Raw genomic sequence first — 131,468 nt, 5'->3', positions numbered from 1 at the left:
AGTCGTGTTGATGGTCGGTAGAACACAGTAAGCTTCTCTCCCCTGTTCTGTCTGGATTACCAGTGACTTAAAAGGTTTTATGAAGTTACTACGAAGGCCATTCGATGGAGCGTATAACTCTTCCGATCCGAGTATTCAAGCTATTAGGTGTTGATATGGTAATATGTAAGCGAAAACGAGATTTTGATATGAAGAACTTGCCACATCTGACATAGATCACAGTGACCAACGCATCGGGAGGATTGAACCCTGAGTATGCTGTGGGTGATATAACGGTTCTGAATGATGTATGTATCCCATCTCTCAAAGCGGTTATGATTTCCCATCGTGCTTACGAATCAAGTAGCATATATTCCTGGCCGGTTTAGCTGGCTTGCACCCTCTGCGGGGTCCCAATGAAGAGGAATTTGGCATTCGTTTCCCTCCGCTATCAGATGCATATGATTTGGAGTTGCGCCGCTTCGTTCATGAAGCATGGAGGAAACTAAACACACAAGAGACAAGAAGGAGACTTCACGAAGGAGTTTACGCTTTTGTTTCTGGACCTAGGTAGGGCCATAGCCTCTGGAGATGAACCTCTTTGACCTTGTATTGACAAGTTGATACGTCTAGCTATGAGACACGGGCTGAATGCCGTATGTTGCGGCAACTAGGAGCGGATTTGGTTGGTATGTCAACAGTGCCTGAGATCATCGTAGCCAGACATAGTGGCATGCGAGTGCTTGCGCTCAGCCTTGTCACAAATAAGGCTGTCCTCACACCAGTCCCGCGTGGGGATGATCGTCTTCTTCAGAGGTCAACCAGAAATGATCTCAATGCTATACTGCAAGAAGGGAAGGCAGATCATGAAGAAGTACTCGAAGCTGGACGTCTCGCAGCCGTGGACATGCAGGTGAGTCTGGCAGCAAGGGTCCGTCCTAGTCAAGCAATGAAAGTCATACTGACCTGAGTCACAGAAGCTCGTCCGGCAAGTCATTGTGGATGTCTTCGAGCCAAGCGAACGAAATTGAGGATATCCCAGGCTTTACCGTTGCCAAAGTGAGGACAAACCTGCTGTGAACCTCGGATGACCGGCTGCACTGGCAAGAGTGCCTGATAGCCATTGTCCACTTTGAAAAGGCGTAGTCAAGAATTGATCAAAAGATTCATAGATTAGTGCCGCTTCATGTAGTTCCTCTACGCCGTCTTTTTGCTCGCAAGGCTTTATAATAGGCTTTCTTTCCGCTGGCTTTGGCAACCTGGATAGCGTTGTACCTTGCTTTGAATTTGCCGGATTCTCGCTCAAGAGCCATTGCCTCCTCAACAAATGTACTCTTCCGATCCCTCTTGGGGATGCGAGCGCTGAAGAATTCAGTAGGCCCTTCAATCACAGTGCCAACCTGAGAGAATTCGGGCGGCTTTGCCTTGCCGGTCTCCTTTTTGTAATGTCTTTTAGGATCCAGGACTGAACGCATTCGAAGCAACTGTAGGTCTCTTTTCAACTCGGGTGTCAGTTTAGTCTTCGGTAAATCGAACCAATCGGCACCGGCAGTTTGTTTCTCCTATGAGATTTTCAATCGTCAGTTAAAGACAGCTCAGTTATACGAGAGCAAAAAACAAAATACAAGTGATAACCAAAGGCTCAGAGTAACTATGAAAAAGAATATGAAACTCTCATGAAAGCAGGACAGCCCAGGACGGACTGAATATACTGCATCGAGTGCTCGAGGCAATGGAAATTTTCATCACAGCAACATATCAAACCAAAAAAAAAAGATCTGACTAACCTTGGCTTTTGATCTTGTTGAGGTTAATGCTTCGACAGACCAAAGTTTATCTGACAACTTCTTTTGAGAAGGATCAATAACCCGGGAACGGTCAACAGTGGCAACATCATCTTTCTGGTGGATGTAAGACTGGAGACCCTGACTTGAAGGGATTTTAGGAATCCTTTGCGTTCCATGTCAGCGAGACCTGAGTAGTCAACGTGCAAAGATGAGGGAAGCTTACTGTGGAAAATTAACATTATTATCGCCATCCGTCACCAAAGCAGAATTTGATGTATTAGAGGTTGAGGATTCTGATGATCGTAATCTGGTCTCTGCCTGTAGAAGAAGTTGTTGGATGTCATCATCAGTGAGAGTATCCTCTCGGGACACTTCAGTCTCTCTAGAAGACGAGGAGTCTAGCATGTCCTAAACCCAATAAGAAAAGTAAGTTTAAAATAAGGTAGAAGAATGGGATAAAGGCTATGACTGAGGGTTAAGACGAACCCCTTGACAGAACATGAGGAAAGAAAACAAAATTTCGTTGGAGTCTGGAAGAGATTTTTTATGTTGCCAAGCTATGCTATTTTAGCGCAGAAAAAAAAAGACCTTGGGATCTTCAAGTGGGGCCCGGGTTCAACAACTGGATAATCCTGAATTGTTATCAAAACCGTTGAGACATTATTTATTTCTTTATGCTAGTATTGTGCCAGTATTTACTCGCAAATAAATCAATTAATATAGCAGCCGCAATGCTAATGTGAAAGGTCACTGTGCCCTTCAAACTACCAGGTAGTAGGTAGTGTTTAGGGTTAGTCTAACTGACTTGGAGACGGGGCTTAACAGGTATTAATATTACCATGGTGGTGCCCCTAGAGCACAAGTTAGGATTTGATGCTGCATTTAATTTGCATATCTTCCCAATGCCATATATTGATATTGATAGTATAAATGGAATCTTTCTGGAATACTATAGATCTAATATTTGTTCTTTACAATGGTACAGTACGTATATGACTTATCCTCTCATCAACTTTTAAGGCCTGGTTACCATTTGTTAATATACACTTAGGTACCTACCTAGGATACCTAGCTAACAGATCTACTAACTAACTAGGTACCTAAATTAATAATGATAAAGAATCTAAACTTCTGATTTATTACTACAGAGTACAGTTTCATCCTGGGTACCTTCTTTTTGTGGCAGACCCCGCCCAGAGTCCACTAACCTTTTAGGTTTAGAGCCATCCCCTCTCACCCGCCTTTCTGCAACGTCACAATCAGCCACTGGCTGGAACTTCCATTTGCACCTGTCACGTCACATCACATCTTGCCTTGCCATTTGTTGTCATCCATCCATTCTGGTTACAAGCAGTGGCTCAAACCATCCATTGTTTATCAGACATTAGAGTCAAATAACAAGGGTCTTTACAGAGCTCCCAGGCACCCTTACCTCGGCTTTACTCTAATCAATCTTTAATGATTTTCAGCGACCGATACACCATCGTTTCTGCTGGGTGTATCTCAAGGAACCTTTGAAAAGACTTCATTCCGAATATTTGCATGTCTGATTGATCAAAAGGAGTGCCTGTCCCAATGGAGCAATCTTCCCAAACTGGTGGACAGCAGCAGAACAGGCAGCAGCCTGTCTATGACATCAGGAACGGCGGCCACTATGGTTCGTAGTCTGGTTTTCTTTGTTTGTCTTTCTGTTCATGCTGATATGGTCTGTTCCACAGGTGCTAGTGCAGCGGTATGTCGATTGTTCTTCCAGGCATTGAATCTTTATTGGGCAAGGGAATGATAGTTATGCCTTGCTCGAATTGGAATCAAGCTAGCATACTGACGATATAATGCATGATAGCTTTCTGCACAAGGGTATGCGCCAGTCCCAGAGCTATATACTGGCCCATGGGCAAATGTGAGAACGATCTGAGTAGTTCCAGAATCATTACCACCTTTCCATTTATTATAAGCTAAATCAATTATTCAGCCTTAATTATCTAATATTGACCATCATGCAGGTGAATCAAGGCCTTCAGGGCGCCTCTCGCGACATACTGACGACGTACTGGCAACACGTCATCAATCACCTCGAATCGGACAATCATGACTATAAAATCCACCAGCTACCCTTGGCGCGCATAAAGAAGGTTATGAAAGCTGATCCTGAGGTGAAAATGATATCTGCAGAGGCTCCGATATTATTCGCAAAAGGCTGCGATATCTTCATCACAGAGCTAACCATGCGCGCGTGGATCCATGCTGAAGACAACAAACGGAGGACTCTCCAACGGTCTGACATTGCAGCAGCACTTTCTAAGTCTGACATGTTTGACTTTCTTATCGACATAGTACCGCGAGAGGAGGCTACGTCGCATGCAAAGAGATCTAGTCAGGCGTCTGGAGCAACAAGCTCAGCTGCACCAACTTCCACGGGCGCTGGTGCCGGTCATATGCCGCCATCTCAGTCTGGAGTCCAACATCCCTCGCATCATATGGCCCCTCCTGACTACGGATCGCTTGGACAACATGCCATTCCTCAGGATCAAGAGTATAGGCCCCAACCGGGTATGTATCCTGGTGCTGTTCAATCTGATCCTGCGGCATATGGACAACCTCAGCCGCAAATGTTTGAAGGGATGTACGCAGCATATCCTCACCTTCCGCCACAGCAGGTAAGTTTCCATACGTTACTTTTAACACCGATGAATATCCTTCATTCCCATATGCTTGTTAGATTGCTACTATACATTGACTGACAGTTCCGACGGGTTGAGAAGTGATGACCATTTGATTTATTTATGTCACGCTTGCGGTATTCGGCGGCGGCAAAAAATTAACTTCAGGGGTTACAAAGGAATGGCTTTGGAGCTGAAGAGATAATGGGAGAAGGGGAGAAAGAGTCACGAAGTCTGCTAATAACCATTACTTGAATATTACTTTGGGTTTCCTAGCCAGATAAAATGACACAGATTTATATCCGCTTGAGCTAGCCGACCCGTTGTAATGTATGTACATTCTGTTTTAATTATGGACTTGTAATTTCACCTCATAAGGGTCTTATGCCTAACTACGACTTCATCCCAAACCTTGAAGAGAGCGCTGCGAATTTATCTGTCTTCACAGGGCTCTGTACTGTTCGCGTGAGCCTAGCCAATTGTCAGTGGAGAAGCAAAAAATCAGCTGAGTGCAGCACTCACTTTTCCAGCAAAATGGGACCATTCATAGCGTCAACCCGGCCATACTTCTTGTTTCTGGTCGAGATGTCGTAAAACTCGTCTGTATTGTCTGACTGCAGTAAGTTCACCGTTTGCTGCAGTTCATCGAGGTTCTCCCGCAAAATTGGCACACCAAGTCCGTCGACAAACTTTGAAAGGTATTCAACATCTTTAGCCAATGCTGCGACACCGTTTGGGTTGATCTTCTTGACATCCGGTGACAGGGGTAATGCCTAATATGGAAAAGTCAGCAGGTCGAGAATCTCGACCTCGAGGACGAATCTTCTCACCAGAATCATATTTGCCGCATGGCTAAGGGCGTCAAAATAAATGAGCTCCTTGATCTCTGTTGGGAGACCAAGTAATGTAGAATTCATAATGTTGGAGAGGAACCTAGTTAATGTTTGCATATAATTGCTCGGCTCGGTTGGCTCCGAAGGCGCCATCCAGTCATATTCTGCCGTCTCGATCAGATCATCAATCTTTGAATTGACCACTTCAAAGATACGCTTCTCCGCAGCTTTCTTGTTATTTCTGAACTTTGTCGTAGCGTTGAGAGAAATCGGGCCCCCTGTCGAATTCTGTGATCGAGCCGAAACGAGAAGAACTTCGAGTTCCTGGCAAGCAATCTCGAAATGTTCTAAGTTTATCAGTATCTGAACAATCTGTCCTAGATACTGAGAACTGAGACGCTCAACTAGAGTCTCACAAACTTCGTTCGAGAGAAGGTCATCCAATGCCTAGACTCAGTTAGCCGGGGCGATTTACCGAGTCTTTCCGCTCCCTACCGTTCTGAGAGTCTCATCGATCACATCGGGGTGAGGAAAATCATCATTAGAGAAGACATAGAACTGGTTCAAGAAGTTACGTATATCAATACAACATAGCGGATACATCTGCGAGAAAGGTAGTACACAGGGAAAACTAAAGATATTAGCCTCGAAAAGCAAAGAAAGAGTTTGTTTGGCGCATGTGAACTCACACTTGCTCATCTCGCGGCTTTTCCGGTGTATACCAGCTCACGTTGATGACCTTGTCAAACTCCTCCTGATTCTGAATTGGCATAGGCATGTAATCATCTGTCGATACAATCTAAAGATATGTCAGTCCGTATACTTATACCAGGGGAAAGCTGCCTACTTCTTGAAAATCTTCGCTGAATCGTTTCTTCAACAGCTCTGCATATTTTCCAAACAAGGTCAACAGAAAATTGTCAAAGACTCCGACAGGAAAATTCCACGTCTATGTGTGATGTGAGCCATTGAGCTGGATACCAGTTCATTGACGGGGGGTACATACGTCCATGGCTTGCATAAATAGCGCAATAAGATTTTTGATCTTGAGCAGACTTTCGGCATTATCGACTTCATGGAGAGCATCTGAAATCAGACCAACGGCTGTATGGCACATAGAATCCCAGAGTTCCTCGACCTATTGGGACCTCAGATGTGAGCATAGCCCTCAAGAGACCCTATAACTCAGATCAAATCTCATTACAACATACTTCGACAGGTGACCTGAGATCTGGAACCCTTTTCATCGTCGACCGTTCCACGATGGCGAAACCAGTCATTTCCTCCAGCAGCGTGTGCAGACTGGCGCCGTCTTCATCGATCAGAGTTATCGATGTCGGAAGCAGGAGGTCCTTTTGTCGTCGTCTCGTTGTGGCATATTCGGTTCTGAATTTATCCATCTGACCTAGGGACTGGTGGATATGTAAACACTCAAACAACGGTGTGAAATCCACCTGCAAATCATCGTTTTGAAGCAGGTCGTACTCCTCATGTTCATCTGAAACCAGCTCAATCGCCGAGTTGAGCTTGAATTGACCCAGGTAAGGAATTTTCTCGGCTTTTTCTTTCAGTCGAGTCTTCCTAAGATCGGTGTGATAAAGTGCTATCTCTCCCAAATACTGTGATATTTCACGGATACGATACAGCCAGGTATTCAAATCCGACATAACGGCTTCAGCAATGGCTCTCTGAGTAGCAGGAACAGAACGCTGTATCATCTCAGCAATCTTGTATTGAGTGATTTCCTTAAGGTGCACGTTCTGTAATTCATCAAGGGCTCGAAGGGCAGCGTAATGGTTCTTCTTCTCTAGGAGGTCGTTAACTTGATTCGAGAGACGCAACACTTCAAGACAATCTTGAAGAGCACGAAAAGTCTCGTCGATATTCTGCCGATGACTTCTCGACTCGACAAGAGCCTTTTTCTGTTCCGCCAGTCTCTCCGTGCTCGCCTGAATGGATTGATTCAGGTCCAAGATCTCCGAAGTCAAACTGACGGTCCCTTCGCGAATACGGAGAAGCTGGTTGACAGACGTGACGAACTCTTGATGATTCGTGTTACACATGTTCTCTATCTCGGCCTCCTTCTCACTCGCAAATCTGGATAAGGATTGTAGGAGTTGCGTAGTACGATTTCCATAACTATATTCTCGAATCGATGGTATTAGCTGGTCAAGATAATCCGAATCAGAAGGCGACATGATGATCTGGGTTAACAATTTGTTAGAGAGCCTTGACAGTAAACCTCACGAGCGCAGACAATCTCACCTGATTCAGAACATTCGAAGGGTCGCTGCGAGGCGGAATTGCGGAAGGCATCTTTGGCGTTTCTGTGAGTCATTCAAAACAAACAAACAAAAAACAAAGGATGAAGAGAGGATATACGTTGGCAATTGGTATTGTTCATCCCTTGTCTAGCAGAGACGTTGAGCAGTTGGCAGTCTGAAAGCACAGATGCTTAAGTATTGGTGGCGGAGAGATCGTGCGTTCCATAGGTACCAGGTAGGTAGTAAGCTAGCTGTATGGTTCAGGTTTAACGATAATATTATTAATGCCGATAGTCTGACTGTCTGACGACCATGGACGGTATCAAAGACAACTCTGAGTAATTAGATAAGATGACTTAGAGACTAAGTCAGATTTCAATTACAGATGAAATAATTTGGAACTCACCAGAAGAGGCGTGGATGTATACATACATTACATGTACTACTACTGTACTGTATGCACAGTGCAATACTTATACAGTACACTAAATTACTTAGATTCCTGGCTCAGTTTCCTATAGACTGGTTATACAATATCGCCATTAAGGTTATGCCATCTCAGCAGGAGATCATTTCCTACCATTCATTATTTCTCCTACACTGGCTGAAACAAGCTATGATGGTTGGTAGATAAGTTGCTTAAGTACGGATTACGGAGGACCTAGGAGGTACCAGGTAATTCTTCATGTTTGGACATACTATTCCTATTCTAGAAAGACGGGAATCTGTCAGGTGGACCGAAGCTCTTGTGAGTTCTGGACTGGAACCGCTGATCAGAAGAACTCCTATTCCACATCATCAAACTGAAATTTACGGATATTGAAAACAAAGTGACCTTTTTTTTTGAAACCCCTAATGTTCCTGACACCATTACACAGTTTAGTGACTCGTGGTAATTACAAAGTACCTGGTATTTTCACTCCAAGATGCTCTATTTTGCAGAAATCCCTAGTTGGCCTTGTTGCATTCTGTGAATTTAAATTATACTAGGGACTTATCTCAGGCCCTTTCACAATATTTACTTCCCCGGCCCCACCTCTATCTAATATACTCTCCATCTTCTGGTGGATCATTAATAGATCTCTATTCTTCTCAGCATTTGGACCAGGTTATGTTTTTTAGTTATGACTTTCTAAGACACATTTTCTGCTCGTTTGCCTCGCTTTTCTCACTTGCAAAAATAGACTCCGTGTCCCCCAATCAGCCTCGTTATAGTGCATCTCTTCTGCAGTTGACGAGGCAAGCAGCAAACCTTTGATGAAACACTCTCAAAGTTTCCTTTTACAAAATATGCTGATTGCTTGAGTGCAAATATCCTTCTATGATAACCTCAGTTGTGACATGTGGAGACATAATGATGTTGATCCTCATCCTTACCTTCAATGAGCTTCTGAGATCCTTTATTCTAACGTGTATCCTTTTATTTTCCCTGCCATTTCCATTTTCTCCTTCCTAGATCTATCTTTATTCCCATATTTGTCTCCTTGGATATCCATTCTCCTGTTATTGTTGAAAGCAAACAGGGGCTATGACAATTGTCACAAAAGGAGATATCTATCTGTACCCATCTAGAAAGGATACAGATATCTCTTGTGACTTAACAGCCCATTTGTTTGCACATTGCTTTATCAATTTGTGATATTGCTCCATAAGCATAACAGACCATGCACTCATGGCAATTGGATCCCCAGTGATTTAAAGGGCGAACTTGTTTGCCTACCAATCCTGCTTGGTGTCTGTAGACCGTTATCTGTCTCTTCTCTTCTTTCCCTTTTGCTCTCGGCATTAATATAACTTTTCCTTGACTCCATCTTCCAGGAGCGCCGATTTGATCGGTGCCTACCTATCCTCGGCAGTAACCGCAGCGTGACCATGTCGGCCCATTAGCCTTCTGGTCTTGTCTTCTTCTTTGGTTCCCCTCCATCTGTTGATCCTCTTGATTCTATCCACAAAGGATAGTTATCTCTTTTGCCTTTGTTTCATCATTTCTCTCTCTAATTCTTCACGTGAATATCATACATTCCCATAGCTGTGATTCCCTGTCTGTTACATATATCTATCGGCCTGGTTGGACCAGTCTCCTGCGCTTCTCCCGGCCCGATAGCTTGAGCGCCCAGGGCTCGAACCATTTTAAAGAACCATTCTGTCTTGAGTCGCTGTACAGCTTCTCTGGCGATTTTCTGACAGGATGAGAGCCTACGATTCATCCACTATGGCAAACAGTCCCCGTTCTTCTGATGGAGCTGCTACTGGCAATGGCTCTCCGGACACGAAGCTGACTGCGTTCTCTCCTGAGGACGTGAGACCCAAGGCTCGCGTAGATTCCGCCATCTGCATCCCGCAGGATGCTGGTGGAATCAGTGGGTTTTCTCCTGGGTATGTACGAAGAGCTGCACTTGCTTCGCTATGAGGGCCAAATTTAACTAGACTCCCTAGCTCTGGAGCCGACCCTTTTGTCGTTCCTACCAGCCAACCTCGTCATGCTCACCTGTCTCCTACAGCATTGAGCTTTCGGCCTGTTGGAGTCACTGGCACTTTGACAGATATCGGCATCAAACGTCCCATATCCTCCGTAGGCTATGGGGTGAGCTATTTAACTGCTTGTTCCGAGCCGGATTCTCAAGCGGTTGGTAATGGCAATAGCCTGTATTCCGAGAAGACTTTCTCTGGCTTTGGGCCTATTGGCAAGTCTGCTCTTAACAAGGACGGTTCCTACCTCTTTTCATTCAACTTTGAACAACTCGATTACGAACACCGCAGCCGTGCCTTCGTCATCGAGGAGGTCCCAAGGAATCTATCTCATCTGACCTTGGCAGGTTTTTTTAGCGTAAGTTTTGTTATCATATTTATTTCATATTTTTCTTTTCTTTGCTTACTCAATTTGGTGATGCTGATATACCTAGCGTCGTGAGTTTGGAACTATCAAAGGGCCCCTTCTTTCGGAACTTAGTTCGAAGGGTAAGATCTACGTCGCATTTACCGACAGCCGTGAGGCAAAGAATGCGATAGAGAAGGTCCAAGTTTTACACCCAGATTGGCGTATCATTCCTCTCACTGCTCGGGAATACGCACAGCAGTCGACAACTTCCGATGTCGACCAGGTCTCCGACTTCGAAGGCCAAATCTGTGTTTCTGTGTATTACGATAGCCGAGACCCTAGCATCGATCAGCGGGCAATTCTATCGTGCATGAAAGGGTTAACTGAAAGTTTCGGTGACGTAAAGACATTCAAGGCTCTTCCTGTAGAGCAAAACAATGTCAGTGAATTTGAAGTCGAGTTTTTCGACACGCGTGATGCCGAAAATGCTGTGGCCACACTCAACGGAGCCACTGTCGAGGTCAGTCAAGAAGACCTTGTTTGCTTTCCTTCACTGAAGTTGACTTTAATTCCAAGGACTGTATTCTTGAGATCAAACTGCATAAACCGGACGTGGAAGACCCATCCAGTGACTTTTTCCATGAACCTTGTTCATCCAAAGATGTCTCTCCTCGTAGAGATTCCCGTCACGTCGTTACATCTGGATCCTCTGGACGAGACAGTCCCCGTTTGGAATTGAGTCCAACTGGCCGTTCTACCATACCTCGAGGTGAGCGTGCAGGGCTTATGGACTGGATGCTCAGTTCCCCGTCGCGACCCGTATTTCCACCTCATCAAGAATACAATCGCTTCACTGATACACGTTTCAAAACACAGAATTTTGTCGATGTGGAACGTATTCGCCGCGGTCTTGACGTCCGCACAACGGTTCGAGCCTTATACCTAGACCGCATCAGAGATCACATACTAACTACGCCGATTAGATCATGCTTCGTAACATCCCAAACAAAATCGATCAGGTACGTTCACTATGAGAAATATCATGTCCGGATGTACTGAACAATCCAGTCCATGTTGAAAGAGATTGTGGATGAGACGAGCTTTGGAAAATATGATTTTATGTATCTCCGGATTGGTATGGACAGTCACTATCTTTGATATGGAAAGATCTCTGGACCTCTGACATTTGTCTCGCAGATTTTGCCAACAACTGCAAGTTCGTACCATGCATCCTACCGACAGTAGTCGAATTTCTATTTACCCAGCGTTTCGATTTAGTGTCGGTTATGCATTCATCAATTTCGAAGATGTAAGTGTCGGCTCTGATACGTAGCAGACCTTTGCTAACCTTCATGTAGCCTATTGATATAATCGATGTGAGTTTCCTTAATGATTTATCTAAGAATGTAACACTGAAGGAGATTAGTTTGTCAAAGCCCGAGCTGGCCGCACTTGGTATGAACGCTCCGTCTCCAATCTGCACATTTCCCATGGTTGACTCTGTTGGACAGGAATTGTTTTAATAGCGACAAAGTTGCAGAAATATCATATGCGAGTCAGTGATAGTTCTTGTGATATCCAACGAGTCGGCTCTAATTTGTATATGTAGCCATCCAAGGAAAAGATTGTCTTGTGCAGAAGTTCCGGAACAGCTCTGTGATGCTTGAAGATCCGTCATTCCGTCCTAAGGTAATGAGATGTTGGTTTAACACTGTTATGGTGCAGGCTACTAATGCCTATAGATATTCCACACTGGCACCGGTCCTCTCGCTGGGACTGAAGATCGCTTTCCAGGTCCAGACAATCTTTCTAAGATGCGGCGAAGCGTGGAAAATGCGGAGCATGTTGGTATGTATTTACAGAAATCATTGAAAGAAACAAAAGACAAGAACAAAGCGCATCAGGACTCATAATTTGTTAGGTCTATTCGCCCCACGTGTGAATCGTGACGAGCAGCGACGTCGTCACTCGCCGTTTGGTCGTGGAAGGATGCCTCCGGACCGCCTCCTTTGCATTAGAGAGACTTCTTACCGGCGTCCAAGTGTGCTGGGTTCTGGCTCCGCGCCTGACTTTAGACCGCCATGGTATGATACGCAGCGTTCTCCACGTGGCCCGAGAACTTCTTGAAATTTCGAGTCCGAAGTCCCGCTTCGAGCTGTACGATTTTGCTCGGAAGGTTAATCAGGTTGGGTGACATCTCGAATGTTACATCTCGTTATATTAGAGGGCAGAGATCTATTTGACAATTTTCCAAAGCCCTTCTACGCCTTCATTGGCTTCGGTATTGTGTTTCAGTTGGAGTCCAGCGGCAGAGGTCACTCAGTACATTTCTTGTCAGTCCAAATATGTTCCTCTGGTCTTCCAATGGCTGTGCATTTGAGAAAATCTTTCGTATGGGACAATACCTGTACTAATATCATGTCAACGGGTGGAGTGTCTTTCTATTGGTTTCTGATTGATGGTGTGTGCACAATGTATGTACCTTGTGGAAATCAAAACTGAAAAAGGAGTAAGTTGACTTTATTTTCTGGTTTTTCTGAATGGACCGGTAATAGACATCAAAGTAGAAGGAATACGTAAGCGGACAATTTGGCATTATTCGGCCAAATGTTGTTTTTCATTATTTTAACAAGGGGAGATATGGCAGCCCTTCTGTGATAGATACAGATAGATCAATCAGCATAGCCAGCCAGCCCAGGCCCTTCCTCCTCCAATCCACAATATAGCATCCTTAGGGTAATAATATCAGCCTTCTCTTTAGAAAAGGAAATCGCCCTTAAGAGTAGTGCTACTAATACTCCTACCCTACCCTCTTATTGCTCCTCCTTCTTATGTTTTGGTCAAGGGATATTATTTATAGATTCAGTACAATAAATAGATAAAAGAAGAATAGATCTATTCTACCTTCTCTTCTGTCCCCTGTCTATCCTATGCCTAAGATCCTCTATTATGGGCTTAATTTGTTGTGATTCTACTATAATGGCTTGAACTTTTTTTTTTGGAAACAATAAGATATTATTATATACCTCCTATAACTGTCTTATAACTATCTTGCCCTAATAAGGAATAAGGGTGATGAGACTAAGTAGTATTAGTACAGAGTAAATGGTAGTTTTGAACTGGCTTATAATAATCATGGTCAACAGTTTCGTTATTCTTATTAAGGATAGATCAGATAGGTAGAATAGCAAAAACTCAAGGATCTTTGTTATTAATAACTTATTACTTGCCTTATAACAAATATGCATAAGAGAAGCAATATTGGAAGTACACCTGGGCAATTTATACCTAGGTAGTTAGTGGTGTGCGGGCTGTGGCAATAATAATTAATAATCTTAATAATGAATGAGCGCAGAAAAGTTAGCCTTCGGAACGCGGACTGCTGAAGCTACTCCGTACAAGTGCAGCCTCCTGTCATGCTCTTTAGACGGCCAATATATGTGCATGAATAGGCCCAAATAATTCTGAAATGGACTTTTCTCAGATTCGGGATGTGTATTCCATGGTACACCTGATCTTTCATCGCAACAAAAACCAGCATGGGAAATCAAAATGGTGGAAATGGCTTTCTATGCTACGACGCTCGGTTTTGAAATTGTTGTTAGCTGAAACCGGGCAGAAGGAGAAAACAAGCTTAGCGGGTTATCTGCATGCTAATCTCATTCCGAGATGTTACATGTAGGTGTTCATGCTGAATTCTTTGGCCTTCTGGCTGTTTCTCCTTGCGAACGTCTCACGTACTTGTTCATAAACATGGAGCTAAGATGATTTATTTATTAGTGCATTTTCGACCGTTGTTGCAGATGGCCAGTTTTCGACTCTTGGAACTGTACTCTTGGCAGTTTTGGCCCGCCTTGCAAAGGCGATAGGGTTTAAGGAGACTCCAAGTTCTTTGACTGAGAGAAAAATGGAAACCAACAGCAATAACCGAGTCGATACTGGCGAGCCTGTTTGCCGTGAAGACGAAGAATCAGAGTTTCCGATTGAGCCCAAGCCACAGAGAACAAGCCATGCGGACAGTCAAGGCAAAGAGAGTTCGCTTGAATTTACTGTTGCAGACGAAGTCATGCCAACCACCTCATCCAAGAGCTCGAAGAAGAAGCGACGACACAAGACAAATGTAATTGACGATCTTTTCAATACCCTTGTTTAACATCACGGGCTGCAAGAGACTACGTTCATGATGAATGAGACTGTCTATGATCTTCGCACTCTGATCAGAATATCGCTAGCGCTCAGCAATCTATCGACGACTCTGTTCAAATTATGGTGATCTAAAATAACCATGGCAGACTATACACCACTAGAACATTGACCACAAGGTGATGTAATAAAGCCCATGCCATGCTATAAAGAAGTTTAGGTGAGAATACTGTCCATACGAAAAGATGCGTTCTCAACAGTGTGCAAGCAGCCATCACTGATAAAAGACCGAAGCTGACATGGACTGTCAAAAGGACCACATGGTTTGCTGTAGCCTTCCATGTCCAACATGGTTGAACAAGATGAGTCGCAGATACCCACCAAAGAGGACCGGCCCAATTGCTCAAAAAGGTGAGAAGGCCAACCAGAAAGACGTTGTAACTGCTGACACCATTATAGGCGCTAGACAGGTCTATTGAAGAAATGGCGTTTGACCCGCCAAACGCAAAAAAGGCCATGTACTGGGCGAAGATCGAAGTGATGGTAGCTTCGATGCAACTTAAACGCATCGAAGCAAGGATCGATGTCTGTGCTCTGAAGAGTAGGAACAGCGGAATGTTGGTCGACCTTGACTGCGTCATAAGAAACAATGTCAAAGCTTCGTGAAAAAATCGGTTGTACGGCACTGTCCGGAAAGAATTGTCAATCTCTCTTCGCGTATCCGTCCAACTCCATCTTCCCGCACCTTTCTTTTTCGGGACCAGCTCTGTTGCCGTCCTATTGGTATATATGGAAATCACCACGAGGGAGAAAGTTCCGAGAAAAACAACTCTTGCCTGTAAGACAAGCGAAAAGGCGCCCCAAGTTCTCTCCAGGATCTCCAACATCCATGAATCGAGAAGCTCAGGGGAATCAGCTGCTGTGAAGGCTAGTTTGAAGGCAAATGCGAGGCTTGACACTATGATAGATAGCGAGCTCCATATCACTACCCGACAGAAATCATGAAAAGGTGAAATCCGGATCATGGTCCGGCAGATGTCGAGATATGTCAAGAGGATTAACGCCCATAGCAGCTTCTGATGAGAAGGAAGCCAGCCTTGAGCTATATCGGGTTCTCCCGCGAACTTTTGGCCTGTCTGATTCCAGCGTCTTATAATTCTGTTGATTATCGCCAATGTGAGTGCACCAGCGGTTGTCGATAACGTCGTGATAAAAGCATGATTCGTTCGGATTCTAAAATGGTCAGCATGGACTTAAAAAAATTCGAGGTTATCCTTCTTACGATCTCATGTAGAGATAGATTGTCCAGGCCGTCATAATCCAATACCAGAACTGTTGTTCCTCTTCCACATAGCTACTTGCGAACATCATGCAGCCATTACCGACCACAGCGACCATCAAGAACATTCCGGAAAACCCAGAATCTCGCAAGGGTTTGTAGGCCGCTAGAAGAGAAATCAAGACAGCGATACCGGCTGTTAACGAACCCAGATAGAGCCTTGGAATCTTGTAATTGCTGGCGGTGCTGCTCATGATCTTCTGAGCTTTACGCAACAATTGGAAGAGTGCAGACTCAATCTCGGACTGTGAGTCTCTGACGGTATCAGTCTCTTGCAAAAGATCATGTATTTCTGACCAAGCGCACTCCAGTTGTTCGATATCAGATTGAATAATATTTCTGCATTTTTCCAATGGCATTTTTGGATCAAACGCATGTCCCGGGAAAGTTGCTTTGACAACTTCAAGTATCTGCCTTGAATTCTCGAGGAGAATTTTGAGCCTATCCGAGTCTGGAGAGGCTAATATTAGCATCAGGATTCACACACCATGCTTTGATTGTATGACATGCTTGCGTGAGCACTGAGGTTACTTACCGGATTCCCATGTATTAAGCAGTTCCGGAATAAATACGCCTAGGTTATTGAGAGGAATGGGCACTCCCAACAGTCCTGCCAAGGTTGGTGTAATATCAGACTGTTCGACGGTGCGGTAATATTGATATTCATCGGAAGCTTCCACAGGACAATCATTATGGACCACCTTTTCTCGTAACTTTGGAGAAATAAATGTCAGAGCAGGTGAAGTCTCCCCAGCTGACGAACCGCCATGATTTCCAGCCTCATTCATTCCATGGTCGCCACATAGAACAAGTAATGTTGATTGAAGATGTTCTTGATGTTCCATTGCAGTATATATTTCTTTTATGATAGAGTCCATTTCATATTGTTTAGGAATCATATGCGAGCTTTGATACGAGTTAGTAAAGTGGTTCTCATGTACATTGAGTTTGGTCGTACCTCTTGGGTCCAGCTTTGTGACCAATATGGTCCAGGCCAAGATAATGCAAGACCATTACTGACCAGTCGTCATTCATGAGCTCTTCGGAAATATGGCGTGTCACATTATTGTCTACTTCGAAAAAGTCCTGGTATGGCAATGTTTAGTTTCTCTACAGGGAGTTCTCCGCTGGCCCTAAGTCCACTAACCGATACGAAGAAACTGGTTGTTCCATCGGCTCTATCAAACGTGTGAGGAAACAGCTTCAGCCATGTATCATCTCCGTACATAACAAGCCGTCCTTTTAGTCTCGCTTTGAATTGTGCCAGTATAGTATCTTGATAAGTGAGATCCGACATGCTCTCTGATTCAGCAAGATTGAGGATCACATCGGAAAAGGATGGCACTGAACCAGTTGTTATAGCCTTCACGCGAGGCATGGTGACTGTTGGAGAACTAGCATGAGCGGTAAAAGGCAATGCGGCGCCGGATCGAATCAAGCTTATATTAAGTCAGACAAGGCCTTTGGAGGGGAAACTCGGTGTTCTAGAAAGCGGTTACTGACTTCTGCGTATACAGAAACCCGGAGTTGTTTGAATACACAAAATCACTGACGTTCGTGTCAGTACAGGCCCCTAGTTCAAAGTCAATGCAGGTGCCATGATTGCCACCTACCTCCGCAATGCATCAACCACCATGAGTATGACCCTATCAAACACCGCTGGTGGTCCTTTTGACTCTCCAGGAGTAGCCATTCCCGAAAGAATTGGTTTATAAGGGAAATACCCGGAACAAAACACCACTAGGGCAATGGGTATTAAAGCGTTGGCGAGCAAAATCGCCAGCTTGGAGGCGGAGTGTGTCATTGTGCCAGTACAGCAGGTGTTCAGAAGTTATGGCATATCAGTATACGGACGACATAGCAGGCCATGTTGTGTATGAATACATATCCCCTTCACAATGCAATGGCCGGGCTGACTTGACGACAAGTAGACCATATCTCGCTAGGCGGTCAACGAATCTGCCGACTGTTGCGGAGTTGATCGCCAGGGGCATGCGGGAACCGAATTGACCGCCTGCCATATTTGAAGACGCCGAAAAAAGCTCTGAAGCCCGGGAAAATACTGCGTAATACTGTGCCTGGATGGATCTCTCTACGCGGCCAACATTTGCCAGCTAGCTTCGCCTCTAGCATTACTTTGTGGAAATAAAGGCTTTCAACTAGAGTGACAAAACGAATAGTAATTGGATGGTTGAGGGCTTCTTGGAATAATTGGCTTATTTCCTCATGAACCATTTGCAAATTCCTTGTTTTTAAACCCATACTCTTATTCAAACAGGCCGAGGTTGCTCCGACTGCCGATTCTAACATGTAATACGGCTGTCCTATTGATGAATTGGAATAACCTCGATAGGCAACGAGCTCGTGTTGTATTTGTACCGCCTGAAACCATTTTTCGAATGTACCTCAAGGGAATAAGACTTGCGAGGATTCCACACCATTTGTGCGATTCTCCAAAGCTTATTCCTGCATATACAGGGTCTGTCTACATTAGTAGACTTAGCCTGAACGCTCATCAAAGATGAGGATGGTGCGTCAAAGCCAGCGTGACTCGGCCACATGTCGAACGTTCCTATACTATCATCTGATCTGGCAGTGATGCGTGGCTTCGACTAAGAAACCGGGAACAACCTGTACTCTAGAGGCAGTCGAATTTGATATTGACGAAAACAGAAATTGGACCTTATTTCTTTCTGGTAGCCATTTTCGATCGGCGCGCAAGTTGTGGGAAAGTAATAGAAGAACGATTCTTCTTTCCACGCTTTCTAATACGGTTCGATTGTTTGGATTTGGCCGAGGGAGTAACGGTAGAGGCCGCTCCTCTGTCCATATCCATCTCTGCAAAAAAAAAGTTAGCTATGAAATTTCAAAATGATTATTGCACGGGATGACAGATAAATTATATTGTGAATAGAATGGGGATGAAGCTACTCACTTTCATCTGTGCTGGAATCTTTTGCGTTCACAGTAGTGTCATTTTCTGAAAGATAATCAGATACTTATTCTGTATATAATATACATAAAAAATACGCCAACGAAAGAAATATAAATACCTGTCACTGAAGTATCTATGTCCATACCGGCATTCTTCGTACTTTCTGGCCGTGGTTGGGAAGCCAATTGCTGTAATTTGGCAGCCAGTCTTTCCGTTCGTGCATCCGCGGCAGGCCCGAAGACTGTGCTGCGAAGTTTGGCGCTGTTGCGCTTCCGCACACTGGACCGAACGCTTTTGGCCATGGCAGGAAACCCAGAGCTATAGCTTTGAGGGTAAGAGATGGAATAACAATTACAGTAGATGTAGTGCTGAAAATACTTTTCAAGCCGCCTGCCAGAAAAAGAAAGGTGGCGGCGGCAAAGCTGTGCAGGATAACTGCAGGACCAACTAATGTTGCGGCAACTGTCTTATGTCATCATCCTCCCCAGATTCAGATTTGGGCTGTCGCTCATCAGCGCGCTCTTCGGCATTGGAGAGCATTTTATGAAGTCTGGCTTGAAATTCCTCATGAGGTTTCTTCAGTGAATATAGCTATGCAATGTCTCCATGCCGAACCCAACAGAGGGAAACTGTCGTGAGATTGCTGTCTTGACCAGAGCTGCGCTTCTGCAATTTGAGCTCTTCATTTCCCTTTGACCGTTTCCAAAATGACATCTACAGGGCAGCCCGCTGAGCTCCAGAGCGTGATCGCGCTAGTGAAGACGTTGACTAACGCTCAGCTCAAAGATATTTTGAGGAGCGAGGGTCTTACTGTGTCAGGTGTCAAACTCTCGCTTCAGTTGCGCATCATTGACTGTTCGTGAAGGCCATACTCGTGCTGCTTTTCCTGTCCTGAACACTTCATCGTTCAACATGAACTCGCTGACATTTGGATGACTCGTAACGAGACAGATCTCGAGAGACTCTATCAAGGAGGCCAGATAGATCGTTATGATCGTCTCAAGAAGTTCATCTATTCTTTAACTCATCGCTCGATGCCCAATACCCCAACTACGTACTCCGGCCATCAATATCACCCTCAACCTGCTCCACACTCTGCAACTGTGCAGAACAGGCCATCTTTGGGGTCGACAATGCCCTCTCAGCCTTTTTCAACGGGTAGGAATTCCGAAAAGCATGATCAGTCATTCTGGATGAATTGCTTACTGGGTTCTAGGACGGCTCACATTCAAAGACAGCCCATTTTACACAATTCTAGAACCTCTTACTTCGACAGTCGAATGCAAAGGTGCAGTGCCTTGGCATACCTAATGGATCATTGCTGACATAGGGTAGTGCGTGAGCACACGAGAGACACTGTGGAGTTAAAAGTCGTTCTTAACGCCAATGTCGCTGCGAGACTTCAGTCAGATCCAAATCTTCGCGTAATGGTTTACTGCGCGGCTGATAATGGCCTAAATCAGTTTACCAAATCCGATATCGCCTTTCCTCATCAAGTTGAACTGAAGGCAAATCTTGATGAGGTGAAGGCTAATCTGAGGGGACTCAAGAATAAGCCTGGGTCCACGAGGCCAGCGGATATAACGAACTATATTCGCAAGAAGCCAGGGTATCCAAACCATGTTGTCATGACATATGCTCTCACACAGAAGGTAGGTACTATTTTTCGTCTCCGGTGACGAATATGTTATGCCATCTTATTGACATTATCATTAACGGGAATAATAGAAATTCTTCGTGCTTGTCAATCTCGTTCAGCGACATACAGTCGAGGAGTTAGTAGCTGAGCTAAAAGCAAGAAAGACCATCTCCAAGGAGCAGGTGTTACGAGAAAGTACGCTCCAGCTCGCTTTACCATGCAAAGGCCAAGAGACACTGACGCTTTCAAGTGAGAAGTAGGGCTGACGATGCGGACATCGTCGCCACGTCCAGTGTTATGTCATTGAAGTGTCCCCTATCGACTCTTCGGATCGAGGTTCCTTGTCGATCCGTGGTCTGTACGCATAACCAGTGCTTTGATGCTTCGTCCTTTCTTCAGTTGCAAGAACAAGCACCAACTTGGACATGCCCTGTGTGTAGCAAGGCTACGAGTTTCGAATCTCTGCAAATCGATCAGTAAGACGACTTCCTGTCGACGTGTCATGGTCCTGGCTAACTGCGCAGGTATGTGGATGAGATACTTCGGTCTACATCCCCCGAAGTAGAACAAGTCACTATTGAACCAAACGGCGATTGGTACACCACCAAGAATGGAGACCGTTCGAGAACAGATGATGTTGCTACGAATGCAGACGACGATGACCTAATAGAGATTAGAAAGTCAGATAGACCGTATTTCAAACAGGAACGGTCCTTCGAATATAATGTGCTCCAACGGACGCCATTATCACACGGACCTTCGGGAGGTTCATCCGCTACTCGTCAATCGAGCGGCAAAAGACCCGCCCCCGAAGTCATAGATCTCACGGGAAGTGATGACGAGGAGACTCCATCTAGACCCACAAAACGACAAGCCTTCGACGTTTCCGACAGGTTTCTTTCACAGCGTGCATCTCAGAACTCCTTTGGCGGAAACTCAAATAGTGCAAGTCTCAATTTTTCCGGCAACGATAGTTCTCAATCTCCAGGACAGGCGGCTCCTTACTACGACACGTGATCACATTCCGTCCTTCAATGTCTCAATCGCATAGTATCTAGGGTACTCGGCGTTCGCTGTTTGGCACTATCATCTTCGGTGGATATTCAGGCATCGGCTTTCTATTTGCATTATGGGGATATCTCTAAGAATGATATTGGACATGGGACATGACCCTCAATTCCTAGTCTGCAAATTTTCACGAATTGCCGCTCTGCTTAAGGACCTTGGTCTTAATTAATCTCGTCGAACGATACACAATGCAATCGAGGTCCACTAATGACTACCACGACTTTTTCCTCGTATGCATAATAATGCCTCTGTAGAAATAGATGAGCCGCTAGTAGATGACATCAAACACGGACGGAAGTTGGAACAATAATAAGTGCGCCAGCCGGAGTAATGAGGCTCGCGACCCACTTGGTCGGAAACGAATGTGGGCGTACTGCATGCAACTAAGCTACCTCCGTGCCTAGGTATCACCTATCAGTTGTACAGAGTACCCCAGCAGACGGTGCGGCGTGCTGCACCTGGCAAGAAGCTGATCTGAGAGTACCGACTTGAGGCATCAATAATTACCACTCTGCTACAAATTCATTCATTGTAATGCGAAATCCTTCATCCTAGCTTTCCCAGGCACCTCGCGATATCTTCTTTAAATGTCTTTCGACACGCCTGTTCCGCCGTACAATGCATCAGACCCTCATGCGCGATTCCTTAGTGCGTCATGCCTCGATTTACTCCTGATAGAGCTCGTGCCGATGGCCGAAAGGCTAGCAGAGGAACTTTCGACTCCCGGTGAGAAAATGGAGGAAGAGGAGCTGCGGGAGGCGACGTTCTACCGTCTAGAGTCGCTGGGGTATAGAGTGGGACAGGGACTCGCAGAAAGGTAAGAAGACTGTTCACTGCACTTTGGGATAACTTCCATTCGATGTTCGAAAGGCTGATATTGGATTGTATGTGACCGTCATTGAAAGATTCTCTCGAGATCGACCCCGCTTTTCAGACAACCTCGACGTCATTAAGTTCCTTTGCAAAGACCTCTGGACGATATTATTTAGAAAGCAGGTCGATAATTTGAAAACAAATCACAGGGTGAGACTGGGCTAGCGGAACAATGTGTTTTTTTTTTGGAATTCACTTATGCGAAAGCTGGAGAGTGCCCTGTCAAATCAATGTACACAAGGCTAATGTATCTCTCCTTTGCTTTAGGGTGTCTACGTGCTGACGGACAATTCATTTCGACCTTTCACGAGGATGAGCATGGCGGTAAGAAGCGAGGCAGTTGCAAGAGCACAAGCGGTGAGCGATCCCTAGATCATTTTCAAAACGCTCCGAAGTCTGATTCAAGTAGTTCTTGTGGTTCCCATGCGGTGTCATCCGTGGAGGTCTGGCAAACCTGGGCATCAATGCTACAGTACAAGCTGAGACATCTGATCTGCCGGGAGCGACGTTTCAAATAAAGACAATTCAGGCAAAGCCTTGATTTCAGTCAAGACTCAAAATGCAGCATGCATAATGAGAGCCTGCTGGCAAAGAAATTGCACGAATAAACGCAATTTCTCAACTCATCTGTTATTCTTTCTTTACACCATAGCGAGGCTCGGCCCTGGCCTCATAGTCAGCAACTTACGGAACTGTTCCCATTCAATAAGCAACTATGACGAGGTAATCTCATCCCTTATGACTTAAAACAGGCATCTTTATCATGTGAACAAGCTTAATCGAACCGACTCCTTTTTTTTTCACGTCTAAGTTCTCTCACGTATTAGAGCCTATCTTCCCGGAAGGCCGAATTAGCAGGGATCTTCTAGTTCCGTTGATCGAACGAGGTATTCCAGTTACAGACGGTCTAATAAGACGACCTTGGTGCAGAGATAGTTACCGGAAAGGTTGGGCAAGGCCGAAGGGAAGATAGAAGGTGGGAAAGGTTTTACTTTGGCGGGGGGTTCTTGACAAAGTCGACGCCCTTGTCAATATTTCCTTTGAGGCCCTTGATGGCTGTTTCAAGCAACTTCTTCTCCTGCTCGGTGACGTTTTCGAGAATGTTGATGGCTTTCTCAGCACCGCCAACCTGTACCATTAAGTTAGCAAACCATCCTCGCATTAACCATGGAATTCTGTTCAATTACCCCTAGCTCCACCGGCACCGAGAAGAAATCCACGCCTGTCGCCTTGGCGATGGCATCACCCCCAGGAACGCCTGGCAGATAGATGAAGGTAGGTTCGACAATGCCCTTGTCGCCTTTAAAGGCTTTGATGACACTTTCGGCAAATCTGCACATGCACAGTTAGCTCGTTGTACTAGGCTAAGTGAACAAAAAAAAACACACCTGAAGCCAGCAAATGCCATGGACAGAGTTGCGGAACCAGCGCCATCCTTGGCTTTGACTACCTCATCGCCGCCATACTGGACGCCTGTTCATCGTTAGCGAGGTGATTTAATGGTCTGCCTGTCTTGGTAACTAACGGTTGACAAGGGCATCGTATTTGTCTGCCGGGATTTGCAAAGCTGGCTTGGCTTGACTGAAGAGTGGGACGATCGTGTCTCCCGAATGTCCACCTACGACTGGGACGTTGACCTGGGATGGATCCTTCAGGCCACTGTATTCCTGGACAAAGGTCTCGGCGCGAACGACATCTAATGTAGTGACTCCGAAGAGACGCTTGGGGTCAAACACACCAGCGGTCTTGAGGACTTCAGCAGCGATAGGAACGGTTGAGTTGACCGGGTTAGAGATGATGAGGACGAATGCCTTCGGGCTGGTCTCTGCAATACCCTTGACCAACGTCTGGACGATTCCTGCGTTGACCTTGAAAAGATCATCGCGGGTCATTCCCGGCTTACCTATTCAATGATCGTCAGAACGGAAGAACGAGCAATGGGGGATTTGTGAGACGAACGGGGAATGCCGGCAGGAATGATGACCACATCAGCACCGGTGAGCGCTTTCTTCAGACCGTCATCATTTGGCAGGTAGCCCGAGACTTTCTATTTAATAGTGAGCCAGATGCCCTGCATTTTAAGAAGGGAAAAAGAAAGAAACAGTCAGCACATACGGCGATCGAAGAGATGTGGGAGAGGTCAGTAGCAACACCAGGGGTGTTGACGACATCGTAAAGAGCGAGCTCATCGACGAGAGGGCTAGCTTTCAGGAGAAGCGAAAGAGGCTAGAAATGGGAAGACTGTCAGAAAGTTCCACTCAAAGCAGCGCAGAAGGAGGCTGTCATAGGACAAAGCATACCTGGCCAATGCCACCTGAAGCTCCGAGAACAACTATCCAATCATTTAGCATGAACTAGCTGACATTGAGCCAAAAGACTCGGATTCATCAACATACCTGCTTTCACCATGGCGAAGAAGGATGATAGCAGCTATGGGTGTGCTGGCTTCTCGACTCGAGTTAATCCTCAATCCAACACGCGTAGACACTGCAGGAGCAAAGTTGGTCTCTTGCAACCTGCTAGTAAATGGATACCCACAGGGAGCAGACTCACAATTCGATTGATTCTACGATGCAATGGGGAGGGAAGAAGGTACAGGATGTTGATGAAAAGACAGAAGATATGCGTTGTATTCAAAGGTTGGACAAGAGGATCAATGCGGGAGAGAGAGGGTAATCAAGGAGCCGGAGGGGTAGGAGCAATCTGAAAGATGTGGGGTGAGGGGTTGGTTGGTTTAGTTCGGAATGGCAGCGGCAGGAGGTCTGGAAATCTGGACCGTGCCTTACCGACGGGCCGACGGAGTATGTTGGAACAAAGGAATTGTTTCTAGACTTCCAGTAATGGCGCTGCCACCGGACGGTATTGGCTGGGGAAGATCTTAGTGTTGTTGGGCCCTGATAATTTTTCGTCTCCCAGCAACTTCCTTTCGGAAAATGATCTGCTTTCGCGAGAAAAGCACCTAGTATCGGGAAAAGGCGGGTGCAGCAAGAGCATGACGGAAAGCTAGGGAGAGTCCTCTCCTGAATATCTTCGTTTGGTCCATTATTATTCTGGCGGACTCCTAAGCATATGCCAGGTGTTCGGACATAGGCGACACCATTCTCACAGTGGGGAGTTAGATGGAAAATTTATACATTATTTTCATTCCAATCCTAACATCTGTGTAACGCTCTATTGCCGCCTGCCATGGAAGGTCGTTTTCATTGTCCTTTGTGAAAAGATCCTGATTTTCCTGTTCTTTTTTTTTCTCAACATCGGCGTCTGTAACCACCAAAAAAGCATCCCATATGACGGGGGTAGAGACAACACCAGACGTCTCTCCACACTGCAACGTTCGAAAGTATCGCAGGAAGTTTCAAAATGCTCATGGTAGGTGACACCGGGAACCCATCTTCGAAAATGCCCGCCAGAAATTTCACGACGATCCCTTCTGGGCGGCCTGCCTGGCCTTCGCGCCCCGCAACTTCGGTGTAGGGGCATCCTTCTTCGGGCGTTGCGACAGGCGAATGGCACTGGCACGAGCAACAGCCACTTCACGGAGGTCTGCACGGTATCCGGTCTTCGCCGTCTTGTAAGCAACGCTCTTGTAGATCCTGCATAATTCCCTCGTGGTCAGCACCAAAATGCAGATACATTCTTTCGTACTCTCTTCACTGTCTATCCTTCAATCTCTTAGCAAGGAAATCTGTGCTTACTTGCGGTTGGAGGCATTGGGGCCCCATGTCACAGTTTGAATATTCTTTGCAGGACGCTGCGCGTTGCCGGCAGTCTTGGAGAGCAAAACGACGCCGCCCTTATCCGTGGGCTGCAAGCTAATGGCCTACAGTGTAGGAAGCCCAGTTAAAAGCTGACGCAGCTGTTTATAAGACCCCAGAAACTCATACCTTGCTGTTGGCATAACCGGCATACTATCGAAGCACGAGTTATCAGTCATTTGAAGTAATGTAAGTGATTCGAGCGGTGTTCCGATTTATTACCTTGCGCGAGTGCAGATTGACCGGGTTCAGAGGATCACGGGAGAATTGAGCACCACCACCCGTCTTGCGCTTGACCAGGAAGGCATTCTGAGAGCCTAGAGAGATAAATTCTAGTCAGCACACTTCCAATCGCTCGGATAACCATCCAGGCTTTAGATGGATGTAATCCATTGTCTTTTGGCGAATTCCACATACGGGTAACCTCCCAGATCAGATCACTGGAAACGTTAGGTCTTTCAGCGGCCATTTTGGAGATGCCTTGTCCTGCGGTCACGACAAAGAAAGGATAATAAATGAATAAGAACTGTCCTTAAACGGGCAGTATCATACGTCCCTCGGGATAATTGTGTGCACAAGTACCCAGAACACCCGGAGCTGGCAGCTCTGTGGACACTCGCTAAGTAGTCTGCTTTAGGACTAGCCGGAAATACCGATGTTATCTGCAATAATCTGCCGGCCGGGTGGTGATTGCAGCTGTGGGGCCGACTAAAATTCCAGGCTAAATTTCATGCCTAATATTTATGGCCTCAATGCTAGGATGACGTTACACTACTCAGCCTGCCATGCTCTTCAGCACACTGCCGCTTTGTTGTGGCAGGCTTCTGGCTGATCAGCTCTGATTACTCTCTCTATGCTTCTCTAGAATGGCATGAATTATTCCGGTGATAGAACTGCTCGGATTCAGCCGTGTGTTATAAGCTGGCGCCTGGGCGACTGTCACTATACCTTCTCTCGAGGGGCTGAAGCACATCCAATTCAGATATCATGATCTACCTTCTCTACTCTCTTACTTTCTTTGTCTTGGTCTGCGGTACTGGTATGATATGTTTACCCTCTTATACCTTAGGAAACTGAAAACTAATCGTATCTCTTAAAGCACTCTACCTCACCAGGTCCCGATGGCTTCCGCTCCTTCCCGTCCCCGACTATCTCTATGATCGCCTGCCTTCAAGTTTTACTGGTGATATCGAAGCTGGATTTACTTCATCGGACTTTGATCTAGCTGCCAACGTGGCTGAAGGTGATTCCAGAGCGGGGTTGGATCCGAGAGCAAAACGCGAAATTCGAAAAATCATGAGAAGTCGAGGTGTTGACTTCGATGAGGCTCGCCGCCTATATACAGAACAGCGGTTCGCAAAAAACAACATCGGTCCAGACGGTCGACCAAGAGATCCCAAGTTTGTTTCGTTCTCCTAAATCGCTCCTTCAGTCACGCTCGTTTGATTTCCTTCCGGTCGAGTCTTCGTAAAGACAGTTGCATCAGAATGGGAATTTGCGATTCTACGCAAGTTTCAACACAGGGTTCTTGTTGAGGTTCTTTATGGTCATTGTTCTCTGTCATTCGTTTGGAATATCCTGAAGCTTCACTAACATCTGGATTTCCTTTGTGGATTGTATATATTAGCAGTTCTGCGTGTCAGCTTGGTATTTGTTATTTGCCAACCTTTCTATACAGCAATTCGCTTGTCGAGATTTTGAGTCCCGCTTTTCCATCCCACGAACCGCCTTCTTTCCATTCTACCATCTTATTTCCCAAGCGAGGAGCTCTTCTAATGGAGCATCGTAACTGCGTACGGTGCCTCGCACTGAGCTCTTCTATTTCCTTCAAGGCATCGCCCTGTATTTCTGCCACGGTAGTTTGATTTTAGCCAATCGTCTCAATCTAGTTCATGTTCTTCTCAACGGCCTCTACCGTATCCTTGCTGTTGAAAACCGGGAGGCAGTGGCGGCGGAGGTGCTTGAGAGGTCATGGGAGCCCCAAAACCAGCGGGGGGACCAAACCCTGGTGGCGGCGCTCCTTGAGGAAAGTTTGGCTGCTGGCCGGTGTTGCCAAACCCAGGAGGTAGAAATCCTTGAGGACCTCCATATCCAGCCTGAGAGGGTGGAGGTCGCGCCGGTAGGCCTGGCGGGGGTGCTGCAAGTGGTTGGGGAGGAGGAGCCGGGCGCTGTGGTTGCGAAGATGGCGCAGGCGCCGTACCCCTTCCAGCACCATAATCTGGTGGTCGAGGACCATCGTTATTAACCACGTTCCCTGGCATCACAGAGCCCATAAGCTGAGGAGGCAATGGTTGTGGCTGTGGATGGACGTTGTGCTTGCGAGCCTGGGCGGCCAGCATTCGTTCTGCTTGATCTCCGTGCCTTTCACCTTTGCCATCCTTCTTGTACGCATACTGTACAGAAATTTCCTTGTTCATAAGGTATTGCCCGTTCATATTCGCTATTGCGGCATCGGAAGATTCGAAATCCGCGAATGACACAAAGCCATAGCCTTTCGATAAGTTCGATTCATCTCTCGCAATCTGTGAACTGGTTAGACGGTTGAGGGAAGACGTAAATATAACTTCAACTCAACGCACCTTGGGGATGGAGAGCAGCGTCCCAAATCGACTGAAGGTTTCATAAAGCATCTGTTCAGTGACCATGGGGTCAAGGTTTCCAACAAAAAGCTCTGCGCCGACTTCGACAGTCTTTTGCTTGTCTGCAGAGGCCTTGTTCACACGGATAGGTTTACCGTAAAGGCGCACTCCATTCATGATCCTTGAAGCATATTCTGCATCCTCCTCGCTGATGAACTCGACGAATCCATAGCCTTGGTGTGTTTGGGTAACCCGATCTTTAGGCAAATGAACGTTAACGATGCGTCCAGCCTGCAGCATCAACTCCCATACCAGGCTGTCTGTAACTCGTTCATCGAGGTTCCCTATGTATACCGTAGCCTCTTTATCTTGCTCCCTGTTTGGTGACTGTTAGCAATTGTCCATGTTCATGCGCTCAGAACGCATGCATACCAGTGCCTGGCACCAGACATGGTGCAATGGGGTCAAATGACAACGCCGTGGACAAAAAATCAATATTATCAAGGATACGGCACGTTGAAATATCTCGACTATTCAATTTTGAAGTGGTGATAGCTGAGAGGAATATCCTATCGTGTGCTGGATAACGTGCGTGGTAGGTAGCTTGCGGAAAATACAGTAGTGAGGTGACTTAGGCTGCGGGAGCAAAATCTCCAGCCGACCCCGGAAAAGGATTTGACGGCATGCATGGTCGTGGAACTTCTAATTCATTCTCCTTTCCAGACCTTTTGACCTGTCGCCTTCCCGCATTTAAAAATTTCGCCTTTTCCTTTTCTTCTTTAGATTAATCGTTTTGAAAATTCGCTTTTAATTCCAAACAGAATCCTTTCTAAGTTTCTACACAGCTCCATCAAGATGGTCCAGTTCTCGGAGGAAACCAAGGTTCGCCGAATCCTGACAACTCACCATGTGCAAATCTCTCTAATTTCTTTTTCTACGTGCAGGAGCGCATCTCCAAGATAATCGACATTTCGAGGATTGCCATTCACTAGTGAGTGACGCGGCTGAACTCCGCAGTCTAGCTTGTCTAATTGCTTCTCTACAGCGGATATCTTCCTCTGATTGTGTATCTTGGTATGTCATCATCTGAGAAGTAGCTGGTAGTTTGTTGTACTTTCGACTAATGTCTGTGCAGGTTATACGTACAGCGAACCGAAGCCATCGCTTTTCAAGTACTTGCTGCGCCTGCACCTACCTCCGTTATCATCTTGGCTAACCAGGTCCATAGGCTTTTCTCGCCCCTTGCCTAAACGATTTGGATGAGATGATATTACGGTCCTTTGAGGATTGATGATTTAATAAGACGGTGACCATACTTTCTTTTCGGGGACATGGTCCTACGGGCCATGCTGGATTCCCAGCAGGTATTACCTCTCGGGAACATGGCTACTTATCATGTACATTAGAATCTGGGTTCATCAGGCCGTTACGTTGAAGAACATGCGCCATCATTTCGTTGTCTAAGGGAGGTTTCTCCAGTCTTGTACGCTACATCAATTTAACGTTAGGATGTTGGTGCGCTCCATATTTTAGAGATGTATCTGCATCACAAAGGACTCAATGCCGAATATTGAGCTCCTGGGAAGTTAGTGCCCTGTAAATCTGCCCAACTATGTGGTTTAATACCTCGTTTGTATCTGTAGTAGATAAATGCGGTCACTTCGGACACCTCGGAAATACATAGGGACGCTAACTATGCGGAACATCGCATTTCTGCTATGGACCTGAACTTTCTCCGACACACGTCCCTTTCGCCAATTGAGAGGGATTGAAGCGAGTCACGGTCAATGACTGACAAGAATGTCCCTTCGACATCTTTTGTTGAGACCGTAGCCGGGTTCACGGCAGGGGTCATTTCAACCCTCTGTCTCCATCCCTTGGATCTAATCAAGACTCGCCTGCAAGGTATGATCGGCGTTGTCTTTTACCCTACTAAATACTGCATCCCGTAGAGCAAACCGGCTGACCTGCTTCTGTTTCAGTTGATCGAGTTTCCCCTTCGCGATTGGGCCGCTCGTTTCGGGTGATTCGAGAAATACATCGGACTGAAGGCGGAATTACTGCTTTCTACCGGGGTTTGACTCCGAATCTTGTGGGCAACTCGACTAGCTGGGCGCTGTACTTCCTGCTTTATAGCGAGATTAAAGGGGCAATACGCAATGCACAAACATCTGACAAGCATGGGCTAGGCGCATCGGAATACTTCCTGGCCTCGGGGGCGGCTGGTATGTCTATTGTGGCCCGCGTGTGCACGAACAATGACTGAGATGTTGAGCTCGACAGGCCTCTTTACGGCTATTCTTACAAATCCCATATGGGTTATCAAGACTCGCATGCTGTCCACTGGTTCCCGCACACCTGGAGCATACCCTTCTTTTGTATCTGGAGCCCGGCAAATCTTGACGTCTGAAGGCGTGGCTGGCTTCTACCGTGGTCTTGTGCCCGCTCTATTCGGCGTCAGCCATGGTGCCTTCCAGTTTATGGCCTATGAGCAATTGAAGGCGTACCGCTCTAGATCAACCTGGGCAAGGAATATCCCGGCATCGACCACAGAGAGAGGAGGAGGAGCAGATCGGCAATTTAGCAACCTCGATCTTCTCATCATATCCAGTCTCTCGAAGGTCTTTGCTGGTTGTATCACCTACCCGTATCAGGTTTTAAGAACTCGACTCCAGGTGTACGATGCGGCCATTGTGTATCAAGGAGTGTGGGACGCTACGCGGAAGATTTGGCGCAACGAAGGCGTAGGTGGGTTTTACAAAGGCCTGGGACCAAATCTTCTCAGAGTCCTTCCAAACACGTGGGTCACATTCCTTGTATATGAGAATACAAGGAGGTATTTACTCAAGCTGGGTGTCGGTGATGGTTGAAAGGACTCGATAAGTACCAGCTCCTTCCTCTGTGTCTATTTTGGATGACATACAATTGATTCAATTGATCCATCCACACGAGCGAGGCGATATACTTGCAGCAGCGAGGTCGAATGACATAGGACACTTTAGGAGGGCAGAATCGCTTCTCCAAATGGTGGAGCATTGTATAAATGAATTTCACGACACTAGGGCTCTACCAAAATTATCTATCTTGGTTACTTTCATATTCTCCCCGTCAAGCTTAGAGTACGGAGTACGCTAGCAGAGCTTCATAGCTCATGAGCGACGAGACTTTCAGAGGTATACATCTGATGCCTCAGCGTATTTATGTAAATATATCTCACGACTAGAATTTTATTGATCGTACAAAGCTGGCTACTCCGTCATCTCTGACATGTCGTGTCTTGGTCTGTGATCTTCAATACCTCCGAACCATGAAAAGAAATGCATAAACATGGGCAGTGTTTTTGGTTGCAATATCATCATATCATCTTCCTCGTGTAGAAGGGATGAAGCTAGAGAAGTAGCAGTAATAGCGTATCAGCTTTTCTCGTCAGAATAGATCATCTTATTATGCCGTAGTGAATCTGACAATATATATACCTAGGTTGGAAGACCACCTTCATTTTTTTCTTCTCTCTGCCTAACATACTGTAACTATAACTATGACCATTGACCATACAACCGATATCATATTCTATTTCGTTAACACGGGATGGACGAGTAAGATGCCATCTTGAGAACATAGCATGGGGTATTTCCGAGTAAAGTATACATTACATACGTATGTATGGACATACTTTACGTAGCTACCTAGTCGTTTAGATAAACTTTAGGTATGTATGTACTACTGTGGTATGTACTCATAGCAGGGACAACCACTTTTTCCAGACCAGGTAATCCTAAATAAATCCTTACTATTAGTATTAGGTATGAATGTACCTAGGTATGTCTTGTCTTGTCTTGTCCTATCCCTACTACTGTTCCCTTTTCATATAAGGGAAATGACCATGATCTTCTTCGTCACTACTACCACTACTACTTGAGCAGTCATCACTCCCTGATGAAGGTAGTAGTGTTGCACCTTTTGCTGCTGCTGCTTCTGCTTCGGGGGTACGAAGAGCAGCGGATTTGCCGGAGGCGGCGGTGGTGGTGCAAGAAATCTTTCGGTCCTTCCCTCTCCCTTTGATCCCCTTGTTGCTGTTTTTGTATAGCTCGGCGAAGTAATCCCATAGCTGTCGATCTTCTGGCGTCATCATCTCTCCGTCGCGCAGCGAAGCGAATTTGGCCGTCAGGTTTCGCAGAGTCGTTGAATGGAATTTATTCTGGTGAGACTGTGATGCACATCCGTTAATATTAGAAAAAAGACATTGCGCTAGGGACCCGAATTGTCTGAGGAAATGTGGTGAAAAAATGGCAAACCAACCTTGAGATTGCCCAGCTGGGTGAATTGCTTCCAGCAGTTGTCCAGGAGACAAGTAAACGGCTTAGCTTGCTCATGTGTTATCTTGTGAGCTCGAACGTTACCACGCTGGGCGAATCTCTTGTGACAGATATCGCAGGAATAAGGCTTCTCGCCGGTATGACGACGCTCATGGGTCTAAGGAATCAATCAGTCATTATTGTCCGATTGTATGTTGTATATATCTCATGAATTGACAACTGGTATAACGATACCTTTAGGTTTCCAAGTTGTGAGAAGCGTTGACCACAGGATGGTTCCTTGCAGATCTGTACGTACAATGTTCAGTATCCATTGCCCGCTGCATGGGAAAAAAAAGGAAAGGGAGAGAGAGATGCTTACAAATGGTTTATCGCCTGTGTGCGCACGCATATGGATGTCAAGGTGCGTCTTTTGGGTAAAAAACTTCCCACAGTGAGGCAGAGGGCATTGATACTTTCGTTTCGATTTCTGCCCTGGATTCTGAGTTCGGTCCTGAATGCTTAGGAAGAAGCGACTTGGCTGAGGAGGACCCAAGTATGTCGTTGTTGGAAGATGATAATTGCCCTGTCCATGCGTGAAATGCTGCAGAGGCGGAAGTTGCTGCAATGGAGGCCCGGATCGAGACTGAATCGTCTTCATCAAAATGTCGACCTCGGTGGTAAAGTCCACTTCAGATGCATTATACGTAGATTGCTCCTTCTTGATATGATCAGATGGTGAATTCTGGATCATGCGGTTGGGTTGGGTGCCTGAACGATGGTCGTCTATCATCCTTGCTTGAGGGTCCCTGAACACTCTGGACAGCCCGTCCTTTGGTTGTTGAACGTCGGCAGGGAGTGTTTGTAGCAGAGGGGGTTCCGATGAGAGTCGCAAAGGCTGTGGATTGATATGGCTCCCGGATGGTCCTCCAAAAAATTGTTGGTATGGGCTCGAATGACTGTTCAGAACATGACTGACATCGTAAGAAGCTGAAGGAAGAGACGGAGCGAATGCGACTGGAGTGTTGGAATAGAATGAGAAGCTGTGGTCAACGTGACCAGTATTAATGAGGCGGCGAGGTTCAACTGCTCTCAGCTCATGACTGGGATATCCATAGGAAACTGGCACTGTTGCTTCCATTGCGACGCAAACCCCGTATTTGAGAGGAGAGTTGTTGAAAGACACACGGCAGGTACTATAATCCAAGGAAAGGGGACGATGTTGAGCGTATCAGACCAGGCACACAGGGATTCCAATGAGCGGTCAGGACTCAAGAGCAGCAGAAAGAATGGCCACTATTTAGAAACTGGATAACGGGAGTCTCCGAAAGAAAACACGGTTTGCGAACTTGCGAGTCGAGTGCCTGGAGAAGGTATATACAAAGATTACAGACTCGGCCAGAAAAGAATCAAGAAAAGTGAGATAGAACTCAAACAAAGACAAGCGCTGGCGGTCCAACAACGACATGTTGTCATTCAACTATACACGGAGATCTAGAACTAGATATACATCGCCAATTAGCGTGGGGACCGATGCGTGGCAGGCAAGAAGAACCCCGATCCGCTCCATCCCAAGCTTAGGGATAGGGCCCCCCGGTCCCGGGTCCCGAGTTGGGGTTACGTCCAGCCTGGCCATTCGGTGCAATAAAGATCGATAGTTGCTATGATGACCATCCGAAACAGGAGACAGAATGATCCAAAAATGACTAGATGAAGCCCGTGTACGGAGTACCCTGGAGAAGATCTAGCATGCGGATACGCCGCTTGAGATGCCGGATGGGTGAGGAGGCCTGTCTCCAGAAGAGCGATATGGGACCAGGCAACCGAGTCGCGGAAGCACAGTGAAAGTTCCGCTCCGAGGTGACCAGTCGCTCGGGCGTGCCATGCGACCAGGGTGGAAATGCCTGCTGCAGGGTGAGGCCTCGCCTTCTCCCAAGCAGCCTGTCAGGGCGTGTCGCCAACTGAACGTCCGAATAAGGAAGCTGAGCAACCCGTACTTAGGGCGTGGATGAGCTGGAGTCCGGTGAAGAGACGGGGCCTGGTGGCGGCCAAAGCATTGGAGCCGCGCAGTGGGGGTTCGTTTCATTCAAGGAAGTTCGAACAGGGTGTTCCCACAGCGATCTAGTGGAGAGATCGGGGGTTTCTTATCACTGAAGGAGGTCGGGGGCGCACACCATGCGCAGTAATTCGCAGTATTTCCTCTGCAGATCATAACAAAGCGCTGCCATAAGAGATTCACACATCAAGGTACGAATACCTGATCTATGTGGCAGAAGGACTGCTAAGGCTTAGAACTAGGCTTCGCCATTACGAGCGTTGTCGAGTCACAGGATAAGACAAGCCCTGTGTGCCAGTAGCATTGCTGATGGCTGAGGATCCGCGAATAGGGTGACCTAGCAGCAAGCGAAGGCAGCATGAGCGGTATCCGCGGTCCATCGTATATAATAATGATAATAGTAATCAGTCTCACCGAATCAGGTTGATAAACCAGAACCACCGTTGAGAAATAAATAAGCAGCACATTGCGCCCAATCAAATGCCAGTGAAATCGATACGGCACGCGGAGTCAGATGATCCAGACAAAGAGATCGAACGATTGTTTTCAGACGATGCACTACGCCTTGTGCTGGATTGGATGTATGGATGTTCACCCTGCATCAGGGGCTGGTTTGCAAGGGCATCATCCTCCGAGGTCTTCGTCTTCACCTGGCCAAGAGACAGACGAGTGGAGACGAGGGTTCTGGCGATCTCCACGGATCTGGCGGTGCATTATTGCTAGGCTGCAGTGCCATGAGTCCATGACCGTGGGAGTGGAGGAGGGTTAAGGCCTGGGAAGGGACGGACCGCAGTTAGCGATCATCGCCACAGGAGACTTCCTGTCATTCTCCAGAGACGAAACAGTCGTCGCCATGGCTTTTGGAGCCTCGCGGAGGCGTTGACACTTTGAGGCCATAAGGCGGAAGGTGACAGGGGTCTGAGCCACTGGGTTGAGCTAGTCTGCTGGAGGCGTCAGTCGAGCTGATCCGCTGTCGCCCGGAGACAGTCAGATTGGCTAGGGAAGGAGACGGCTTGGTGGAAGGTGCAGAAGGAATCGTAGGGTGCGATTAAAAATGAAGCGATGCTGCATGCAGCATGGAAAGCAGGGACCAGACGCTATCACATACTCTCCTCGTCACCTATCCACAACCAGCCAACCGGACCGATTAGGATGCAGAACACAGTCGGTCAGGCGCTGTCATTCTTATTAACTAGGGATGTGTGGCCATTCCGTGTACTGGATGTCAGGATTGGGATCCTGACAGGAATCTAAGGAATGGCAAAACCGGAAATGCGAAATACTTGGAGGAAATCGCTTGGCGTTGTCCTCGTGCAAGAGATCTTGGTAACTTCCAAGATCATCGCTAGACTGCCGCCGGTCTATACTCCAGACAGCTCTATCGTGGTTGGGTGGATGAACGATCGGACTAGTAATGAATAGTGTATGAGGTCGTGCGTGGTTCATCCTCCGACGGTCAGGCCGCCCTTATGTCGACTCAGGTCTCTTCAGCCACCATGCTGTGCAACAATCGAAGCGATGATGACGAGGATGATGATGCATGACTTGAGGAGCCTTCACGTCAGAGTCAGCTTCCCCGCGACGAGTCATTGAACACCCAGATCCCATTATTCTGTACTCTGTAAACCGGTAAAGGTGGTTTTGTTGTGCACCTCCACTACCTAATTAATTAGTCATTTGAAGGATTCGCCTGTGCAATAGGATAGACTTGCTTTAAGGAGGCTAGACAGTAGTCTAAGATCTGGCGGATCGGCTAGTTGGCGACCAACACTCGACCAGCTTCGGCCATCATTATTATTGGATTCTTGGCCTGAATCAGCAGACCTCGGCCATCGTTGGAGCGACATGTCTGGTCAGCAATCAACAATTCTCACAATATTAATAACAATGGACAAGGGTGGCACACTGGCAGGTGTTCTCAAGAGGTGGGGGAAAAGGTACCTCCCCATTTACCACTTAACCGCCGATGGGCCCCAGAAAAAAAAACAAAGAGAAAAGCTTCGACCCGATCCATGCACGAGACTGGCAGTAGATGATTGGCCCTGGCCACGTTGCCGACGCTGAGATATTCTTTCCCTGTGATCTTCAGCGCTAACGAGAGCTCTCAGCCATGGCTCATGAGCCTTCTTCAACCATCATGATTGACATTTGTTGATTCGTGCGCAGTGAACTGTGTTCTTGTCACTTATGGTCTTCCCACGCTGTCCCAGCCCTACAGTACTACTGTACGAAGACGCTCCCAGACGTCCAACAAGATTCCTCCTGACGCTGTGGAGATCTTGCATATCTTCCTGCTTGCAAGGCTCCACATTCCCCGCTGCATCTTGAGAAAAGATCTTGACGTGGGTATTCATCGATTCTAGGCTAGCACCTTGCTCCGGGAGCATGACAATGCCAAAGCGATGCTTTTGAAGTGAAGCTGCTCTCGATATTACTGATGTATGGAAGTGAGTTGGCATACTAGGCCAGTCGCCGCCACGATCATCAATATTTGCCGACATACGGGAAACAGCACCAATCGGAATCCCATTGAATTAAATCTGTACAGGGCCCGTGTGCTGGATTCGCAGTATATGCCTGTTTCTTGCATTAATGTCAGCCACGTTTTATGAATGCAGATTACTTCACCGGATTCACCTAGCCATCTCCCGAAAATCATTGCATGCGACGCATCACATTCATGTGGAAGTCGATGTCTTTGCATATTCGTGTTCGAAGGACACTTAACTGGTGCCAGTCTCATGAAATCCGTCGGCACTAGGTGCGCGACAGCTGCAGCCAGGCTGTACGCTAGAGAGTAGACTACTGTAACTGCTATTTAAGTGCCTGAACCGTGATCTTCATGGAATCCTATGTTAATTAATTAGTCATCGCTTAGCGGGTCAAACTACAGTCATTATGTGACCTTCTGGGTTTGAAGTATATACAAGATGTCTGTATTCTCGCAACCACAAGCAGCGACGCTGAAATGGCGGTGGAGGATAGGTGCTCTCTCCGCGACGTGGGCCTGTCGTTGACATGGATGAACCCGGTTGTATGACAGCCTGAGTGATAGGGCTTGTTCACCTTAGAGTATGAGACTGCCTGTGTGGAATGCTCTCGAGATCATCAAGAGTCGGTCTATCTTATACCTTGTTAAATCATTTAGAATCAATCAATGGAGTTCGACATGTATGTACAGTACATACATGTAAGCACTGGCCGGGCAGAACCCACGCAGAACATCTGGTGTAAAATAAGAAGGATTAGAAGGGATCGCTTAAGCCTTCTCACTAACTGTTATAGGTTTCAAACCCACAAACAGGCACGCAACTCTGACCAGATGCCCCTTTAGTACTGTGTACTACAGTACGGAGTACATACAATGTCATCCCGAGGCAGAGCAAATATGATAGGTCAGATTCGTTTATATCATTAGGAGATTAGCACTGTGGGGCCCAATTAAAGCGAACCAGTAGTTTATTCTACTCCGTATGGAGTACTCCATACGGAGTACATCATCGGCTATCTTCTCGCGATTTGGATTCTAAAAGAAAGAGAAATAGAAAAAGAAGCGTATGTACATACGTACAGCAGTTACTATGTTGCATGGAGACGTCTCTGTCAGTGAGGAATGATTGGTGAAGTTCCCTCAATATGTTAATGGCTTTTGTGTCATTGATCCAAGCAAGCTTTCATGCTCCGTACATGAAGAGCGGAGCAAGAGTCAAATTCTCCATGATCAGTGATAACTAAGGAAGATAAAGTTCAGAAAGCTCTCCCATGGCCAGACGGGCTTCTTAATACCCAAAATATGGCTGATTCAGGTATAACAGTCACCTGACCCATTCTCGTCCAACACAAACATGCCCAGGATTACTGTAAGAGGAGAGGGGGGGGAAACATCTTTTGGATCCAATTCTACATACTGGTTATTGTTCTAATCCTACCTACCTTTCCTCTGTCTGGTGTGGCAGATAAGACTTTGCACAGGACGCAATGCTCGATCAAATGAGGTCCGTTACCGAGTTCATTAAATCGATGGACAATAAATAATGAAACCTCCCTTTCCTCTTTAAATCAAATCTAATTTCCAAGCGATTATCCCACCAGCACGACAGAAGCAATCATATTTGCCTACCTTCCAGAGAAAATCCATGACATTGAAGAGGGGGCAAACATCACTCACACGTCACACGGACTTGGAGCACCATGCAACAAAACGGACGAGAGGGACTACGATATTCGAAGAGGGACAGATAAATCAGAAAATATGACTACACTCGTCCCATCATACATCCATCCACCCACCCCATTCTTTTCTTTTCCTCCTTTTTTTTCCCTTCCCTTTTGAGATCCCTCCGCCCTTGTCAACTGCGCTTCCCCTTTCTTGTTGTGAATGGCAGTGAGATGAAATGGCAAAGCCCCTGATGTAGACGACAAGACAACCCAGACCAGAGAAATAATACCAGCCGTAATTGAGACAAGAACCAAAGAAATATCACACCTGCGCCAGAGCCTCTGGTATCAATTACATCATCGTCCAGTATAAGTCGAGTACCTAGTGGAAAAATCAGTTAATAACCCAAACATTCATTGATCTGTCGCCATTCTTTCTCTCAGTGTAACGTACCTCCAAATTCTCGCACGCATGTCACCGCTACCAGTGGCAAACAGATTGTTGGTAGGGCTGGGAGCAACGGAGATAACTGATTGCAATGTTAGACAAATGCCAGATCAGCACTCAGAGCATTTAGTCACTTACCTGAGTTCTTGTGACCCTGGAGCATCATTTGGGCATTTCCGGTTGTCGGGTCCCAGAACTGAACACCCCGGTCCTTGGAACCACTCATAACCCAGTGTCCATCCGGTGTCAAGCAGACACTGAGCACGAAATCCTTTGGACATAAGTCAGCACAGAGACATCCACCGAACAGAATCCGCAGATATCAAACCTACCTTGTGGCCCTCAAAGGTTCGCACGCATTTGCCTCCCTTGACGCCGCTTGCGGGCATGAGGCCTCTTGGTGCGGTCAGCTCCCACAGCTTGATCGTCTTGTCAAGACTACCGCTGACCAGGTCACGGCCATTCGGCGCGAATGCAACTGAGTAAACACTATCCTTGTGACCGTCGGGGCTCTCCAGTCTTTCCACAAGGTAGCCAGTCGTGGTATCCCAGACCCGGACACTCTTGTCGAGAGAGCCAGCGGCCACATAGTGACCATCAGGAGACATGGCCACCGTGGTGACACCGTCTTCAATGGTGAGGGTGTATACGAGCTTGCCTTCCAAGACATCCCACAAGCGCACCGTCTTGTCCCCGCTACCAGAGGCAATGTAGCGACCGTTTCCAGCATAATCAAGGGAGTAGATGTCCTGTTCATGTCCGGTAAAGACATGCTTAATAGTTCGAGTAGCGATATCCCAAACCTGTCCGGAACAGAATTAGCAAAGGAAGCAAAGAAGAAGGCATGGGGGACCAAGGGGAAAAAAATTTATCTCACCCTAATCTGCTTGTCTTCGGCACCAGTCGCAAGGTACTTTCCGTCCGGACTGAAGCAGACGCTACGGATGTAGAGGTCTCCATCTTTGTCGACGGTCTCATCCTGGAGAGTCGCAACGTTCTGGCCCGTGGCCACGTCAAAGATCTGAGCGGATCGGTTACAGCCCGTCGCCACGTATTTACCGTCTCGACTGAATCTCACGCAGCAGACGACACTGTCATGCACCAGATGATGGACAAGTTCGACGTCCAGGACTCGCTGCACTTCCGGGTTGAACACCGCATACCAGTCCGGGCCTTCCTTCTTCTGCGAAGGTGGCAAGTCATCCGGGTTCCAATTGGCCAGCATATTTCCGGGCCGCTCGCGGACGAGAGCCTGGCTGGGAGGCGTGGGCCGGGCGATCTGAGGGGATTGCTGAGGGTTCGGATAGGCCAGCTGGTGGCCCTGTTGCGGGGTCGCAGGCCCCGGAGGAGCTCGACCACCGCGACCCTTACCGGGTCCCGGCGAAGCAGTCGGTGGTGGAGGAGGTCCGTAACCTGGAGGAAACGCGAAACGTTAGACGGCAGAGAAGAAGAAGAATGCCCAGTTACACATACCGTTCACAGCAGCACCAGGCTGATACCCTCCATAAGAGCCCTGCGGAGGCTGCGGCGGTCCTTGCTGCCCCGCGGGAGCGGGCTGCTGGAGGTTATGCTGGGGAGGCTGCTGATCCTGGGGAGGGGGAGGGGCAAGACCGGGACCACTACCTCCTTGGTTGGCCATGATCCCACCGAACAGGTTGCTAGGCCCATGTCCCAGGGCAGGAGGAGCCTGGGAAGGGCCCGCATGCGGCTGCGGGCCTCCAACGTGAGATGGGACGGTCTGCACGCCACGCGATTCGAGCTCATGCCGCAAGACTCGGATTTCGGCCTCATAGCTGGTAGGCGAATGAAATCGGTTAGTCAGAGGAAGGTCCCTGTACGCTAATTGTTGGCTGATGAAGAGGACCTACTCTTGCTTCATCTTGATCTGAGCTTGCTCAAGCTGATAGACCTTCTGACGGATCATTTCCATTTCTTGAAGTTGCCCGGTCACTGCAGAATGCGTCAGCCAAAAGGATGCTTCCTGTATGCGACAACAGAAGGGAAAGGATACGCACGCTGATGTTCAAACTCCCCGGTGCTCCGGGACTGGTTCTCAAATTCCTGGCGCAACTGCTCCAGCAACTCGTTTAAACGCGAGTTGGGAGCAGGCACCATCCCACGATGTGCGTTATACATGGCGGAGGGTCACAGTCCTTATCGCTAACTTGGCAGATTTCGAGTGGGATTGGAAGACCGTGTGGCTGGAGACACCCCTCCGTTCGCGACAACCAGACGGAGCCGAGAAGGATCGAGGGGAAAGACACGGCGAGGAGGGACTGCAGAGGCAGTCAGAGCTGTCGCATCACAGGTAGACAAGCGGGGTAAGGTCGCTGATTACCTATTGTAGACCACGACCGGAGTGGACAGAGTGTAAAGAGAAGCAGACGGGACGGACTGCAATGCCTGATGGATTTGGCGCTGGGAGAGGAAGGCGGCTGATGCTTTGGCGCGAGAAGCGAGGCGGCAGGCGACCGTTGACCCGCGAAGACACCCAAAGCACAACAACTGACTTGGCCGCTCGCTCGGAGGGGCGTGTACGACAATGGGCTGAGAATGCCCGTCAGAGAAGGGACTGTGCTGTATGGCTAGCCAATCTGGACAAGTCGCGAGATGGCAGCAGCAGGATTGACGGGCACAGAAGAGGCTGGAGAGAAGAGAATAATAATGGAGATGAGAGATGGCGGGAAAGAAAAGGGAGTCAAAGCAGTCGTCAGTTGTGACGGGACCCGCAGGCGACGGTTTTGGGTAGAAGAGTGGAGCTGGAGCATCGGTTGTGGTGAGGTGGTCCACGGGGAAGCAGCTGCAAGAACGCCCGTGGAAAAGGCGGTAGATTCGCTCGGAGAGAAGCGCCCGAACAAGGAACGAGCGGCGCCCGGACCAGCGCGCGGCTGATCGCAGTCGCTTATGTAAGTAGCCGCCTGGCCTCTGCATCGGTCACCTGACCGCCTGCATAAGATTACCTAATTTGCGGAGTCATAAATTATGTCTCGCTTGGCCGTGTCACGTGTGCTGCTTAGCTAATAAGCTCGCGGCTCCCCCTGCGATGTGCATGCACAGGCCGTTGAAGTCCAGGGGTTTTCATGGTTATTATCAATCTACTACCAACGCCCGAGATCGAGACTGAAGATACTAGATAACACAACAATTCGATCAGAATTCTGCACCTTATGCCATCCTTGGAGTGGGTGAAGATACAGAGGCCTGCGATCAATGGGCATTGAGTAGGGAATAGCGGTGCAAAGTCGTGGAATCGGATAAGACCAGCCCTGCACAGGCAGCTCTTTGTCTTTAAAAACCAGCAAGGTTATAGCATCAATTATTTTCAAGGGTACGGGGCAAGCTTTATTGCAGAAGGCCGAGACGTCCTATCAATTATTGTCTGCAGGCCAATAATAACTCACCTCGGCTCAGTACCTGGCTGAGGACGAGAGCTCTGCAAACTGGACATGACGTCGACTCTTGCGCGGTCTATCGCATAGGGCTGGCTTATCAAGCGTTTTCAGAGAATTCTAGGTATTCCTCTAACCCAAAAAGCATTGTGGTGTATAAGTAGATATTCCGAGCCTATCGAGCTGGCAGTTTTACTGTTGAGGATTCCAAGTGAAATAAAATAGGAGAATGGACAGAGAAAGAAACAATGCTCTATTGCCCTGATGTTTGCAATCTGAACAGTTTACCATCAAAGGCGACGAGCTAGCTTCTGTAATTCAGTTTCAATGATGGATAAGAATCGAGTGAACAGGACATACGCTCCATAGAGATAAGTGGCACATACAGTCGACATCTCTGACTGCGCTCAGATTGATGCCACTGACATTAAGATTAATAATATACTCTGTCGTCTTGATCCGGTTGACGAATGCGATATCCCCACGGAAGGCATGCTTGGCCTCCTGGCCATGGTTGTTGGCACCGCCGGCCTTGGTTAGCAGCCCGGCTGCTCGGATCGAAGCCTTCTCCACCGTCCACGCCGGCCCGTGGCCCAATGAGCCCAGCCTGAGTGGGAAAAGGAGTGCAAACTGCATTATTTATCAACCACAATTAGCTCCTCCGTTCCTGCTTGTTGCACGCAGAAAAGGCAGAATCAGGCCAATCGACAATTTCCATCCGCCCCACGGCCGGCTCAGTGGCTTCCGTCCTGGTGTGACTTCGTCCGTAAGTCTCGTCCCACTCCCTCATTATTATTTTTACAGGACGACTCCTTCAATTCTGTCTTGATCAATTTATCTCCGCCCTCCTCTGTCGCCTCCCATTTTCCGCCTGTAGGCCCATCTATGCCCTCCGGCCCCCGTTTTGCGCTTTAATTACGTCGACCGTTCGTTCTCGGGCTTGGGACGTCTTACTACCATTGCAGGAGGCGCGACCCAGTCAATTCAACATGGATATCGTCCTGGAGGTTTTCGATACCTTCCTGGCGGATCGCATATATGCTGCGCTCCTCCCGGCATCTCTCTCTTTTTCGACAACCTTCCTTAGCAGCAATGACGCCAACAGCACACTATCGTTCTTCGGCGACGCCCAGTCGTATGTTTACGAGCCATCCTCTCGCTACCTCTACCTCGAACCGTCTAAATATGCCTATATGAGCGCGTGGCCAAGGGACAACATCTACCGACAGGCTGTCAGTCTGTATTTGATTACTTGGTATGTCGCTCTCTGCACGGTTTGCGCGGAATCGCCTGCTAATCTAGCAATTAGGATTTTCGGCCTCCTTGTTTACTTTATCTGCGCAACGCTGTCGTATATCTTCGTCTTCGACAAGACCACCTTTAAGCACCCCAAATACCTCAAGAATCAGATCCGCCTGGAGATCGCTCAGACAATGAGGTCCTTGCCCGTCATGGCCATTCTGACCGTGCCGTTTTTCCTGGCCGAGGTTCGAGGATATGCCAAACTATATGACTCCGTCGCCGACGAGCCCTTCCCATACTACAGCATTCTACAGTTCCCTCTCTTCATCGCTTTCACGGACTTCTTCATCTACTGGATTCACAGGGGGTTGCACCATCCTCTCGTCTACAAGACTCTCCACAAACCACATCACAAATGGATCATGCCCACTCCCTATGCCTCTCATGCCTTCCATCCTGTCGACGGCTGGGCGCAAAGTGTTCCGTACCATGTCTTCCCTTTCGTGTTCCCTCTCCAGAAGCTCGCGTACGTCGTGCTCTTCGCATTCATCAATTTCTGGACGGTCATGATTCATGATGGCGAGTACATCGCCAACAGCCCCATCATCAACGGCGCCGCTTGCCACACTATGCATCACCTTTACTTCAATTATAACTACGGACAGTTCACCACCCTCTGGGATCGCCTGGGAGGTAGTTATCGCAAACCAAACGAGGAGCTTTTCCGCCGCGAAACCAAGATGGCGCAGAAGGAGTGGGAAAAGCAGACCAAGGAAATGGAAACCATCCTCAAGACAGTTGAAGGAGAGGACGATCGCCAGTATGTCAGTGAGGAGGCGACAAAGAAGAACCTGTGATGGAGGAAGCCTCTCGGCAGGGCAGTTGCGGACAGTCTTCTGCAACAAGCGAGTGTCACCAGGTTATTCATTTTGGCGAGCAATCGCCGCCTTACAAGAAACCCATCCCAGGACAGCTGTCAGATGGGGGTGAGTATTTGGACTCGGGTCCCGGGATCCGAGGGCATTGGGTCTGCAATGCGACATTTACGAACTTACGCCGGCTTCTAATAATCGACTGTACCATTATCATTATCCCCTTGTAATTAAAACCTTTCTCTGCCTCAAGCATTTGATATTTTGCTTTCTTGTTTTTATTATGCATCAAAGATACTGTTACTCACTTTCATGAATGGCTGTCGGGCAGCGACTTTTCCCCGAATCTCGTTGGATACCAACACTGAGAGTCAATCTATCAAATTGTATGTACATAGTGGAATGGATGAGATGGCTCGAATTCGATGTCACGATGCTTCTCCACTTTTCCCGCGTAGCCCTTTCCTGCCTTCCCAGATATGTATGGCCGGATAGCATTGTGTATGTAATTCTACCTACCTAGTTTTCCGGTATTGCGATTCGGACTAGGGTCTACTCCTGTCAAATAACGTTTTCAGAGAAGAAGATACTCTGGTAGGTGGATGCGTCAACTCATTATTTGTCATTGGCCAAGAGTTGCAGCAACCAACATAGTCCTTATTCTATATGCTGTAATTGATCTATTCTATAGTACACAAATGGACAAAACTGATTCCATCATACTTAGTTCACTAATTACAGCTTGCTTTCCTTCGTCGGCAGGAACCAGCCCATGTATCTTTCATGCAGAGTCGGCGTCACTCCTGTCTGAGGGTGAGCCGGCTCTTTGCCATCATTGAAGTATGTCGCCAAAGCAATGTCCGCATGAGCCTCAGCGTCGTACCCGTAAACGTCCAACACGGTCTGCGGGTCTCCATACAAGTTGGCGCTGCGAATGAAGTATTTACCCTCCAGCTCCGGCGCCATCGTCGCGTCACGGGCACGTTGCTCGGGACCATCCGGCAGATGCCAGATCGCTCCGTTGATGAAAGAAACCTGCTGCTTCGCGTACGCCTTGGGCATCCGCTCCTTCTCGTAAATGTCAATCGCCTCACGGAAACTCAGCTTGCCTTGGACAACAGCTCCGATACACTTCGCCAGGAAGGCCCCATCTTCCATTGACGTGGCAGCTCCTTGGGCCATGTGGTTGACCATGGAGTGCGCAGCATCACCCATGAGCACAACATTCTTCTTCTTCGAGGACCAGGATTTCAACGGACCAGTCACCATGAGTGGCCACCGAGACTGGAAGAAATGAAGAAGACATGGTCAGCCTTGATCTCCCTCTCCAATGAATGGAACGCGCAGGGAAGGGACAGTTCTCACCGTGCGGGGAATCATATCGACGATACGCTTGATGCGAGGGTCGAAGTCCTTGTATTGCTCTCGCAATTCCTCAATAGGAACATCGAACTGGGTGGCACGCAGTTTCTCAGGTCGGTGATGAGACAACACGAGATTCAAGTCTTTACCCGCGCAGATCGGATAAGTGATGATGTATGCGTTTGGTGCCATCCAAACCTCCATAGTGAGCTTCTCGATAAGCTCTTTCGCGATCGGGTCCTTGCGAATCTGGTCGTACGGCACAATAGCACGATAGGCGCAATTGGTGGTCGGTGGCTCGGGGGTAACGTCAGGGAACAGCGTCCTCCTGACAATACTGTTGATTCCATCCGCACCAACCACAAGATCAAAAGTGTACTTGACGCCCTTGTATGTTTCCACGGTGACTTCATCGCTATTCTCATAATCGACGCGGACGATCCGAGAATCGATGTAAATCTGGGCGCCTAGCTGCCTCGCGATCGTAACCAGACCCTCGTGGAGGTGCGCACGATGAACCACCCACCATGGACGGTTCAAGGCACGTTCTAATACCTCAATTTTTGTGTGTCCAACTCGAGTTCCGTCTTTCCGGCGCATATTCAGCTCCTCGAACCGGACCAGGTTCTTGCCAATCACATCGGCGACCTTCCATCGTTGCAGCAGAACGGAGACATTCGGGGTCATCTGAATACCGGCACCGATCTGTGGTCACTCGTGTTAATCTCTCCCGTTCTCCTTCTCCGGCTCCTGTAAGGCCTGTAACCAACCTCCCCGAGCTGCTCGGCCGCCTCGAGCACAGTGACACGAGCTCCAGCACGGCGGAGTGCTATAGCTGCGGAGAGTCCGCCTAGACCAGCTCCGACTATACCGACGTGGACATCACGAGGAGCCTTCTTGAGAGTCAGCACTGCCCAACTTTCGGTGAGACACTTTCGATTGCATACCATGGTAAGGTGTTGCGACGAGAGAACACAAGATATACACCAGAACAACGATCGAGTGGTCTCTAGGAACCTTCTTTTTCTTGACACTTAAAAAGAAAACTTGTTTCAATTTGTTTCAAGGACGTGATGGTCAAGATTTCCCACGATTATATATGCTTATCAGCTACATAAACAGATAGAATATAGTATGACACCGCTCCTGGGGAGTTAGGGTTTTTCGGGGACTTCGGGAGATGGACCATGGAGATTCAAATATTCATCCAAGAAAGCCGAGGATAAAGGCAAGTAGCAACGGCATATAACTTGAGAGTTTCAAGTTTACGTGCATGTTATATACAATTGCGTGGATAGTCTTCAATTGCGCGTCTCTTCGTATACTACCCGTCCGTGTGGTGCAATATTAATACCCGAAATGATCCTGCCGCGACAGACCTTACGCGTGCCTCATCTGGGAGGCATCGACGTTGGCTACCGCCTCTCGTCGTCTCGCCCCGACCCTTCCAAGCCAACACTGGTTCTGATCATTCCATTCACCACCACTGTCGACTACTATCTTCCCGAATTTGAGAACCGGGCGCTTACGGACAAATTGAACCTGCTTGCCATCGAGCCCCTTGGACATGGCGCCACTCAAACGAAGAGCGAGACTTTCACCTACTGGGACACGGCCATCATGGCTCTCCAGCTTCTGCAATCGCTTGGAATCGACCGAGCATTCGCCATGGGGACATCTCAAGGTGGCTGGATAGCGGCACGGATGGCATTGCTGGGGCCTGAGAAAGTCTGATTTTCCCTCCTGCAATGAGAATGATGTCATTTCGTTTTTTTTTCCCTGACTGATCTCTCAACAGATACAAGGACTCGTGCTTATTGGCACGTCCATGGACTCGGAATCTCCCAAGAGCCGGGAATTAGGTTGCTGGGACGGCCCAGCGGCCGCTTCAGGCTTTGTCAAGCTCGGGGGTGATCCCACGCCTCAGCCAAACTTTGAGCCCGGGGACGACTACTACAGTTTCCTCATGGACATTGGCTATGGAAAGAGTGTTGATGCCGCCAAAAAAGCGTTCTGGGCCAACACCATCAAGAGCACTTACCGGGGGGATGAAGGGAAGAAGAGAATCTGCATGGCGGCGATTAACCTCGTTAGTCGCGATGGATTGTATGAACGATTGCCTTATGTGAAATGCCCTGTTCTCTGGCTGCAGGTGAGTCGATGCGGTCGCCGAGTTCTTGGCTCTTCCGACCAAATCTTCATTTCATTCTTCGTGGCCAGGAAAAGGCTGACTGTATGCCAGGGTACCGATGATGTGGTATTCAGCGTGGCAAACGCACAGGAAGGCATCAAGTACTTCACCAATTCTCCGGAAGCCAAGCTCATCCCGATGGAAGGGGGAGTTCACTTTCTTAGCTATACTCATCAAAAAGAGCTGCACCAAAACATCCTCGAGTTTACTGACCGCTGGAAGCGCAACGCCGGTAAGTTGTAAGACTGAAACGAGATAGTTTGAGAATTATTATATTGCAATTTACTCGGTTTACTTTTTTTTGCTCTACGATGGAGAAACAGATAACTTTAGCAATATGCATTCAATGGAATGACACATTTTGATTCTTGAGTAAAATCCGTATATAAATAGTATATCTTTCTAGAGTTAAGTTCTAGCACAATTCCATATTCAAGATAATGCTATGTTATCAATCCATGTATCCTTGACACATAATGCAGAAACATCACCTAGGCTACTCCGGATAAAAGACCACGAGTCAATATTTATTGTGTTGGTATTGTTCTCTTAATCCATGCATCCAATGCCACATGAGGAGAGTGGTCACGTTACCCAGCCGGATCCGTCGGGCCGTGTTGCCGACGGGAGTCCTCCTGCCAGAACGGAGGACGCCTTCCCAGAACAGTCGCCAGTGCGGTGAACGCGTCGGAACAAGAAGGCCAACCCTATTCGTGTGTGCAAGCAAGAAAATGGCCATGAAGGTCATGCATGATATTCGGCTGTAGACTGCCGTGCCTGATCCGATCGCCTTATTCACAAAGCCAGAGATCGTCGATTCGTCGTTCCGATTAATGATCATTGATTAACAGCCGGCCCCGATAACCGATGGCAAGACTGGATCCCCAAATCAGGCGGTAGTTCGAAATGCGGGGGTCTGGGACTTTTGTGGAGAAGATCGAAATTACCTGAAAGCTTAACAGAGGTGGAGTATAAGAACCCCAGAAGCTTTTCCCGAACTCCCCGTCTCTCTCTGTCCTCTACCCCAGAATTCACCGGGATCGCGTTTTACCCCGAATGAAAACCTTCTTGATACGGAAGTCGAATGAGGTTCCCTTGTTGACATCCAGAATTGGAAAGTCCAGGCCGCTATGCCACCATCCTTCAGCAATGATAATGACCGACCGTATGGCGCTGCTCCTCCTACTCCTACAGTAACCGGACACAACAGCATTAACAATAATAACAATAATAATGCGGCCGACAGTCCGAACAATCCCATGCCCGCTGCAAAACGACGCCGGGTGGCCTTGGCATGTGGCACGTGCCGCAACCGCAAGTCACGAGTATGTCTCAATCTGTCGTCGTTTCCTCTTAGTCTCCCGACGTCGTGGATAAAATTGGTGTGCCAGTTTATGGAGTAGACATTCTGATGGATTATTTTCTAGTGTGATGGAAGCCGTCCAAAATGCTCCATGTGCAGGGAGTTGGGATGTGACTGTGTATATCAGCAAGTCGGGAGTTCGCCCAACCTCACTGTCGGGAAAGAGTACATATTATCATCCAACCCATATCTATCCCACAAGAGTTATTGCCTCCTCTAACCTCTCTTTTTCTCCCATCGTAGCTATGTCGCCCAACTCGAACACAGAATTGAACAAATCGAGGAATTTATACGCCCGCTGCGTGAGGCGCGAGCTGAAGCCTCATTAACCAAGCCTTATGCTCTCCATGACGAGACAAGGCAACATGAGGCGTCTGCAGGGGTCGACAGAACTTCGACCTCGCAGGTGCCTCCTCATGCCGTGAATGGCAATGGACCCGAGATCGGTGAGGTGGATAACTCGGAGAATTCCATTGATGGAATGGCCGCGATCAACTTCACAGATGAAGAAGACTGCGGTTTCTTCGGTGTGTTCCATATTATTTACCCATCGCTGGTGAAAAAAGGGCTAATAGAATGTTGAAGGGCCTTCGTCAAATATCGCCTTCATGCGCCACATTTCACGAGCCATCACTCAAGCCAATAGCCGCAATTCATATCTACCATCTGTCTCCCCTAGCGATAGGTATGGCGGTGGCATGATGAGTGTCTCCCGATCACAGCCAGCACCCGAAAGCGACAGCAAGAGACGCGACTCTCACGGGGTGAACATCTATGCATTACCTTCGGAATCCCGGACCTGGTATCTCATTCAGAAGTACTTCCAAAAGACCGGGCAGCTTCTGCCGTTCATTCATGAACAATCTTTTTGCGAGACATATTTTCAGATGAAGAGGGACAATTTCACCAAGGTCCGAAGGACGTGGCTTGGTCTGCTTAATATCGTCCTGGCAATCGCGACGAGTTTGTGCACCGACGACAGCGAGTTGCCTGCTGAGAAACGGATCCAAGAGTCAGACGTCTACTATCAGAGAGCGAACGCGTTGTGCGACAGAGAGTCGAAGCGGAATACCAGTCTCGAGATGGGTACGTAAGACCAGTAGTCAGTCAGGAACAGGCACTGAACCATGTATAGTACAGTATCTACTCATTCTCGGGCAATACCTACAGGGAACTCAGAAATCCGTTCAAGCATGGAACACCCATGGTCTCGCCATCACTGCAGCTTTTCAACTAGGTCTGCACTCGCCTGATGCAAATCGAGGTTTCTCTCCATTGGAACGTGAAATTCGGAAGAGAACATGGTTTGGCTGTGTCCTACTGGATCGGTATGTCCATCAGAGACAGTCGCCACATTTCGTAGTTTGCGACTAAACAGGCGTTAGAACGCTGAGTATGACATTCGGTCGCCCATGCATTATTCCGCAGTCATATGTCAAATTGGACATGCCACTGCACGACATGCAGATGCTTGGCCAGTCTCCTCAGCTGGAGTCCGGCCCGTACGCAGATGGCTGTTTCTTCACAGCCGCTATGTAAGTCGGATTAGGGCTTTTTGCCAGTTACATGGTCACTAATGATTCATTCCAACAGACAACTTTATGTCGTGATGTATAACGTCATCGATACATGCTACGGGCAGAACCTTGGCTTTGACCATTCCCAGACAACTTTCCATGTCGTATCTCGGGTGCTTGAAGGGGACCGTCAGTTGGAGGAGTGGCAGCACCAGCTGTTACCGACGTTGGGGCTCCACGTTTCCCAAAAGCCCTTGACACCGGCGGATATCGAGAGTATGAAACCCGAAAGTTTGATTTTTGAGCGGTTCAACATCGTGCTCTCCCTCCGCTACCATAACCTTCGCATCCTGCTTCACCGCAAGTTTCTCGAAAAGTTTCTGGAAACGTCCGGGACAGAGGACACCTCCAATCCGGAAAAGAAGGTCTTGCGGCAGGTTGGGATCAACAGCGTCCAAAACTGCGTTGAATCCGCTATCATAATCATATCTACGGTGCATACGATCGCTTTGTCAACAGGATGGCACCGAGATCTGTTAGGCGCATGGAATTATTCTCTGTACTACAGTACGTTCGTCGATTTCTATTCTCTTCCTTCTGCTTTCCGAGCTAACAGAAAGCAGCTTTCAATGCAGGACTGGTTATTTTCGGAGCTCTTCTCGTCTCGTCAAAGGAGAGTCCCCACAATCCCGCCCTGTGGGATACTGTGGAACGCTCTCGCCCATACCTGGACTTAGCAGTTGAGGCATTGCGACGTCTCGACAGCGGGAATCGTGTCATCGAGCGATGTGTTGAATACTTAAGCCAGCTTTCTTTGGCGCTGGCTGCTTTGAGTGAGTACCCTGATACAAATGTTCCGTCAAGAGGATCCTAGCTAATACTGGAATCAACACCAGCTTCCAACGGCGCCCCCTCTCTTAACAATAACAGCAGTATGGTAGGAAACTTCGGAAACGGCTACCCACCAACAGGGATTGTCACACCACCAATCTCCCAGACGGCGGCCGCCGCCGGTGCCCCCCTGACGAACCGAAACAACCAGTTCCCTCTCAGCCAATCCCCCGTGGGGATCGATCTCGGCGAATTCATGATCGACAGCGACCTCGACTTCCTGGGCAGGCTGTTTTTCGACCTAAGTCGCAACGGTGATGGTCAGAGCCAGGGCGATGCTGGTGCTGGTGCTGGTGCTGGTGCTGCTGGTGGCTTGAACGGCTCTTCTTCTGCCGTGGGTACGAACGCTGCGCATCAGCCGAGTCCGTACAACGTTTGATGGAATGCATACAATCCGTAGGAATTTTAATGTCCATCTATCTACTGAGAGAGCAATTCCGTCGCTGTGCTGTCGCTGCTGTGCTATGTATATGCATGTATATAGTATATATATTTATATATATCCCCAGAAAAGCGCGAACGAAGGAAACGAATGTAAATATCAGCCAACCTCTTCCTTCCCCACCTTTTCTTCCGCTTCGATAATATAGAACCAGCTGCACTGCTCCAGGAATAAGTAAGAAATACATAAATAAATAATAATTACATCAACAAGAAAAGCCATTTCTCTTCAGTCAAATCACATCAATTCAATCCAATCCAATCACCTGCCTGCCCACTGCAATTGCAGGAGCAGCCAGGTCAATTCTGTTGCTGTCCCCTTTTTTTGTACAGTACAGCACCGTGTAGAGAATAAGAATTCAATCTTCTTTTTTTTCTTTTCAATTTCTTTCCCTTTTTCTTTCTTTTCCTTTGTTTTGTTTTGCGTATAATATAAGCTGAAATGGACACAACACAAACATAACTAGCTTAAGTTACCTGCACTGAATTTTTTTTAGCCCAATAATACAATGGAGATAAGATAGATCGACAAGAGAAGGCAGCTAGCTACCTAGCTAAGCAGGCTAAGCTGCTTGCTTCTCTTTTCTGCCTTGTGATAAGGTGATAAGCTGATAAGAAGTAAGACAGCTATTGAATGAAATGAAATTGATGGAATCAGCCTGTTGAACAACTTGAAGAGGAAGGAAGAAAATGAGTTCTTTGCAAAATCAATTCACGGACACAGCAAGTTGGCCGTTGGGCCCAGTACAGGTCCTGACAGCGTGATCGGTCGGAGGTTCAAGAGACGTCCGCAACATCCATATCCCCGTTGGCCGTTGCATCAACCTTCTCCTGCTGCGCAGCTTCCGGCTGGAGAGGGATAGGCGCCACGGTCCCCACTGGTGTGGCATTTGCCATCGCTTCCGAGATAAAAGACTCCTCGACGGCAGCTTTCCTTCGGAACACACGCAGCCATCGACGACCCCAGTGACGGATGAGTTCGTTCTCGGCCAAGGTGTCGCTCCCGTCGCCCCGCTCCATGAGCTGGTCGTTGTTGCCGCCTGCCACCGGCACAATGGAATCTTCGATCAGGTTGAACAGCGTCTGCATGTCGCCCTTCTCGCGATTCAAGGTCTCGTCCAGGACGCTAAGCTGCGGTTCGTACAGACCCGGCTGCGTGCGAGCCACCACGATCTGTCGGATTCGATTCGTGACCTTTCCGATCGTGGCAGAGACCATTTCATAAATATGCGTCTTCGCGAGGATTTTCCCGGCATCTATGTTGTCTACTAGCGCCCATTCAATGACCGAAAGCGGGGTCAGGATCGTATAATTGAGAAGCTTGTCGATAATATTGATGGCGATTCCGGGCTGATCAGCCCAGTATTCCATAACCGAGGTGATGATCTGTCGACGGGCCGTGGATGAGCGAGGACCGATAGCCAGCAGCCGCTCCTTGTTTCGCTCGATACAAGATAGCACGTGCGATAGAGACTTCGCTCCGACATAACAGATTGAAGTAACAAAGGCGTCGGTCGAAGGGATCATCGGGTCAGAAACACCATGCTCTTTGGCCTGTTCCTCAATCGCGGTTATCACGGGTTGGATTTCTTCGTCCGACGCTTTCTTGCGAATGAGTTGCATGAGCTCCCTGCCCTCTTTGGCGTATGGTGTTGCTTTGAAGGTCGATCAGCTTAAGTCCTTGAACAAGGGAATTAGATTACTCACTGTCAGTTTCGTATTTAAAGTCTGGAGTATCCTTCTCCTTGCCCTCTGGTATCAAAGCATGGTAAGGCTCAGGTAAGGTCCCTTTAATGCGTTGTGCGAAACTGAGACGAATTTCCTTATCCAACGCGCCTGTGATGAAAGCCATCTTGGGATGAACCGCAGGTAGTTCCAAATCGTCGATCCTGAATATGTAATTAGTACTAAGACGCAAGAAAAAAAAAGGCGACGCCAAACTCACCATTCAGTCCATTTCCAAGTGAATCCGAAATTGCTCAGGTGGTGAGAAAACCAATCCAAGAAGCGATGGGACAAATCCAAGTCCATTTTCTCGACATTTCGATACAGGAATCGAATTGCACGCCCCAGACTGGGAGCAATAGCAGCGGGCGCGATCTTGCAACACTCCGTGAGCACCGAGTGGTAGTAGACAAGTTTGTGCTCCGGGGTGGGAAGCTGAAAGAGCTGTGAGAATACAGCGTCCACGGCGACATCTTCGGGTTTCCAAGTTAGACGGCCAGCTGGAACCTCCCGTAACTTGTCGAATGGCGTTGCGCGCTTTACAAAGGTGTCCTCAGCGAAAAAACAATCGACGTCAATCAGAAACTTGGCCGTGGCAATGCGATTGAAGTCCAGGATATTGATAGTATCGATGACAGCGTCCCTCAGCAAGGACGAGGTAACATCGGAGGTTGGAGGAACTGTTTCAACATCTTGACCGGCATAGACAGAGAAATAGATTTCCGGGTAGATAGCCCTAGGGCCATTTTTCACAGGATTCGGCACAGTGACCGCGGGGAAAGGATGCTTCGTTGCCGTCTCCAAAGAGATCGCGCCATCGGCCTCTTGGCGAAGCAGTTTCCAAGGACGAGGGAGACACTTGAGTTCCCAATTGCGATTCGCTTCCTCTTGTAGTTGGCTCTGCAGCAAAGCTATTGAACTCTGAATGGGTTCCGGTCTGTCCTCTTCCACTGCAAAAGGATCGACTAGTGCGACGAGAGCATGAGGGGTAGAAGCGATGACATCGGTTTTCTCCAAAAGTGCAGACGCCTGAGTCTCGAAGCCTGATGCTGAAGATGCCATCACATAAGGAATCGTGAAGAGAATAATCTTGACAATCTCGAGACCCAAAGACTAGTCGTAACCATTAGCATATTGAGTTTTTCTTTAGTGCTGACCGGCTTCCTTACGTCCTCTGAAGATGCTGTCTGTAAATCAACAGCCCGCGCGAAGAGCTCCTCTAGTATGGGAAAAACACCGTCGCCATCGAATATGCCCTGGAGGCAGCTCAAGAAGCGCAGGAGGAGTTTGGTATCGCGCCAGGCTCCGACATTCAAGGAGTTCTGGAGAGCTTCACCCGCCTTCTTCAGCACTTCAGCTGCGACTTCTGACCTTTGCGCATTGGTAGCCAGGATAACGGCGGCAACGAACGGAATTTTGAAGGGTTGTTCGAGAACGCTAGTTAAATCAATCAAGTCAGTTACATGCAAGCCAGAAAGCGTTTCGAATGAACCTCACAGTTGGATAACAAGATCTAGAAAGCCCTCTTTGAGTCCTTCATCTTCGGGATTTTCGGCTAGTGTTTTCGCGATACTCAAGGCGTCATCTTCCGCTCTCCTCGCAGCCTGTTTGCAAAACACCCTGTCAAAATAGCGTCCAAAACGTGCACCATTAGACTGAAGCAAACATACCGATTCCGCAATCATCAGGAGCTGTCTCCGCACCTTGGCACTAAGCGGTTCCTCGTATCGGCGCCTCTGCGAACGGCGATCGTAATCATCCTCATCTGAAAGACATAGTTAGTTTGCTTTTCTGCTATCTGACTGTTTCAGTCGTACCTCTATACCGCCGCTTCCGTCCGCCCCTGGGGCCATGGTTTCGCCGTTCGTAGTCGGCCATTGTGAAAGCAAATCGACTTGGAAAAAGGAATAAGAGAGCAATGCAACGCCTGCCAAAACCAGACTGAATATATGTTCAAGGATATCGAAGGTTAATGTAATGTGCCGGGAAGGCGAAGCTCGAGAGTTAAGCAGAAGCTACTGTAGACCTCGAACCTCAGTATTAGTTAAGTCAGAATGCAAGGGCAAATTGATTGGGTCAGATACCTTAAGGGAGAAACCGCTCCTGTGAGCTCTCTCCCAAACGCCCCTTCACAAGCCACGAAGACCTGCGCGAGTCCTGTTGTTGTCACACAGGGTTAACTGATCAGCTGGACTCTTGCGCGCGAGTCTTGATCGGTTTGATTTAGGGACCAATTTTATCCCGCGCGGCGAGAACTGCGAATCCCACAAGATCAGCAAAACAATTCCGGGCACACTATCATAATAAGTAACTGGGATTAAATCAAAAGATGTAACGTACCAGATACAATTCGAGCAGCAAGAAAGCAAGCGCTGCAGCTGTCAGATGCACGAGAGAACAGCCGCAAGCAACTCTCGCGCTTTAAACACGCGCTAATGCCAATTGGGCGTTGAGTGCGACCCGCCTGCTGGAACTGGCGTAGCGTCGATTATCTAGGGACAGCCATGCTGACATCACATTTTTATCTCTTGCTAGGAACCAGTATTAAATTATTCTGATACAGAAAAGGAAGACAACATGGTAGTAATTACATTATCTCTTCCTCCCCATATGGCAGACGTACTCCATGTGGCAGACATAACTTTTCTTGGTCCAAAGAGTGGCATTGAACTAGGTACTTTGCGTCGGGTTGATGTTAAAGGGATAGTAACTCCTATATCTACTGCTCCAGAATGAGCAAGGCTGCTTAAATGGAATAATAAATTTTATGTGGCGCGGGCTTCGGGAGCTGAGGAAAGATCACGATTAAATAGTTACAACATGCACGGTCTACGTACAGTACAAATCGTCCTACAAGTCCATACAGTTCGTAATTTATCAGGCAGAACTACGCAGTATTGGTCGAGGTTCTTCAAGAGAAAGCCGTCAGAAAAGAAAAAAAAAGGTATGCTTGAGCACAATAATACCACCTCTAGCAGACATACAAAAAACAAGCATGAAACATAATAGTGTAGCAACGTTCCAACGCCTCCTAACATAAACGCATAAGGGACAAATGATTCCAAATAGATCTGGAACCAGGGATAAAAGAAAAGAAAAAAAGGAAAAAAAAAAGACAAAGGAGCCCGTACCATGACCGATATTGCGAAACTTATGCATAAAAAAAACTCTGTTTTGAGTAACAGCAACCATGGAGGGAGAAAAACAGATGTGAGCCATGATAATACACATTGGCAGACCCAAAAAAGAGAAGAAGAGAGAAAGCAAGAAAAAAAAAGAAAGAAAGAAAGGAAAGACCTCTTGAGGAAAATTAGGGGTTCTTGGGAGTCTCTAAACTGAAGATAGGAAAAGTTAAATAAATCTGTTTTGGGGAATTACAAGACATGCCGCTTCATGGTTGGGAAAACCAGTCAATGGTTCACAGCCAGAGAAGCTGAACGATAGAGGTTGGATTCGAGGACAATGAAGGCTAAGAAAATGAAAACAAAAAAACAAGGTGGACAAGTCGCGCAGCAAACTCGGGCATCAAACAACCACAGCCGTCCACATCCTGATGAAATCACGTGTGTGCACCCTTTCTCCATATAATAAACTCTACTCTTGCAAGCCTGCTCGTGGAAAGTCGCCGTTGTCTGCCCGCAAATCTCCCAGCGCATTGTCCTCTTTTCCACCTAATCAGTTCAGTTCGGATATGAAGCTAAGTAGGGAGCCCTAAACGAATTCCCATAGACAGACTCGCACAGAAGGGGTATCACTTTTTTTTACCTCCCAAGAGAGGCCCCAGACACCTCGATAACTCCAGGTCAACACACGACATCCCTTTGCATGAGGCCATCATTATTCATTGCCCGTTGACTTTTTTTTTGGTTTTTGTGTTTTCTTTTTTTCTTCCCTTTCCCTTCACCCGGCATGGCATGGTTGGCACTTCAACTTTTTATTTTATATCCCAGGGAAAATAGCCTCTCTGATACCTCACAACCTGTAAGGTTGCAACACGTCTGAACTTTTCTTTTCAATATGCAAGACCAGCTCAATGCATGAATATGGGAGCATCGCTGTGGTATGAAATCACGGTGATCGCCGGATCTTCGCACGAGGCAGCATCCCAAACGAGATAATTCATAAAGCATCGGAAAACGTTCAGTCAAGGTGAGCACGCATCTCTTCCGGTGGGATAGGCGTGAAGTTGTCAATATCAAGGCCTTTAGCCTCAAGTGCAGCACGAGCATGAGGAGGAACGAGCCGGCTGTTCAATTCTGGTGCCATGGATAGTTCTATAGATTGTCAGTTGGCCGACTTCAAAACAGAAGGAGAAAACTTCAAAGACAAAAAAAGCCATACCGTGACGTGAGAAGTCAAAGAGATTAGGAAGCTCTCTGGGTGGGTTGTTTGGATGACGGGAGTCAGGCAGGCGGGTATTCGGGTCTCTTAGTTCATCGAAGAAGGGGTGGCACATTGCTTCGATTGCGCGCAATCGCTGCGATGGCGTGTATTCTAGAAGCGCCGAAATCAGGTCGATTGCTTCAGGAGGGGCCCTGCGGAAAACCTAAAGAAAAATCAGTATCGCTTGCCGCACGAGTCCATTCACGGAGTCAGAAGTACCTTATTGAAAGGATGGGGCTTGATCTGGGGGAACTTGTGTTCCATGTAATTCGGATTCATCGTCCGAATCTGCTCCCGAGTCGGAGTTCCCAAGACCTTGATGATCTCTACCAATTGATCAATTCCAGATTCGCCTGGGAATAAAGGTTGTCCCAGCATGAGCTCGGCCATCACGCAACCAGTGGACCACACATCTGTAGTAAATCAATCATCTGTCACGCCCGGGTCTGAAGTGAAAGGAAATAATTACCAATTTTTGTTGTGTAGTTAGTTGCGCCAAAGATCAACTCCGGCGCCCGGTAGTAGCGTGAGCAGATATAGGACACGTTGGGCTCATTCTCGACCAGGATCTTGGCAGAGCCAAAGTCGCAGAGCTTGAGCACACCCGTGTTTGGATCCAGTAAGAGGTTCTGGGGTTTGATGTCCCTGTGGCATATCCCCCGGGAATGGATGTAGGCAAGAGAGCGGAACAATTGGTAGATGTAAAGCTTCACCTCGATCATCGGCATCGTAGTCTTCATTTTGTTGAAGTAGCGCGACGCTCGATAAACCGTCTCTGGCACATACTCAAGAACCAGGTTCAGATAGACTTCGTCTTTCTGCAAGAGTCCAACAGAAGTCAGCAAAGTCAGATTGAGGCAGCTTGAACGGCAAAGCATCACGCACCCTCTCCCCATTAGAATAATAGAACGCCTTTAGCTCTACAATGTTTGGATGGCGCACAATTCGCATGATCTGTAACTCGCGATTCTGTATAGATGTTAGCAAACACGCTATGGATCGTCGACGTAGAGAATAACAGCTGCGAAACCAACCTTGAATCGCTTGTCTTGGAGCACTCTTTTGATGGCAGCATCCTCCCCGCTTGGTGACATTTTCGTCTGGAAGACCACGCCGAAGGAGCCATTTCCCACGATCTTGCATTGGGTATATTGCATCTCTTTAGTCTCTCCTGTCACTCCATCCTGAACCTTCTCGCGGATCACCTCTGTTCATCCAACATCGGATACATTAGTAAGTTTCGACGACATCAAAAGAAGACAATATCCCGCAAAGGTATTGCTTACCTCCCATGCGCAAGCTCGAAAATACTCCGGGCCGGTTTTGTGACATCACGGAGGTCTTTTATCGAAAACGATCAGCAGCGACAGAATGTGTAACACTATCGAGAGTATGGTGGACTGCACTTGAGCAGCGGATGACGAAAGGAAAAAGGACGCGGAGTTGTGAAGTCCGTTTTGGGCAGATTGGACGGGATGGAGGAGCAGTTCGGCGGCCCTCGCTTGGGCAAATGTCCGATTGAGGATTCGTCTTCGTGGAAAAGCGCGTGAGATGACAGGGAATGAAAAGCGTATTCGCCGGAGAACGAATCGCGAGGTGGAGATGGAGAATCAGATTATTGAAAGAGGACCTCAACCTATAGACCGTTGGTGTGACAGTCACGGGATTGATGAAGACCTCGACCCAGATCTAGAAGCAGTGCGTGGCCTGGATTCCTTTGGGGGGAAAATATCAGGAACCGTCGACCGCCGAAGACGCGACGGCTGCAGGGTGAACGGGGTCGCGAGGGAGGCGGAAGACGAGCCTGGTTCAATATCCTACAAACACGTCGACGCCCGAGAGTGAGGAAGAGGGAGTGAGGAAGCGAGGGAGGAGGAGCAGAAGGAGGAGGAAGCAGGTGACGTTGATGGAGCGCCGGAACCCAAGACGGGAGAGGCCCTGCAGGAACGCGGGAGATAGAGAGAACGAAGCAGCCAGGTGGGAGAAGAAAATGGAGAAGACGGTCTCTCTCTGTCCTGAGCCACGCGTGGGGTCACAAGGTAACGGAAGTCGGTCCAAGAGAGAGGTTGAGGAGTAGTGGTGGTCAACTGGGGTATAGACGCCGTTGTAGGCGAGTGGAAGGCAAGCGGTTGGAGTGGGCGGGTATGAGAGAGGCAGTTGGCGAATGGAACAGGAAGTGAGAGCTGGGTATGGACAGTCCGTGTGGTGGAGATGGGTTCTGTGAATTGTCGACTAGGAGCTTCGGACGAGCACCGGCGAGACAAGGCGCTTGCTGTTTACGGCATCCAGCAGATGCCCTAGCAAACCAGCGGTGCAGCACAGAGGATCTTGGGAGGAATGAGTGAGGATGGACTTGGGGCCTTTCACAGGTGATGGTGGATGTGGATGTGGTGTGTGTTTTGCTGCATCGATCGGGAACGGGGACGAAACTAACAGACTGCCTGCGTTCTTACTTACAGGTGAATCTTAAGAGGGGAGGGGGCGTCAGTCTCAATACGGTATGGTTTGTAATTAACCCGGCCATTACAGGGTGCAAGTTACGACAGACGCCAGCCGTCCGCCACCGGGAGCAGAAGCATGAGCATGACCTCCCTAGGTGCCGAACCCATTGGAGAACAGGCACGAGACGACGACAAGCAAGGCGGTTTGATGATGACGGCGAATGAGGTGGAACCCTCGGGCTTGGGACACGAGAGATTGCGATAAACGGGGCCCTTATTAAGGATCGTGGAGCGCATCCCAGATGACCATCAATTCCGAGGCCCTGGGTCAGTTTGGGGATGTTTGTCCAGCAACTGAATTTCCGGACATATGATCAATCTTACTGGGCTGTTATTTGACTTTGGGAGCCTGGCTGGTGTCAATAATGACGCCAATCCCCCAAACTTTCTTTCTCACTTCTTTTGCGGGCAGATCATTAATTGATATGACTATTATTCAGTCCACTCATATGGCGATTCTTATTAATAATACCAGCTATTCCTGAGAAAGAGGGGTCAAAGTGCGGGTTGGGCTGTCTGCATTGGTGGATGCAAGTCGTGTGCGCTTGGGGCAAGCCGCCGGGGTCAGGTGCCGTGCTCAGCATCCATTTGCAGTAAAGCGCGCACCACCCGCCATGCTGCCATCGTCATCGCCCAGCAATCGCCCAGCAATCCCCCCCGAAGGGCGAACTGGCGCGTGTCTGTGCTTCACGCCAGCTGTTTGTCTTCGCCCCTCCCGTCTAGGTAGGTATCTCACTGCGTGCTCGAATCGAAGCTGCTGCGTCAGGAACGCATCATGCAACTCGGTGCCAGCGAGCCACTCGGTCTAATAATGGCCATTGTATTCAGATCGAGACCGGAGTTGCCCATGCTACAGCGCCAGTCAGGGACTGCGCCATCTTTCAGGTCAGCCGAGTAGTTGACTTTGCATGTCGGGTGACCAATTGTGATTTTCACTAGGCCAGTATTGACGGTATGGTATTGACCGGGGCTCCCGTTACCTACCTAACATCTATCGGTAACGGTACAGTACGTACCGACTTGAACCGGCCCAGCTGCTAATCCACCTCAACCCCGCCAAAGCACTGCTGTGACTACTACCAGTCAAGACTCAACAACCTCAACGACCTGCTAAGGGACCTGTCCAATTTTGGAATCAAAGGCTGGTCATGACTGTCAAGATGACCGACTTGTTATTTCTAGCCAGCTGTTAAGTGTGTTGGTTGTTTTGGAACCGCCAGTCTGGATCTGGAGTTGCCTCCAGGGGCATCGAGTCTGGAACTTCAGCAGCACCACATTTATTTTTTTTCTCAGTGGCAGAGCGAGCTTTCCTTGTTCTACGTCTATGTAAGCTGGTCTTCGATCACGATAACAGGGCGAGCATCACTGAAAGATTCGAAAACCTTGAGAAATATCTACTGTGAGAAGAACATCTCTCGACCTTTTTGTCAAAAAGGCACAGCGGCAGTTTTCATCAGCTGTAGACATTTATTTACTCAAATGCTCATGATGAAGTCTTTTCCAGCTGCTTTCTTTTCTCTTTTTCTCCTACTATCCGTTTCGAGGTGTTGCTCCAATATCTCCCTTCATCAACATACGTAGACGATGTAGATGAGCCTGAAACAGATCAATCAGTAGTTCCCAGTCCGGCGCAGCGAAACGGGGCTGGGCTGAGAGAAGGAGCAAGAGTTGGGAAAAAAAAATATATGATGTTATGCTCTGTGACACAAAGCCGGTTCGATTGACAAGCCAGCTAGCTGGACAGCTCCAATTCGTCGGTGGAAGAGTTACCGATTCAATCAGGAATCTGACATTAATGTAGCCAAGAATTGACCGTTCCTTGTTCATCAACCGCCCGGGCTGTGCGTTATTGCGTAACATAGTATGTAGGTGCATACAGGAGTTCGTCGTACTGTAGGCAGCCGAAAACATTTGCACTTGGGGGGGAAATTTGATTGCGGGCTACATACACATATGTATCGGTGGGGGAGAACAAGACAGAAAAAAAGAGAAAGACTGCATCTGGGATGCTTTTAAAAGATGAAACAGGATTCGCTGCTTCATTTCGAGTCGTTGACGACAGAGGCTGGGATTTTGCTGCCTGTGTGGGTGAGACAAAGAAGAGATCTCGGACGGATGATAACAGTTGAAGTCATCTAACATCGACGTTGATCAGTCATGCCGCATTCCGTTTTTTCACATCCATCAGGTCGCAAGGCTGACTTCCAATTGCTTGCTCACTCGGTTGTTGAATCTGTTATAACACAGCCAGGGCGCTTCAAGAGACAGAAAGACTCTAGCACTCCGACTGCATGTCGAGTTAGAAACTGTGTCAGTGTAATGTTCTGGATATGAAAGATGGATAAGATTAATTGAATCCTGCCGAGTGTTTCAAGTAACCCAAGAGCTGTCACCTATCGAGCCAACTGCCGGCCCGAGAACGATGGCAACCACGGATACCAGGGTGCCTGCCGCCCCTCCCAGACGATCTGTCAGCATCAGTGGCGGAAAAGGCAGGGACTCCCTGTCACTGCAGGGGGCCTCGCAATGGCAAAGCAAGTTCGTTGTCTGTATTTAGCAGTCTGAGAAAACCAGGATGCACAGCGGGATAATTACAGGAGATGGTACTCCGTAATGACATTACCTGACATCAGGACTTTCTGTCTCCAGCGAATCTGCCAGATGAAATAACAATGTACGGGGCGGTTCCACTGCCACGGTTGGATCCACATCCACCAGGTGACCACTGCTGGAATACGAAGAAAGAAACCGACAATAGTAATAATGATGTGGTCATTGATGGTGAACTCACTGGAGGTACGGAGTAGTACTTTCTAGAGAAATCACTGACAAGCAAAAAGAAAAAAGACATGGCAAGAAGGCAAAAAGAAGGTGGAGACCTGATCTGAAGTTGCCACAGGTGGTTGAGGACTTGACTTGAGGCATTATTATCCGCCCCAGTCGAGTCGGCAGGGGGAGCATCCACCATTCTCCGGACGGGGTACCAGCAAGTAAGCGAAGTGACCATTCATCTCTGATCGTTTCCACGATAATGAGAGGGGACAGCTTTGGCGCTTGGGGATCGCCGGGACGAGCATGGTCAGCAGATCACTGGCCACTTTGCGCTCATGTGACCAGAGCCACCCAATAGTAGTGACCCCACCTCGCAGGATTCTTCACAGCACTCCACCAGTCAGCTTCATTGAGGGGCTCAATGAATTGGTGTATGTATGTGTATGGAGTGCAAGTCTTGTTGACCCAAAGCTAAAGGTTGCTACTTGCTAGACCACTGTGCTATGAATCTTTTAAAGAGCTTCATAGACCAGGTACGGAGTGTAGAAGATTTCCCAGAGAATCCCCTCAAAAACGGAAGTCGTGATGTCTCATTGATGGAGAAGAAAAGGTCCATTTTCAGTAACCATGGATGATGGATGCGGTGGCTGCACCGGTTTGTGGTCCGACCCGGACTTTGTCAAACACCAAGAGCGCGCACAGAAAGTCTGAGAAAGAGAGGAGATGCTATCCGCCGAATTCTGAGATAGCGTACCTGATATTAATATTGTTATTATCAATTTAATCCTCCTAGTTCTGCTGTAATAGAGTTATAGGCCCGTCTGTTCCGGAGATATGGACAACGTGCAATAAACTAAAGAATGCGTAATCAAGTATGGGAGACTTTTTGTCTTTGGAAACAGAAAAGAGAGAGAGAAAAGATGACGAAGGTGTATGCTGCAGCCTTCTTAAAACGGAAATACAAGAAAAAGAAAAGAAAAGAATGCCGTAAAAAACGTGGCTTAAGATGCAGCCGAAGAAGCAAGGGATAGATAGACAGATCCATTCACACCCTCAGAACATTGATATGTATGTATGGAGTAGAAAGCACCGAATTAAATCATTCTAGGTTTCCGGTGAAGTGAAGCAGACTGACATGACAGGCTTGCATGGCATTCGCAAGGCTCTTAAAGAGAGGCCAATTGCCTTTTCCTCCACCATGCGATGATCTCCACATGTCTCATGCAGATGGCAGAATGCCTTTTTCTTCTCCTTGCATTTCAATTCGTATCAGCCCTAACTCTAAGTAGTGAATGCATAGGGAGTTTTTGACTTCTCGATGCAGTAGTTAGCTGCCTGCCATCCAGCGCAAGGGCAATGTATATGTATGGCTCGTGTTGCCAATTCCATTACCCAATAATCGACCTCCATATGAGGGAATCAATTCGAATCACTGTAAGCATTGAAACATCTTGCTAAATAAACCAACAACAATTTTGTCAGTTTAGGGTGCTTGGTCATACTTCTCTGGTGTAGTCCGTATTTATCATTATTTTTTTTTCGGCGAGTGATAGGAAGTCGTGCACCTGCAAGTCATACCAAAATCATCAAGATCAGCAATGCAATTAATCCAATCCTATTCTTCTGACCTAGGTAGTCTCTAGTCGATCAAAATTAAAAGTGAATGGCCCGGGTAACTAACTTGGGGTTGAAACTTGACTCGCTCTGAGAGTCCGAGTGTCCGACGGCGTGGTTGTTTTGGCCAGGAATGATGTCATTGTGGAGAGGGGAGGAAAGTCGGAAGCATGGGCCGGCAGGTCAGGGACCTACATATCTGTTTCTATCTAGGCTTCTTACTAATTGACTAGGTGCAGGGTTGAAAAAGGTTAGGTAAATAATGCTCAACAGAGTCGCAGTTCGATCTCTATAAAAGAAAAGAAGAAGAAGAAAAAGAAGAAGAAAAAGAAGAAAAAGAAGAAAGGGAGAGAGAGAGTGTCAACAGGTTATATTGAGGAATTGGCTCATCTTTTAGGCCTCTCTACGAAACCACTCCGTTTGAACTCTCACCTGCCAGAAAAGGCGATTCAGAACTTCCCTTCCCTCAGAAGTACCCATGACAATGACATGAATTTATCCAATACCTCAACACAAGCGATGGACTCGACACTTACCTATTTGGAAATCTGGAGCAGTGTCTCAATTCAGTTCCAGCTTTATATTCCAGACGTGGGACTACCATCGATAAATTTGTGTTGTGCAATACGCTGAAGGCATAGACATGGGAGGACATACAAGTTGACAAGGTTCTAATGTGATGTTATTGATTTCCTCCACATTAGACAGCATCGTTGTTGAGTCGGTATCCCAAAGCACGCTCACATGGTGGATGACAGTCTGTGTGGAATAACCTGGATCAACATCACAAGGGAATAATAGGTGAGCCAACACATTTTGCCTGCGAGTCGAACGTCATTTTTTATTCTACACTGTCCTCTCTCTATTGCAATGGGAAAAAGAGAACCTCCGTGGTGTGTTGTTCCATGCAAGTCATGCCAACCCAAGTCCCCTCCATCTGTCATAAGAGAAGTTTGAAGACATCACGTTATAATATGAGGACAACAAGATGGCAAGGCCACGGGAAAAGAAACCGATCAAAAATAGAAGAGGAACCAAGAGGGGGAAAAAATAATGAAACAGAACATATATCAAGGAAATGCGAGTCTATACAACAGGTGTTCCCATGGCGCCAGACGACTGCATGTTGCACCAGCAAGCCTCGTTTCAAGATCAAGAATGAGCTGCCATGCCCCTTTTTTTTGTGTGTGTCAAGAGTGAAGAGCTACTAAAACAGACAGTGAAAGTTTATTATCAGGCATACATATCGCCCGCAGTCCGATGCACCTTACCCAGCAGCCAGAGCCAGGAGTAGCAAAGGAGGCTTAGAAAGGTGGCGGGGGGATACCCTCGGCCTTCTCCTGCTGCTCCATCACCTCTTCCCCAGCGATCTCAAGCGAAACGGCAAGACCAAGCTTAGCTTGTTGCTGCAAGTTGTGCGACCCGGTCAGACCCCGTCTGCTTTGATCAAATTAAATTAAATAAGAGAGAGAAAGAACTCACCTTCACTTGGTCAATCTCTCCGGCAAAAGTAAGAGAGATTGGCATTGCTATCCGCTTCTCCAGAAGGCAGCTGACCTTACCCGTGCTGTCAATTTGAGCACGGAACGTGGAAGCCCGGAAATCGTATTTGGCGCCAATCGTCGTGGTGCCGTCCCGGCGTGGACCGCCCATCAAGCTAGCAGCTGCGTTTGGAGCAAGCTGGAGATTCATATCAACACCGGCTTCGACCCTCTCACCCAGTTTTCTCCAGTAAGACGCAGCGAAAATACCCTGCGCCTGAAGTTGAGCGCTTGCAAGCCAGTCCTTTCCTCGGTACTTCGCGCAGTAAGACAGCGCCGTCTCAGGACGAGAGTTGAGGCCCTGTCGTTGCCAAATTGCCTCGAATCCCAGAGCAAGAGACGGGGTCACCGATTGAAGGTAGCTTCCCACAAAAATACCGGTTAGACCGCCTTCCAGAATCGACGGGTTGAAAGCCTTGAGCGATGCTGAGAAGTCGGAGCCGGTGTAGTCAGTATCAATCTGCAGCAGACCCTGCGTCGCTCCGGGCATGATCTGAGCATTCGTCTTGGTGACCAACGAGTTGTTCCAGCGGTAGTTTCCGACAGCAGCAAGGGCTCCGTCACTTCCGAAATTTCCTTGCATGAAAATCTTTGTAAAAAGAAGATTAGTTAAGTAGTCCGTAATCTAAAACAACCGCAACCAAGCAACCTCTCCATGTCGACGCTTTGCACACTTACCTTTGGCGTCCCGTACATGGCGGAAAAGGCGTATGGAGGCAAATTGCCTTGCGACCCCATCGCGAATGCGTGAGAGATGCGGAAAAGAGGAGACATGCCAAAGACCTTGGTCAAGTCCGCTCGGAACCCTGTGAACATGTAATTGGATAAAAGAACCTCCTTCTGCACTTCTCTGGCGATATTATCGACCGTTCCCGGGTTGGGTAGCCCGAGGGCCGCTCTTCGCTCCGAGAACGATCCGTATGCATCTTTGATAGCAGCAACAACGGCATTGTCCGTCAGAAACGACAGCGACGACGACAAATCAGCCATATTGGGGATATGTGGGCTTGGAGGAGGGAATCAGCCTTCAAGCGGATCGGAAGGAGATCACGAGGGGAAAAAGGACAGACGTCGCAGGAAGACCGGAACAATTGAGACCAGCCGGGCAGGTCAGAGGCAGTATTTGAGAAGGCTGAGGCTCCTGGCCGGGGATTGGGCCTGCTCGAGAAACAGTTGTCGAAGGCAGGATACGGACTGGCAGAGCCGTTGACAGCAAAAAAAGATCCGAAGCATGGATGTTTGGCTTCGCATTTGCACACTTGCCAAGCCGGGCTGCCTCTGGGGTCTCTGTCGCGCGCTGGACTCGCTGGACCTGCCTCTGACCCGCTTCCCCGGGCCTCATTCGCTAGCCGTTTTGGGCGCGCTCGCTGTCGATTAATCGACCTCGGTCCTGGACTAGTGTCGTTCTCTATCTGTATATCTGGAGATCTATGCGTTCGCAGGCGGTTCAGCTTGTGTCCTGTGCGGTCGGGTGCTCTGTTGTCCTGATTATGTGCGCATCCAATTGATTGTCTCAGGGCTTGGTGTCTTCACATGATACCACATCTCTCTCTTGCGCTCTGAAGACCAATCCCTCCCTCTTTCTGTGATTCGCTTCTCCAATAAAATATCTCTTTATATCGTCTTCTTCTTCTTCTCTCTCTCTTTTCTTTTCTATTATCTTCTTCTGGTGTTTGCATTTTTTTTTGTCTTGACTTTTACTTCTTCAACCATGGATACCCTATTGTAAGCCCGTCTCGCACACGCAATCCTGGTTCATTGCGTGAGTCGTTAGGCATCAAACAGTTTCTGACCTCTATCAGGACTGCAGATGTCGTCGCCAACTCTCCTCGATTTCGGCGAAAGTCGAGTACTTTCGTCGACGCCATCCATGACCTTCCTGAGAAGGTTGAGATGGCACCAGCACAGCTGTACAGCACAGAATCTGGTCGACTCTTTCATTCCGGTCGTATCGTGATTATTACAGTAGGCCTGCCAGCAAGGGGTAAAACGTTCGTGAAGCGTATCTTCAATCTATGTTTGGCACGTTCACTGACTTCCTTTGAAGGCACATCTCCGTTGCTCTGGCACGGTATCTCCGATGGTTGGTGTCAATAATTTTACCATATCGACTAGTCCATGTTGGAGTTTCCTGAGATCTTTGACTCATTGCATTCTAGGTTGGGCGTGAAAACTCGAATCTTCCACTTGGGTGATTACAGACGCGCCACCATTCCGCCAGGGCAGGAGATGCCTGACGATTACTTTTTTGTCAACGGTGCGTACTGCCAAATATTCGACTTCCTGTAAACCCGGGTTCCCTGAGTTCAGCTTAGTAGAATGCTAAAACCGAACTAATGCAGCGTCCGCCTCTTCGGTACTCTTGAGACAGAAGATTGTCAAGAAGTGCCGGGAGGATATTTATCAATTCCTAAATCACGAAAATGGTCAAATAGCGATCTATGATGCAGTCAATCCGATTGCCGCCGGCCGCCGCTCACTTGCGAAAGAGTTTGCAAAACACGACATTGAGGTATGCTGAACGCCTTCCTGCCTTGTACTGGCGCTGATGGACTTCAAAGACTCTTTTTATTGAGTCTATGTGTGACGATCCCCGTATCATAGAGGAGAATGTGCGAAGGGTCAAGATTTCTTCTCCTGACGTTAGTCTCTCCCCTGGGTCTTCTCTGCTCTGCCCGAGCTAATGGTACATCAGTACAAGGGCTGGAATTCCGACGATGCTGTCAAGCACTACCTCGGTCGAATATCTGCCCGGATACCTCAGTTCGAGACGATGGAAGAGAAAGATCTTAACTATATCAAGGTAGGATTCCTGGCCTGTTAATAGATCCAACACTGACTCAGAATGCAGATGATAAATGCTGGAGAGAGGCTGATAATTAATAACCGCAGCTTTGGTTATCTTTCCAATCGTATTGTCTTCTACCTCCTCAACCTCCATATCAAATCGAGACATACATATTTCGCTAGAGTAAGCAAAGCTTATTCTTTTTCACGCAACCTCTTTGATCGCTTCTGACGTAGGATTTTTCAGGCTGGCGTCTCAGTGGATGGCAATTCATATAAGGCGGATTCCTCTTTATCAGAACAGGGAGAAGATTACGCGAGGAAGATGACGGAACGACTTCTCCAGCATAGAGAGTCTGAAAGGCAAGCAATGATTGAGCAAGGCATTTCAGATGCTGAATTAAAGCCTTTGACTGTCTGGACATCCACGCGGCGAAGGACTGTTGAGACTGCCAAGTATCTCCATGAGAAGGGCTACAAAGTCCGGCAGAGATCCCAAATGAGCCAGTTGAATCCTGGCGTGTGCGAGAACATGACTGAAGAACAAATCAGAGAAGAGTATCCGGAGGAGGTCGCCAAGCACGAACAGGATCCGTATCATCATCGCTATCCTCGTGCGGAAGTATGTTTACAACTGCAGGCTCATACGGTGGGCAAGAAACAACTAACTTTGTGTAGTCCTATCATGATCTTGCTGTTCGATTGGAGCCGATAATTCTCGAACTGGAGCGTGAGCAGAATGATCTTCTGATCATTGCTCATGAGAGTGTTCTTCGAGTTTTATATGGTTACCTTATGGCTTGCAACGCAGCAGATATTCCGTTTTTGTCGTTTCCTCGAAACGAAATCATCGAAGTGCGTTTACTTTACACTTGGTCTTTTACTTCCCAGGTACTAATGATGGTGTGCAGATCATCCCCGCCAGTTACCAAAACGAAGCCAAGAGAATCAAGATTCCCGACCTTCCTGAAGAGATTATCCCTCCTTCTCCAGAGGATATCAAGTTGCCGGTGCCTCCTAGTGGATACACTTCACCCGTGCCGGGTGGTCTAGGAAGCCCGCAGGGAAGTTTGGGAACACCACAAAGCGGATATCGAAGCCCTCAGGAACCAGAAAGGCTCACTCAACAACATGTCGAAGACGTTGTTTAACCATGGCTGTTGGAAGAGTTCCTATATCTTGTTGACTTAGCGGTATTTGAATGTTGGCGCGGGTTTTCGGTCATCATGATTCTGGCTGTTTTCCCCCCTCAGATAGAAAGATTGTCTCATAGCAGAATACGGGTCGCCATTGTTAACCTCCATGTAGGGTGGAGACGAAAAGAATATTATCGCCTGATTGTATCTCATAAGCCTCCTCTCCTTCCAGTTCCCAATCGGCATCGTTGATGAGTACAAGAATTCCTGGTCGTCTGGAGCAGCGATTAGCAATTACCTTGACTAAATCATCACTGGTCTGCTTACACATGGCCCTCCAACACAAACAGCTCCTTCCGTTGATCTTCCATCACATTATCGACAAGATATTGTATTAAGTAGGCAATATTTGGTCGCGTCCCGTCATCCAGCTTGGCAGGAATCGAGATGTTATGCTTGCGCTTGTTCGAAAAGAGCATTTCCAACCCTCCTCTATAATGCGGGGAACAGTTAGCTTGGCCTCAACCCACGGAAGATGAATGGCTTGGGGGAGTCGAACGTAAACTCAACAACGATGGAAATATTCTCGTCCTCCCTACCGGAGGCTTTCTGCTGAACAGTAGACGCCATTGTCGGGCTGTGATCCTAGGAGGCAAACCGCAGTTGTAGCGCGGCGAGGGGTTGCTTTGGGGAAAGAAATTCGGTGCTTATCGATAAGCTTAAATAAATTTCTGGGCACAAGAACATCACCATCCCACTTCATTCAATTCAACGGGCAGATTCTAGTGAGCGCGAATTGCCACACTCGCAACTCTCGACACGATAACGAGCTCATAGAGTCAGCGCTGCCAGTATTCATGGTGTCTGTCACGACAGAGTACATCAGCGTCGGCGGGAATCGGCATCCAGCCGCTGCGGACTGGGATCGCCAGTCCGGCGTCCTTGCATTTGGCGCAGATAACAATGTAGCATTATGGGTTCCTACGGTGCGTTTCCTGCAGGATACTTATCTGTCAACTAGTGCTAATATTTGATCAGGATGAGTCGAAGCGCGGGGTATACTCGCTGCTTGTTGGACACCGTGACAAGGTCAGCGCTGTTCGATTCTGCATGTTACCTGCGAACAACACGAAACTTCTTCTCACCGGTTCAGTGGACCGAACGATTCGCGTATGGCAGTCGGATGAGCAAGCTTCACGTCATTATACCTTTGTTTGCGAGCTCCAAGGCCATGAGGGCACCATCAATACAATTGCGGCAGCCGACGGCTCGGACATTGTCGCGTCGGGGGCAGCGGACGGGACAGTCAGAATATGGAGACTCAATTGCCAAGAGGGAGGGGTCAGAGGAGAATTGCTGAAGACAGTATCAATGAAGCCGCGATACTTTCCTCTGACATTGGCCCTTCAACTTCTCGACACGGAGAATCCGGCAAAACCGATGATGTTGGCGGTTGCCGGAACGATGAATAAGGTACAAATCTATGTCGCACAGAATACAACAGGTGAGCCCGAGTTCTCACTTGGTGCCACACTTTCTGGTCACGAAGCTTGGGTGAGATCCCTTGCTTTCACCGAGGACAAGCAGGGCCCAGCGGGTGACGTTCTACTTGCCTCTGCGAGCCAGGACAAATATATTCGACTCTGGCGGATACATCGTGGAGAATCAGCTCCTGTTGTGCCCAAGGATGAAGAAGATACTATTCTTGGAGGTTACGAACACACTCTAACCCCCAAAGCGCATATTTTTGAAGCGTCTGGATCAAAATATTCTGCTACGTTTGAAGCCCTCCTCCTGGGACACGAAGACTGGATCTATACGGCGACGTGGAATCCCCATCCAGATCGGATGCAGCTCCTTTCCGCCTCTGCAGATAATTCGTTAACAGTATGGGAGCCCGATCCAGTATCGGGGGTTTGGGTTTCTATCGACAGAATGGGAGAGATCAGTTCGCAGAAGGGTTCAACTACGGCAACAGGAAGTACTGGAGGCTTCTGGATTGGTCTCTGGTCGCCAGATGGAAGAGAGGTCGTCAGTCTTGCTCGAACGGGGAGCTGGAGAGTATGGAAGCATGACGAGGATTCCGATACGTGGGTGCAGCAAGTTGGCGTGAGTGGCCACGTTCGATCGGTCAACGATATTCAATGGGAAGCAGGTGGAGCATATCTCTTGTCCACCAGCTCAGACCAGACCACCCGACTCTACGCGAAATGGATACGCGAGGGGTCGGCGTCATGGCATGAGTTCTCGAGACCGCAGATTCACGGATACGATTTGAACTGTATAGATTCTCTTGGGCCTGCGCGCTTTGTCTCCGGAGCGGATGAGAAGCTCTTGCGGGTTTTCAACGAACCTAAGCCGATCGCTCAGCTGTTAGAGAATCTTTGTGGCGTCCGGCAAACAGGTCAAGATGACATGCCTGAAACTGCGAATATTCCCGTGCTGGGTCTTTCGAACAAAGCTGTTGGAGAGGAAGTCACCTTGGGAGATGATGCACTGGATGGCTTGACAGGCGATCAACAAGAACCGGCGCCGGTGGTCTCTCTGGATTTGACCCAGCCGCCTCTCGAGGACCATCTTGCCCGTTACACCTTGTGGCCTGAGCACGAGAAGTTGTACGGCCATGGCTATGAGATATCCGCAGTCGCAGTCAGCCACGATCGGACCCTGATTGCCACTGCATGCAAAGCAAGCTCGATAGATCACGCTGTGATTCGACTATACGACACGACGGACTGGCATGAAATCAAGCCCTCGCTGACGGCGCATTCTCTAACCATCACCGCTATGTGCTTTTCTGTGGACGACCGCTATCTGCTCAGTGTAGGACGCGACCGTCAATGGGCGGTCTTTAGGAGAAGTGAAGATGACCCGTCGAATTTCACCCTTCTTACCTCGAATCCAAAGGGTCATTCGAGAATGATTCTTGACGCCGCCTGGGCACCCATCTCCCATCCTCTGACCTTTGCGACTGCGGGCAGAGACAAATCCGTGAAGCTGTGGCAGATGACGAACGAGACGTTTGAATGCAAGTCAGTGATTTCACTGAAGAGCGCCGTGACTGCCATTTCGTTTCACCCGACGAGCCAGGACGGCATCTTCTATTTGGCTGTCGGCGAAGAGACCGGCGACATCTCTATCCACAAAGTTGCGGGCGACAGTCTTGAAACACATGAACTGCTGTCGATTGACAAGCTAATATGTCCGTCGAAGGAAGTAACACAGCTTTCTTGGCGTCCTACTGCAAATGCGATAGATGAAAAATTGCTGGGAACAGCAGGCCAACATGAGTCTGACCTGCTGGCTGTGGCGAGTGAGGATTCTTCTGTCCGTATATATGCTGTTACGAATCTCACAACATAGGCTGTGAATTAAGCGGTCTATACACATGGAAGATACCTACAAAAGTATTCAAAAGTATTCTTTTGTTATGAATTCAAATGTTTCCCGTCCTCAGTAACTGCAATCCTTCGTCAGAATTGAGAACCATAAGGTTCCTTGCCCACAAACGCCATCTCCTGGAACTTAATCCGTTTTCCTAACTCTATGGTGTTGAAGCCTCCTGGGAGGTTGAGCGTCCCCAGCATTGTATATCAGTGACTCCATATGCAAGAAGTAGTTGAGACGTCTATAACCCGATCGTTGAGAAACCTCTAGCCTGTAAAATCTCAAATGACCTCCCGAATTCCCATTCCCGTCATGTAAGTATCCTTGCTGATATCACCGAGGGAGTCCAAAATTCAGGACCTTTTCTCTAAACCATAGCCCCCTTTCCCTTCATGCGATTCATACGTCTTCCCCTGCCCTGGCCGTCTGATGTTCCTCGGTCCACGCTCTTTCAGATCCTGCTTGAGCCAGTGCAGAACGAGGTCACCCAGCAGGCTATTTTCAGGGGATCTCTGCGGGACCTCCTCGTGGAACTGCTCGATGGGGCCCCACTGTTTCACCTGGCCCAGATGCATATGCACCAGATGCGTCGGCCACTGCGCCAGATTGTCCAGGATGTGAGTCGCGTAGACGATCGTGCAGGCCCGCGTTTCTGTCTCGCGCTTGAGGAAGGCCAGGAAGTTGCTCCGCGACAACAGGTCGAGGTCGACAGTGATCTCGTCGAGGAGGAGCACATCCCACGGCCGGATCAGGCCCATGGCCAGCTGGACGCGTCGTCGCTCGCCGTCCGACACGGCATGCATCCGCCACCCGAGGTCGATGTCCAGGATGTCGACGAGCTCATCGCGCCGCTCGGGGAAGGCATCGCCCCCGACGGAGGCGAGCAGCGTCGGGACGTCGATGTCCGCGCGGACGATGCTGTTGAGCACCCATTCCACGCCAAGATAGGTGACTCCTTCCAGACCGTCCTTGAAGGGGTCGACCCCTGCGACCGAAATCGTGTCCGTGGGTGCCAGACGTTTCCCTGATAGAAGACGAAGTAGCGTTGTCTTCCCCGCACCGTTGGCTAAATTGTTAGGTCAGTGAGATTCACTTCTCGTTTTATGAAAGAGCTGGTGTACCGCCAATGAGCAGGGTCCGACTGCCGGCCGGCAGACTGAGAGTTACGTTCTTGAGGCCGGCAGATCCATCCGGGAACTGGAAGGTGAGATCTTTGACCTCGATTGTTGGCGGTGCCATTGTCTACCTGCCCGTGAAGGGCTGGCGCGTTGCTTTGGTGTTTTTTTTTGGGGGAGTATATATAGCTAATACGAAGTATTTTTCTCTGATGGGAATTCATGAATTAAAAGGCGGGGTATCTGAACTAATTTCCCTGTCAGGTCATGACTCACTCGGGGGAAAATTAGCCTGGCACTCAATATCAAATCATGTTACCCAGACCTAGTTGGATCGTGTAGAGAGACGGTGCGGGACGGGTTCAGTGAGGTCATAAGGAAAACTACGGCTTTTTTGTGTTCCGCTATGGCACTCTCCAACTTTTTTTCTCTGCCTCTCATCATGTTTCCTGCCCTACTACGCATTGGTACTAAGGGCTGAAAAGTTCCTTATAAGGGACGGAACAAGATGATGATGACCCGTGCATCTTCTGGTTTGTTATGCTCAGTCTCCTTCGACTTGTCTCCCCGTCACGCCCAGCAATCATGGAACCCCTCATAACCATTGTCGGTGCCACGGGCACTGGCAAGTCCAAGGTGAGCTGCTCCGGAGGACGTTGAAATATATCTGTCTGACCGCTGTAGATAGCTCGCCGTGGATTTGGCGACTCGTTTCAATGGAGAGATTATCAATGGCGACGCAATGCAAATGTATCGCGGCCTACCCATCATCACGAATAAGATTCCGGTCGAGGAGAGAAATGGGATCCCACACCATCTGATCGACTGTGTCAGTCTGGAGGAGGAACCGTGGCGCGTTGGCTTATTCAGAAAAGAGAGTCTCCGACTCATCAAGGAGATACACTCCCGCGGAAAGCTTCCGATCCTCGTTGGCGGTACGCACTACTACACGCAGTCGGTTCTATTCAACGACGTGCTCGTCGGGGAAGGGGAGGATGAAGAAGCAGCCCAGGATCTTCAACAGAACGAGAGAGACAAAGCTTCGCCCAAGTCTGAGGACTGGGCGATCCTCGACGCTCCCGTGGAGGTCATGCTACAGAAGCTGAGGGAAGTGGACCCTGTCATGGCCGATCGCTGGCATCCCAACGAACGACGCAAAATCCGACGGTCGCTGGAGATTTATCTGCAGACGGGGAAGCCTGCCTCGGAGATCTATGCGCAGCAGAGGCGCCAAAGGCTGGAAGCTGGAATGGCGAACGGCGATGACCGTGACGACGCCCTTTCTCACGCTGGCCAGATGCGATACCAGACTCTGTTTTTCTGGGTGCATGCAGAAAAAGAAAAGCTCCACAAGAGGCTTGATGCACGGGTAGATACGATGGTAGAACAAGGGTTGATCGAAGAAGCGCAGAGAATGTCGGATTACCTGAAGGAAAAAGAAGCGCAGGGTGTGACTGTTGACCAGACAAGAGGTGTTTGGATCTCAATTGGGTTTAAAGAGCTAGAGCCATACTTTGCGGCATTGCGTGCAGGTGTCTCCAGCGAAAAGGAACTTGAGGCCCTCAAGCGGTCGTGCATCGAGTCCGTCAAGACGTCCACGCGGCAGTATTCGGCCAGGCAGATCAAATGGATTCGGAACAAGCTGTGGAATGCCCTTGCTGAGGTGGACACGGCTCATCGTCTCTACGTACTCGACACCAGCAATGTCGATGAATGGGAGAGATGTGTGACCGAGCCCTCCGAACGGATTGTGCACGCCTTTCTGAGCAACGAGCGGTGTCCAGACCCCAAAACGCTTTCGGCACTGGCCAAGGAGACGCTCGAGGAGAGGGAGAGAGAGTATCAGAAGAAGCTGGCAGCAGCAACATCAGCAGATGGCCCTGCTGTGATTATGAAGCAGATGACCTGCGATCTATGCAAGAAGACCATGCTGGGCCCGGAACAGTGGGACATTCACGTCCGCGGCTCCAGTCACAAGCGGGCTTTGAAAGCTGCAGCTAAGAGAGCCCAACGAGAGGAATATCTACGAAATCGAAAGTTGGCCGAAGCAGAGGAAGGCAGTGGCAGTGGCACCAATGCGGTCGATGCGCCAAAGAAGGATGATGAGAAAACATCACTGTGAATAGGATGGGATAAATGGGCCGGTCCTGTGTGTTTTCTAGGAAAATATCGTCATTTGTATACAGTTAGTTGCATTTGCATTATTATATACGGATAGATAAACAGGATAGACAGGGATATTGCATGGGCAATCAACATCACAGCATCGATTGTATCTTATGCTAAGATTACATTGATTATCGAAATACGGAGTAATACGCTTGGATTAGGCGTGAGTGTGACATGCATGTTGCAATAAGCATTTGCGTTTCGTCTCCACATGTTCTTATTTTGATTCCTAATATACATACACAACTACCCATTCCCTGGGTTGTATGCATGTATGCATGTGTGCATGTACATACATGCTGTGCACACAACAATTCCTCTTTCCAACCTGATCGATCTGCGTCTGGATATCAATCAGTTAAGGCGCAGGGCAGGACAGGGCAGGGAAGGGCATTTGATAAATAGATAACGACGTATCTCTTTCCTCGCCTCTCCTCACCTCAGCTCAGTACTGGCCTGGCATGGCAGGAATTAGGTAGGTAGGTAGGTAGGTAGGTAGGTAGACACGAGACGAGATGAGACGAGACGATAATCAGATAGAGATAGACAGGGAAGTAAGAAGGTAGAGAGGTAGACAAATTTAAATAGCCGAGCATCTTTCTTTCTTTCCGCAGTTTTTGATTGCATGCACAGATGCACCAACGTCTTCCTAGCATCCGAGTGGAAGAAAGAAAGTGTCATGCCCATGCAATGCACAGTTCATCAATCAAATACATTCGTTTGTTTTGCCGCGTCAGAAGGAAAGAGAATGGGCGGGTGACAAGCCACAAGGAATCAGCATCAGCATCAGCGTCAGCATCATCCCTTTTATTGATTCATTGGCCGGCCCTTTTATAGAGAACTGTGTGTGGATGTCCCTGTCCCTGTCCCTGTCCATATCGCTCAAAAGGTAAAAATGAAATGGATCTGCCCTGACGACGAGGCAGGTAGGCAGGCGGCGGGCAGGCATGAAGAGCAAAAATAGGACCAGCAACTGAGTTCATCAGAGGGGTGTCGCTATGAAAGACATCCATCTGGTCGACAATGATTGTTTATGCCTATGCCTATGCGGCCGGCTTTGGGCTTTGCTAAGCATGATGGGAGGGAGGGAGGATCGCGAAGCAAGCAAATGGTCCCGAAATACGGTCAGTAGTGAGTCAGTCAGGCAGTCAGGCAGTCAGGCAGTCAGGCAGTCAGTCAGTCAGTCGCCATTTTGATCTCCGCGTGCCCCATACCACCACCATCACTCACTGCATCTGAAGTGATATTTTTGAGAGAGAGCTGGAAGAAGAAGAAAGTAACTAGGCGACCATTTCGAAAACTCAATCATGTCGTTGTCGCTGTTGTTGTTGTTGTTGTTGTTGTTGTTGTTCTCCACGATGTGAAGGCCGGAGAGAGGATATCTCCATGACCACTCTCTTCGATCTTGAACACTTCGATGACTGCCGATTTCTCTCGCTTCCGAATTCGCCATGTACCGTCTCGGTTCACGATTGTTCTGAGCCCTAAAACCTTAGAAGTTAGACGACTCATGCTGGAATCAAATCATCCCACGCAATATAAATACTTTCATACATTCAAGAAAAGCAGCCGCAAAGTTGATACAGATGTTACCGTCCCAGCTGCCTTTGCCGTTTCTCTTGACTTTAACAGGGATACTGTGCGTTTCCAGCTCTTCTAACCGCAGCAGGATCCCATCTCGATTCCGGAACCCGACGATGATTTTGGGCACGCCGAGCAGAAACGACTGCGCCCAGAATTTGAGCAGCTTTCGCTCGTATTTGATCATGTCTCGCTCGTTGTAGATTTCGGCGGTCGTTTTCAGTTCTACCCAGTTGATGGGGTCTTCTTTTCTGTCGGGCTTGCAGTCCCAGACTGGAAAATAGTCAGGAGAGTGCGTTATGGATCATGCTTGAGTTAAATGTGGAAATCATCTAACATACCTGCGTCGACTTCCCCGCCAATGACGAGTTTGACTTTCCCTATTCCAGTCCGGACAACCGAACAGTACTGAGATTTGTTGTTCACGACTTGGTCAGGGCGGCCTTCAATCACATCGCGAGGTGTTGCATCCCATGTGTCGGGAAGTACAGAGAGTGTTTCAAACTTGTAGCCTGCTTCATATCAATATTTCCATTTCTTGAGAAAGGAGTAAACACCGTTACACACCCCAATAAGCCATCAAATCTTGCGAAGGCATTCCAGGTGGCATTCTCTGGTTTCGCTGGAGCTCTTTTTGTCTGTTTTTGTATGCGTTGTCTTCTTCAATAAAACTGTAGTCTTATATCAGTGACAGTGCTCGGGCCGAATTCTTGCTCGAATATACGCACATAGTAGCCTTTGCAAGTCAGCAAAATGAGTCAGCTCAGAATGCTCTGGACCAAAAAAGCTCACTCACTTGAAAATAGGTTGCATTCATCTCAAACCTGAGGACTCGTCAGCGACCAGCAAGCACCATTGCATCCACAAGATCCGCGCGCACCCATTCATGATGTCAAAGGGCGCTGTCAATATCTTAATCACCATCAGCCATAAAATGCCATTGCTTGTAATTCTCCAGATGAATATTTGTCTTCACACCTTTGTCATCATTCCTCTCCAAGTGATGATATCCGCCTCGCATTTCGCGCCCGTATCCTTCTCCAGCGCAATGATGGTATCCAGCAGCGCATCGAGATGCTCGTCGGCCGAATCATCGAGTTTCTGAAAGGTGTCGAAGCCGCGGTTCAAATCCGCCGGGAGCGTTGGTGGATAGTAGTAACGGAGGGAGGAGTCGTCTAGCCGGAATCGATGCTCGTCATCGTAGGAAAAGTATGCAATCTCCTAAACCAGCGATCATTAGAGAAGAGGTTCTATCGAATCAATTCACGCGACATCTTACTCTTGGGCGCTTGATGGCCGCATTCGAGCCCGCGAAGCGGTTAAGGGGTTGGATGTCGAATGTGTGTAAATTCATAGCTTCTTCGATGAAGGGCCATGTGGAGAAGAGTGAGGAATATTACAAAGAATTCATGAACAAGTATCTGTCAATGCGTGCAAGTCAAAGTGAACAGGGCAAGTGAGGTAGGTACCTGCCAGGTACCTACCCAGCATCTTTCCCGATATAATTAACTACATCGGGTGATCCGTGCCAGCACAAGCTCCGCCTTCGTCCCCGCCATCCCGCCAACGCAGTACATCATTCCATACTCCGTACCTCTGCTTGGGACACCTGTTCGAGAAATCTGAGTTCATTTGGACCCTGCTTTGGCAACGCTGCGAGCGTGACAGGCTATCTGCCTCGCAGGATAGCGTTTCATTGTCCCGTGAACCGTGCTGTGTGAGGAAATCAAGTCGCGGACATGACCTCCCGGATCGACAAGACCATTGCTCGCCAGCAAGAAAAGTGCGTGGCTCCTTTCCAGCTCCTTGTGTGACGGGCTTAACAACCAGCTGACTGCTTTCTTTCTCCAGAATCGCCGCCGGAGCATACTATGAAGCCCACCAGCAGCTCCGCGTCATCGCTGCGCGCTACCTCAAACAGTCGAATTATGACGCCGCGGCGGAAATCCTAACAGGCGGAGCCAAGGCTCTGCTCCGAGCAGGGTCCCAGCAGGGTGCATCTGCCAGTGGTGGAGATCTCGCTATCATGCTGATCGTGGAGGTGTACAACAAAGCCGGATGGGAGATCAGTGATGAGGATGATGCGGTGTCGAGGGCGCGGAAGAGTGAGTCTATCCTCCCCTTCCATGTTGTTTCGGGCTGGTATTCTTTGAATATATGTTCTGGAAAGCAGCTGGCCTGCCCTATTTTTCTACTGCCTGCTAATTACCATTCTATAGAGCGTCTTATCGAGCTGTTGCGCGAATTCCCACCGGAAGAACCATCGCGAAAGAGGTTTATAAACGAGATGATTGGCTGGAGCGCGAAATTTGGTTCCCTAGAGAGAGGAGATCCCGAGCTACATCACGCTGCTGGATCGGTGTACGCTGAAGGTATGTCATGTCGACCCTGATTGTGTTGGAAGGTCTATAAAAATGACAGCTTTCCTAACGACCGTCTAGAGAACGAGCCATACGACGCAGAGAAGCATCTAGCACTCGGAACTACAGAATCCGCTGAGACGCTTGCGAAGCTGGAATTCGAGTGGTACACGAACGACGACTCTCAAACCGCGCCTATCTACGCATCTCGCGCCGTCTTCCCCTTCCTGCTGACCGGTAACCTGCGCAGCGCCAACAAGGCGTTTCTCATCTTTACCTCGCGGCTTTCCTCCTCTAACCCCGCTCTTGTTTCGCAAGAGGTCAGCAGTGCCAGTTCTGACGTTCGGGTGTACCCCTCGCTGCCCTTGTTGAACTTTATCAGCTTGCTGCTTCTTGCGATCCAGCGTGGTAGCCCCGATCTGTTCCGGGACCTGACCAAGCATTATGAAGCGCAGATCCAAGAGATCGGGATCTGGGATGACGCGTTGGCACGGATTGGAGAAATCTACTTTGGCATCAAGGTCCCGAGACAAACCAACCCACTCCTCGATATGATGGGTAATATGCTGTTTGGTGGTCAGGGAGGGGCCTCCCGGTCAAATAGGGGTCCGTCGAAGAAGGTCGAAGCGCCGCCATCCAATATGGAACTTGACTGAGGGCTGTCTGCATTGTATATCGCTTTGTCGAGCAGACCTGTCGATGTAATAATGAGTCCCATGCATATGCGACGTAGCGAAGTTGTAGATCGTTGAGATAGACGTTTCCTTAGACCCGAATATCGTCTTCTACTTCGTACATCCAGTTGTCTTCATCCAGAGCGGCGACCTTGTTGCGGAGAGACTGGTGGATGAGATTGAGGATTTCTAGAACAGTTAGATTTGTTGCCATTACGGCGCCAGTTTAAACTGACACAAGAGAGGTGGTAGAACGACTTACCGGCTGGTTCACTGCTGAGCTGCCTGCTGCGATTCCGATACATCATCTCGACGAGGCTTGCCTCGATTTCTTCAACCGTAACAATTAGCCGGAATTCTCCTCCTCAAAGCAATATATCATTCTTGGGTGTATTCAGGACGTATATACGTACTTTCTTTCTCTCTCCCACCAAGCTCCGCGTCAGCACCACCGGCGCTGGCACCACATCCCCCACTGGACCGACCTTGTTGTTGTCTTCTTCCTCCTTTTCCTTCCACGCCTTCCATCGCTGCGTCGTCGTCGTCGCCATCGCCATCCCCGTCGAGCAGCGGAGGCGGTAGGATGGGGATGTCCAGTTTGTAATTCCCGTTCTGGTCGCGGGTCACGATTTCGCCGTTGTCGACTGGCCCTGTTGTAATGAGAGATGATGGGATGGTGGGTGCTGATGTTGTAGACGTTGCTGCTGTTGCTGCTGATAGACCGGTAGCAGCTGCAGTAGTAGCAGTAGTAGTGGGATTCCCGCTCGAAGCGGAAGTAGTAGTGGTAGTAGAGGCGGAGGCAGAGGCAGCAGCAGATGCAGGCCGGCGGCTGAGGTGGTGATGGAACAGGTTTCGACGGACAGAGGTACTCGGTCCCATTGTGGAAGAATGCGCGTTGTTCGAAGATGCAGGAACTGTCGTTGATGCTGCGGAGGCGGCGGTCTGCGTCGTTGCTGTGCTGCTGACTGAAGGCGCGCGCGAATGCTGCTGCTGCTGCTGCTGCTGCTGCTGCTGCTGATGGTGATGGCGTAGGTATCGCGACGTCATGGTATGCGTACTCCGTACATGAAGTTATTCTAAGAATGGAGAGGTAGGTATCATCACAGGACCGGATCGGAGGAGAGAATAGAAGAGAGAGGTGGTATTCTAAGATATAACTGCGACACAAAAGAAGAAGGAGAAGGAAAAATCTTCCAGTTGATACATTATCGTTTGGGATGCATAGAATGAAAACATCTTAAAATCACTGGTGGATTGCATACAATCGACGAAATGGTTGTTATTTGGACTGGAACTGGGGAATTTGACTATTACGCGATTGGGTTAGGCTTTCCCGCTTTTTGCAGTGTTTTTAAGGGGAACTTTTCCGCATTCAAGTTCCAGGCTAACTGGTCACTGGCAAGAAACTCGTTGACTTCTGTATAGAAAATACAATTTAGCGTGTGCAAAAATTGGTAAAATCTTGGCACCCAAACTCACAAAAGTCGTAACTTTTGTATGCAAATTCTTGACTTTAAACATGAATTATGAGCCCAATATTAGAATTTTCTAAAAAATAAAAAAAAATCTGGAGACAATACTGTAAAGAATAGATATATCGTTTTAAAAAATTTATAAAGCCTTAGTTGAAATTACGATATAAAATTTGCTTATTTTTTTTGCCATTTTATGGCTATAGGAGCAATTATCACAATATTTAAATAAATATAGACCTAAATTTCCTAATTAGGAATTAAAAAGACTTTAGCAGATAACCAAATAGGTAAAAATCCATAGAATTTGGTAAGTAAATTTGAGGATTTAGGTGATTTGGGAGGCTTGGTGTCTGTGGTATTGCCATCCTTTACTGCCACAATCCTATAGAAGAGTCATTACTCCTGCTGACAGGCGAGAATGTATATTTGCCTTGTCTTTCTCTCCTGGGAGACAAGTGAGTAGTCGCAGCTTGCGGGGCACGGTCTGCAGTTTCTGCACTTGGGAAGCTCCCGCGAGTATTTGAGCTTCTCACTTCTGCAGTGATCGCACTGGCGATAGTCAGGACCGGACGAGCTGTGATGGCTTCGTGACTATACCGCATATTTGGCCAAGGGAGTTGGCTTGACAGGCGTAGGTCTGGTTGCTTCCGCCATAACGCTTCTTTCTCTGCCCTGTTATTTCACGAGATGTAGCTTAAAAAAGAATCAGAAGAAATCGCAAGATACGATTGATTTCGGCATGTGGAAGCTGATTAGGCTAACAACTGGTATGCTGTATGCTAGGAACGTTCGGAATCCGACAACCTCCGTCAAAACGGCATCCTCTATCCATATCACCTGCAGTCCTGATAGACCAAAGATCGACTCGTTCTAATTTTAGGCAGGCTAAGATTTAGTCGGCGATTCCATTGGCTGACCTCGGAATTCCCGACAGAAGTATCATCCAGATACAATGTAAGAGAGGATATAAAATGAGATGGACAATGGAGCTGCTGTCACCGGACAATTTAGTTTTTATCAATTGGTTATCGAAATGGCAGCTTCCAATGCGGCAGAAAGTGAAAGGATGGAGACAAGCCAGATTGAGTCTAACCACAAGGGACTGGCCCCAGATGTACGAGATTCGTCTGGCGTCATAGAAGCTACAGAAAATGACAGTAAACTGGAGGTTTCATTTCAATATATAAGGTGGGCTTACAATGCTTTTCAGTGAAACCTTTCTAATCACTTGAATAGAGGATCATCAGTCTATCGACGGCCTTCGAGAAATTGCTCTTGGGATTAAAATCCTATGCTCCATCGGTCCAGGAACCATATTACCTTTGATGACGCTGATCTTTGGAAATTTCATTTCTGTATTCACCGATTTGCTCTTGAACGAATGGGCAGTGCTCGTGTCTCAGGGCAATTTTTGGGCTTTGATGTGGTTCATTTTAGCCATCGTCGTTGGATTTGACTACCTCGGAATTTGTTGGGCTGGATGCAGCTTCGTTCGAAGATTGAGGATGAAGTGTTGATCTTAACAGGCTTCCAGGTTTTTGCCCAATGTTACTGGCTCAAATCCTTCAAGAGCATCGTCCAACAACCGAGTGTTTTCTTCGACTTGCCACCGACCTGGATGCGATCAATTCGCTTGCGGGAAATAACATTGGTGTCATTGCGACTGTTGGTGTCGTTCTCATCACCACTGTTGCTCTCGCGCTCGCAACAGGTTGGAAGCTGGGCCTCATTGTGATCTTCTGCGGTCTTCAGTTTATTTTCGGCGCCGGTGTCTGCATTGAACACGGAGCCGATTATTGAGGTTTGCACAGCTCCTGGGAGAACACTGCTGTCGAGCTGCACAGTACACCGTGAGGGTTATGTGCTGCCATTGAGCTACTATGTATGGCCCTCTTCCGGATTCTCCAACCCGAGAAGGATGTTTCTGGTTGAGATCCATCAGGCATGTGTAAACAGTTTCCATCTGGTGCGAGCTTTACTTGGATGAAGCATTGAGGTACGCCAGACACAGCTCTCAGCTCTCAGTGAGCTGACCAACTGCCTGCCTGTCATCCAGCCCCCCACCCTCCTTTCACGATCAGACATATAATTTCTTTGTTTCTCTACCTATCAATCAGAACCTAGGGCTGCGGTGCAGTGGTTAGGACTGCACCTACCAAAAGTCACAAGTGGGATACAACCCAGGTTCGAATCCTTCTGGTTCCAACAAAGAGAACCCATTTCTTTCCTAACAATAAATTGTGGGGGTGCTCCGGGAGGGAGGGCGCCCCTTATCGGAGGCTTTTATTTTATTTATTATTTTCATTTTTTTTGGGAGTTGGCATTCTGGTCAGTGGTCGCAAACCTGTCCACATGATTGTCACACTGTTCTAACCCACCTTGTAGGTATGGAGGTCGCCTGCTGTCCTTCCACGAATACAGTACGACGCAATTGCTCATGGTTTTCGTCTGGCTCTCAATCTATGGGCCAGTTTTTGCCCATAGCTCAGGTATATCTTGGCCTACCAGACGCCTGACTCTTGTTGGTACACTGACGAACGTCGACAAAGACATCTCCAAGGGCATATCGTCCGCTTGGGCCATCTTCGCTCTGGAAGACCGCATATCGAAGAGCTCGAGTCAGAAGCAAGAATTGCCGTCCATCGCTGAGTGGGATTCCCCTACTCCGTTGAAAAGCAGCTTAGCATGAAAATCTACCCAGGACAATTCATCGCACTCGTTAGCCCGGAGGTCACCTTGGGAAAAGTCCTCATCGCTGGCATTCCTATTCAAAATGTACGACCAGAGGAGATAAGGAAGCTCTTTGCGCTGCTCAGCCAAGAACCGGTCTTGTACCAGGGAACAATCGAAGGAAACATCATTCTCGGTGCATCCACGTCTTTGCTCGCTGAATAGCTTCGGAATGTGATCAGTCAAGCGCAGTTATCTGACATGATTGAGTTATTGCCCGACGGGGTCAAGAAACAGTCGGATCGCGTGGCACCACCCTCTCAGGAGGTTAGAAGCTGCGTGTTGCCATCGCGCGGGCAATCACGCAGGATGCGCCGATATTGCTGCTGGACGAGGCAATGAGTTCCCTGGATAGCGAGAGCGAACGGCTCATCCAGCGAGCGTTGAAAGAAGGAAGCAAAGGCAAAACTGCCGTTGCCATTGATTCGAGAGACTGAATAGATTGAAGTCGCCATGCATTTTCCAGACAACATGGATACTTTCCTTTTCGGATTATCTCGGTTGAGATGCTCGTCTGTACAGCATGCATAACAATATCCGTATCCATGCTGCACGTTGTCTCTCTTATCAATCCCCCTAGTTCGAATCTAGTTAACGAGTCCCGGCCGTGGCAATAGGGTTGTTGCTTCTGCTCACAAGGGAAGGTTACGCCCACGCACCTCTGGATAAAGTAGTCCAGTTGACGCTTAAATGGAGCATTGATAGGTTGATAAGGGTTCATGCTCTTATCGCTCTCTCTTAAACGGCAATAATAATAACCTACAGAGACAGGTAATAAGCAGCAGGTAACTAAGCTAGGCAGGTATGTAACGAATCCTGAATACATACTGGCAGCAATCAATCAATCGGCTTCCCATTCCCGAACTGCTGGATCATCATGGACATGGATTCTGTCCAACTCGAGACCCTTCTGCCTGCCTTTCTCCGCAGTAGTTTCGATTGGGCCTTTTCTCCGCATGTTCACCGGGCCTGTTGTCAGCTCTGCTGCTTGTTCGTTCTCTCTAGCTCGACGAGAATTGAATCTCGTTTGTTTCAGTCTAGCAGGGCCAGGAAGAGGGAGAGAGGGAGAGATGAAAAAGCTGTTACGATATGGCTTCTGTGCCATCGTCGAAACCACCGCTGGTCAAGTCTCATGTCTGCAGCTACCCCAACTGCGGCAAGAGCTTCACCCGAGCAGAACACCTCCGTCGCCATGCCTTGAACCACACGCAAGACGACAACTGCTGCGAGCGTTGCGGCGTCCACTTCACTCGACCTGATCTGCTAGGTACGTTGATATAGCTGATTACTTTGTTTCTGGTTCGTCAAGACTGGCGTATGCTGACTTCGTTTCAGGTCGACACATGATCCGACATGCGAAGAGAGACAAAGAGGCCGGAGGTCCTGGTCTAGGAGTCCTGGAGACCCGTAAAAGAACGCGACGAGGACCAGATGGGAGGATCGTGACAAGACCGACGAAGAAACAAGCCAGGGCAGCAGCAGCAGCGGCGTCGTCGTCGTCGTATGCCGGTGTTTCATCAATTGAATCCACTCAGAGCTCATGTGGCAGCATCTCAGCTTCTTCAAAGGGTCCGCGTCTGGAAACCGAGTTCTTAACCACGCCGGGTACCAGTTGTGGATCAGGCATCCATGAAGATCCTCGTGATTACACCCCTCGCGGAGCTCCGGTGTCTCCTCCACGGTCGACCCATGATTCGAATTCTAGCGTCAATGTCGATGCGCTGGCAGAGTCCTGCGACATCGTTACCGCTTCAGAGCCTCTCCTTGCTCCAATGGTCCCTGGTGGGCCGTACGAGCCCTACGTGGAACCGATCCCAGGGCAATTCGACGCGGCTGATGGCTCCTGGCAGACCTGGAGCGGATTAGATTACAATGACTTCTTCAATCTGGATACAGGTATGTCTTCCTCTATCCGAGTTAAGAGCCGTCTCTCGTGACCTTGAGTCTGTCTCTCTCTAACGTATACAGCGACGTCGTTCAATATGCCGTTTGCCGCAACGTTGAACTACAACTGGCTGTTCGACGTCTCGTCTCTAGATGATGCTTTCACCCATGTCAATATTCCGCTCACGACAGACTTGACCAACTTTGCGGAACCTGTTTCTGAGATGTTTTCTCAGCCGTTTTTGTCAGGCGAGAATTCAAGCCAGAGTCCTCCATCTTCTGCACCGGCTGAGCCTGTCCTTGCCAACCTGCCGTCAGATGGCCAGAGCAGCTCTACGATGCTTGAAGGACAGATGATGAAAGACGCAGGGGATATGCAGCCCGCCATTTGTTTTAGCAATGGTTCTGAGCCTGAAAATACCTCACTCCTTGACAACGATTCACGAGAGCCCGACTTTTCGGACATGGATTGGATGGGTCCGTCCAAGTCGGGCAACGTCTACGCCTGTCTACCTCAGATCACGGAAAATGCAAGAGCAGGAGTGCTCCAGCTTGTTTCGAAGTCATCTCCCATCACTCCGGAAGGCATGCAGATCGACCTGTCGTCTTCTCTTCTTACCTTGCCGCGATTACAGAGCTACTGTGACTTGTTCTTTACCAGATTTAACACCGCCTATCCGCTCATCCACCAGGCGACATTTGATCCGGACAAGGTGGATTCCATCTTCTTAGCGGCTGTCCTTTGCATGGGGGCGACCTATAGCAGCCGTGAAGCCCATCAGCTGGCTGTTCGAATACATGATACTCTTCGTAATCATCTGTTCGCGCATGCGGCATTTTCAGCTCTACCAGAACTTTGGCTTCTCCAGACGATGCTACTGATCGACTGCTTTGGGAAGCAGCGGGCGGGCCAGAAGCAGCGTGATATGGCGCAGCTCTTCCACTGCGTGCTAATTAAACTCATCCGACGAAGTGACTGCCCTACCATCCGAACGTCCGGTATCAGCAAACGGCCTGATGATCTAGAAGCAGCGTGGAGACGAGCCATGGACGCAGAGCAGCGCAAGCGGCTGGCCATGCATTGCTTCATGTGGGATACGCAGCATGCTGTGCTCTTTTCGCAGTCCCTGTGCATGTCTGCCTTCGAAATCCGCTCGTCCTTGCCCTGCGATCCTGGATCCTGGGAGGCGACCTCTGCAGAGGAGTGGTTCGAGAACTCCCGACGGGAAGGCCCTCATCGGCTATTCCTCTCGGTTCTGAAGGCTTATATCACCCCGAGTGCAGTCCTCCGTCCCCGACATCTGAATGCGCTCGCGAGGACTTTTGTACTGCACGGTCTATTATCAGTTTCCTCTGACCTCAAACGTCGAGACCAGACCACCCTCCGATCGGAAACTCCTGACCTGGTGGGAGCGTGGAAGACCCGCATCGCGCGTTCCTATGACCTGTGGAAGGCCGATTTCGACGCAGACTGTATGGTTATGAAGTTGGAGCAGAGGGTAGATTTGCGGGAATTTACCGGCCTCAAAACGACGACCAGCGTTCTTTATCACGCAGCACACATCACGTTAAACGTGGAGATCTTGGATCTGCAGATATACGCGGGTGCTCCTCACATCTTGGGTCGCGTTGTCACTGCCACCGACTTTGAGCGCTCTCATCGCAACGTGACTCGGTGGGTGAATGAAGATCCACGGTCAGCATCCAAAGCGGCGCGGCATGCATCGTCTATCTTGCAGGACGCCATTATGAACCTCAACGATTGGGACGACACGGATGTGTTTTACTATTCGTGGTGTCTCTATCTGGCGACTCTCACCTGTTGGGCATTCCACCTTCCAGCTTCCAGTGAGAGGATAGCCTTGGACGGTGAAGCAGAACGCAACGGCAATCCTCATCACAGCAGTGGCAACAACCATGTCAGTTCCAACGCCAAGAACGAAATGACTTCCATGTTGATTGCGATGACGACTTGCAGCAGTCTGGAAGAACTCTCGTCTCTGGTGGGGCGATTCAACACGGAGGGGTTGACGTCGATAATGGCCAAGCAGCTTGCCGCCGTCAGATGGGCGGTTGTGCACGATGCAATGAAGGTTCTGCATCAGTTGGCGGTGAGGTGAACATATGATCTGGCTGACGATTACGTTACTCAAGCAAGTATCATTTAACTCTTGGATGTCTGCAGTTGCTTTCTCTCTCTGTTTCTCTATCTGTTTTATATCGCTTTTTGGGTCTCGATACTTGGCGTTCCAGTCAACTCTTCACCGACCAAGTGGTGGTGGATCTGAAGGAGAATTTGTTGCTACTATTTGAAATCCTTGTTTCTCGTATCTATGTGTTTACTGATGAAAGACATGTATTGTTGCAAACCCGGCCAAAAAAAGAAGTGCCATGACACTTGCTCCTTAGCTAGTCTGTAACATGCGTTCATCTGACATGTGGTAGCTTGACAGCCATTTATGTATATATACCTGTGTAGCACTTCCGCACACCATGTTGCCCCTCTGTAGTGTTCCTTTTTTTTCTCTCTTTTCCCCCAATATATCTAAGTTGCAACTATGGTCTCGACAGTACCAAAAATGGTGAACTGTCATCTGTCAAAGGTGGGATGAGTACCTAAGTATGTACATGCATACGTACTCTCCTGCACTGTAGATGTATTTACGTATGTACGTATAGACATACATTATGAACAGAGCTACTTAGGTATATTGCTGAAGCGAAGGTGTGTAATGTACGTACTAGTTAGTTTATTAACATCAGGGTATTAATATTCTCCACAGCCCTGCAGCCCACCTCACTATTCTCGATAGACGCATAGGTACATTTCCTAGGTATGCTAGGTGTCAAGCGGGACCTGCATTCGGGACGGACCCGCGGTTTAGTTAGGGCTTTGGTTCAAGAACCCCCAACCCTGAACCCCCACTTTTGGACCGGCCAAAGGGTGACCTTGTGACAATTGTTCATCATCGTAATAATTATCGTTGCATCAGCCAGTGATACAGTATCTATCTTTCCATATGCATGGCTTCCATGCCCTATCATTTCATTGGTGTATGTACACTCTATCCCCACAACTAACCGTCTCTTCACGGTTATCGCTTCTTGTCGGATCGATAGACAACAAGAAAGAACCCTGTCTGATAAGATTGCCGGGTGGATTTCTGCTCTGATAAATTCGTCTCTACTGTACAGAGTACAGTACATACAATGACATAGCGTCGCGAACCCCTGCAGTTGACAGCCAATTTGGAGGAGTCGATTTCTCAGGGATGCATGATGGATATAGGCTGTCGCACAAGCCCGGATCGACCGCGTAGATGATGGAGCTACGTAGTCTGCAGGAATGCATGATGTAGTAATGCAGATTACTGAATACATATGACATTACTATTCCTGATGGATGTACTGGTCGAATCCGCCGCTCAACGCTGCCATCGCGCATGCGCATCTCTGACTGGTACGCACCTCCGATCTGCCGACTTGCGTAGGACGAAAGACGACCTCTTTCTTGCTGAACAGACGTTAGATATGACTTCTCTCTTCTTCCCCATTTTCAATGGCGAGAGAATTTGGTCTTCGTTAAGCGGAATCGTTTTTATCCAGTCTAATTATTAGATCGTTTTGTCGGACAGCCACAAGACGACTCGACGATAGACATCACGGCCAAGATGGTGCTTCCCACCCCCGTCACGGAGCCAGATGTCGTCCCAACGGCCTTGAGTCCCGACGACGCCCTCCAGGCTCTCGTAGACTCGACATACACGAGCTCAACGCTCGAGTTCTATCTCAACGGCATGCGCATCCAACTCCGCAACCCTAATCCCCACTGGACTCTCCTCGACTTCATCCGCTCGCAGCATGGGCTCAAAGGCACCAAGCTGGGCTGTGGCGAGGGGGGCTGTGGTGCCTGCACAGTAGTTTTGCAGGTGCCTGACACCCGGCGCGGTGGACGTGGACGTGGACGTGGACGGATCCGCCATCTCGCAGTGAATGCTTGTTTGTATCCGCTTGTTGGAGGTACGAGGTCATACCATTTCCTGAACGGACGAGTGGGGTAAAGTTCTGTGAGCTGACTGTTCCACAGTGGTAGGAAAACATGTCATTACAGTCGAAGGACTAGGCAGCGTGAACAATCCCCATCCTCTTCAAGAGCGTCTAGCAAAGCTCCATGGTTCGCAGTACGTGCTAAATTCAACCTCCTGTGATGAAGTCCTTCTAATAAAGTCTTCTCATTGACGCTTGCAGATGCGGCTTCTGCACTCCCGGTATCGTCATGTCTCTCTATGCCATGATCCGAAATGCCTACGATCCGCAGTCCGGGAAATTCAACCTGTCAGAAGAGGATGTCGAGCTCAGAGGCCATCTCGATGGAAACCTGTGTCGATGCACGGGATATAAACCCGTCCTGCAGGCTGCGAAGACGTTTGTCACGGAAGATCTCAAGGGTCGGCTGGTGGATGACGACCATTCTGGAAGGACGACCTCCACAACAGGGCGATCGGAAGAGGGGAGTGTCTCCTATCTGGAGGCATCTTTATCTACTTCCCCCGCTGCAGGATCCTGCGGCCGACCAGGAGGCTGTTGTCGCGACGATCCCAGAAAATCCTGTTCTTCAGCTTCTGATGCAAGCCAGCCTCCAAGCTCACCATCTAGCGACGAGACGTCCATTACAAGTCAATCAGACAAGGATGGCGAGAAGGTAAAGTCTCCGATGAAATCTGTCCCACAGTTCGACTTTCGCCCGTATTCCCCATCAACAGAACTGATCTATCCCCCCGCGTTGCGGAAATTTGTCAACCGGCCGATCTGCTACGGCGACAAGACCAAGATCTGGCTTCGGCCGGTCAACCTGCAGCAGCTGGTCGAATTGCTTGCCGTTTACCCTTCTGCGAAATTGGTCAGCGGGGCCAGCGAGGTGCAGATAGAGGTCCGCTTCAAGGCTGCGACTTATGCGGTCTCGGTTTTTGTCGCTGATATCGACGAACTCACTGCCCTAGAGGTGCCGGACGATGTGACGACGATGAAGGAGCTGGTAATCGGAGGCAACACCTCCCTGACGGATGTTGAAGCTGTCTGCTTGGAGCTCTCGTCGAAGCTGGGTCTCCGGGGCTCCGTCTTCGGGGCGATGGCCAAGGTGCTTCGATACTTTGCTGGGCGTCAGATCCACAACGCTGCGTCGCTGGCTGGAAACATAGCGACCGCCTCTCCCATCTCGGATATGAATCCTCTGCTCATGGCGGTGAATGCCATCGTCGTGGCGCGCACAGCCAAGGAGGAAGTCTCTCTACCAATGGCTTCCATGTTTCGAGGCTATAGAAAAACCGCTCTGCCTGCTGGGAGCGTCATCACCCGGATTCACATCCCGATCCCTGCCCCTGGAGTGATGGAGCTGACGAAGTCCTACAAGCAGTCCAAAAGGAAGGAGGATGACATCGCAATTGTCACTGCTGCACTCCGCGTTAGACTCGACCAGAACGGCACCGTGGAAGATGTATCCCTGGCGTACGGGGGTATGGCTCCGGTGACGCTGTTGGCGATGGAGTGCGCGAAGTCTTTGACAGGCAAGCCGTGGAAGTCTTCGCAGACTCTTCAGGGCGCGCTGAAGATTCTGGAGCAGACATTCCAGCTACCGTACAGCGTTCCTGGCGGCATGGCCACTTATCGAAGGACGTTGGCTCTATCCATGTTCTTCCGCTTCTGGCACGAGGTCATTGCAGAGATGAAGCTGGGTGAGGTGGACCTTGGCCTGATCAAGAAGATTCATCGTGGCATTTCTTCCGGCACAAGGGACAATTACAATCCGCATGAGCAGAGAGTGGTAGGGAAACAGATCCCTCACCTGTCCGGCCTCAAGCACGCCACCGGCGAGGCGGAGTATCTCGACGACATGCCCCATCACGATCGCGAGCTGTACGGCGCCCTCGTTCTGTCCCAGAAGGCGCACGCAATCATCAAGTCGGTTGATTGGACAGCAGCTCTCAAACCTGGATTGGCGGTCGGTTATATCGACAAGAATAGCATCGATCCAGAGAAAAATAGTTGGGGCTCGATCGCCAAAGACGAGCCTTGGTTTGCAACAGACAAGGTCTACTCTCATGGCCAACCGATTGGCATGGTTTATGCCGAAACGGCGTTGAAGGCTCAACAAGCCGCTCGCGCGGTAAAGGTCGAATACGAGGAGCTCAAGCCGATCCTGACCATCGACGAAGCCATCGAGGCGAACAGCTTCTATCCCTATGGCAAGGATCTCCGCAAAGGCGCGCCTCCGGAAGAAATGGCGCAGGTATTTGCCAGATGTGATCGTGTTTTCGAGGGCGTCGTCCGAGTAGGCGGCCAGGAGCATTTCTATCTCGAAACCAACGCTGCCATGGTCATTCCTCATGCGGAGGACAATTCGGTGGAGGTTTGGTCGTCGACTCAACATACGTAAGTCCGAACTCTATGCAGCAATACTATCCGCTGACACTCGCAGGATGGAAACACAGGAGATGATCAGTCGGGTAACTGGCATCCCAAGCAACCGCGTCAACGCAAGAGTCAAGCGAATGGGCGGTGCATTCGGAGGGAAAGAGTCTCGGAGCGTTCAACTGGCTGGATTACTGGCGATCGCCGCGATGAAGGAACGTCGACCGATGAGAGCGATGCTGAATCGCGATGAAGACATGATGACCAGCGGGCAGCGACACCCCATTAAATGCCAGTGGAAGGTGGGCGTCATGAATGACGGTACGTTAGTGGCGCTTGAAGCTGACTGTTACAACAATGGTGGGTATTCGCTCGACATGAGCGCGTCAGTCATGGATCGATGCATGACCCATCTCGACAACTGCTACGAGATCCCCAACGTGCACATTCGGGGCTGGGTGTGCAAGACCAACACACATAGCAACACCGCCTTCCGTGGATTTGGGGCTCCCCAGGCGATGTTCTTCACGGAAAGTTTCATGAACACGGTGGCAGAGGGGCTGGACATGGACAGCGACGAGCTGCGGTGGAAGAACCTGTATAAACAGGGGGATCGAACTCCCTTCCTGCAGAAGATTGACGAAGACTGGCACGTCCCGATGCTACTGGAGCAGGTGCGAAAGGAGGCGCGGTATGACGAGCGCAAGGCACAGGTGGCACAGTTCAACTCGCAGAACCGATGGAAGAAACGAGGGATCTGCCTGATTCCGACCAAGTTTGGTCTCTCGTTCGCCACGGCGCTGCATCTCAACCAGGGAGCGGCCTCTGTGAAGATCTATACGGATGGGTCTGTGCTTCTCAACCATGGCGGCACGGAGATGGGCCAGGGATTGTATACCAAGATGTGTCAGATTGCGGCCCAGGAGCTGAATGTCCCCTTGGAGAGTGTGTATACTGCAGACACCTCATCGTACCAGACTCCCAATGCGTCCCCTACGGCTGCCTCGTCAGGGAGCGACCTCAACGGGATGGCGATCAAGGACGCGTGCGACCAGCTCAACGAGCGCCTGCGCCCGTACTGGGAGAGATTTGGGCCAGATGCCGACTTCAAGGTGATTGCGCAGGCCGCATATCGAGACCGGGTGAATCTCGTCGCGACAGGGCACTGGAAAATGCCGCGGATAGGGTACGAGTTCGGGAATTACGATCCAGAGACCGTCAAGCCGATGTATTATTACTTCACTCAGGTAAGACCTTGCTCCTGTATTTATTTGCGAGTGACTCACACGATATTCTTCTACCAGGGCGTCGCCTGCACCGAAGTCGAACTCGACGTCCTAACAGGCGATCACACGGTGCTGCACACAGACATCAAAATGGACATTGGCCGCTCGATCAACCCAGCCATCGACTACGGGCAGATCGAAGGCGCGTTCGTGCAGGGCCAGGGGCTGTTCACGATCGAAGAGTCGCTCTGGACGAACGACGGGAGCGGGCAGCTGGCGACGCGGGGACCAGGCACGTACAAGATCCCGGGGTTCAGCGACATTCCGCAGGTATTCAACGTCAGTTTTCTGCAGGGCGTGTCGTGGTCGAGCATCCGCTCGATCCAGAGCAGCAAGGGCGTCGGCGAGCCGCCGCTGTTTCTGGGATCGACGGTGCTGTTTGCACTACGCGACGCGCTGCGCAGCGCGAGGGCAGATAATGGTGTCGTCGAGCCGCTGATACTGGATTCGCCGGCGACTGCGGAGAGGCTGCGCTTGGCTGTGGGCGACGATCTCGTCAAGATGGCTGCCGTCATGCCAAAGGAAGGCGAGAAGCCGTTCTTCCTGGCTGTGTCGTAGCGACGTTCGAATAGGTAGTCAATCAGAGGGGAAGTTATATCGATTAAGTACATACCTGTCAAGTATGTATGTACATACATATATACTCGACTCTGTCGTATTCTTTCTTTGCCTTATTTAGTTTCAAAGGCCTCATCAGGAAGGAGGAAAGAAAGGATAAAGACAACTATAACGTACGTAACGATCTTGTGTTTTCAACAGTCAGACGTGGCAATCTGATCTAACCTGTAATATTGAATAGGATCTCATTCATTCACTTATCTTGCATGGAAGCTATCTTAGAGGTGTCTCAGATGGGTGGAAAAGCTTCAGATTCGTGGGTGGTGTGGGAGAAGCTGGTGCGAGGGTGAGTCGAAACCTAGATGTAGGCGAGCACCAGCCCTAGCCCCGAGCCCAAGCCCTAAGCCCTAAGCCCTAGGCGGCCCGGCAGCTGACCCATGTCGAGAACTTGTATGGATTAGGTATATACCTATGTACCTCTCATATATATACTCGAGCCTGTCGTATTATTTCTCAAAGGTATTAGGTATTATATGATGGAATAGAAATTCAAAAATCCACCGAATGAATCGAATATGGAGCCTGACTTTAAGGAAGACTTTTTATTTTTCTCCCTTTGGATATATCTACCCACGCAAATCTGTGACCCTCTCAACCCAGTTAGGCAAACTCATCTAGTACTCTTTTACTCTTATACTAATAGGTATTTACCTAGTCTTCTATACTCCTTCTAACGTACTCTAGCTCCCTTCTCCCTCTTAGGTATAAAGGAAGGAGGAGGAGGGGTAAGATAAGAGGAACCCCTCTAAATGAATAAGCTTTATTAGAAATAAACCCCGGTAATTAATTATTAGGCTATATAGATAGTTCTATGGGAGATAAGAGTTATTGTCTGACTATTAAGGTCTCTACATTGTGTGTGCTCTCTTCCTTCTTTAACCTAAGGTATATTACTTGAATCTCCGTTGAGTAGGTACTGGGGTCCTAATGTACTGTAAAAGCAAAGTGCAACGCAGTACCATGACCCTATTTTATCCAGTGAGTTAGTATCAGTCATATCTCACCTCAGTATGATGATAGTAGACTATTCTACCGATATATCCAAAGACACTGGGCCAAACTGTCATCCAGAGATGACAGATGATGACAGTCATGACGGTCATCTGTTGCAGTCATCATAAGAGTGTCAGCCTGGATGCTGACATCTTTCGGGGCAGAATGTGACTGACCACTAGGTTTCTCATGATGACCTGAATCATTCAGTCAACACGGAAGAGATCGCAATATAAATTGGATAGACAATCTCAGTGAAGTCGAATCCAACACCAGCAACAACAACCGCATTCGAAAATCACTACATTCTACTGCTAAAACTTCTACATACCACTTCAGCAAACTTTGCATCATCAAAATGAAGGCAGCCCTGATCTTCGCTTTCCTCTTCGCCGCCATCGCAGCTGCGGCTCCTTCGGCTCACGTCCATGCCAGTTAGTCTCGCACATTTATTTCTCTGATCTGCCAGAGACGCCGAAGCAAGAAAGCTAGTTACTAACTCAGGAATTGGAATAATAGTGGCAGCCCCGGAGCTCGTTGGGCAGAACGCTACCCCAAAGCCCGCTGGGGAGAACATCCCCCGGAAGCCCGTTGGTGACAACGTCGCAAAGCCCGTTGGTGACAACGTCGCAAAGCCCGTTGGTGACAACGTCGCAAAGCCAGCTGGTGAAGACGTCCCCATGCCAGCTGGTCGCAAGACCGATGACAGCACCAGCGTCGATGAAATCTCCGACGGCCTGTACGGAACTTGGTATTAAGAGAGAAAGGAAGGAAATGTGGGCAATGGAAGCCAAGTCCAGTCGAGTCCGTTCAAGTTGAAGCTCGTGGGAGATTGGAATCGAATCGAATCGGGTGTGGAGATGATTTCTATCCATTGCCACAGTTGCCGCAGGCTGTTGTCTGTCGTCCTTTCCGATATTATCATCATATGAGTATTGACTGTTTTGACTGTTCGTCGTCGAGCTGTTCCCATAGATAGCCAAGAATCCAAACAGGCTCGTCCGCCATTCGTTTATAATCACTGTGCACAGTATCTTTGTAGACGAGCACATGTCTCTTCTCATCTTGAGTAGTTAGATGCAGGTAATGAACAGGAGCAATCGAAGCAGAATTTGCTGAAAGGCTCATATCATCCAGTGGCTAGGCTTGTGTTAGAAAAACGGTCACCATGATTGGTGATTTTCTTGAACCACGTATTCATGAATCCAGCCATCTTCCTTCCCTTCCAAGGTTCCAGAGATTTCAACTTTTTATCTATTCAGAGACACGACCGTTGTTTGAGGGCAACTCAAAACGGTCATGATTCTCGCATCTCACCAAGGGTCACCAGTGTTATTTCAGGGGTAAAACCATGACTTTATCCTCTGATGTAGTGCTGTATCATGCATGTTCATTCAGGATTCATTCAGGAGACCAATCGACACACAGTACGTGGGATGCTCTTCTTCTAATAAAGATATTATGTGCAGATTGATAACTGACTTTACGACCAGAGCATCCGGTCAATTACAACGACGCTGGATTCCACAATCCTTGTTGACTACTGGACCATGTTACAGTCTGTCAGAAATCTGCCATTCAGCCAAAAGGAGGTGCCATGAGAACTACCCTTTAGTTGTTGGATCTTTTCTGGTTGACAAAATCCTTCCGAATCAATGCGAAGAGCGTCCTCGTCAGGCATGCTACAAGGGCTGTAAGTGGTCTGTAGTCACATATATTCTTGAGTATGTCTACATCTCAACCTTCCAATGTACGGGCATTGAAATCAGCGCCGCCCTCGAGCAACAGCTGGATAACCTCACCATGTCCCGTATCAGCCACCATATGCAAAGGTGTATATCCCTCAAAATCCACCACCTCGGTATCCGCCCCATTCTGCAATAACAGCGCCACCACTGGTATATGCCCGTTGAGGGCCGCATGATGCAGCGCCGTCCGACCGAAGCCATCGACGGCGTCAATATCGGCCCCGTAGTCGATGAGCGCCTGGACCGCGTCCACATGGCCTTTTGACGCTCCGAGGTGCAGTGCAGTCATCCGTCGGACCGATCGTCGCTCGATTGCATTATTCTGGATGCTGTTTGTGCTCCCCATGGTCCTCCGAGGCAAGCTGTACTTCGCTGACTAGGCGGAGATCAGTTGTGTTTAAATCGGTCTGATGGAATACAACTATTACATGACTTACCAAGGCTGGATCCAAGCATTGTGGATGAGACGGATGAGACGGATGAGACGGATGAGATTTCCTCCTTCTCACGTCGCTTTTTGTCGCTCTGCTCTTTTCCTCTCCACAGACCAGGGCATGCTGGAGGAGATTTGGTTCGACCGAGTCCAGCTCGGGGATGACGAACAGACTATCATCAGCGAACGTTCCCGCTCCTGCAGGGTCCAGCCCGGGCAGAAACGTCGGCGATAACAGGTCCTCTGCTGGGGAGGTGCCAACCACGGGTGTAAGAGGATGGATATCGTTTGGCGAGGCACTCGACAAGGTCGATCGAAGGGGATCCCCACTCGACCGGTCGTGTTCCGTGCATGTCTCGTCCTGCTGTTCGTTGTTTTTGTCTCTGTCGCCTGCTCTTGCTTGTTTCCCATCCTGCAGTCGTTGACCTACATGGATCATCAGGATCGAGATCACTCCGATGATTGATTCCATTTCAATCGAAACTTACGTCGTCTCCGCTGCGCAAGACGATTCTGCTCTCGGCGACGCTTGATGACCTCGGGATTGCGCTGCATCGTGCTTTCGGTGGACACGATGATGCGTTACTGGCACCATGCTGCTCTATATACGGTGTTCCCGAGAACATGCGTGAGATAAATGAGATGTGTCAGTCGCCATTTGTAGGCGTAGCCGCGTTAGCCATGGCACAGCAGGGCGAGTGTAACAGGCATTATCCGTGTACGACATCTTCCTGTGTAACAGCAGTGAGTACTTTCGAGTAACGTCTGCAGTGCCGTCTCCAGGAACGTCTCCAGTGGGAACACTTCGAGGAGGTTTGGTACGAGGAGTGCTGGTACCAGCCTGTTGCTGGATGGAGCTTTAAACCATATCAGAAGACCGAAGAGAGGCAAGCATTAAGAACCATGGATCACCAAGGACATGCTGCACACTTTGCCCAAAATAGTGCAGAGATTGTGTGCCGGCTGGAGAGGGACAATACTGTAGAGAACAAAGAACAGAACAAAGAACAAAGGTTTTATGTCATTGCACAAGCAGGGGTCTTGGTGGTCATGACACAGTGACGCTGACGGGATGACAGTCACCACGATGAAGTCAGCAACCATGTCATCCATCCATCTACCCATTTCTTGAAACAGAATAATTTCCTTTTTGTCCTCAATTCAATGACAAGAAATCGAACTTCAATTGCAATCAATCTAAAGAAGCGAAGAGAAATCAATCATGGATGCATCGATCGAAGTGGAAAAACAGGCCTTGCTGCCGGATCCTCCCTCTCTGAGAGAATGACAATCATGGAAGAGATCTTCCAGCCATCTGATCTTCCTGTACGGTCTCAACGTGATGCTCGCGTTCATGGTCATGGTTCTGGCGGTCGAAGTCCGGCGGAAACCGATGCCAGACCCTACCCTGGGCGTGTACTGCAAGTTCCCTTTTCCATTTAAAGCAATTCTCTGCTCTCCTGACTCGAGTAGCCTCGGCCAATGAGGCAGTGGAATATATTCCTCAAGTACGTTTTCGAGCGGCGCTGTTCAACAACACGCCCTATATGGGCTATCCTACGGACGAAACGGATGAGTTGTGGTCGGACCTGTACAACTATATGAAAGATGTCTACCTGACAGTATATGTCTATATGACAATACCTTCATGCTGATCTTCACAGTTGGGATTTCGAAAATCTCCGAGGAGGAAGCCAAGAAGCTCCCTTCGCCGACGCTGCCCATCCCAGGAACGAAAGACCATCTCATTGAGCTCGACGTGTGGCATGAGCTGCCCTGTTTGAATGATTTACGCATGTTGCTGTATCCGGAGCGCTTCCCGGGTCTCGATGTGCTGAAGGACGAGAATGGGGTGATCAACCGGGACACCGATGCGTTCCGTCATTGGGGTAGCTGCTATTCCTGAAATGCATCGATCTGCTCATCGCTGACGATTTTCGACCACTGCATCGATTCCCTCCGCCAGACCATCATGTGCCACGCCGACGTCGCCCCGATCCCCTTCCATGTCAACGTCCCCGCGAACCAGGGGATCTTCCCTCGTCTGGCGACGACACACACCTGTCGCAACTTCACCAAGATCCAGGAATGGGCCAAGGCGCATCAGGCGGGACGGTGGAACTTCAGCGTCACGAAGGAGGAGGCCGCGGAGATTATCCGCACGGCGGCTGACGACCAGAGTCCGTGGGAGGATATCGAGTTTCTGTGGCCGCATTTTCCGGGGAATCCGTTCTTGAGCATTGGCGGGCGAATCCGGTGGATTAGTAGAAGTCATCTAGAAGCTTCTGGGGGAATTTGAAATAGCCCTTCATTGATTGTGCAAGTACCTCGTCAAGAGTCTCTCCATTCATCCTGCTGCAAAACTTGATCGTTTGACTGAAGAGTTTCTTTTCTGAACAAATTTTATGATATATTCCAGGTAGTAAGAAAATAAATCAATATCCTTGTATGAAATTTATTTATTAATAACCTATTTCTATAGTATAAAATACTTACTTCCCTATAAGCCTTTCAATTGATTCTCGTATTACTTGACAGCATCAGTAAGTACCTCATCAGACGTCCACCCTCCTGCAAACTACCATTTCAATGAATCGATTCTTTTATCAACAAATTCCTCTGTTCAACTCGAGGTAGTAAGAAGATCAATAAAAAAGAAATTCCAGTAGTAACTTTAAAAAAAAAGTCCTGTTCGTAAGATTGAGATTTATTCATAACCTCTTTCTTTTATATTATAAATAAAAAAGTTGACTGTTACAGATTCAGCCAACGAGAGATGCCATGAGATATAACTACCTCTCTCAGCTGAATCTGCAAGTAATTGTAGCCCGATGAGATTGATTTTTCTTTTTTCTTTTTTCTTTTTTCTTTTTGGTCAAAAATCAATCTTTATAAATAATCCCTTTCATCTTATTTACATGGGATATGTATGTTCTCAATAAATAGGAAAATAAGAAAACTAACCCCTTATTTCTTTTTTAAAAAAAAAGAAAAGAAAAGAAAAGTATTAATTAAAATCCTCTATCTAATTCTTGTTTTATTCACTAAATAAATACGCAGGTCTTGCATGAAAGAAAATCTTACACAATACTATACTGATAACTATCCATGAATTCCGCAAACCTGCAGTGCTATCTATCAATCAATCATTTCCATTTATATGCACCTAATTGCACTACTTACAACCCTTAAATAAATAAACCAAATAAACCCCTCTCTCCGCTCGGTAATATATTATGTAGTAATAAGTGGTAATAAACTCCGCACCGTCTCCCCCTCTCGAACCTTCCCCCCCACTACTATCATCGGTGCTTGGAGCGCTTCTTCCTGCGACCGCAGCAGTATCTCCCGGACAACCGACGCATCGCGACAGTGGTGCACGACGCCGTCGCCGTTGATCACGTCGAGGTCTTGTCCGTCTGGAAGAGGGTAAATTTCTGGGGGTTCGAGGGTGTCGTCGGCTGCGCAGACGATGGACTAGTATGCTGTCAGGTTGGGCCATTATTTCTTCTTTTGTTGACTGACTCAATGGTATATGTGCGTGTATATATGTGTTTGTATGTATATGTGTATGACATACCTGCGCAAGATAATCCAGACAGTGCTCAAGGTGTTGATCCTGATAATGGCTCTGCGATTCAAAAGCATGATGATGCTGCTCCGTCTCAGACTCATTCCTGATCTGGTTCCTTAAGAGCTCCAAACAGTGCAATTGATGGAACATCGACACGCCAAACTGGTGTGCAGTAGTTGTTTCACTTGCCGTTATCGTCACGAAGCCTTCGTTTGGTATGTTTTGGGACTCCTCGAGTAATGGTGATGACTTCAAGGAAAAGATTTTTGGTACGTATATCTCTCCTCCGCTGTATCGGGACTGGCTACAGGAGCATGAACATGATCGTGATGGGAAAAACCTCCAAGACTGGGAATGCATGTCGGTGTTGAGAATGAACAGGATGAACAACCCTGCTAATACTAGAATTGCGAGGGCAGCGAGGTTGCAGTGTCGCCAGAGTGTTAGGGTCATGGTTAAATTGTTAACGATGTGTTTGAATTTTGAATAAAGTACATAAAATAAAAAAAAAGAAGAAAAGAAAGAGGAGAGACAGAGGGGCGTTCCTAGACTGATTGCATCACATTAAACTAGCTTACATTAGCTTACATTTACTTACACTGAGTTCTGCTGACAGAATTCTGCTGATGCTGACAGCTGACATGGCAGATGACATTAGGGTTTAGGTTTAGGGCACATTTCCAAATTTGTCCATTTCAGGTTCGCCCGACTACATACATGCAATTATCGATCTATCGACTATCGACTGACTAGGCAACCTCGCCATCCGCATCCTTGCCATGATCCTCATGATCCCGAAAATAGTCATGGATCTCCTTGAACCGATAAGACATGACATGCGGCGGCCCATAGTCCTCGGGCCTCCGCAAATCGACAAACGCTGCCTCGTCCAGCGCATGGCGCTGCTGCCACTTGAGCACGGCCTCAAAGTCACGACACTGATGGTGGATCGTGAAGTCTGGAAACGGATGGTCGAGCGTGTCGGTCCAGAAGTGCGTGTAGACGTCCGTGTTCGCGTTGCACATGATGTTCTGCAGCAGGAAGTAGATGCAATGCGACAGATGCACGCGATGCATCGGCGTCGTGTCGTTGAAGCCGCCGGGGTATTTGCGGCTGTAGTAGTAATCGAAATACGCCTCGCGGCGCAGGCTGTCGAGGCAGTGGACATGGCGGAAGACGTCCACCCGGCCGGCGTACATGTCGGGACCCAGTCCCCAGCTCTCCGGCAGTCGGACTGCCTGCTGGGGATCTTTTCCGATGGCCAGCACCTGCGTTCGCGTCAGGGGGATGGGTCGTGTATCGCCCAGTATCTTCCACGCCTGATCTACCTCCGCGCTTGGTTCCTGCCGGAAGATGCTGAGCGGTTCTGACTCGACCAGCTGGCGTCCATGCGCTTGGGCCGGATTTTGACCTCAATCTTGTCTAGAACGGGGGCTATGTAGTTTCCAGCATCAGTTCGATGCCTTCTTGGTCCGTGGCTGAGCTGGCTTACACGGCATGGAAACCTGCTTGACGAGATAATTCCGTCTATGCACGCCGAACGACAGAACGAAAAAGACAATTGATAGACTGAAAAGCGCAATATTCAACCATAGCCAATATGGCGAGTAGATCAATGCCGGCCGCCCTGCGCATGGCTTTTCATTTGGACTCTCTTGACTCTCTTCCTCCTCGGTTTCTTGGTCTCGGACCAGGCGGTACTGGGGAAAAAAGCGAAGGCGAAGGGGAAGGCGAGGGAATGAGAGCCGCATTTCCTCCTCGGAGAAAGAGTTTAAGATCATCTATACAGTATTGGAGTGAATAATTAAAAAAAAAAGCTTTTTCCTCCCCTTGGACTCTTCATCAGCTTGATTGAGACTGTCAATGGAATTTAGTCGATGGGCAAATAAGTGTTGCTGACAGGGATGCTGACCTGCTGATCTGCTGATAGGTTTGATGACAGGTGGGCGGTCATTCCAATATGATATGGCTAAGAGTTCAGTATGCTACCACAACGCTTTATATTACTATACCTCTAGATGTAAAGGAAGTCTTTATATTTTAGTATCGGGCTATATTAATACCTATCTAGTAATGGTAGATATTTTTCCAATTGGCATAAATTACAATATAGAGCATAATATCAAGATTCATGGGAGAGACTGAAGGTAATGCCGCATCTTGTCATTTAATCTAATCGTAACTGGCTTCATAGATAGTCTTGAATAAGAAGAATGGTATTTATACATTCATTTAACCAGAAAAAAAATCTTCAGTGTAACTGCCATCTGTAATACACATAAATGGATTTCTCTATCTCTCACTCTTGTCGGCGTTCTGGGAGCTTGCGACCTGGCTACAAAGCTGCAGCTACCTGTGACAAGGAAGGCGATGGAAATATACCCAATATCTTAAAGGGGGTTTTAGCTTATACAGGAAACCAGGGATCACATATAAGGTTATACAGAGCCGCTCGTTACCAGCATTGAGAATTTGATGGAGAAGAAATCCATTTGATCCTAATCTTACGGAAGCGGGGACCCTAGCAAAGCCCTAAAGACCCCGTACTAAGAGTCCCTACAAGGCCATGATCAATATACGGAGTGCTCAGGACATCCTCCCCCCAGGGTAATTCAGGAAAATCACTCTACTGCCAAAAATTACCCCTGAAGCATTTCGATTGCAAATTCGCTGCCTCTTTCGGCCGCAGACGCCAGGTGGTGCCTTAGTCCGCCTATAGTTACAGCACCATGTGCTACATACAGACGGTTAGCCTGTTTGTACCGATCAAATGCCCGGTACCAAACCGACTTCATGTCTTCCTCCGCATTGAAGACAACCGATCGGCTCTTGGTCAAGTCCAGCGTCCTATCAAAGCTGAAAAGCATCATCCAGGCCTCCAACCCCTCCGTCAAATTCACGGTCTGGATCTTGCCCCCTCCCTTCTCTGAGTTTCGACTCCATCTCCTCCAGTTCTTTCTGGTGTTCCTTGATGAATCGCCCGGGACTGATGAAGTTCGGATCATCCGGAGCAAGGGGCGGCTCACCAATCAGGCCGAAATATGAGCAGATGAGCGGCCAGCGGGAGGAGAAAGATTCCGGCTTGACACTATCCGCGATGTTGTACGACTCTGCATTCCCCGCTTTGTCTGGATGCAGCAAAATATGGATAGAAAACCGGGCGAAGATGTCTTGTCCGCCGTCGTTGGACAGGATGTCCCATGATGCCGGTGAGCCGGGGAAGGGGACCCTTGTACCGCGACCGTGGACATATGCATAGAGGGAGAGATAATTCATGAAGAATGCGGCCAGGTTATAGGCATTGTCGTTGGGCACGAACCCGACCTGTGTCGCATTAATTCAGGATTCATCCGAAATTGCTGGTGCAGTGTACCACGATGTCGCATCGGACTTCAGCCCACTGCCACTTTTTCCCTTGCTGAAGAGCATTCAAGCCATCCCGAAGGGCAAAATAGAAGAGTTGATCTCGCCACGGCTGTGGAAGCTCACCGAATGACTCCTTGTATGGCGCTTGGAATGGTCGTTCCGGCATGTGAATTCGATATCCCTTTGCTAAAGCCATCAACAGGATGCCATGGTGTCAGAATTATAGACTTACCTTTATACCAGTGGGAAGAATAACATAGGACAACTTCGGAGCCAGGGACTCGACAGCTCCAAAACCTCGCTCTAACATAGCCCGATTGATCCTGGTCTCGGTCGGAAAATCAGGGTCGGATTTGTATGCTTGACAAGTTCAATATTGAAATTAGCTCCTGACATTTCGATGAAACGACGAGAATACTGACCAAACCAAAACACCTGGGTAACGGTGTCAATATCCGGGACTTTATGCTTTAAAAGGTCCTGGATGTCCTCCAAGCTGCCCTTAGTCAAATCGACGCCGGAGACAAGGTTCAACTGAGGACGCTTCGGTTCGGAAGCCGGCCAGTGGAAGCTCTCAAGGTCAAGAGGACGGTTTACCAACGCAGTGACTTTGGCAAACTCGCCCTCTCGGGGATAGTTATTGAGGATCTCATTGACCACTGCCCAGCCCAAAATGCCCGAGGCACCAAAGACAAGAGCATGTGCCATGGCTGTGCTTGTAGTCTCTGTGAGGCAAAGAAAAGTCAGAAGTGAGAGGGAACTGTGCCGCTTTTCTAGTCAGGAACTGTCTGAAGCAGTCAGTACTTCGAAAGAATGGAAGTACGGAGTAAACTTCGCCGTTAAACAGAGCATCAGCCCAATCGGATGATCCGCGATGATTTCCCGAGTGCTTCAACCAGCTTGGCGGCTGGCATGACTCGTAAGGCTGGAGATCTGACACTGAATGGCTCGTCAGGATGATGGCCAGCAAGCGCTCGGATTCTCGGCCTGAACTAGGAGTATGTCGACTGTCCCTTTTATGGAAGTTGATCATGAAATTAGTATGTCATGTCAGAATCTTGGAAAGATGGAGATGCTTGACTGCTCTTGGTAAGCCCGCAATATCAGTTAATAAACGCCATATATTACCGTGAGCAGCAATTCTTTTGTTGGTGTAACTGATTTCTTTTTTGGCCTAGGACTGTACGAAATAGACTACCCTGTTTTACCATGTCTTTCTGCTGGTTATCCAATATTTTATATTCCCTTCTGACTTCCTTTGGCAACAAACTTTCTTGCTGAGCTTTCTGTTTAAAACATTGCTTGTTACGCTGATCTCCATCAATGGGGACTTGTCAGGTTTGTTGCAGCAGGGGCTGCCTGCGGTTTTATAATAGCTGCTATCGTATCTCTGCTGGCCCATTGTCGTCCAATACGGGGAAATTGGCAGGTCCTACCCTACCCAGGAGGTGCAAGGCGAGTCATATGAAGATGTGGGAAAGAAATACTGAATGATATCCAGATGAATGTAACGCTGGGTACATAACGAATATGTCATTGCCGCAAGGAACTTTAGGTATTCCCATTTCATTGCCATGGATCAGGCCTTCCCGCTGGAAAGGGGCAGCCTCCAAAGCCTCCAGTAGCAGTCATGAGATGCAACCCAACCGAATCTACCGGGCGACTGATATCGAAAGGACAAGTAAGGAAAGCACGCAGGACCTCATAGCGAGCTGATAGGAAGCAGAAAGACCTACAGTAATAAGTACTATGGTAAGGCTAATAGGGGGCAGTAGCAAGGCCTATAGAGTATTATATAGAGAACTATAATATAGTAAGATAGGAACCTTACCTGGGCTCCCACTTTCGGGAACAAAGTACGTAGATATGTATCTTACCAAAGTTGGTTACAGATGATTTATTAATAGTAATACACTACTCCATATGTACATACACAAGCAGGAAAAGCTGTGGCTTCCAAAATAAAATAAATTATAAAAATGTTCTCGAACGAAAAAAAAACATTGATCAGTTTTACCAGTAGAATAAACTTAGAACACACTTGGAGCGGGTACATATGCCTTGGAATACAATAATCCGGATTTTCGGGCTGGAATAATTATCATAATAGTTGTTCTGTATCTACCTAGGTACCTAATTATAGTTTCTATATCTGTGGATAAATCATAAATAAATTACTAAATAACTAATCCAGTTCGTCATTGCATAGATTTGTTCCAGGCTGGATCGTTCTGATTGAATTGTGGTTGTTCAATAGAGACATTCTTCTTTGATCAATTATATAGCCCCTTTCTTATCTTCTTTTATTGTTTTGTTATTCTAGGATCGATAGACATGTAGGTAATTCGTATTAGACAACTCCAGCCGGATATAGTCGTATACTTTAAAGAAATATCCATTTGCTACAAACGTCTACCTACCTCTTCAAAACCGATCCAGGAGCCGCGGGCATCAGAGCGCCCTCCGGAGGCTTGTTCCTGCTTTTGAAATCATCGCACATCTGCTCAAAGGTCACCCATTCGACGCCTTCGTGCTTGTTGATGTGTTCGATGATTCTAAATCTGTCAGTCAGATGCAGACAGGATAAGATCGACGGACGCACCTCTCATGCATCAACAGGACGTGCGGACGCCCCGACACGTCCGGGTGGATGGTCATGGGAAAGATGAACTCGTCGTATTCCCGGTAAAAGTAGTCGAAGTGGTCCTGCGTCGTCAGCCGGCTGTAAGATGATGTCAATGCAAGTACACACCTTCCAGATATCCTCGATGTCCCGCGGATTCACCCAGCCATGGCTGTTGGCATTCCCCTTGATAAACATCATCGGTGGCAGATCGTCAATGTACCAGTTGCCCGGAATCTCCACCAGCCCCGTATCCCTCCCCCGGACCAACGGCTTCATCCACTCTTCGGCCTTCTTGCTGTAGTCGATCTTGGTCCAGGTGTCCCCCGTGCGCAGCCAGTACATCTGGCAGTCGTGATGCGACATGGAGTGGTCATACTCGATCCCGTACGACAGCAGCAGCTCCGTTTGCTCTTTGCTGGTCTCCCACCACGGCGCGACGATGCCCCGCGGGGGCTTGCCGCAGAAGTCGGTGAGCAGGCGGTACGTCTTGTCGAGGACGTCCCGCTGCTGCTCGAGCGTCATGTCGCTGGGATTCTCGTGGCTGTAGCCGTGCAGTCCGATCTCATGCCCTGCATCCCGAACGGCGGCGCACTCCTCGGGGAACGTCTCCAGAGAATGCCCGGGAATAAACCAGGTGGCCTTGATGTTGTATTTCTCAAACAGTTTCAGCAGACGGATGGTCCCGACATGACCGGCGAATAGACCTGATGCCATCAGCACGCCAAAGCAATATACAGCGAGCGACATATGTAGGTACCTCTGCTGATATCATTGGTACTGTCCTCTCCGCCGTACGACCCCAACCACCCCGCAACGGCGTCAATGTCGACTCCATATCCGACGAGCACCCTCTTTTTGCCCATGATGCGTATCAATAGAGAATTAAAGCACAAAACTTTCTGGTATAAGGCTGTGTAGAAACCGTTCAACGAGCTGCAGACAATTGAGTATGACCACGAGGTTTGCAGGAGGACGGAACTGGATGGACAGATTGGCTAGATAAGAGGCGATTAAGCCAAGCGCCCGTCGGATCCAATCTACATTTTGGTCATCCCCGACACGCGATGCCGAAGCTCGTGTCCAGAGGAGGGGGAGATAACCAGACAAGGAACTAGGTACTCAGGCTTCCCCGCATGATAACGGGGAAGCAATTGCGTAAATGATGATCGGCGATAGGCCGATAACGAACCCCGCCTGATCCGCATCTCTTATCGCGGCGGGTCCTCCCCCCGTTACCCCGATTCGGCAGGCTTAGGGCTTAGGGCTGGGGGCTAGGGCTTGGAGGCAGGTGACCATGAGATGAGAAGTGGGGGTTGAAGAGTGGAATGGACACCTTTGGTTGCTGGAAGATCTGATGCGCTCTGAGAAAGCTTCTTCGACATTTTTAAGCAGATATCCTGCTTTCTTTTAAGCAGATCTTGCATTCGATGGAGACACACGCAACAGCTTGATTCCAATCTACTTGGTCTACTCTGATCACTCGTTATCGACGGCAATGTCCATGGTAAGAACAATCCAGCCATTCAGAGGAATCATTGATCAAAAACAGTTCTCTCTCTAAGGGCAAACGGCCCTCGTCACTGGTGGTGCCCGTGGCTGCGGCCTTGCTTTCGTTGATGGCCTGGCTGAAGCCGGCGCAGACGTGGCCATCTTCGACATCATCCCTCCCGTGCCGGAATTCTTCGAGACAGAGAAGAAATACGGTGTGAGGACGGCACATTACGAGTGAGCTGTGCCTGGCCTCTACTCAATCCACACGCTTATTATACGTTTGCTGTCTAGGGTCGACGTCAGCTACCTTGACTTGCTTTACCAGTCATAGAGAAGAAGAATCGACTGATACGAGTGTCACTAGGGCATCCGAATAAACTCCATCTCCCCAGGCTACGTCCGCACGGAGATGACAGCAGGAGTAAGTAGCTCTCACTTTCAACTGCATTTCAGACGGCTAATATGGCCAAAATTCCCCCATCTTCTACAGAGCTGGAGAAAACGAGATCATGGACGGCCGCGTCGCCGAACCGGACGATATTCGCGGAGCATGCGTCTTTCTCGCCAGCGATGCCAGCTCCTACATGACGGGGCAGGATATCCTGGTTGATGGGGGTGCAACCAAGTGGTGATGGAATATAAAGAAAATAAGCCTATAATTTAGCGCATATTATATTGATTATTATTTTTATATTCTGCGCTCTATTGCTTCCTTTCCCTCCAGACCTTTTCAATGACTGTCGCCGCCCCTAACACCTTCTCCTCCTCCAGCTTCCGTCCCACCACTTGCACGCTAACGGGATGGCCGGCCATCTGGTCCAGATTATAAAGACTCCAGTTCCACGAGTCGAGTTCATTCCGCGGCGTGTATGCCGGCGTGTCCGCTGGTAGCTTGTCTTTCTCAGGCCGGACAATATCCACCGGGAAAGTAATTGCAGGGTAATCGAGGACGTTCCAGACCTTTGTGTATCCCACCCAGCGGCACGATCGATGCGGAACGGAGGTATGAGGCATTGTCGGAGTCAGAAGCACGTCCACGGGTTTGCCGGATGTGGATCGAGCGGCGTTCCACTTGTCGAGATACCGTTTCTGCGCGGCGACCTTGCGTTTGTTCAGCTGCCAGTATTCATATACCGAGATGGGTTTGCCTCTGTTGACGAGGGCCTCCACATGGGGCATGAATGGCTCGCCAGCCACAGCCACGTCTCGACGGATATCCTCCCCGCCGTCCGCGGTGTAATACAGATCCATTATCTCGATGCATTCCGCATGATCGGACGTGTCCCAGGGGACGATTTCGTGTCCTTGCGCTTTCAGTGCCTCGCAGACTTCTCTGAGAGCTCGTTCAATTGGGGGATGGACCTTCACGACGCCGTCGTCCAGAATCAAGCCGATAACCAACGGTCTCGACTGGATTTCTTGGAACGCGGCTTCATTCCACGGAAGCGGGCTGCATCGCGGGTCCATCGTCCACGGCTTGCTGTCCGCAAGCAACCGGCTGATGTAGCAGATGGTTGATAGATCCCGGGCCATTGTTCCCACTGCGGAGGGAACGTGTTCCTGTCCTTCGGTCGAGACGGGGACACCTTGGTACGGTAGCCTGCTGCTCTGCAGGAGATAAGCATGCGTACAAACAATGGCCAGGTCGAACTCACACTGGGTTTGAATCCGTATAATCCCATCATATTGTGCGGGATCCTGACGCTTCCGCCGATGTCAGTGCCCAAGCCCAAGATCGATCCATGCAATGCGAGCAGAACGGCTTCTCCGCCAGTTGAACCTCCTGGCGTGAAGTCTGGATTCCGTGGATTTACAGTCAAGCCCCAGAGAGGATTCTCCGTTTCACACCACTGTAGTAGTCAGTACCTTCTGATCAGCAGGAGTACCAAAAAGAAAAAAAGAAAAAAGAAAACGAAATTCAGGATCAAGTCATACCATGATACTCTGCGGCAGATTCGTCTTCGCAATCACTATCGCCCCCAGGTCCTTCAATATCTGCACGATCACCGCCTCCTCTGCGGCAGGCTTGAAGGAACGTCCAACATAGCCCAAGGTGCTATCATAGCCTTTGATGTTGAACTGGTCTTTTACTGTGATGGGAATTCCGTGTAGTGGGCCCTTGAGCTTTTTCGTTGCCCGGAACTCGCGATCTAACTCTTGGGCTTGCTTCAGGGCGTCGTCGAAGATGACTTCGGTGATGGCGTTTGTCTGGTTGAGAATGAGTATGCAGGTTTCTCTTTTCTTCTTTCTTTCCTTCTTTCATTCATTCATCTGTCCTTCCTTCTTTTCTTTTTCTTTTTTTTCTTTTCTTCTCTTTTCTTCCTTTTGTTTTCTTCAATTCCACATGACATGGGTATGCTCACCAGCTGATGCGCAACGGTTGCCCTGAAATCATTTCCTAACGTTAGAATAAACCATCTCACACATCTCACACATATATATACATTGCATCTGCCTAACTACCTACCTCTTGATATACGCCAAAACAACCTCCTCAGCCGTAAATTCCCCCCGACTCAAACACCCCTGCAGAACAGGGATACTGTCGATATCGGTGATCTGTTGGATTTTGGGGTCTGCCGCGATGATCGACCTTTGAGCGACATTGTCTACCCTTGGCGCGCGAGCGTCAGCAGCCAGGTCAATGGCGTCCACCAGATACGGTTTCAATGCTTTGTCCCGCAAGGCGCGCTTTTGAGCTACGATCTCTTGCCATGTTGGACTTCCCATGTTGGTTGATTGATTACTTCAGTCGGTCGGTCACTTTCTTTGATCTGCAAGAAACTGCGACTGGAAGCTGTTCTTGCTACTATTGCTCTAAATATGGAGATCATTCTATCGCAACAGGAGATATGGATCATTCCGCGGAACTAACTGCTAGGGAAATCAACTCGGTGATTCTCCGAAAGATCTCGGTCTGTTAGCCCCTCATCTTCCTTTCCCCTCTCGCTGCAGCTATGTCGCCAGGAAGACAACCACCGATCAGCGTAGCTAGCTCAACTATTATTCTGCTTATCAATCGTCAACAAGTGTCTAACTAACTAACTAACTGGGGAGCAGTACCTTGTCATTCATCGTGATGCTCAAAAGTGGGATAACTACTGCCACGGCCATCCCACTTCCTCCACGCTCTGCACACGGCCCACTCAACCCCATCAATCGTGCATCATCCATCATCCATCCAGACTGACGACGACATCATGCCACACGGATACAACGAAGAAGACGAGTAAGCGTCCTTCGGGTAGGTGACTTCAGATGCAAAATTAGGGTTGCCATACGGTCCGGACTGGCCCTCGATGGCTTCTTGAAAAACCGCAGACATATTAAATAAAATATACACGGCTCTCCTAGGGTCGTATGTATTCTCCCGCCATGAAGCGGACCTTGTCTCAGGCTCAGCTGGAAATTGTTAAGAAGAAGGCTGATACGAATATGGCTCCTGGTGCCAACGACGAAGGCTTCGTGGATCACGACGCCCAGGTGGCTGCTGCTGATGGACCCATCGACGTGACAGTCGTGGGCGCAGGACCAGCTGGATTAATGCTTGCGTAGGTTTCATTCTATATATTCCTTGAATGTGAGTCTTTCTGAGATCAAGTATATGCATGATAGCTGCAACCTGGTCCGATACGGCATCAGGACCATGATCCTGGACGACCGGCCAGATAGGACATCGACCGGCAGAGCAGATGGGATGCAGCCCAAGACGATCGAGACGTTCAAACAGCTCCGACTTGCGTACCCGCTGTTGAGAGACGGGGTGAAAGTTTATGATATTTGTTTTTGGGTATGTTTGACTTGCTTCAATGAAAGTAAATTAATTATATTAAACTACGTTCTAGGAAAACACACCAACAACTCCTCTCCGTCGGACAGCACGACAGATCCACTATCCAGACCACCTCGTCGGCGCCCTGGATCCGTACATCCTCCTCGCCCACCAGGGGATGCTGGAGGAGGTGCTGATCAAGGACATCGAAGAGCGCGGCGTGCATGTCAGAAGAAATAGCCCTTTTGTCGAGTGTTCAGCAGCAAGTGATGACTCCTTGATCGTCGTTGTCTACGAAGACCGGGTCAATCATACCACCAAGACTGTCAAATCTAGCTACCTGGTCGGATGTGACGGTGCTCGCTCCAAAGTGCGATCCTTCATCCCTGGGGCCAAGCTCATCGGCGAAGTGACCAATGCGTCATGGGGGGTATTAGATGGTGCGTCTGCAGAAAATTCCATGACGACAACATCTAGGATCAAGCTAAAGGATTCTTTTCCAGGCGTCATCGAGACAGACTTCCCAGACTTATGGAGCAAGACTGCCGTGCGCTCGCATGACGGCACGTCGATCCTGTGGATCCCTCGCGAACGCAACATGACCCGGCTGTACATCGAATTGAGCCCGACGGACGGCGAGCGCATCGACAAGGCGCTTGCCACGCAGGAGTATGTCATGAACAAGGCCAAAGAGGTCATGGCGCCGTATCGGCTGGAGTGGAAGAGCGTTGGTAGAACTCCCTACATATACACATTTATCGGAATGAGAGATCTTGCTGATATTCGTAGAGTGGTTCGGAAACTACGTCGTCGGCCAGCGGATAGCCAACCACTTCGCCGATCCTGAACTGCACTTGTTTATTGCGGGAGATGTATGCAAATGAACACCAAACAGTTTCAAGCTGTCCATATCTAATGATGACAGGCTGGCCACTGCCACTCCGCCCTCGCCGCCCAAGGCGCCAACACCAGCATGCACGACAGCTTCAACCTCGCCTGGAAGCTCAACCTCGTCATCCGCGATTTGGCCGTGCCGGAGCTGTTATCAACCTACGAACACGAACGCCGCAAGATCGCGCAGGACCTGATCGACTTTGACGCGGAGCACGTCAAGGCGTTTGCGGACGGCGACAAGGCATTGGCCCGGAATTTCGACGAAAATATTCGTTTTATCGCCGGTGTGGGCGCTGAGTATGCTCCTAACATCCTCAATCGGCCAGTGTCACTGCCACTATCTTTACCCGATAGCTCCACCGGGTCTGCTCGTCTGTCTGCCGCTGGCTCCCTCAAACCAGGCGCCATCCTCGCTCCCCCGACACAAGTAACGCGATACATCGACGCGAACCCAGTGCATCTCCAGCTCGACATCCCCATGCTGGGCCAATTCCGGATCTACATCTTCGCGCCGGACGTCCTCGCCAGCAGGGAGTTTCTAGACTCGCTCTGCGCGTACCTGTCGGCGCCGTCGTCGCTGCTGTCGTGCGCCTCTGCTCGCGCCGAAACCTCCTATGCGGCGCAACCTGCTCGTCGATGTCCATCAGATGATTTCACGACGTACCCGGAGCGGTACACGACTGTGTCGAAGCTCTTCACCTATGCGCTCATCACGCGCACGCCGAAGCGGGACTTTGAGATCGCCGCCTCCTCATCCTCCTCATCCTTCTTATCCTCTTCATCATCTCCGTACTCCCTCCCGCCTTTGCTCCAGGCAAGTCGCTGGACCATTTACCTCGACGACATCATGGCCCAGCCGAGCTGTACGGAGACGTACTTTGGTTCTGCTTTGCTCTCGACAGATGCAGATGCAGATGCATCAAAACGGGTAGCTATCATCAATGTCCGACCCGACGCGTATGTTGGGAGTTTGAATGTCTTTGATGGAGCTGCTGGTCACGCAGCAGGCGAAGAGGCTGGCCGGTGGGTTGAGGGGTATTATGCGGGGTTTTTGAGGGGTTGACACATAAGATCATGACCATTGAATGGGAACATAGCATAGTGAAGAAAAGGGAAGAAAAATTCCCCTCCTCCTGCCCCTATCATCTTGGATGAATGGTTCTTCTATATTTATCTATTTCATTTTAGGATATTGCTAACTCAGAAACAACTTTGAGAGAGTGAAAGAGAGAGAGAGATCCATTTATATATGTTACATACCAGAGACTGAAGGAGATCATACTGTAAGGCTAACGACTGTTCTTTGTGACTTGTATGGCAGATAGATAGATGTAGACGTCAGCGCACGGATCCGACCCCGTATCTCTATTGCTGTCTCCCCTTGGATTGATCAAAGAGTGTCTCTTGTGCATCACAAGAGGCAGTTGCAATGGCTTTTTGGGTTGAACATTATGAGTATGACTGTAGAATGGAGTCAGCGCCTCTAATTAGACCCTAGGGTTTAGAACAATGATTGGTGTATTTATTTATTTATTGCCTTTGCCGTCATTACGTGTATGTAGTTCTGATTACACATGTACCCAGAAGTAAGCTTAAGCTATATAAAAAGGAACTGAGAGGAAGAAAGAGGTGAGTGAGGAGATAGTGTCAGAGAATTTTCCACTCAACTAAAAAAGGTGCCATGACAACAATTCTTAGCTTAGTGCTCTCTTCCTGCTGATAGGTAGAAGCCAAGAAGAGCTTTTTTTTTCTTTCTTTTTTTTTCTTTCTTTTTTTTTTCTTTTTTTCTTGTTTTCTTTTTTTCTTTCTTTTTTTTCTTTCTTTTTTTTTCTTTCTTTTTTTTCTTTCTTTTTTTCTTTCTTTTTTTCTTGGTGGTAGGTAAGTAGGCAGGTAGATAATTATAAGTAATTCCTAATCCCTACTTCTACTTCTTCTACTTCTATATTGTATTGTCTATTTCTGCCAAAGTTGCTTGTACCAAGGAATATTTATTATCTTATCTTATCATCATGAGACTGACTGACTAGCTGACTAGCTAAGTCTAAGTAGCTAGGTATCTAGTCAGCTAGCTGACGTGGCTGATTAGAAATTTGTAGGAATGCCAGTCATTTTTTCCATGTTGGATTTCCCAGACCGGGTAGGGTATGTGGAGATTCTCGAGGGACGGGATATATGTACGTACTGTACATACATATTAGCTAGAAACTAGATTTTGTTTTTTTTTTAAAAAAAAAATGCAACAGAGACAATAATAATATTAATTATTAAATAATGCGTAGTGGGAGGAACTAAATAGATTCTTCACTGTAGATTTATTTTTTTTCGACACTGGAAACCAAAGAGAAATAACTAGGGAAAAGGAAAGAAGAGGAAAGCACCAGCCAAATTGCCAATATAAATAAGTGAGCAGCAGATGACATAATAATAAACAGTCTCCCTGTTTCAGTAATTACAAAATAATCTAGTCGTACAGTACAAAAAAAAAAGAGAGAAACAAAGACAAACAGAAAGGTTCAACCATATCAAAAACAAGATGCAAAATAGAGAAAGCCACCCAAAAGGGAAATATTAATCTATTTGCAATAAAATAAAATAAACCCGCTCAAAGAAAGCTGACCTCCGAACTAACTAACATCAAGAACGCTCGCTAGCACAAGGGTAAAAGAGTAGGTAACAAGTATAGGGAGAGAAAAAGAGAAACTATCCAGATCATGTTTGAGTATTCTGACGCCGCAAAAAAAAGTCTAATGCTTCATGCTGCATCATACTTGGATAGCAATCCAATGCCTGAGCTTGGCCAGACAATTCGGCTGTTCCAGCAAATACCTACAATCCGGCGTAGTCTCCGCATGCTGGAAGAGCGCCGAGACAAGCCGGAACTGGCGCGAGCAACCGGGACAGAAATACGGATGGGAATCGTCCGGGTAAGTCGAGTATTTCCGGGCCTGGTAACACTGAAAGGCGAGCCGATTGATGGTGTCGAGATCCGTGCCAGAGGCGCAGTTCCCGGCTTCCAGGTGGATGAGCATCGCCGAGAAGGAGGCGAAGAGCCGGGTGCAGTCGTAACCGTGGCATTGGAGATCGGCTGGGTCGTGGACGCGTTTATGCTAGATAGAGAAACAAAGATTTTGCCATGTGAGACGTTCTTGGACTTAATAATAGGTCGAGATAGATACGTGTCTATTCTATCCGCTGGAAAGACAACATCGCATGAATAGGGAGGGGATTACCATTCGGAGGTTATTCTCATTCTCAAAATACCGGTCGCATTCGGCACACATAAAATGGTCGTCGATATCGTGCTCGCGAAGATCGAACGGTGTATAGAATCGAATATTGCAGGAGCTGCACCAGTGATGGGCCTGCTCCCGATGGCTCTTGAGCTCAGCCCAGGTTTCAAAGTCAGGCCTGGAGTAGGAACACCAGGTGCAGACGTGATGGAGAGCCGAGTTCTCGATATGAGCCCGTTTGTGCTCCTCCGTCCGGAAGACTCGCTCGCAGCGCTCGCACCAGGCGTGCCGTGTGGTATAGCGGCAGTGGTCTTCGACCGCGTCGAGGGAGTTGAATATCTGGTCGCAGAGAACGCATTCGTAGAGTGTGTCATAATAGTATGATTTTTCGACGATGTACCTGCCCAGTCGGACCATTTGGAAATGCCAAATATCCAATGAATTCTGGACACGTACTGTACGAATAATGAAAGGTGAGAAACAACAAGCAGCCTTTTCTCTGGCGAGAGAATAGCACAGCTGATCAGTTGTATGTACAGGCAAGATGTTGAAGCAGTTATGCGATAAAAATCTAGAAGAGAAATGATTTCCAAGCGTGGCAGAGAAAGCGTTGTGTGGAGTGGTAGAAGGCCCAATTGTTGGACGGGAGTTTCTGAGACCAAGCGGCTGACCAGGGGATAGATATGATATTACCTGCAGGAATCCATACCCCGCCTTCCAAGAGACTTTAATAAGGCTCTCCCGACGACATTCGAAACAAGGCAGTTTTATCCTAAGAATACCCCCAGAATATCAGCTCCGAAAAGAGGGGTTCACAGAACCAATCCTGTACTCTGTACACACTTTCGGATCCCAGCAGTCTGGAAACCCAATCAGACTAATATAATCATTCTCTATATACAAATGCAGGAATATCATAAATTCTGTCCCTTCGTAAACGCCGTGCTCATGCGCGAAGTAAATCACCAGATCAGATAGATAGAATTTACCGACTACCCCAATCGAGAGCAGATGTAGGGTATGATGGCAGTAGAAATCACACCCCCAGCTGTGCGAGATGAGTAGACATGCCCCTACGCTCCAATGGCATTCTTGACCCATTTCTCCAGTCCGCCCTTCGCGATAATCTCTTGCACATTCGGCGGAAGCTCGCCCACCCGGTGCGTCCATTTCGCTCCGCCTTCGCCTTCCTGGACCTCGATGCGGCTGCGGCGGACATCCCACGTCAGAGTCCACCCTGTGCGGCGGGTGAGCACTTTCTCTCCATTCGGTTCCGCGGGAAAGGTCTCGCGCAGGCGCTGGATCAGGCGCGGGACCTCCAGTCCCATCAGCGCGTTGTTGATGCTGTTCCGGGAGAAGATGTTGCCGAAACTGCCGGACACAACCAGCGGGATCTTCTTGGCCAGAATGGCCGTCGCAGCCTGCTCTCGCGAGCTGCCGCAGCCAAAGTTGAATCCGGACACCAAGATATCGCCTTCCTTGGCGATCGAAGAGAAGGCCGGGTCGTAGTTCGACATGCACACCTCGGCCATCGTCTCGACAGGCACATTGTCCTGGTACGTGTACTTGCCGGGGTAGATGCCATCCGTGTTGATGTTGTCAGCGTCGCAGAAGACAATCTCCCCGGAGATTCTCTCGGGGAACCCCGGATACACTTCCGTCAGTGCACCGTCGTCCGCCTCTGCTGTGTCTTTGGTCTCTTGCGCCTCTGGCGAAAATCGGCGTTCACCATCGGCGATCATCTCATCCAGCTGTCCGATCACTTTCTCAATAGCCTCCTCGGCAGTGATCATGCGATCCTCCTCTTTGATTCCGTCGCCCTCACCCCGAACAACGCCGGACCAACCCTCCGGCTTCTTATACCAGCCAGGTCCGCTGATCTTCCCGTTCAGAGCACTGGCAGCAACGACTTCCGGACTACCCAAGTACGCCTTCGCTTCCGTGCTGCCCATGCGTCCCTTGAAGTTACGGTTGGACGCGCTGATGCCGACCTCTCCAGGCTCGAGCAGACCTGTCCCCAGTCCGATGCAGGGTCCACAGCCGGCAGGCAGCGCCTGAGCACCCGCATCGAGAAGAACCTGCCAGTCACCAGCCTCCTCCGCGACCTCTTGCTCGGGCAGCGACGCCGCCGCGATGTAGAATTTGACGCCGTCGGCAATCTTGGGAATCTGACCACCGTTCTTCTCAGCAGCCTCCCGGAAGACTCGCGCAGCAGCGGCGATATCGGAGGCTCGAGAGTTGGTACAAGAGACCAGGTACGCCTTGTCGACCTTGATGTTCTGCGCTTCCAGCTCGTTCAGCGGGGTGGCTACCTTGACCGAGTTGGGTCCAGACACGTAGGGAGAAAGAGTGGAGAGATCCAAGAAAAGCTCCTTGGCGTACTTAGCACCCTTGTCGGCGGTCAACGGATTCGCAAAGAGCTCCTCCAACCGAGGATGCGTGAAGTGCTTGGCAGCAAGGGTCTTGTAGGGCCCCTCCGCCAGACCCATCGCGGCAGTCGTCGCCTTTCCTCTCAACCAGCCCTTCAGCACGTTGTCAATGGGGAAGAGACCAGAAAGAGCGCCCCATTCCGTCGTCATGTTGGCAATGGTCAAACGGTCGTCGATGGAAAGACTGCGCATGGTCTCCTCGGAGCCGGTAAATTCGATGGCGTGGTTGAGAACGTCGTCCTTGTCAAACAGACCGCACAGGGCGACAATGACATCCTTTCCAGTCACGCCCGGTGGCAAGACGCCGGTAAACGTCACCTTCGCAACCGGTGGGATCTGCCACCATGTCTTGCCCGTGGCCCAGATACTAGCACCGTCGGTCCTGACAATGGGCGTTCCAAGACAACCCACTCCTCCATACATGTTGGTGTGACTGTCGGACGCGACGACCAATGTCCCGGGCCACGCAAATCCCTCCTCGACCATGATCTGATGACCAATGCCTCGTCCGGCGGGATAGAACTCGACGCCGTGCTGCTTGGCGAACTCCTCGATCTGGCGGTATTTCTGCAGGTTCTTCTCGCTCTTGTTCTGGACATCATGGTCAAGCGTCATGACAATCTGCTTGGGGTCATGCAGCTTCGAGGCGCCAATGGACATGAACTTGAGGGCCACGGGCCACGAGTTGTCGTGGGTCATGCATCGGTAGGGGGAAATGGTCACGTAGTCACCGGATCGGACACGCTTGCCCTCGGGCAGGCCGACAGCGTACTTCTGGACGATCTTCTCCGTGAGCGTCTGGGGCACGGCCGGATTCCTGAGAGCAGCCAGGTGCGCCACCGCATTGGGATTATTCTCGAGCTGGGTATGGAACACATCCTGCGCGAGAAATCTCGACGAGGAAAAGGCGCGCAGTCGGATGGCAGCAAGCAGCGACCGCCGCAGGAGCGTCGCATTCCTGCTCGGGCTGAATTGCATTGGCTTGGGCTAGATTTCGTTAGCAAAGAAAACTCACTCCAATTGCCGTTTTTCTGGCAAACCACTCACTATCATTGTGTCTGGCAGGAGAGCTTCCTGTGCCCCTCCTACCGATATTTTATTTTATTCCCGGCTGTTATAAGAACCAGCAAATGAACGCGCTCGTAATTTTAATTTCGTATTAAATTTTCCGGGGAAAGACGGGCAACCGGCAAACCGGACAAACGCGCCAAGCCTCCTCCGCGATCGGATCAGGCCAAATCTCTTAGATAATGGGCGCATGTCATCGGAGCTGCCAACTTCATGCTTCAGCTTGAATTCAAGTATGTTGTACGGAGTACGGAGTATTTTCTTTTCTTTTCTTTTTTTTTTCCCCGGCAAAGGTGGCAAGTAGGGAAATTGAGTCGATATACTAGCTGTCTTCAAATTCTCCATGTGGTGCCCGCAGATACTGTACTATTGAATAACCTTGTTGGAAACTGAGTTTAAAAGGCACAGTGCTCTTGATAAGTCGTCTTAATTTCAACGGGCCTGCCAATACAAATTCCACAACAATGGCATGTGTTGAAAGGAAATAACAATCAATTGCAACGAAAATGTGTGAATTCAATCACTCAACTCAATTGGCGATAGCTGATAAGCTTAACCCCATCACGGTTCTCTGCCAAGTCGGTCCCAGGTGACTCACCGGTGTCCCGTCCCGAAAAATCCAGACGTACTGCACAAAGTATACCTTGCCTGTTCTATCTCTCAGTTCTTTAGAATTGCAATTATTTGATATAAGAGAGATTTAATAGTCGTATCTAGTGGACATACTTGACTGTACAGTACATTCATCCCCGCGCTCTTTCGTATACGCTGACTAACCCCGCAAAGCCCCGCGTCCGACGTATCCATCGCAATTACCATAAGCGTCTCGCCATCCATTGCAACATGCCTACCAGGCAAGAAGTCGCCTACTTCGGCGCAGGCCCAGCTCCGCTTCCCACCTCCGTCATCGAGGCGGGCGCAAAAGCGTTCGTCAACTACAACGACACCGGCCTAGGTCTCGCGGAAATCTCGCACCGCTCCCCCATCGCCAACCAGATCCTAGCAGACACGAAAGCGAGCCTGACGACCTTGCTCGATATCCCCGACAACTATGAGATTTTGTTCATGCAGGCCGGTGGCAGCGGCGAGTTTGCTGCCGTGGTGCAGAACCTGGTCAGCGTCTGGGTCGAGCGCCGCCGGCGGAGGGCCGAGGCGGAGATCATGCAGGCCAACCCGACCGAGGACAAGGCGCACGTGGAGGAATTGGTGTTCCAGAGACTGCAGAAGGAGGTCGACGAAGAGCTGAAATTGGACTACCTCGTCACGGGGTCCTGGTCGCTGAAGGCGTCGCAGGAGGCGGCCCGACTGGTCGGGGCCAAGTACGTGAACATCGCGTTGGACGCGAGGAAGGCCAATGATGGCAAATTCGGCAAGATCCCCCCCGAAGAGACGTGGTCGCTCACGCCGACCCGACGAGAAGGCGGCAAGGGTTCTGCGTTCGTGTATTTCTGCGATAATGAGACGGTCGATGGCGTCGAGTTCCAGGCGTTCCCCAAGATTCTTGAGCCGCAGGGAGAGGATGAAGAAGACGAGCGGTTGGTGGTGGCAGACATGAGCTCGAACTTCCTCAGCAGGAAGGTGGACGTCAGCAAATATGCAGTCATTTTTGTGAGTATCTTTGTTCCAGCTTGTTTATGGCAATACTTACTCGTGTCAACAGGGCGGCGCCCAGAAGAACGTCGGCGTAACAGGCATCACCATCGTGATCGTCCGCAAATCCCTTCTTCCACCACAGACCGCCACCCCTCCAGCATCCTTACTCCAGAGACTGAACATCGGCGGCGTCCCGGGCCCCATCGTATTCGACTACGCCACCATCGCCAAGAACAACTCGCTCTACAACACGCTGCCCATCTTCAACCTGTGGATCGCAGGCCAGGTCATGGCAGAGCTGGTCAACACCTTCGGCGAGAAGAAAGTCTCCGGACAGGAGGAGATCGCCCTCCGCAAGGCGCAGCTCATCTACGCCGCACTCGACAAGTATCCCCAGGTCTACCACGTCGTTCCGGACAAGAGCGTCCGCAGTCGCATGAACATCTGCTTCCGCGTCTATGGGGGCGATGCAGACAAGGAGAAGGAATTCCTGGCTGGCGCGGAAAAGCGCCTCCTGCAGGGCCTGAAGGGCCACCGGAGCGTGGGAGGTATCAGAGCGAGCAATTACAACGCTGTGCCGCTGAAGAATGTCGAAAAGCTGGTCAAGTATCTGGAGGACTATGCCACTGGCCAGTACTAACTTTCCAACTTCTACTTTCAACAAGTTCAGCTGATTGAGCATTTTTGGCGTTCAGGTGAATTTCAACAGGCATATATTGGGTATTGAGTCAGCTCTATGTACTGTACAAAACATCGGTCCCTTCAACCGGACTCCATCGCTATGCTGTGATGATCTAGACGATCTAAAATACCAATACAACAACGAATGTAATGATCATGGGAGTATCCCTCATAGTTTCCACACAGTCCATCCTTTGAGGTCAAGTTCTCTAATGATCCCTTGAACGGGACCTTGAAGCTGTCGACCCTCCGCCCACACCTTGGGTCCAGCCATATAGCTGATGAATCCTTCCGGCCCGGAGACGAGAATCATTCCCTTCTGCGGGCCGTCTGACGAGGACACCGATTCGGTGAACTCCCGGATGTCCTTCTTACTGATGAAGCTGTTCTCCTCATCGATGAAGTAATCGACAGTAAGCTGGCCCGGGTATTGTGATTTCAGCGTCTGCAGTTCCTGCACAATGGCACCGGTGGGAACTGGCGCTGGCGACGGCGACGGCGAGCTGGATTTTGCGAAGCCTCCAAACTTCCACCACGATTTCGTGGCTGCGTCGGTGCGGGTGTCGCTCACACCACCCAAGCAATCCTCTCTCTTCCTGCTAGCCCAGAGAATGTGCATCCGTGGTTTTCTGCCATCCGCGGTACGTCTCAGAAGTGTGTAAGCTGCTTGTAGAGCTGGGGCGATCCCTGTCCCACCAGCAATGAACAAGATATCCTGCACGTCAGAAGGGATCTGGCATTCCGTCTGCGGGCCGCGTATCTCGATCTCTGCTCCCAGCTCGAGACCATGGAGATAGCGGGATACTTCTCCATGAGGGTCTCTGCGGATAAGAAACCGTAGCGACTCATCCTCCTCATTGTTCGATACCTCGCCTACCGGGGGCAGAGGAGTGTAGTCTCTCCCGATCTGCAGCTGCGGCTGCTTGAACATGACACTCCATACTCCCGTCCGCCATGCGGATTCGTACGTTTCCCGGTTGTGTCCCGGTCTGGCAGGTTCCAGGGTAAAGATGCTGTTTGTCGATGACACAGGCTCCCGGGAGACCAGCCTGTAGTGAGCAAAGGTGAGCGGATTTAGTGTCGTATTCCGGGCATCTTGTTGCGATCGGATGTACGCTCCAATTGCGGCCGCGGCCAGCGTCACGACGGTGACTCGGAGCCATTTGCGCTTCTTCAGCGACGCGCTGGCGGAGGAAGCATGACGCAGCGGTGGATGAGGCAAAGAAACCGATAGCCCCGCAGCTCTTCGGGAAAATTGAAGGGGATGACCGTGCGACCACAGTCCCAGCCCAGAGATTCGCACTGTCATGTGTGGCAGCCAGAGACGTAGATCTTGATGCTGCTGAGCGAGTCTTTGGAGCGTTCTGGCGAGCGATTGGCAAGAGTGGCGCTAACCCGTTCGGACGGACTCCCTGGATGATCCGCCGCGACGGAACTCCCTGTACAGTACAATACTCCTTGCTTTTATCATACATATCACTTTGAAACAGGTCTCTGCTTATCTTCCTATTCTATGCTGCAGGATTTATAATTTGATCAGGACTACTTCCTCCGATATCTTCCCGCCTGCTGCCCGATGGCGGCCTCAGCTTGCTGCACCTCTCACTAATCCTCGCCGAACATGTCTCGAGTAACCACAGGCCAGCCGCCTCGAGACTCCCTCGAGCTTGCGTCTCTTGCCTCGTCCGAGTCTCCAGAGTCTGTGGGACGATCGTCCATCTCCTCGTCTCGGTCCGGAGTTGCCTCCTCCCGCAAGCTGTCGCTGGATGCCGATGACCCTCTCTCGAACGCGAATGCCGCGCTGGAATCCAGTCGCCCACGATCTGGCCGCACATATTCCGTGTCCTCTGCCTTCGACTTCGGAAGCAACCTGTTCCCCCTTTCGCAGACCGCTGGCGGTTATGCGCCTCTCGGTGCTCCATCCCTGGTCTCGCTGGACCGTCATCACGGCCTGATCGATGGATCGTTGGAGAAGCACAAGTCGTTAACGTATCTGAACGGTCTCTCCCTTATTGTCGGTCTTATAATAGGCTCGGGAATCTTTTCGTCTCCGAGTCAGGTGAACGCGAACGCCGGCTCACCTGGCGCATCGCTTATCGTCTGGGCTGTGGCAGGTCTCCTAGCATGGACCGGGGCAGCAAGCTACGCGGAGCTGGGAGGAGCAATACCGCTGAACGGTGGGGCGCAGATGTACCTCTCCAAGATCTTCGGAGAACTCATGGGATTTCTCTTCGCCTGGTGTGCTGTGTTTGTGCTGAAGCCCGGTTCTGCCGCGATCATCGCCATCATTTTCGGAGAGTATGTCGTGCGAGCGGTCGTCGGGGCCGAAGTCGAGCTGGTCAACCCGTGGATCAACAAGGGCGTCGGTCTTTTGGGGCTCTTCATCGTGACGTTTCTCAACTGTGTGTCCACGAGGTTGGGGACCCGCCTCGGGGACATCTTCATGTTATTCAAGTTCGTTGCGCTGCTCGGGGTCACGGTGACCGGGATTGTGGTCGCCGCCACAGGACTTTCTTCACAGGGGAAAGCGAGCCAGGATTGGAAAAATATCAGCTGGTTCGAGGGTACGAGCACCGATATCTCCGGCTGGGCTGTGGCTCTGTACGCGGGGTTGTGGGCATTTGACGGCTGGGATAACGTATGTTACTCCGTTCTCTTTGCGGAACAGTGTCTTCTAAATTGAGTCTTCTAACATGGACAGACCAACTATGTTACTGGCGAATTCAAAAATGCGAATCGCGATTTGCCTCGGGTTATTCACACCGCAATGCCGCTCGTCATCATCTGTTATCTACTAGCTAACGTCTCGTATTTCTTTGTCCTTCCTCTGTCGACTATCGACAAGAGCAACACCGTGGCTGTTCAGTTCGGCGCAAAAGTCTTTGGTCCCGTTGGCGCTCTCATCCTGGCATTAGTGGTCTCAGCCAGCTGCTTTGGCGCATTAAATGCTACGATATTTACCAGCGGAAGACTGGTCTATGTTGCTGGAAAGGAGGGCTATTTGCCCTCGATGTTTGGGAAGATTGGATTCGGAAAATCCGACAACATGACTGGCAGCCGGTTGCAACATCGCTCTTGGTTCCGGAAGACGCTTTCGCGCTTGTTTGGAGACGATATCGGGATCGGATACACGCCCATCAATGCTATGCTGTTTAACGCTGTGCTTAGCGCGGCTTATGTTGCTGTTGGGGAGTTTGGAACCCTGGTCACGTTCTACGGAGTTGCGGGCTACACATTCTACTTTCTCACTGTTCTGGGGCTGATCGTGCTGAGGATCCGCGAGCCGCATTTGGAACGGCCGTACCGGACGTGGATCACGACGCCGATCATTTTCTGTTGCGTCAGCCTGTTTCTGCTCAGCCGCGCGGTGATCGCGGAGCCTCTGCAAACGCTGATCGCCGTTGGCTTTGCGGCGGCTGGCATTCCGGTCTATTTCTGGCGTATCTATCAGCGAGACGGCAGGACCGATCTTTCCCAGTGGAAATTCTGGAGACGACAGTGAAGCAGGGAGCAGTCTTGCTTGCAAAAAGAACTCTTCTTCATGTGCTTTTGATTCGGGCGTGACGTACATAAGTGATACCCTATGCATATCCGGAGCTGGACCAGGTGACTGGACTGAATTTGATGCATTGGATGACCGACGTGGACCGGCGCATTCAGAGGATGTCGATCGATGTCAACAGGATTAGCAGAAATATGTGTTATATAGATACAACAATAATGATAATCAGCGATGTTTTTTCCATGACGCAGTCTTCGATGTAGAATAGAATACTCAGGAGTGTGAATTCCTTGAGAAAATTTCCTCTCATTAGTCATTACAATTGTTTCATGGCAGATAAATAAATGCTAAAAGGATTTGTATGATTGAATCAAGTTTTGTAGAGCTTTCCATCAATGACATGTGTGTCAAGTAGATCACATGCACGGACCACCTTGTTCCGTCGCGGGGTTAGCGCGAACGCGTCCATCGAATCCATTAATTAATTTCGCGTCTGACAGCAGCTTGCTTGCTAGACCAACACAACCTGTTTTTTTCCCCTTGTTTTCAAGCTCAATTGATCCATCCAGACAGAATGGAGCAGGCCGAGTCCTCTGCTGCCGCTGCGCGCAATGGCCTGCAAGCCAACACCGCAGGAGCTCCTTCTGACTACGAGCTGCCCTGGTAGGTGTGTTGTATCTTCGTCTACACAGCTATCGGCTGATGAATCTGCCTCTAGGGTTGAAAAGTATCGCCCGGTCTTTCTGGACGATATTGTCGGAAACACAGAGACGGTGGAACGGCTGAAAATCATCGCCAAGGATGGCAACATGCCTCACCTGATCATCTCCGGCATGCCTGGTATCGGCAAGACGACGTCCATCCTGTGTCTGGCAAGACAATTACTGGGCGATGCGTACAAGGAAGCTGTTTTGGAGCTGAATGCGAGTGACGAACGAGGTGTGTTTCACTTTGTCTAGGTGTGTTGCGATAGTTTGATTAATCCGGGCTAGGCATCGACGTGGTTCGCAGTCGAATAAAGGGTTTTGCGCAGAAAAAGGTCACGTTGCCTCCGGGTCGCCACAAGATTATCATCCTTGATGAAGCGGATAGGTGAGAAGAATTCATTGGTAACTCCCGTTGGACGTTTCTGATGGCATCCAGCATGACCCCCGGAGCTCAGCAAGCCCTGCGTCGTACGATGGAAATCTACTCTTCTACCACCCGATTCGCATTCGCGTGCAACCAGTCGAATAAGATTATCGAACCGCTGCAGTCGCGATGTGCTATCCTCCGGTACGCTCGATTGACCGACGCGCAGATCGTCAAGCGGATCACGCAGATCTGCGAGGCGGAAAAAGTGCAGTACTCGGAGGATGGCATCGCCGCGCTGGTCTTCAGCGCAGAAGGCGATATGCGACAGGCCATCAACAATCTTCAGAGTACGTGGGCCGGGTTTGGGTTTGTCAGTGGAGATAATGTCTTCCGGGTGGTGGACAGCCCGCATCCGATCAAGGTGCAGGCCATGATCAAGGCCTGTTGGGAGGGCAAGGTCGATGCCGCGCTGGATATACTAAATGAGCTCTGGTATGTCTGCAGATTTCACTATTTCTAGTCTGGGGTAGATGCTGACTCTTGCAGGAACCTGGGCTACTCATCGCACGATATCATCAGCACCATGTTCCGGGTCACCAAGACCATCCCGACCTTGTCGGAGCACTCCAAGCTCGAGTTCATCAAGGAGATCGGCTTCACCCATATGCGCATCTTGGACGGGGTGCAGAGCCTGCTACAGCTGAGCGGGTGTGTCGCGAAGCTATGCAAGATCAACATGAAGCCGGAGCTCTTTGAGCCTCCGAAGTCATGATCAGACTTCAAGAAAAGGTGCATTGTATTGGTGTTGTGGCGTTTGCATTGGGTTACAATTTATAGTCATAAGGAATGGTTTGAAAATGCGATTTCTCGGGAGTTATGTACTGTATGTACGGGAAAATCCTTGTGGTCCTGAACTGTCGAATTCAAGTGATTCTCCATAGAAAACCCATATCTATCTTGTTTCTACAGGGGCTGAGCGGTATGAGGATGCTTGCTGCACCGCTGCCTAGGAGGATCAATCATGAACATCGCCAATGAATTAATCAATTAGTTAATCGTATTTATTCATGCCGCGTATTGGTGAGATTCGCAATCATATTATTATCATATTAGATGGTTAGATTCGATAATTACAGCACTTCCTGGGTGCTATGCTACGTGCACTGTTTAAGCTCAATGATTGACTGCCTTGGCCTCCCGCGTCGATCACGGGTGGAACGTCGCTAAGGTTGGATCGCTGATACTGCAAATCTGGAACTGCCACTACATGAATGAATTGATGGGAGAGGTGCATTGTCTTGTCGATGGAGGGTCTCTCGTCTCGCTGGAATGTCTCCATCTCCTCGATTTGTATTTCTCTAGCTCTTTTTTCTCGCTCTCCTAGTGGTTGGTTACATTGAATCGATATCAATACATATTAAATTCCTAGGATAGAGCTGGTCCCAAGTCATCATGCTTTCCACACCATCATCATCACTATCATTATTATTCCAGAACAACAATAACAAACCATGGCTCACCCTCCTCCCAGTCATCATCGCACTGTCAATGTCAGCCGTGCCAACAACAGCAATCGACACAACCTGGCACCCTCCCTCCATAACCAGCGCGATCAACAACTTGGACGATGTCCTCGACAACAGCACCAGCTCCGGCGTGTTCGATGGCTTTATCTTTGATTCCTCCGATACTCCCCCTGATCTGTATGGGCGGTATAATTATTGCAATATGCCGCATGTGAGGAGGAGGGAGTACCAACGAGTGAACCCGGGCGAGTTTGAGCTTGTTTATGTTGAGGTTGTAAGTGAGATCTATCTTCCTCTTCCTCGGCTCTTATTTTATTTTATTCTATTTTATTCTATTTTATTCTATTCTATTTTATTTTATTTTATTTTATTTTATTTTATTTTATTTTATTTTATTTTATTTTATTTTATTTTATTTTATTTTA

General features: G+C 49.0%; 53 protein-coding genes across 53 annotated transcripts in view; 26 read left to right on the top strand and 27 right to left on the bottom strand.

Moving 5' to 3' along the window:
- Positions 1-1,010, top strand: part of VTN77DRAFT_8638 (uncharacterized protein) — a gene marked incomplete at both ends in the record, with an annotated part of 1,336 nt that extends 326 nt beyond the window's left edge. The window contains 6 exons of the mRNA XM_069425157.1: positions 1-27; positions 86-165; positions 223-287; positions 347-549; positions 613-892; positions 957-1,010. The exon at positions 1-27 is cut by the window's left edge and continues 52 nt beyond it. Coding sequence (XP_069274520.1) covers positions 1-27; positions 86-165; positions 223-287; positions 347-549; positions 613-892; positions 957-1,010 — 709 coding nt within the window. The remainder of the gene's footprint in view (positions 28-85; positions 166-222; positions 288-346; positions 550-612; positions 893-956) is intronic.
- Positions 1,011-1,163: 153 nt separating this feature from the next.
- On the bottom strand, positions 1,164-2,171 carry VTN77DRAFT_8637 (uncharacterized protein; the record flags this gene model as incomplete). Its single annotated transcript, XM_069425156.1, has 3 exons — positions 1,164-1,541; positions 1,767-1,929; positions 1,990-2,171. 3 exons carry the CDS (start codon positions 2,169-2,171, stop codon positions 1,164-1,166), a joined length of 723 nt encoding a protein of 240 aa, XP_069274519.1.
- A 1,170-nt stretch (positions 2,172-3,341) lies between these two features.
- VTN77DRAFT_8636 (uncharacterized protein) lies at positions 3,342-4,531 on the top strand (the record flags this gene model as incomplete). The annotated part of the gene is made up of 5 exons (XM_069425155.1): positions 3,342-3,423; positions 3,485-3,498; positions 3,610-3,666; positions 3,770-4,423; positions 4,529-4,531. 5 exons carry the CDS (start codon positions 3,342-3,344, stop codon positions 4,529-4,531), a joined length of 810 nt encoding a protein of 269 aa, XP_069274518.1.
- A 287-nt stretch (positions 4,532-4,818) lies between these two features.
- VTN77DRAFT_8635 (uncharacterized protein) lies at positions 4,819-7,575 on the bottom strand (the record flags this gene model as incomplete). The annotated part of the gene is made up of 9 exons (XM_069425154.1): positions 4,819-4,897; positions 4,949-5,199; positions 5,257-5,706; positions 5,755-5,890; positions 5,949-6,058; positions 6,107-6,208; positions 6,266-6,397; positions 6,471-7,463; positions 7,525-7,575. The coding sequence occupies 9 exons, from the start codon at positions 7,573-7,575 to the stop codon at positions 4,819-4,821; spliced, it is 2,304 nt and encodes a 767-aa protein (XP_069274517.1).
- A 2,136-nt stretch (positions 7,576-9,711) lies between these two features.
- On the top strand, positions 9,712-12,468 carry VTN77DRAFT_8634 (uncharacterized protein; the record flags this gene model as incomplete). Its single annotated transcript, XM_069425153.1, has 14 exons — positions 9,712-9,899; positions 9,960-10,350; positions 10,427-10,861; positions 10,918-11,268; positions 11,325-11,360; positions 11,410-11,476; positions 11,539-11,557; positions 11,620-11,650; positions 11,700-11,717; positions 11,768-11,796; positions 11,853-11,896; positions 11,951-12,030; positions 12,084-12,189; positions 12,263-12,468. The coding sequence occupies 14 exons, from the start codon at positions 9,712-9,714 to the stop codon at positions 12,466-12,468; spliced, it is 2,001 nt and encodes a 666-aa protein (XP_069274516.1).
- A 1,342-nt stretch (positions 12,469-13,810) lies between these two features.
- On the top strand, positions 13,811-14,494 carry VTN77DRAFT_8633 (uncharacterized protein; the record flags this gene model as incomplete). The annotated part of the gene is made up of 2 exons (XM_069425152.1): positions 13,811-14,019; positions 14,122-14,494. 2 exons carry the CDS (start codon positions 13,811-13,813, stop codon positions 14,492-14,494), a joined length of 582 nt encoding a protein of 193 aa, XP_069274515.1.
- Positions 14,495-15,762: 1,268 nt separating this feature from the next.
- VTN77DRAFT_8632 (uncharacterized protein) lies at positions 15,763-17,459 on the bottom strand (the record flags this gene model as incomplete). Its single annotated transcript, XM_069425151.1, has 6 exons — positions 15,763-16,274; positions 16,359-16,729; positions 16,782-16,909; positions 16,971-17,262; positions 17,327-17,371; positions 17,437-17,459. The coding sequence occupies 6 exons, from the start codon at positions 17,457-17,459 to the stop codon at positions 15,763-15,765; spliced, it is 1,371 nt and encodes a 456-aa protein (XP_069274514.1).
- A 1,047-nt stretch (positions 17,460-18,506) lies between these two features.
- On the bottom strand, positions 18,507-19,060 carry VTN77DRAFT_8631 (uncharacterized protein; the record flags this gene model as incomplete). The annotated part of the gene is made up of 3 exons (XM_069425150.1): positions 18,507-18,661; positions 18,759-18,803; positions 18,877-19,060. The coding sequence occupies 3 exons, from the start codon at positions 19,058-19,060 to the stop codon at positions 18,507-18,509; spliced, it is 384 nt and encodes a 127-aa protein (XP_069274513.1).
- A 405-nt stretch (positions 19,061-19,465) lies between these two features.
- VTN77DRAFT_8630 (uncharacterized protein) lies at positions 19,466-21,414 on the top strand (the record flags this gene model as incomplete). The annotated part of the gene is made up of 7 exons (XM_069425149.1): positions 19,466-19,613; positions 19,710-19,916; positions 19,975-20,046; positions 20,094-20,410; positions 20,487-20,592; positions 20,648-20,873; positions 20,922-21,414. 7 exons carry the CDS (start codon positions 19,466-19,468, stop codon positions 21,412-21,414), a joined length of 1,569 nt encoding a protein of 522 aa, XP_069274512.1.
- Positions 21,415-22,052: 638 nt separating this feature from the next.
- VTN77DRAFT_8629 (uncharacterized protein) lies at positions 22,053-22,879 on the top strand (the record flags this gene model as incomplete). The annotated part of the gene is made up of 4 exons (XM_069425147.1): positions 22,053-22,282; positions 22,371-22,488; positions 22,606-22,695; positions 22,748-22,879. 4 exons carry the CDS (start codon positions 22,053-22,055, stop codon positions 22,877-22,879), a joined length of 570 nt encoding a protein of 189 aa, XP_069274511.1.
- A 447-nt stretch (positions 22,880-23,326) lies between these two features.
- On the bottom strand, positions 23,327-24,747 carry VTN77DRAFT_8628 (uncharacterized protein; the record flags this gene model as incomplete). Its single annotated transcript, XM_069425146.1, has 8 exons — positions 23,327-23,467; positions 23,526-23,670; positions 23,727-23,811; positions 23,864-24,241; positions 24,298-24,385; positions 24,454-24,564; positions 24,639-24,670; positions 24,735-24,747. The coding sequence occupies 8 exons, from the start codon at positions 24,745-24,747 to the stop codon at positions 23,327-23,329; spliced, it is 993 nt and encodes a 330-aa protein (XP_069274510.1).
- Positions 24,748-25,753: 1,006 nt separating this feature from the next.
- On the bottom strand, positions 25,754-26,562 carry VTN77DRAFT_8627 (uncharacterized protein; the record flags this gene model as incomplete). The annotated part of the gene is made up of 5 exons (XM_069425145.1): positions 25,754-25,931; positions 26,034-26,158; positions 26,223-26,246; positions 26,316-26,410; positions 26,511-26,562. 5 exons carry the CDS (start codon positions 26,560-26,562, stop codon positions 25,754-25,756), a joined length of 474 nt encoding a protein of 157 aa, XP_069274509.1.
- Positions 26,563-27,080: 518 nt separating this feature from the next.
- On the top strand, positions 27,081-27,512 carry VTN77DRAFT_8626 (uncharacterized protein; the record flags this gene model as incomplete). Its single annotated transcript, XM_069425144.1, has 2 exons — positions 27,081-27,132; positions 27,193-27,512. 2 exons carry the CDS (start codon positions 27,081-27,083, stop codon positions 27,510-27,512), a joined length of 372 nt encoding a protein of 123 aa, XP_069274508.1.
- A 482-nt stretch (positions 27,513-27,994) lies between these two features.
- Positions 27,995-29,124, bottom strand: VTN77DRAFT_8625 (uncharacterized protein; the record flags this gene model as incomplete). Its single annotated transcript, XM_069425143.1, has 3 exons — positions 27,995-28,615; positions 28,673-29,048; positions 29,105-29,124. 3 exons carry the CDS (start codon positions 29,122-29,124, stop codon positions 27,995-27,997), a joined length of 1,017 nt encoding a protein of 338 aa, XP_069274507.1.
- Positions 29,125-29,527: 403 nt separating this feature from the next.
- VTN77DRAFT_8624 (uncharacterized protein) lies at positions 29,528-29,935 on the top strand (the record flags this gene model as incomplete). Its single annotated transcript, XM_069425142.1, has 4 exons — positions 29,528-29,554; positions 29,617-29,663; positions 29,718-29,746; positions 29,808-29,935. 4 exons carry the CDS (start codon positions 29,528-29,530, stop codon positions 29,933-29,935), a joined length of 231 nt encoding a protein of 76 aa, XP_069274506.1.
- A 524-nt stretch (positions 29,936-30,459) lies between these two features.
- VTN77DRAFT_8623 (uncharacterized protein) lies at positions 30,460-31,542 on the top strand (the record flags this gene model as incomplete). Its single annotated transcript, XM_069425141.1, has 3 exons — positions 30,460-30,577; positions 30,655-30,897; positions 30,956-31,542. The coding sequence occupies 3 exons, from the start codon at positions 30,460-30,462 to the stop codon at positions 31,540-31,542; spliced, it is 948 nt and encodes a 315-aa protein (XP_069274505.1).
- A 980-nt stretch (positions 31,543-32,522) lies between these two features.
- VTN77DRAFT_8622 (uncharacterized protein) lies at positions 32,523-34,108 on the bottom strand (the record flags this gene model as incomplete). Its single annotated transcript, XM_069425140.1, has 4 exons — positions 32,523-32,879; positions 32,972-33,145; positions 33,223-33,276; positions 33,350-34,108. The coding sequence occupies 4 exons, from the start codon at positions 34,106-34,108 to the stop codon at positions 32,523-32,525; spliced, it is 1,344 nt and encodes a 447-aa protein (XP_069274504.1).
- A 3,755-nt stretch (positions 34,109-37,863) lies between these two features.
- Positions 37,864-38,248, bottom strand: VTN77DRAFT_8621 (uncharacterized protein; the record flags this gene model as incomplete). The annotated part of the gene is made up of 4 exons (XM_069425139.1): positions 37,864-37,873; positions 37,929-38,030; positions 38,090-38,147; positions 38,212-38,248. 4 exons carry the CDS (start codon positions 38,246-38,248, stop codon positions 37,864-37,866), a joined length of 207 nt encoding a protein of 68 aa, XP_069274503.1.
- A 1,290-nt stretch (positions 38,249-39,538) lies between these two features.
- On the bottom strand, positions 39,539-41,765 carry VTN77DRAFT_8620 (uncharacterized protein; the record flags this gene model as incomplete). Its single annotated transcript, XM_069425138.1, has 8 exons — positions 39,539-39,563; positions 39,636-39,711; positions 39,768-39,900; positions 39,962-40,432; positions 40,507-41,042; positions 41,103-41,422; positions 41,498-41,579; positions 41,645-41,765. 8 exons carry the CDS (start codon positions 41,763-41,765, stop codon positions 39,539-39,541), a joined length of 1,764 nt encoding a protein of 587 aa, XP_069274502.1.
- A 449-nt stretch (positions 41,766-42,214) lies between these two features.
- Positions 42,215-43,654, bottom strand: VTN77DRAFT_8619 (uncharacterized protein; the record flags this gene model as incomplete). The annotated part of the gene is made up of 4 exons (XM_069425136.1): positions 42,215-42,554; positions 42,794-42,895; positions 43,031-43,110; positions 43,445-43,654. The coding sequence occupies 4 exons, from the start codon at positions 43,652-43,654 to the stop codon at positions 42,215-42,217; spliced, it is 732 nt and encodes a 243-aa protein (XP_069274501.1).
- Positions 43,655-44,007: 353 nt separating this feature from the next.
- VTN77DRAFT_8618 (uncharacterized protein) lies at positions 44,008-45,117 on the top strand (the record flags this gene model as incomplete). Its single annotated transcript, XM_069425135.1, has 2 exons — positions 44,008-44,273; positions 44,328-45,117. The coding sequence occupies 2 exons, from the start codon at positions 44,008-44,010 to the stop codon at positions 45,115-45,117; spliced, it is 1,056 nt and encodes a 351-aa protein (XP_069274500.1).
- Positions 45,118-45,867: 750 nt separating this feature from the next.
- On the bottom strand, positions 45,868-47,444 carry VTN77DRAFT_8617 (uncharacterized protein; the record flags this gene model as incomplete). Its single annotated transcript, XM_069425134.1, has 4 exons — positions 45,868-46,416; positions 46,498-47,199; positions 47,265-47,387; positions 47,442-47,444. 4 exons carry the CDS (start codon positions 47,442-47,444, stop codon positions 45,868-45,870), a joined length of 1,377 nt encoding a protein of 458 aa, XP_069274499.1.
- Positions 47,445-47,853: 409 nt separating this feature from the next.
- VTN77DRAFT_8616 (uncharacterized protein) lies at positions 47,854-48,928 on the top strand (the record flags this gene model as incomplete). The annotated part of the gene is made up of 3 exons (XM_069425133.1): positions 47,854-48,222; positions 48,293-48,646; positions 48,737-48,928. The coding sequence occupies 3 exons, from the start codon at positions 47,854-47,856 to the stop codon at positions 48,926-48,928; spliced, it is 915 nt and encodes a 304-aa protein (XP_069274498.1).
- An 887-nt stretch (positions 48,929-49,815) lies between these two features.
- On the top strand, positions 49,816-52,835 carry VTN77DRAFT_8615 (uncharacterized protein; the record flags this gene model as incomplete). Its single annotated transcript, XM_069425132.1, has 9 exons — positions 49,816-50,010; positions 50,113-50,213; positions 50,292-50,575; positions 50,634-51,134; positions 51,184-51,376; positions 51,434-51,583; positions 51,642-52,132; positions 52,189-52,398; positions 52,462-52,835. The coding sequence occupies 9 exons, from the start codon at positions 49,816-49,818 to the stop codon at positions 52,833-52,835; spliced, it is 2,499 nt and encodes an 832-aa protein (XP_069274497.1).
- An 839-nt stretch (positions 52,836-53,674) lies between these two features.
- VTN77DRAFT_8614 (uncharacterized protein) lies at positions 53,675-56,500 on the bottom strand (the record flags this gene model as incomplete). Its single annotated transcript, XM_069425131.1, has 7 exons — positions 53,675-54,552; positions 54,605-54,786; positions 54,843-55,735; positions 55,792-56,059; positions 56,120-56,226; positions 56,293-56,387; positions 56,440-56,500. 7 exons carry the CDS (start codon positions 56,498-56,500, stop codon positions 53,675-53,677), a joined length of 2,484 nt encoding a protein of 827 aa, XP_069274496.1.
- A 2,262-nt stretch (positions 56,501-58,762) lies between these two features.
- VTN77DRAFT_8613 (uncharacterized protein) lies at positions 58,763-60,337 on the bottom strand (the record flags this gene model as incomplete). The annotated part of the gene is made up of 7 exons (XM_069425130.1): positions 58,763-58,896; positions 58,964-59,168; positions 59,225-59,418; positions 59,475-59,823; positions 59,891-59,974; positions 60,040-60,212; positions 60,292-60,337. The coding sequence occupies 7 exons, from the start codon at positions 60,335-60,337 to the stop codon at positions 58,763-58,765; spliced, it is 1,185 nt and encodes a 394-aa protein (XP_069274495.1).
- A 6,859-nt stretch (positions 60,338-67,196) lies between these two features.
- On the bottom strand, positions 67,197-68,423 carry VTN77DRAFT_8612 (uncharacterized protein; the record flags this gene model as incomplete). Its single annotated transcript, XM_069425129.1, has 3 exons — positions 67,197-67,298; positions 67,375-68,022; positions 68,112-68,423. 3 exons carry the CDS (start codon positions 68,421-68,423, stop codon positions 67,197-67,199), a joined length of 1,062 nt encoding a protein of 353 aa, XP_069274494.1.
- Positions 68,424-69,144: 721 nt separating this feature from the next.
- On the top strand, positions 69,145-71,371 carry VTN77DRAFT_8611 (uncharacterized protein; the record flags this gene model as incomplete). The annotated part of the gene is made up of 11 exons (XM_069425128.1): positions 69,145-69,158; positions 69,236-69,424; positions 69,481-69,516; positions 69,593-69,690; positions 69,776-69,945; positions 69,995-70,075; positions 70,129-70,236; positions 70,285-70,404; positions 70,468-70,842; positions 70,899-71,075; positions 71,132-71,371. 11 exons carry the CDS (start codon positions 69,145-69,147, stop codon positions 71,369-71,371), a joined length of 1,608 nt encoding a protein of 535 aa, XP_069274493.1.
- A 142-nt stretch (positions 71,372-71,513) lies between these two features.
- On the bottom strand, positions 71,514-71,986 carry VTN77DRAFT_8610 (uncharacterized protein; the record flags this gene model as incomplete). The annotated part of the gene is made up of 3 exons (XM_069425127.1): positions 71,514-71,631; positions 71,684-71,848; positions 71,916-71,986. The coding sequence occupies 3 exons, from the start codon at positions 71,984-71,986 to the stop codon at positions 71,514-71,516; spliced, it is 354 nt and encodes a 117-aa protein (XP_069274492.1).
- A 227-nt stretch (positions 71,987-72,213) lies between these two features.
- Positions 72,214-74,719, top strand: VTN77DRAFT_8609 (uncharacterized protein; the record flags this gene model as incomplete). Its single annotated transcript, XM_069425125.1, has 2 exons — positions 72,214-72,342; positions 72,395-74,719. The coding sequence occupies 2 exons, from the start codon at positions 72,214-72,216 to the stop codon at positions 74,717-74,719; spliced, it is 2,454 nt and encodes an 817-aa protein (XP_069274491.1).
- Positions 74,720-75,096: 377 nt separating this feature from the next.
- Positions 75,097-75,982, bottom strand: VTN77DRAFT_8608 (uncharacterized protein; the record flags this gene model as incomplete). The annotated part of the gene is made up of 2 exons (XM_069425124.1): positions 75,097-75,809; positions 75,865-75,982. The coding sequence occupies 2 exons, from the start codon at positions 75,980-75,982 to the stop codon at positions 75,097-75,099; spliced, it is 831 nt and encodes a 276-aa protein (XP_069274490.1).
- Positions 75,983-76,443: 461 nt separating this feature from the next.
- VTN77DRAFT_8607 (uncharacterized protein) lies at positions 76,444-77,980 on the top strand (the record flags this gene model as incomplete). Its single annotated transcript, XM_069425123.1, has 2 exons — positions 76,444-76,494; positions 76,547-77,980. 2 exons carry the CDS (start codon positions 76,444-76,446, stop codon positions 77,978-77,980), a joined length of 1,485 nt encoding a protein of 494 aa, XP_069274489.1.
- A 1,352-nt stretch (positions 77,981-79,332) lies between these two features.
- On the bottom strand, positions 79,333-80,962 carry VTN77DRAFT_8606 (uncharacterized protein; the record flags this gene model as incomplete). The annotated part of the gene is made up of 9 exons (XM_069425122.1): positions 79,333-79,511; positions 79,582-79,881; positions 79,950-80,120; positions 80,176-80,279; positions 80,337-80,344; positions 80,405-80,432; positions 80,489-80,520; positions 80,587-80,829; positions 80,888-80,962. The coding sequence occupies 9 exons, from the start codon at positions 80,960-80,962 to the stop codon at positions 79,333-79,335; spliced, it is 1,140 nt and encodes a 379-aa protein (XP_069274488.1).
- Positions 80,963-81,347: 385 nt separating this feature from the next.
- VTN77DRAFT_8605 (uncharacterized protein) lies at positions 81,348-82,624 on the top strand (the record flags this gene model as incomplete). Its single annotated transcript, XM_069425121.1, has 4 exons — positions 81,348-81,391; positions 81,460-81,713; positions 81,828-81,980; positions 82,050-82,624. 4 exons carry the CDS (start codon positions 81,348-81,350, stop codon positions 82,622-82,624), a joined length of 1,026 nt encoding a protein of 341 aa, XP_069274487.1.
- Positions 82,625-82,733: 109 nt separating this feature from the next.
- VTN77DRAFT_8604 (uncharacterized protein) lies at positions 82,734-83,689 on the bottom strand (the record flags this gene model as incomplete). The annotated part of the gene is made up of 3 exons (XM_069425120.1): positions 82,734-82,831; positions 82,905-82,973; positions 83,056-83,689. 3 exons carry the CDS (start codon positions 83,687-83,689, stop codon positions 82,734-82,736), a joined length of 801 nt encoding a protein of 266 aa, XP_069274486.1.
- A 1,976-nt stretch (positions 83,690-85,665) lies between these two features.
- On the bottom strand, positions 85,666-86,700 carry VTN77DRAFT_8603 (uncharacterized protein; the record flags this gene model as incomplete). The annotated part of the gene is made up of 2 exons (XM_069425119.1): positions 85,666-85,953; positions 86,623-86,700. 2 exons carry the CDS (start codon positions 86,698-86,700, stop codon positions 85,666-85,668), a joined length of 366 nt encoding a protein of 121 aa, XP_069274485.1.
- Positions 86,701-87,936: 1,236 nt separating this feature from the next.
- On the top strand, positions 87,937-90,851 carry VTN77DRAFT_8602 (uncharacterized protein; the record flags this gene model as incomplete). The annotated part of the gene is made up of 3 exons (XM_069425118.1): positions 87,937-88,114; positions 88,183-88,743; positions 88,816-90,851. The coding sequence occupies 3 exons, from the start codon at positions 87,937-87,939 to the stop codon at positions 90,849-90,851; spliced, it is 2,775 nt and encodes a 924-aa protein (XP_069274484.1).
- A 1,551-nt stretch (positions 90,852-92,402) lies between these two features.
- VTN77DRAFT_8601 (uncharacterized protein) lies at positions 92,403-97,368 on the top strand (the record flags this gene model as incomplete). The annotated part of the gene is made up of 7 exons (XM_069425117.1): positions 92,403-92,751; positions 92,843-92,912; positions 92,980-95,160; positions 95,207-96,386; positions 96,444-96,979; positions 97,105-97,156; positions 97,225-97,368. The coding sequence occupies 7 exons, from the start codon at positions 92,403-92,405 to the stop codon at positions 97,366-97,368; spliced, it is 4,512 nt and encodes a 1,503-aa protein (XP_069274483.1).
- Positions 97,369-98,394: 1,026 nt separating this feature from the next.
- On the top strand, positions 98,395-98,794 carry VTN77DRAFT_8600 (uncharacterized protein; the record flags this gene model as incomplete). Its single annotated transcript, XM_069425116.1, has 2 exons — positions 98,395-98,470; positions 98,556-98,794. The coding sequence occupies 2 exons, from the start codon at positions 98,395-98,397 to the stop codon at positions 98,792-98,794; spliced, it is 315 nt and encodes a 104-aa protein (XP_069274482.1).
- An 853-nt stretch (positions 98,795-99,647) lies between these two features.
- On the bottom strand, positions 99,648-100,772 carry VTN77DRAFT_8599 (uncharacterized protein; the record flags this gene model as incomplete). Its single annotated transcript, XM_069425113.1, has 4 exons — positions 99,648-99,727; positions 99,779-100,160; positions 100,222-100,643; positions 100,706-100,772. 4 exons carry the CDS (start codon positions 100,770-100,772, stop codon positions 99,648-99,650), a joined length of 951 nt encoding a protein of 316 aa, XP_069274481.1.
- A 738-nt stretch (positions 100,773-101,510) lies between these two features.
- VTN77DRAFT_8598 (uncharacterized protein) lies at positions 101,511-102,123 on the top strand (the record flags this gene model as incomplete). Its single annotated transcript, XM_069425112.1, has 3 exons — positions 101,511-101,631; positions 101,691-101,827; positions 101,905-102,123. The coding sequence occupies 3 exons, from the start codon at positions 101,511-101,513 to the stop codon at positions 102,121-102,123; spliced, it is 477 nt and encodes a 158-aa protein (XP_069274480.1).
- Positions 102,124-102,189: 66 nt separating this feature from the next.
- VTN77DRAFT_8597 (uncharacterized protein) lies at positions 102,190-102,640 on the top strand (the record flags this gene model as incomplete). Its single annotated transcript, XM_069425111.1, has 2 exons — positions 102,190-102,473; positions 102,637-102,640. 2 exons carry the CDS (start codon positions 102,190-102,192, stop codon positions 102,638-102,640), a joined length of 288 nt encoding a protein of 95 aa, XP_069274479.1.
- Positions 102,641-103,451: 811 nt separating this feature from the next.
- VTN77DRAFT_8596 (uncharacterized protein) lies at positions 103,452-105,542 on the bottom strand (the record flags this gene model as incomplete). Its single annotated transcript, XM_069425110.1, has 5 exons — positions 103,452-103,694; positions 103,798-104,095; positions 104,542-105,115; positions 105,163-105,225; positions 105,284-105,542. 5 exons carry the CDS (start codon positions 105,540-105,542, stop codon positions 103,452-103,454), a joined length of 1,437 nt encoding a protein of 478 aa, XP_069274478.1.
- A 1,099-nt stretch (positions 105,543-106,641) lies between these two features.
- Positions 106,642-107,865, bottom strand: VTN77DRAFT_8595 (uncharacterized protein; the record flags this gene model as incomplete). The annotated part of the gene is made up of 4 exons (XM_069425109.1): positions 106,642-107,115; positions 107,165-107,338; positions 107,390-107,517; positions 107,580-107,865. The coding sequence occupies 4 exons, from the start codon at positions 107,863-107,865 to the stop codon at positions 106,642-106,644; spliced, it is 1,062 nt and encodes a 353-aa protein (XP_069274477.1).
- Positions 107,866-109,573: 1,708 nt separating this feature from the next.
- On the bottom strand, positions 109,574-110,646 carry VTN77DRAFT_8594 (uncharacterized protein; the record flags this gene model as incomplete). Its single annotated transcript, XM_069425108.1, has 4 exons — positions 109,574-109,712; positions 109,760-109,863; positions 109,910-110,487; positions 110,541-110,646. 4 exons carry the CDS (start codon positions 110,644-110,646, stop codon positions 109,574-109,576), a joined length of 927 nt encoding a protein of 308 aa, XP_069274476.1.
- Positions 110,647-112,127: 1,481 nt separating this feature from the next.
- On the bottom strand, positions 112,128-114,004 carry VTN77DRAFT_8593 (uncharacterized protein; the record flags this gene model as incomplete). The annotated part of the gene is made up of 6 exons (XM_069425107.1): positions 112,128-112,170; positions 112,260-112,882; positions 112,930-113,124; positions 113,210-113,482; positions 113,638-113,659; positions 113,742-114,004. 6 exons carry the CDS (start codon positions 114,002-114,004, stop codon positions 112,128-112,130), a joined length of 1,419 nt encoding a protein of 472 aa, XP_069274475.1.
- A 630-nt stretch (positions 114,005-114,634) lies between these two features.
- Positions 114,635-117,003, top strand: VTN77DRAFT_8592 (uncharacterized protein; the record flags this gene model as incomplete). The annotated part of the gene is made up of 6 exons (XM_069425106.1): positions 114,635-114,825; positions 114,890-115,064; positions 115,120-115,486; positions 115,550-115,777; positions 115,836-115,918; positions 115,972-117,003. 6 exons carry the CDS (start codon positions 114,635-114,637, stop codon positions 117,001-117,003), a joined length of 2,076 nt encoding a protein of 691 aa, XP_069274474.1.
- A 1,648-nt stretch (positions 117,004-118,651) lies between these two features.
- VTN77DRAFT_8591 (uncharacterized protein) lies at positions 118,652-119,158 on the top strand (the record flags this gene model as incomplete). Its single annotated transcript, XM_069425105.1, has 1 exon — positions 118,652-119,158. One exon carries the CDS (start codon positions 118,652-118,654, stop codon positions 119,156-119,158), a length of 507 nt encoding a protein of 168 aa, XP_069274473.1.
- Positions 119,159-120,243: 1,085 nt separating this feature from the next.
- Positions 120,244-122,652, bottom strand: VTN77DRAFT_8590 (uncharacterized protein; the record flags this gene model as incomplete). Its single annotated transcript, XM_069425104.1, has 2 exons — positions 120,244-122,586; positions 122,647-122,652. 2 exons carry the CDS (start codon positions 122,650-122,652, stop codon positions 120,244-120,246), a joined length of 2,349 nt encoding a protein of 782 aa, XP_069274472.1.
- Positions 122,653-123,510: 858 nt separating this feature from the next.
- Positions 123,511-124,900, top strand: VTN77DRAFT_8589 (uncharacterized protein; the record flags this gene model as incomplete). Its single annotated transcript, XM_069425102.1, has 2 exons — positions 123,511-124,275; positions 124,328-124,900. The coding sequence occupies 2 exons, from the start codon at positions 123,511-123,513 to the stop codon at positions 124,898-124,900; spliced, it is 1,338 nt and encodes a 445-aa protein (XP_069274471.1).
- A 210-nt stretch (positions 124,901-125,110) lies between these two features.
- On the bottom strand, positions 125,111-126,250 carry VTN77DRAFT_8588 (uncharacterized protein; the record flags this gene model as incomplete). Its single annotated transcript, XM_069425101.1, has 1 exon — positions 125,111-126,250. The coding sequence occupies one exon, from the start codon at positions 126,248-126,250 to the stop codon at positions 125,111-125,113; it is 1,140 nt and encodes a 379-aa protein (XP_069274470.1).
- A 312-nt stretch (positions 126,251-126,562) lies between these two features.
- Positions 126,563-128,443, top strand: VTN77DRAFT_8587 (uncharacterized protein; the record flags this gene model as incomplete). Its single annotated transcript, XM_069425100.1, has 2 exons — positions 126,563-127,579; positions 127,643-128,443. 2 exons carry the CDS (start codon positions 126,563-126,565, stop codon positions 128,441-128,443), a joined length of 1,818 nt encoding a protein of 605 aa, XP_069274469.1.
- A 574-nt stretch (positions 128,444-129,017) lies between these two features.
- On the top strand, positions 129,018-130,289 carry VTN77DRAFT_8586 (uncharacterized protein; the record flags this gene model as incomplete). The annotated part of the gene is made up of 5 exons (XM_069425099.1): positions 129,018-129,106; positions 129,162-129,382; positions 129,436-129,535; positions 129,587-130,009; positions 130,064-130,289. The coding sequence occupies 5 exons, from the start codon at positions 129,018-129,020 to the stop codon at positions 130,287-130,289; spliced, it is 1,059 nt and encodes a 352-aa protein (XP_069274468.1).
- Positions 130,290-131,468: the final 1,179 nt, after the last annotated feature.

The sequence above is a fragment of the Rasamsonia byssochlamydoides genome, assembly GCF_041956645.1.
Source record: "Rasamsonia byssochlamydoides strain NRRL 3658 unplaced genomic scaffold VTN77scaffold_75, whole genome shotgun sequence".
Taxonomy (NCBI): domain Eukaryota; kingdom Fungi; phylum Ascomycota; class Eurotiomycetes; order Eurotiales; family Trichocomaceae; genus Rasamsonia; species Rasamsonia byssochlamydoides.
Note: the sequence above shows the minus strand (reverse complement) of the source record. Positions and strands in the feature narration are given on the sequence as shown.